This window comes from Rhamphochromis longiceps, linkage group LG2, assembly GCF_057381845.1.
Source record: "Rhamphochromis longiceps isolate RC_006_pf linkage group LG2, R_longiceps_female_GT1.1, whole genome shotgun sequence".
Lineage (NCBI taxonomy): Eukaryota > Metazoa > Chordata > Actinopteri > Cichliformes > Cichlidae > Rhamphochromis > Rhamphochromis longiceps.
This window is the reverse complement of record NC_140558.1, coordinates 9,371,893-9,516,071: the sequence shown is the minus strand read 5'-3', so window position 1 is coordinate 9,516,071 and position 144,179 is coordinate 9,371,893. Positions and strand designations below refer to the sequence as shown.

The following is a 144,179-nucleotide window of genomic DNA, read 5'->3' as shown; positions in this document are numbered from 1 at the left end:
ACAGACACAACAAGCACACAGGAAGTTATAACTTTCTTTTCACATATGATTTACAGGCTTTTTGCTTTTTTTCTAAACAACGGTGGTGATGGGGACACACCCAGGAGCAGACGAGCAGAAGTGTGGAGGTCTTCAAAGCCGAGTGTAAACATGCCACAAATGGGTTGTGAGCGCAGTTGGAGAGCCGGGCTGAGCTTCTGATTGCTTCCATTATTTTGTCTCAAATCAAAATGTCAAACAGCATGAAGAATGCAGTCCCACTGTGTTTGCTGATAATTAGAGGATCAGGTTTCCTGTTTCACACCAATCCAGCTCTCTGGAGTAAAAAAAACAAAAAAAAAAAAACTGCCTAGGCAAGAAAATTCCTGCTTGTGTTTCATTTTGTTGGCTTTTCTTAAACTGGACATCCATCTAATCATAAAGATGAATGATTAATGAAAGGCAGAAGACAATGAATCAAATTAAAAAAAAAAAAAAAGAATACGTTGAATCTTGTAGCTTTGTAACCTTGAGTTTTAAAACCTGGAAATTCCGACTACAAAAGTCCATCAGTCCATCCATCCATGGTCAGCTTTCAAAATCTAAGCTTTGCCACAACAAGAACTGTAGAAGAAGATATATGTAAAAAATTATGTATTAAACTCATGTTTATCCAACCACCTTTAATGGCAAAAACTTTGCTGTTGTGATTATGATCATTTTCCAGGTTGGGTCAAGCTTTAGCTGTAAGACTGATGGCCTCACGTTTGACTCTAAAAGAGCTCATGGTTGACTCGATGACCGCAAGATGCCCAAATCATCACCCCTCCACCACAGTGCTGACATTTATTATGAGGTATTTGTGCGCTCGCTATGTGTTGCCTGTTGATTGTGGGGCCCCCCCGGCCCTTGCACCTGCAAGAAATCACTCACCTGTGGTTCATCACCTTGTCTGCTTATCACTACTTGAGGCAGTGGCTGTGAGCATCTCATTGCTGGACTGTTGAGTAACCCTCGTTAGTGAAATTCCGGATTGTATTATTCAGAGTATTCCTTCGTGTTTTCTTAGTATTAATATCTCGTCTTTGCATATAGACCCCGTCCCCTTAAGCCTGTACGTGGATTTGCCTGACTAGTGTGCATGGAGGAACATCCCCCATGAGGAGCGAATGGAACGAGTGCGAGGAGCTGTGTGCAAGAGTGGAGACCCCGTTTCACCTTCCTGTGAACCTTGGAACCCCTGGACACCCTCTCCCCCCACTTGTATATAGAGCACCTGGTGTTGTGTGAATAAAGAACTCTAATTTGTGATTCGCAGTCTGCACGTGAGTCTGTCCTGCCCCTCGTGACAGTGTTGGTTTTCTCCAAACATGGTGCTGTGCTACAGACAAACACCCCCACTTTAGTCTCGTCTGTCCAAAATGACATTGTTCCAGAGGCCATTGTTGTTTAGATGCAACTTTGGAAAGCTAATCAGTGCTGTCATGTTCGTTTTAGAGAGAGGGAGAGACTTTCTCCTTTAAAATAATCCACACTTGTTCAGTCATTTTATAATTCTACTGTCATTAACTTTAGCATTTAACATGCTAACTGGCAACTTCTGAGCATTGCACAGTCTGACCTTCAAGGGGAATTTGCTTGGTGGTCCACTCGTGGGAAAATTGCGTCATTATGTTAGCACACATCTTGATGTCTTGCCCAAGGATACTAACACAACCATGTGACACTTAGAATATGTTTTATAGAGTTTTGCACATCTACAGAGTCTGTTTTGTAATAATTACACAAGCTTTAGAGCTCTAGATGAGTGTTGTTGCTCCAGTGATTTATTTACTTGCCGGGATAAATTAGCAACACTGACTGCTGCATCCTAGCAATGAGTAACATAAATATGTTAAACTCTGAATGGAGCTCTTAAGTCAGTTTTACATATTTACACAACCAGATGAGATGGAGCACTGTTATAGCCATCTTTTCATCAGCTGAAAAAAAGAATCACTTTGTCCGTAGAGTAGTCTACAGGAGTCTTAGGATAGTTTTTAATTAGTACACCATCATTAAGTTAATATCCTGTTACATGCAGATAAATGACCTTTTTAAAAAGTAACCTGAAAAAATCATTATCACCTTTGAATCCTTGGCTGCAAGCTATCAAGGAAGTTGCTTCTACAGGCTTAAGTCACTTGAGGGTTATTGTTTAGCATTGTGCCTATCAGCACACCTTGGGGTTGAACAAAAGTCGAAGAAAGTAATCATCGTTGGTAATCATTTTTAATGCAAAGCAGCCAGCATGAAACACACAGATGTATTTAACGTGCGCCTCGTGTGCTTATTGCCTATCGCTCTCGCAAACTGTGATGTAGCTGCACAGCCAACAAATATGTGGTTGTTCTCCCTCAGGCTGCTGCTGTAAATCCAGTATGGATCTGTTTTAAGGGGCTTTGGGTGAACTATGTGCTCTATCGGACCGGCAGGGCCTACTATAGCATCATTAGTGCAGCAGAGTAGTCTCCTACACAAGCTAATTGAAGCAGAGATGCAACAGAAGGACTTAATGAAGAGGGCATTTTTCATTTTTCCTAAATGCAGGGATAGTACAACTGTTTTGTTATATCTCCTGCATACTACTGTTCTCTTGTTGTTGAGTAGATTTTTAAAACTGTATATAACTGAGTTATGAGCTTCTTATTGCAGGAAATTTCTTCTGATTTGCCAGAAACATTCCCTTGGATGCAAATTTAAAGTTATTTAGTCTTTGACAGTCAAAGCTAATCATATCCTCAATGATTTATAGTGTTTCTGACAAAGGTTAATTTATATCCTAAAGGTCTGAAATGCAATATCACAAAATTGTTTGATCTTCTGCATCTTCTGTGTTATCAGCTTAAATCTCTTTGCTTTTGTGTGAATGTGGGTTTTAGAATTTCTTTGAAAATGGTTTTTAAATCTGCAGATCTGTAAATCTTAAGGCCGCAGCAGTCACAAAGCTCAGCTAACCACACAGAAAACACATCCAGGGGAGCTCACAGTACAAGCTGGGATTTTATATAAAGAGAATTATTTCTCCCAACTGCACCACTGTACCAGGATCTCCCACCTGATTAATCCCTCTTTAACCCCAATAAGACAATCACAACATTTTGTTGTTTGTTTGTTTTTTATTCCCATATTAATTTTATTTTTATAACACTAAAGCACAACAGCAGTAGCCTCAAGGCACTTTATAATGTAAGGCAAAGACCCTGGAATAAGAGAAAACTTCAACAATCAGATAATCATGGTAAAATGGTAAATGGCCTGTATTTATATAGCACTTTACTAGTCCCTAAGGACCCTAAAGCGCTTTACATATCCACCCATTCACACACACATTCACACACTGGTGATGGCAAGCTACATTATAATCACCTATAAGCAAGTCATTGGTGGGAAGGAAAAACTTAACGGGAAAAACCTCCAGCAGAACCAGGCTCAGGGAGGGGTGGCCATCTGCCCTGACTGGTTGGGGGTGAGGGGAGGAAAACAGCACAAAGAAATACTGTGGAAGAGAGCCAGAGAAAGGAAGGTTTTAAACTTACCCTTAAAAGTAAAGACAGTGTCTGTCTCCTGAATCCTGAACTGGGAGCTGGTTCTGCAGAAGAGGGGCCTAAAAGCTGCCTCCCATTCTACTTTTCAAACCACAAGTAAACTGTCAGTCTGAGAGCAAAGAGCTCTAATGGGGTGATATAAGGGGGTATCATATGAGGTCAGAAAAGATGGGGCCTGATTATTCAAGACCTTGTATGTGATGAGAAAAATTTAAATTCAATTTTGGATTTAACAGGGAGCCAATGAAGAGAAGCCAGTATAGGGGAAATTGCTCTCTCTTTCTAGTCCCTGTCAGTATTCTTGCTGCAGCATTTTGAATCAACTGACAGTGTTTCAGGGATTTTCCAGGCCATCCTGATAATAATGAATTACAATAGTCCAGACTAGAAGAAATATGCATGAACTAGTTTTTTAGCATCCGTCTGAGACAGGATGTTTCTAGTTTTAGAGATATAGCACAAATGACAGAAGACAGACATATTTGTTTAATATGAACACAAAATGACTTCAAGATTGAGCACAGTGTTGCCAGAGAGCAAGGTATTGCCATCCAGGGCAAATATCTGGTTAGACACCATGTTTCTAACATTTTTATCTTGAGAGAGACAAAACCATGATATTTGATACCTTTCTAAATAAGTTAACCTGTATTATGTTCAAATTCTCAAGGATTCTTCTAATTATTTTTGCATTATTCTGTGAAATATTTTCTATCTGTGCTCTTTTTATTACTGCATGGCTTTAAATATGTTTCTTTTAAGGAAGTTTCTCAGAACTCATTGCATAATTTTCACTGGTATGAAACTGAGCTGGTAGTCCTGGAACAAGACATTTTTGTTCCAAGAAAAAAAATTCAGATCTCTTTACCTGAATCTCAAGTGCAGGTTCATGTGAATATTTCATGCCTAGGCTTCACAGAGCTCTGGTTTTAAAAGCGTGGTACAAAACTCTAGAAAGGACTTTTCTCACAGGTGCAACAGGAAACAGCAGCTGTTATGCTGTGTTATCTAAGACACTGTGAGATGCAGCATTCAGAATTGCTCCTTTTTTGTCCTTGTGCAGAGAAAAACCAATTTGGCCCCGACTCATAAACACGGCACTAGTGGTGAGAACTTGATTATGACAGCACATTAGCACTATAGGGGCAGTGCCCAAAACTCATTATATTCAATTAAGCATTGATCAGCCGATGAAAGTGTGGTGAAGGGCGTGTTGAGGACAGATATTTGGCATAGAATGAATATTTCTGATGCTCAAAGTTATTGGTGACGCAATTTACCATCTCCCCATAAAGCTTCTTAATTCTTACACATACATTCTGAAATATTCTCTAAGATCTAATTAGACCAAAATGTTTATGTAAAAGTGAACTTCTAACATAACTTGTATAACTCGCTAACAATGTTAGAATTCTCTGGTTAATTATCCTGCTATTTTGGACTCGTCAGAGATTAAATATACTTATATAACAAGATCTGTGTTTTTTCAATTTCTAATTTTTATAGCTCTAAGGGTAAGAAAAATGCTTTTTGCATATTCTTCAGCAACTCTTCAGAGAAACAAGCCAGTATCTAAAAATCTTTATGTAATCATTTTTAAATGATCTTTCTTTATTGTTTGTCTGATTATACCAGTCCCACGTGGTGCAGTAAGTAGGACCATGAAAGAAAGGGAGAAAAAAAAAGCTTTTATCTAGTTTATGGTAATAACTTTAGTGAAATCCAGACAAATGGCTTAAATGGATTAGAAAGATGTCTCTATTCTGTACAGTATCTCTCCTGGAGACTGAGGGATTGCTAGAGATTAAAGTTTTATTCACTTTAATTTTTAATGAAGAAAATATGGATTCAACAGTCTAATAGAACACACACTAGAATGACAACACTGCCACTTTTAGATCGATCATTTTCTTCTCAAAACTGCTGTATGTCTGGCACGATAAGGCCTCAGTCGTGCACCTAAGCAGGAAGACGATGAAGTTCTTGTTTTGCAAGGCAGGCATAGGTTAGATGATGGAACAACTGAATTCTCAGTTGTCGAAGGAGGCAGAGTGATAGAAACCTAATGCCAGTCTGTATAAACCTCAGAACGGCGTTCACTCTATCGAGAGAGCTCTGTGAATTGTGAACTTCCAAAAACAACACTTAGTTGGCATCATTTCCAGGACAAACGGGGCCACTTGTGATTATGTTAAGCACTCCGCACTTGGTGACAGAGGCAGTGGTACACTTAGTGAGACAATATACTAAATTATACTCAAGGAGTTTAAAACAGTGTGTCAAATATATTCACTACAGAAACCTATAAGTCATCCTAATGAACCATTAATTTGATAATGAAGAGGTGGAGCAATGGAGGTGTTAGGGATAGTCAGACATCTGCTGTTTGTTTTTGAAGTAATTTTTGCAGAGCTAATAATGCCTGGAGCTTTTGAAATGCAGCCATGTTCATCCTGGGTCCTGCTCTATTGGATGCTCACAGGCAATCCTGTGCTGCAAACAAGGTATCACGTTCTGCTTCCAAGGTGCCCTATACAGACATCCTGTCACCCCAGTAGAGGGGTCCTGTTTAGCCTCAACATTAAAGTGCTGCTATTAGCTTGTCAAACAACTCAACAGTGCAAAATTGTAATCAATACAAGCAACAGACCTCGCTCATCACGGTCTCATCGTGGTGCGTCACAGCACCACTTGTGCTTAATTTGGAAGCACAAACACCCGGGGAATAAAAAACAAGCCACTGAATCACATGTTGCATATTTATGTGAATATCAGCTGCAGTTGAAAATATCATGATTTATGGACATTTGTTATTCACTGGTTATTACCCAACATGTGACGGAGAGAATTGGATTGAGAGAAATGTAAGTTAAAAAATAAATAAATAAATGATATGACAAATGCTTAAATAGATATTAACTGCAGCAGACATCAGCAGTAAAAGCCTCACTATAATCAGTCTGTAACAATATGGATATTGGATATATGCTTAGAATGTAAGCATATATGTCACCACGCATCTTATAAAAGTCAGTCAATAAGATGAAGAACCAGTATTATTAGTATCTTTGTGTTGAATATCCTCATGTTTTTAATCTGCCTGTAACTTTTATAACTCCTCTTATATCTCTGTGTTCACTCCCAGCCTTCAGAGATCCACTGAGGTCTTATTCTAACTCTTCAAATCGGCTTTATGCTGAATCAAAAACCACCGGTGTGACTCAAATGAGATCTACTCTGCTGGAGGAACAAGCCTAACATCTATGACATCCAGGAGATAAGAGTGTGCGGAATCTCTGTATAGAGATCAGTGTTCCCTGTGTGGACAGAGTCAGTTGCGAAGGCTGGCTGCCTTTATTGTTGTTTTCCATGCGGGGAACCTCATGGGGTCAGACGTAATTCTCCAGCACAGCGTGAATGGAGATGAATCACTGCTATGGCAGGAATCTTAAAGCAGATGGCACCTTTTCAGCTCTATGCAGGAGTTTCAGTTCCTCCAACCTGTTGTCGGAGAGGAGCACGGTGTAGAATGCGTGATGTATTTTTGTGCTTTGCGTGCTGCACACCTTTTATTGTTTTGCTTGCTCAGCTTTTTCTGTACCTGTGGAAAAGTTCACATGCCCTTTGAAAGGATCTAAGCTGACTTCCTGTTTGCTGCTCTGCTTTTCTGCACTGAAATAATTTGCTGTCATTTTCGACTCACGAAATCTCATGGCAGCTTATTCTGTAAAAGTCATTCCTCGTTCATCACACCTCTGCTGCTCCTACTACAGCAAAGTATGCCTGCAATTCTTAGTGATTGCTCCCTTTTACATTTTAAAATAATGCGGATGACAAGCCTTGACAGAGACACAGGTGCACAGATAGCAGTCTAACTCATATATTTGCAAGGGAGTTATCAGGCCGTGGGCTCCTTGGCTGCGATTTCACACACGTTTGGCAGCAGACGTTCACTCAGTGACATAATGACTTGTTGTTTTCCAAGAGCATCCAGTCTGATTTCTGCCTGCATGTCCAGCTGTAGACTGTAGATCGCAAATTGTCTAAATGAAAGGCCATTAACATCTGTCACACGCAATTATGTTTAGCATCCTTGTCTCTAATTCCATTCTGCCCAGCAACACATTGCCAGGAGATGTTTCCCTTCATTTTTTAGACCGCCCAGCTTGCGAATCACTGCTCTTTGGACAGTTGCACTGATGATCGCTTCCGACAGAAGACTGGGAACAAAACACCAGGCATGTAAACTGTCCACTGACAGACTCAGGGTCAAGACCCACTAAAAATAATCCAAGGAAAAAGCTTTTTTCAGTGTTGATTGCAGCATGTTAATATTAAAGTCTACAGCATGTTTGACCTAAAAAGGCAGTCTATCACCAATACTGATTTACAACAGAAAGCACACTGAGAATTTGAAGCAGTTAATCTGTTTTAATGAAAAGTTTCAACATCTACTGACCGAGCTGCCAGCTTCTGTGAATGATTTGATACAAGCAAAAAGATCCCCGTCATCCTAAAACGTTTGGACTCTGTGGCCACACTAAGGAAAAGTGGCTAGTGTCATTTTTGTGTATTAAGGATTTCTTTCGGTTTTGAGATGCGACCTATGTTCAACCTCTATATTATTGACAGTGTTCTCTTAATATTCTTACTTTGTATTTTCTTATGCTTGTGAGTTTTTGTTATCTATGCCTTTAGTTGTTTGTTTAGCTTTGGAAGACTTCAGGTTTGTTATTAGTTCCCTTATGTGTTCCTATAAAACAAATCCACTCACTAAAGCCTGTTTAAACTGAGTCCTTTGACCAGGTTACATGGAGGCAGATGGTACAAGAGTGTGTACAAACGGCAGTACCGGGGCATGTACCCATCTAACACTGAACATCATTAATGCAGGCCAAAGTTCACGACACAACATCCCTTATGGACTCCTGAGCACAAGCGGCATAGATGAGTCATTAATGGTGTTATGCACCACTGACCTGCTGACCAGCTCCAAGGATGCCAAAGATCAGTGGCTCCATGATATCCTCAAAAGCTTTCAGTACAATTCATAACTTTTCATGAATCACTGTACAAATGCACATCAGATTTCCTGTAAATTTGTTAATTCCTAAAAAATCATTAGCAGTTTTTAAATAGATTACTATTGCATGCTTTTGGCCCTAGATATAAAGCAGTGAGAGCAAAAGAAGTACAAAACCTTTAAGTCTTGGCTCAACTGAGACAAGCACTGAAGTTCAATAAACCTTGAAACCAGTGGAAACCTTTTTCTTATAGCTCAAAGCAATCCACAGACACATGTGGGAATTTCTGACCATGGGAACAATTGCTCTTACTTGAAGCACAATATATTTTCTCAGTTTCTTTTCTCTGGGCTTAAAAATCTCAAAGCATCAAAGAACACAGAGCCGTTTGTTGTGGGGATTTCTTCAAAAGCTCCTCACCTTTTGGACGGCAAAGAAGGTGCGACTGTGCACAGAGACTTTAAAAAAAAAAGTATGTATGCTGTTTTCAAGCTACTCACCATCTATGAAGGGTCTGACATAGTTTTTAATGTGATGTCTGGAGCAGCTGGTCACTTAAGGAGCAACTGTAAAACTGGCTCTGACAATATCACACGAGTGTGTCCATAGAGCAGATCGATTCCCTGAAGAACATCGAGATTCAAAGCCACGCAGACCTTCGGAGAGTCTCAGCTTTGGCTTTAACGCTCTCTAGAGCAGCGACATGAATCCTTAATATACAGCTGAGAAATATCTTCTAGTTTCCATAGAAACTTTTCAAGCCTTTCCTGCTCTTGCAGTATTATCAGCACCCTTTTACTGGTTTCCTGTGAAAATTTACAGCTCTCATGAAGACCTGGGAACTAAGTGGGAGTGAAACCTCGCCAACACAGCAGCTCCAAATAGCCCACATCGGATTCCCGAAGGCTCCCCTGCCATCTGCAACTCCACACACCCACCAGCAGCCAATACACTTGCTAACGGTGGTGGGGGTTAATTAATGGAGCCCTTGCTCAGAAACAGCAACCGTATGCATTAATCATCTCATCTATATTTAATATTCAATGCTTTGCTAATCCTTGATGTAGTCCAACAAAATCTGGTTTTGTTTTTTAGCGAGAAATGGAGCAGAACAGAGGAGTAAACCCTGAATATTAATGATTACGTTCCTGCTGCCTCGTCAGTGAAGTCGGAGAAATGACCACATGGATACACAGATGTGTTTCGCTGCAGTGCTGCTGTGTTTAGCCAAGTTGGCAGCCAGCAAAGGCTCTCATTCCCACTTTCCTGTCAGCTCATCCCCCATCTTTCTCTCAGATTTTTTGGACGACCTGATGCAGGGACAGATGGATCAGACCAGGCACCCTTGTTTCCTTCTGGGATTCAGAACAACAAGCCAAATGCACTGCAAAGTTACTTTGAACTTGATTACAGCTCTTATTACAGGGTGCTTTGTCAGCTCACAAGCTGCTGACTCATTCATCAAGCCGTATTGTCTGCTGTAAAAAGCGTTTCACCTACTGCTGCTTGATGAGTTAAATAGCTGTTGGTGGTGATGCACAATAGTTTGGGATTTTGCAATACATTAACTGTCACTGTAGTCCTCACTGCTGTTTGTGCTGTTTGCTTCCCTTCAGAGAGATGGCCTTTAAATCTGATAGCGTGGGCAGCACAAAATGCCACAGCTGGGAAACACAGACAAAAATACTCACTGAGATGGGTGAAAGAAAATATTTTATGATAAAATAAAAATGTAAAAAAGCTTCAGTGAGGTTTAAATGACTTCACTAGTACGACACCGTATTTATAGTTGACCAGTAATATGCATATCTTATATACTGGCATATCTTAAAGCAAATTTATGGTACAGCAAACGTGTCCATTTCCATAGGTATTCACCGACACAGAGGGTTTTGCCACCTGCACCAACATACTTGTGTGCAGTCCTTGATAAAACAAAAGCGCATAGCTCAAGGTGGATGAGGTTAAAAACTGGGACAGAACAGACAGACAGTCGAGTTCATCATAAACAGGAGAAGCACAAAAACCATCAAAGACCAATAGTGTGCGACACAGTCTGTGGAGTGGAAAGTGATGGACCCAAATACAGATGAAACGGAACTTGATTATAACAAAGTGGAGGCCGAAAAAACTAAACATGAACCAAACACAAAAAAACATAAATGAGAAATACAGACACACAAAACCCAAACTGGGAAAACTAAATATACGAAAACCAGGAACAATAGGAAATACATGAACACCTGAGACATGGGAGGTTAGCAATAGATGACAAGCAGACAATCTGGCAACAAAAAGAGGAACACAAAGGGCTTAAATACACAGAGGGATAATGAGGGAATGAGACAGGAAAAGAGCACAACTGGCAGTAATCACACACAAAACTGAAAACAATAAGATAGGACGTGAGACTGTCAAAGTAAAACAGGAAACATGAGACAGGCACAGAGACACGGACTCAAACAATGAGAAGCACAGACATAAAAACATAACTTGACTAGATGTAACACAAGGAGACAGAACCTAAAGATCAGGAACTATAAATAACATAAGCAGAAAACAATCAAGAGAATCAAAACCATGAAAAACAACAGAGAACATAACTTAATCAGACCCAGTCCCGTGACATAAATCATGTTCTGTCAAACCTAAAGTCAAATGTAATCAATATATTTGATACAACCCATATTTGTTTATTTATTATCTTTATTTTAATGTCACTAGTTTGGGCTCATTTTATAGTTTGCAGTGGAGCATATGAAAATAGATAGATGGCAAGAAACTGGGCAAAACTGTGGTTTTTGGAGTTTAACCATCACTGTGTCTTGACAATCTCTTTGTCTTCTTTACTGACAAGAGTTTAATGATTTCAGCATAACTCACTCTAACTCTGGTGATACAAAAGAATAATAATCAGTTCTTGTTTCTATTCTTGTTGTTTACAGGTGCAATGAAACAGATGAGAATTATCAACTAGATTTTCATTTTGGAGCCAAGATGCCATCGCACTCACTTGTTTATAATCTTCCCACAATGAGCTGAATGCTAAATTACAGATTCAGCTCATACAGGTGCATTGCTTTTCATAGCTAAAGGTCACAGCTGCTTCACACCAGCCTGTATTTTTCTTGTCACATTATCACCTCAATGCTTCTCATGGCAGCATTACCAGTGTTGCTCTGCTACAGAGGCTGTGAATGTGAAAATCTCTGCGTTGTGTGATTACTGAGCTTTGTCACCTCACAGATCGGTGCATGTTGAGCAAAGTAGAAAAGTATAATTGCACATGCACCTTTTCTATATGCTATGCTCTTTATCATGCTGTAATTGCTGCCTTGGCATAAAGATAGGTTGCCAAGGCGGAATAATAGTTCTCTGTAACTTTGCAGGACCAGCTGGTCAGCATTTATCTACATTGTTAAATATGCAAGACAGACAAATGTCATTGTTGAGTTCTTTTGGATGCAGCACAAACTTTAGCAAAAACCAAGAATAAAATTTAAAAACAACCTTCCTTCACACTCAACATTTTTGAGAGATGTTAGGCATTCTTACATTTTCTTCTGACTTGCTAATCCAACATATTTAATTGAAATGTAATGCAATGCCAGCCGTGACAATCCTCATTTTAAAGCACACCATGACCCATGGGACAGAAGTGATACAAAACAAACAAAACTAGAGTCTACAGCCATGTTAGCACCAGTAATTACAATTAAGTGCCAACAGTACACAATAAAAAAAATTTAAAAAAAAAGTTGACACAGATCAGGTGAAACTGGCCAATAGGGACCAATTTCTTTCTTACTTTTTATAAACATTCAAAAATTATTCATTCTACAAGTCTTTGGTGTCTCATGTGGACTTCAAATATGGAAATTACTGCAAAATGCAAACTGAAGATAGTAAATTCAGCCAATGAGAATCTTCCAATCTAATTCAGGAAGGGTAAGAAAAAGGCCAAAATTCCTCCACAGTCGTGTCAAAGGCTCATCACCACAGATTTTTTCACAACTTCTTTGGATAGTTTGGATAGATTTTCCCCCTTAACAAATGAAATCATTATTTAGGGTATTTTTGTATAACTTGTATAATAATAAAATCAGTTTGATTATCTGAAACATTTAAATGTAACAAATATTCCCCAAAAACGAAGAAATTGGAAAAGGGACAAAGCACTCACTTTATGGATATAGCCCACCTGAAAAGTGTTCATTAGCAGTCGCTACCATGGTAAACCAGTTTTTTCAAATAACTGACACTTAAGTATTTCATGTAAATCAAGTGTTTACAAATTGAAATGTTAGCCTAATGGTGACACTGCATGCGTGGTTGTCAAACAGTGAATGGGCAACAGCGTCTTGGTTAAATATGTCTTTTGTTGGGCAAATGCACAGCTTGTTGCTCCTATCCTGCTAACACAAATTCAACTTGGTTCATTTTTATTAAAAGAAACTATCCAAAGTAGAAAAAACAAAGTTTGAGAGCCACTGTTCTAGATGAATAATGAGGGGATCATTAGTTTGTTATTTCAGTCAGGGAACATTAATACCAGCACCGAGTTTCATTAAAGTCAAACTATATTTCATGGAGATACTTTACACAGACATCAACATCATGCTAACACTTCACAATAAGTCATTAAGATCAAATAAACTAAATGCCTGAGTGCATTTAAGTCACTCATATTCAACTAATTATTGTTACATAAAATGAATTTTTAGGCACAGTGTTAGCAACACTCTAGGCTGAAATAAAGCTTCTGGCACCAAGAGATAATCTATAACAAGGCTGGATATTGATAGCGACAAAATCCCCTGAATCTCAGTCTCACCAGCAGCATCTAATAAGTTCATTTATGAGATTTTTACTGCAGGAAGGTGTTACCGGTGGTTTGGACCTCCTTGTTAATCTCTCTTGTCAAAGGAAAAACATTAAGAGGATTTAAGGATTATATCCACTACATGTGGTGAAGCTAGTCCTTTACATTGAGACAAATGTATCACATTTCATCATAATTGCATGAAAATTCATTGCACCACATACGAGACTGTATCTGAAGAAAACGCCATTAAGTCACTCCCTCAGGATTTCCTCATGGGGAGTGGAAAAAAATGAGACAGCTGGCCGATAGGAATGTGCTCTTATATGTCCTTTGGTTCATATGTGGTACAAAAGTATAGCCATTAAGAATTCATAAGTACTATCTCCCCACAACACCTTATATTCACACATGTGCTGCAATGCTTTTGCTTTAAAAAAAAAAAAAAGTCTCCTTCAACAGAATATGTGTTTGTAATAACATTTCCCTGTGCATAATTTCCCATTTTCTCCACTATAATGTTAAACTGATGACAATTTTATACTCTCTGCAATTACATGCTAAAAAAGGAAGAACATGCATTATTCAGTTTTTCTACACTGATTCTAATGTGTCGTTGTCGTCTGGTAGATGCTCCTCGGAAGTAACACGAAGGTCATGAATTCAAAACTAATACTGTGAAGGTAAGGACCAGATTAATGAGATCATTACATGCATTATGTGAGAAAATTGGACCCAAGTGTGGGAACTGTGCTTGTTCAGTGGTACGCAAGAGCCTGAAATAGCTCTTATTTTCAGAAGATAAACAAATTAGGAAACATACACAACCATCTAAATAAAATAGTATAAATTGGATGAAAATGTCCACATTCGCTGTCATTGATTTAAGGAGAGATATAACACGTTATTAGGGTTATGAAAACAAGTTAGAGTCACCAGGAAAATCCACCAATGATTACTTTGAGACAGTTAATTTATTATTTGCATATTTAAAACATGTAAACTCTGCAACAGAAGAAAGTATGTCAAATATGCACTAATAAGCATAAATGCCAATCTACTGAAGTAAAGCTAAATTAAATTTTCCTTTTACTCTGAAACAAAATTTCAAATTTGAACATGCACATTTTTCCGTGTAGTGAGTCTGATTCTCTCCATTTTATTATGTGAAATCCTGTGAGAGGATTGTTGGTACGTGGTGTTCAAAGCAAGTGAATCATCTGGCACTTTTATAGTTTTGACCCTTTTCTCTGATTTTATGTGACAATAATGTGTTGAATCATAAATGCAGCAAAATATATGAAGAGTTCAGATGCAAAAGCCTCTAAATGCCACCTCAGTAAAAAAAAAAATGAGACAATGCTATCAAGTGAAAGCTCTCAGTGTGTAGTATGCCATAATCAAATGCTTTTTGTTGGAAGCCCGGCTAAATCCCACGTTGAGCCTCTTAACACTTGTTTCCTCTTAACCTCCCAATGTCAGCAGACTGTACTCTGTCATCAGCACCACCAATCAGAAGACACAAATCCGATCATGTGACAAACAGGTCAAGGTCCCAGTTATCAGTTTGTCTTCATAAGGTTTGCCAACTTTGTATCTTTACACAGGTTCATACTTTACTTTTCACTACAGTAACTAGAGAGGCATAAAGTGGATCAGCCAATGTCTGCTTTGAGATTGTTGATAGAGAAGCACAGAGAAGGTCAGAAGGAGCCTCTCTGTGTTTTTGTGAATCAGAAGTCATATAATTGGTTGCCAAGACTGAACTGTGGCATTGCATGAGGAAGTTAGGAGAGGCAAAGAAGCATGCAAGGGTGGTGCAGGACATAAGAACATACAGAGACAGTGGTCAGGTGTGTGGTAGGAGTGGAATATGGGTTCAAGGTGGGGGTGGGATACATCAGGGATCTGCAGAGTCCCTTCTTGGTTGTGATGGTGATGGACAGGCTGACGGAGTATGCAGATGACACTGTGATCTGCAGAGAGAGTAGAGAGCAGGTGTTAGAGAGCATCAAGAGGTGAAGCTGTGCTCGAGATAGAAGAGGAATGAAAGTTATTGTGAAGCTGAACGCACGGCTGATTGTTGGGAAAAGATGCAACTTCTGGTGATTTTTGAAACTGTCAAACCTGAAATCATAATATACGGAGACACATGGGATGAGGAGCAGGGAGCCGCTGAGAACACCAGATTACACAGACAAACCCACAAGAAGCAGAGGTAGACGCACACTATAAGTACAGACACAAGGTAATCAGGAAACGACACACAGGAGGAACACACAGCTGAACCTAATGGGCATAACGAGACACAGAACTTCAAAGTAAAACAGGAAATCACAAACTGTTTTACAAACAAACTCAGGAACACAAACGCCACACCGGGAAAGCACACAGGCAGGAATAACAAAACCCTAAGAACTGTTGAAGAAAATACCAAAATCAGAATAAACTAGAACACAGGATAATAATAGGAACAGTAAACACAAAACGCTGGGTCTAATGACCCAGGACCATGACAGAAACCCTGTCCAGGATGAAGATAGTACCCACTTTCCCAATATTTATTTCTGGTTATATTTCTAATTTATTTTTAAACATCATAATATTTTTCTATGAATTTAATTCACATCCGCATTGATTTTGACCACAGTGTATGGTCTAGTTATTTTGGAACCTCTTCACTTTATTCTTCTGTTATTGTTTAGCTATGAAGTGCGCTGTCATTTTGGTGTCATTGTAAGTGGTTGTACTGTGTAATTATTGCTGATCACTTTTTTCAGTGTGTCACAGCTAATTCTGCATGTAAAGTGTCCAGTTACATCTTCGAGTCCATCTCTTTGCTTATTATGGTTGCAAAAAATCACTAAAAGTTTCTGCAAAAAGAAAAAAAAACGCAAGAGGATGTTGAAGGTTTGCAGCAAAAGATAATCAAATTTGTGACTTCAATTACATTTTTTTGAAAATAAGACATTTAATTTGTTGAATAAATTACCTTTACATTACAATTAAAGTGAACCTACTGTTAGATGGAAGTTTTTTGCACCCAACTCTTCTTATATTAAGGTTTAAGGCAAAAGTAACTAATATTTGCCAAGTGCTCTAAAAATTCTCCTTTATTTAGCAGGTTTGGCTGCAATATTAAATCATCACCTGCAGTGTGTCAATCTGATTTGATGCAGTCTGTGAGAAATATTCCAATACACTTGAAAAACTTTGGTGAAAATTACACTTTTAAAAGATAGACACTGTTATTCAAAGAAAGTGCACTAAGTGTCTCTACCCCTCGTTTTTATTTTTTTCACAGTGACCTCTTTATCTGTCATGGTCCTGGGCCATGTGGGCCCAGTATTCTTAGTTCCTTGTATTTTTGTATTTCGTTCCTTATCTAGACCATGTTTTCTGAGTTGCCCTGTTGTGTTGTTCCCTAAGTGTTTTCCCTTCATGGCTTTTACCCCCTGTGTGCCCCTCTGTGTATCTGTGAGCCCTCGTCTCTCCTTATGTTTTATTCCATGTTTCCCCTGCCCTTTATGTCTAAGTTCTCCCCGTGCTCTCTCTCCCCCCTGTGTGCCCTCTATGTATTTATGAGCCCTCGTCTCCCTTTGTGGTTGTTTCATGTTTCCCCAGCCCGTTATGTCTGTGTTTTCCCCGTGCTCTCTCTCCTCCTGTCTGAACCTCTGTGCCTGTACATGTCATGTTCAGTTCACCCCGCCCTGTCTCGTTATGATTATCAGTATCACCTGTGTTCCCCGTGTGTGCCCACTTTCCTCGTTTACCCTCTGTGTATTTCTGTCTGAGTCTCCCTCTGTTCGGCGTCGCGTTCTCCCTCATGTTGTGTGTAATTCTCCCCGTGGTTCGGTTCCTTGTACAGTTCATGCTTTAGTTTTCCCAGTTTTAGTTTATTTTGTATTGCTTCCCGTGGCCAGCAATAAAGCTGTGTTTTTTGAGTTTATCCCCGTGTCTGTGAATCTGCATCTTGGGTCCTTCCCCTGCCTGCCACACAACGTATCATGACAGAAGAACGCGACCGCAACATGGACCCAGCAGTTCACAACCCCTCCGCGGACCTCCAGGACGACGCGAACATGTCGGACCCAGCGACACAGAGGAGGGGGATCGTCCGGACAGTGGAGTCTCTCTGCGACAAGTGGCTGCACTGTTCCAGTGAGGAGGAACGAGAGGAGTTCGCCCGCCAAGTAGGGGTGTGCGTATCTGTGTTCCCCTGGTTATGGGAGACGCTGCACCCCCTCGTCAGCGACTTTCTCGTCTCCACCCTCCAACTCCGTCCGCAGGAGCAGCGGCCCGGTGGGCGTGCACCTTCACCAGAGCCGTGCCGTTGCGCCGTTTCCCCGCTGTCTCATGAGCCAGTAGCGGTCAGAGTTGGAACGGTGAGGCTCGCCACAGACACACCTTCCGCCCGCACCCCGCCGGCTTCCGCGTCTTCACCGCGGTCTGGCCGCACGGCGTGGCGCACGGAGACAACGGAAGCCATAGACTTTGGCGAGGAAGAGCGGCAGCAGGTGTTACGGGCTTATCGGGAGGACGAGCTCCGGCGGAAACCCTGGCTCATCCCGGAGGAGGACCTCTCACCTGCTGCACAGCCTACCAGCCGCTCGCCGTCTCCGATCCGCTTAGGCTATTTTTCGCCTGTCTCATTTCTGGCAAGGATGGGGGCGGACGACGGGGAACTCACCACTACGTCACCCTCTGTGTTGGCGCCATCAGCGCCCATCGCGCCAGCTTCCTCTGCTCGAAGGAGGCGGCGCGCCCGCCGCCATAAACCGGACAATGCTAAAACTACAAAACATGAAGTGGACGGCGGGTTCATTTTTGATAGAGCTATTTTTGTCGACCCTGAGCCTGCCATTTCTCGGACAGTTTTTTCTGAGCCTGCTCCTTTTCCTGCTCTTGTTTCTCCTCCCAGGCCAGCTCAGTCAGCTCCCTCGCAGCCCCTCACAGCTCAGTCAGCTCCCTCGCAGCCACCCTCAGTTCAGTTTCCAGTGTCCCCCTCAGTTCAGTTTCCAGTGTCCCCCTCAGTTCAGTTTCCAGTGTCCCCCTCAGTTCAGTTTCCAGTGTCCCCCTCAGTTCAGTTTCCAGTGTCCCCCTCAGTTCAGTTTCCAGTGCCGCCCGCAGCGCAGGCCCCAGTAGCTCCAGTGCCGCCCGCAGCGCAGGCCCCAGTAGCTCCAGTGCCGCCCGCAGCGCAGGCCCCAGTAGCTCCAGTGCCGCCCGCAGCGCAGGCCCCAGTAGCTCAGTCCCCGATAGCAGTACGGTCCCCTGGTCAGCTTAACATTCAGCCAGGGGTCTCAAATCTCTCTGGCTCTGCATCAGCTCCTGCTGGGAGCTCGGATGAGCTCATCCAGGACTCGGCGGCTCCCACGCCGCCATCTACCTCGTCAGCTGGAGGGTCCGAGGGGCCCGTTCAGCCTCCTGTCTCAGCTGGAGGGCCCGAGGAGCCCGTCCAGCACCATGCCACATCAGCTGGAGGGCCCGAGGAGCCCATCCAGCCACCTTCTGCTACGCTTGGTCCAGCTTCTGCTACGCCTGGTCCAGCCTCTGCTTCTGCTACTCCCGGTCCAGCTCCGGCCTGTGCCTCGTCTGCTGCAGCTCCGGCCTGTGCCTCGTCTGCTGCAGCTCCGGCCTGTGCCTCGTCTGCTGCAGCTCCGGCCTGTGCCTCGTCTGCTGCAGCTCCGGCCTGTGCCTCGTCTGCTGCAGCTCCGGCCTGTGCCTCGCCCAGTCCGGCCTTTGCATCAGCTGCTCCTGCTCCGCCTGGTCCGGCTCCGGCTTCAGCCTCAGTCTTCGTCCTCGTCTGGCCCAGCCTCTGAGTCTTCAGCCTGTGCTTCGACTGGTCCTGTGCCCACCGGGCCATGGCCAGCACGCCTGACACTGGAGAGCCGCCGCTGCCTTCCGCGCGGCCGGCCTCCTGAACTGCTCCGTCGTCTCCGCCGCCATTGCCTTCCGCACGGCCGGCCTACGGACCAACTCTGTCACCTGTGCCACCCGCCTGGTCGGCCCCCCGACCGTGTGACCCGTGAACTCTTGTGCCTGTGGGCTCTGGGTCGGCCCCCTGAACTTTATTTGGACTATGGTCAGGTGCTCCTGTGTTTTCTGTTGTTTGTTTTGTTTCCCGTTCTGGTCCCTCCGTCCTGGTCCCCCGCCTCCCGCCCTGGGTGGGTTGTTTTCTGTTTTTGTTTTGTTTTTCGGGTTTGGGCTGTCGGGAGCCAGCCCTTTAGGGGGGGGGGTGATGTCATGGTCCTGGGCCATGTGGGCCCAGTATTCTTAGTTCCTTGTATTTTTGTATTTCGTTCCTTATCTAGACCATGTTTTCTGAGTTGCCCTGTTGTGTTGTTCCCTAAGTGTTTTCCCTTCATGGCTTTTACCCCCTGTGTGCCCCTCTGTGTATCTGTGAGCCCTCGTCTCTCTTTATGTTTTATTCCATGTTTCCCCTGCCCTTTATGTCTAAGTTCTCCCCGTGCTCTCTCTCCTCCTGTCTGAACCTCTGTGCCTGTACATGTCATGTTCAGTTCACCCCGCCCTGTCTCGTTATGATTATCAGTATCACCTGTGTTCCCCGTGTGTGCCCACTTTCCTCGTTTACCCTCTGTGTATTTCTGTCTGAGTCTCCCTCTGTTCGGCGTCGCGTTCTCCCTCATGTTGTGTGTAATTCTCCCCGTGGTTCGGTTCCTTGTACAGTTCATGCTTTAGTTTTCCCAGTTTTAGTTTATTTTGTATTGCTTCCCATGGCCAGCAATAAAGCTGTTTTTTTTTTTTTTTTTTTTTTGAGTTTATCCCCGTGTCTGTGAATCTGCATCTTGGGTCCTTCCCCTGCCTGCCACACAACGTATCATGACATTATCAATCATTATCATCCTTTCAAAATCAGCTAAAGTCACTTTTTCACTGACAGACAACTGAATCTTTCATCTTGTCTGGGGTGATTATTCTTTATTCATTTCAAATTATAGCTTCATAATGTAATGGGGTCACAGGGAGAAGCCATAGAAGGCCGATAATGTTTCCTCCACAAACCCACACTCACGATGAGGTGGTGTTTCTCATACAGAGCGCCATTCATCATTCGGCTCTCAGCTCTCCATCCAAGTATTACTCATTAAAGTAAAAGAAACTGTATTTCTTGCCTTTACAAATACCCCACAGAGGAGAGAAAGAACTTTAATTTAATTTGCCTTTGCTCCTGCTTGTCAGTGGGCAGAAGTAAAAGAAAAAGATTTAACAAGGAGTGTGGTCCTATCCTTTGTGAGCAACACGTAAGGCTATGTCCCTATGGGGTCTCAGGATCCTGTGGGAATGACTGAAACCTTTACAAAATAGGACCCCTTTGATTAAAGCTGCCAGGTATTTAAATTTCACTTCAGTTAAAGTTCCCGTGTGTCCCATAATCGCAAAACTTCATTAAAATATCATTAGGATGTCACTAGCTGAGTCGCGATAGTGTTGCCGGTGTTTCAGTCTTGCTGCAGTGCAGAAGTCCTTATGCAATTAAGGAGTTCTCAACAGTAAAGAAGGTCAAGAGGGATAAGAAGGTGTGTCTTATTCACTCAAGTGAGCCCCATTTGATTCTGACAGGAATACACCCATGGGACAGACACGGAAACCAGCGAGCATGTTGCCCTGGTCTGGCTTTAATGGTTCTCTCAGGTGTGCACAGGTGACTTACTCCTGCATGTTTTAAAAGATTAGTCTCTCTGGTGGATTAGAAGATCTGTGTGGTATTTGCACCAAAATTTTAGCAAGAGATCCTGTAAGTCCTGTAAGTTGTGCAGTGGGGCCTCCATGGCTCAGGCTTGTTTGTCCAACATATTCTACAGATGCTTGATTGGATTGAGATCTGGGGAATTTAGAGGCCAAATCAACACCTCAAATTCATTGTTGTGCTCCTCAAATCGTTCCTAGTCCATCTTTGCTTTGTGGCTGGTGCGCTAACCTGCTAAAAAAGGACACAGCCATCGGGGAATGCCATTTCCGTGGAAGGGTGTGTACATTTTCTGGAGCAATGCTTAGGTAGGCAATGTGTGTTAAAATAACATCCACATGGACAGCTGGACCCACAGTTTCCAAGAAGAACATCGCCCAAAGCGTCAAACAGCCTCCACCGATTGTCCCTCTTCACATAGAGCAACCTGGTACTGGGTGTTCCTCAGGTAAGCAATGTACATGCCACATCCATGCCATGCAAAAAAAAAAAAAAATGTGATTGATCAAACCATTCCACCTTCAGTTTCTGATGTGCACGTCCCCATTGTTACCCCATTGTTTATACCCCCACATGGGTATAAAAATTGCATTTTAGAAATGAGTACATCACAGGGACAGCTTAGGTCAAGCAGTTTGGAGACAAAGTTAGAGAGGCAAGGCCAAGGAGATATTGTATCTGATTGGAAGTCTTTTTCCCTTATAAACAGTAACACTCCAACAGGAAGCCAGATTGTGTGCATTCAGTAAAGATTGGACTTGTAAACATCTTATATAAAAAGGCATATGCAGCTATAAAAACAATCCTGAGCAAATTCAGTTTTTTTAGATGTGTTGGTGTGTAAAAGCAGAACCAATGAAGTGTATCCCTCCATTGTTTTACACCACAGAGGTGAGCTGACCTATTGCAAGCTAATTAGAGTTTGCAAGAACAGAGATAATGAGAGAGAAGCATGGCACATGTGAAAAATACATGACTCGCCCATTTAGGGACAAATTAGCTGATGATGAGCAATTCTGAACAACAACCGGTAAAAGGTCAAAAAGAGGCCACAGCTAGATTGATATCCTCAGGTTTTCAGCCAGTGCCTGCTTTCTCCTAAGATACCTAGTAATTTGCTCACCTCTGGGGCCTAATTATCCTTCAGTAAGAATGAAAGCGAGCAGGGAGGGGTGGGCACAGACCTAGATGTTTTTTTTTTACTCCTCCGCCACCTCCCTTGGAGTCAGATGATAACATCGTCACCAGTGACCAGCACTCATTATAGCCCAGGCTGTGCTCCAGGACAAGAGCTGTGACAGGATTCACATCCCCCCGAGTGGAGGTAGAAGAAAGAGCTTGCTGTCATTTATTCATAGCACAAAAGTCATTATCCTTGGCCTGTGTAGGTTTCCTTAGTTCCCATCTCAAGTCAGAGAGACTGGCGAGGCCGGAGCTGAAAGCAAAGATTGTTCACTTCATGTGTGAAGAGTTCATTCCCGAACAAGATATCTGCCTTTAGAAATTTCTACCTGTGAGTAGAGAAGATTTAAAAACTTGTGGAGGGACAGCTTCAAATGGATTCAAACGATTATGAGAGCTCATAGTGGAGCAATTGGAGTTGACACCAGATAAAATTAAATTTATTTAAAAAAAAAAAACATTTAGTAATTAAAAGTCAAATTGTGGGGAGGGGGGACTATGAGAGAGAGTAGTGGATCATAGTGTGTGAACAGGTAAAACAATAGTTTGATCACCTTAAAATCAATCTTCATTTCCCCATCAATATTAATTCAAACTGTTTCTATATATTCACAGTCCTGGAGAGGTTAGAAACAAAGCCAACAAAAGCAACTGGAGGCACCTTTAAGTTCAGGTTTTTAACAGCAGCTGGGTAAGCAGTATAGAAATGTACTCCCATTTTTGTAGCCACTTTTAAGCTTTCCTTTTTATTTTTAAATGGAGGAGGAGAAGAAGTCAGAGTCAAACCCTCAGCCAGCAGGTTAGAAGTGCATCTGTACACATCTTTGTAGATTTAGTCTCAAATTCTAATCACTGGTGTTAATAAATCATGTTGGCAGTGCTGCCTCACCCATGTACCTCATGGGAAAATGAAAAAGCGCATATGCACACATCTCTACTCTCTTTTACACAACAGGTCTCAGTTCTTTGCTAATAAAGAAGAATTAGCTCCTTTAACAGCAAGTTCCATATTTGAGAGGGCATACTGGAAAAAAGGAAAGTATTTATAAGGGAAACAGGCTGTGACCCTACATCTTCAATTTTCGGTGGGCAAGGTAAAAACAGAATGTCTGGGTAAAGGTTAAATTTAAAGTGAATCGGTCTCAAGTATGTTGAGCATATGTCACCTACTTCCATCTGGATAAGTGAATAAGCAGGCCCGTTAGGTAAGAAAAAAACACTGGAGGGGAAATGCATTTGGTCAAAGTTTTACTCCTAAAAAAAGACCATCAGTGTGATTCTTGTTCACGTTGTTTAAATTCACTCTGTGAAACAAGCTTGTTTCTAAGCTGCAAGTCATTATAACTGTTACCATTTACAAATCTAAGAATGACACTGGGTTCCCAAATACTTAGTTAGATAGTAAATAGATATACATACAGGTATACAACAGTGAAAACACTGGTCTTAAAGGTTTTCTTAAAAAACCTGTTGGACACATTTGATGAAAACTTTGAGCACCAGTCTCAGGACCAGTATTATTTACACTAAGCTGGCTAAAACACATTTATTTCCCACTGATTAACGAAATACGACACCATCTAACAGGAAACCAGCTGTAACGCTTCCTGTGGCTTCCATTACTTTTTAATGTCAAAGTTTAAAACATCTACCTTTCGTAATTGTCTGTCCCACTCTTACTAATTTCACCTGTTTGTTCCCACCTGTGTCTCATCCACAGTATTGTACCACTCCATGTTTCTGCTACTCAGACTTCTCATGCTCCTGATTTTGATTTTTGTTTTGTTCTTCAGGTCTTTGACTTTGTGTTTTGTGTTTCTTATTCTTTTGTTTTTTGATAAATAATTCAAAACTCAACTTCAACTCAACTGTATTGTCCTCAGAACAACTGGTCAGGTTTGGTTGGTGAGGAAGATCCAGCTTTTGCTTTTGTTATTCCGAAAATTTAAAGTAAGCCATCGCTTCACAATGAAATGTCGTCCATACATTGTTTATGTGTTCTCACTGAGCTTCAGTTGACCTTAGTAGTCATTTGGGGTTGGAGGTGCTGGAGACATTCCTTAAAGATTTTGTTCCATATTGGCATGATATCATCACACAGTTGCCACTGATTTGTGTGCTTCACATCCATGATCTGAATCTCCTTGTGCACCACATCCCAAAGGTGCAGATTGAGATCTGGTGACTGTGGAGGCCGTTTGAGTACAGTGAACTCAGCGTCATGTTCAAGAAACCAGTTTGACATAATCTGAGCTTTTTTGAAATGGTGCAGCCATCAAAGGATGGGTCCACTGTGGTCACAAAGGGATGAGGATGGTTGGTAACAATACCCAGGTAGGCTGGGGTGTTTAAATGATGCTGAGTTGGTACCAAAGGCTCCAAATTGTACCCAAAAATATTCCCCACACCATTACAGCACCAGCAGCAGCCTGAACCATTGATACAAGGCAAGATGGATCCTGATACTTTTTATGTTTACACCAAATTCTGCTGTCTAAATGCTGCAGCAGAGACTGAGATGAGGAGGAGTTCTTTCTCACAGATGTGTCATGATTTATATTACCAAAAAATACTGAGACCCTCTGTGGAGGCTCTCCAAATTTTAATCCTCATCCTTTCATACACTGATAAAAACCAGCACAGTCCCATATACAGTTTACAATAAAAGGAGCTGAGTAACCCATTTATGAAAAGCAAAGGCATTGTAGAAAAAAAAATCCTCACGATCAGCTCTCACAAGGGACCTCGATGTGGAGTGACAACTCACAAGCTGCTAATCACCCATGCCAAAGCAAAGAAAGAAACAATGCCAAGATCAAAGCTCCGCATATCAGCAGCTCTGTTACATCCTCTTCCATTCTGAAGATTACCTGAGCAGTGCAAGGTTAGCCTCCAGCCCTCCTGCTGATGAAAAAAGAGGTGCAGAAGAGGCAGAAATCCACTGATTCTCCTCGAAGGCGAACCCACACAAGAGCACCATATAAATATTCTCTTTGATCCCGCCAGCCTGGCACAGGTTGACTTGGATCCAAGTAGGCATTAGACGACAAAGGGATCTGAATGAGGACAAGCCACATGCATGCCGAGCTCTGAGGAGGCCAGCTGATTGCACCATCTGGCCTTCTTCAGCAGGTTTGAGCTCCTTAGAAAGAGACTCTACTGATCTGCAAGCGAGATGGGAAACTGCTGCATAACCAGAGATGCTTCTCAGACATGGATACTTTTAATGTGTTTTCAAAGATTAATCCAGCTGAAGATCAAAATTATAAGATGTGTTTTGGATACTGCTAAGAATTTAAATTTCTTTAATTAAAACTTGTGGGGATAGGTTAATTGGATAATCCAAATTGCCACTAGGTGTGAATGTGCGAGTGAATGTGAGTGCGAATGGTTGTCTGTCCCTATGTGTTAGCCCTGCGACAGACTGGCGACCTGTCCAGGGTGTACCCTGCCTCTCGCCCTATGACAGCTGGGATAGGCTCCAGCGCCCCCCGCGACCCTGAAAAGGATAAGCGGAAGCGAATGGATGGATGGATGGATGGATGGATTAAATTTATGTATCGCAAAACTTGTAATTCTGTTTCATCAAGTTGCAACAATTGCTAGTCTGAAAAGAAGACTGGTCAGTGGTTGAATCCTCCAAAAAGTCTGGCTTTGGCTAATTCTAATTCTTCTTCCCCCAGGCTATTCGGGCCCTGAACCAGGTGTAGGACTGGACTCTCCCACACACATCACTATAAGACTGGACTCTCACACACATCACATCACCACACGCACCATCACACATTTCCTATAATCCTATAATTTATAATCTTTATCATCTCTTTCTGCTATTTGCACATTTTTTACTGTAAATTCCTAAGTTAATTTGTAAATTTTGTAGTAACCTGTAAATTGCAAATACTGTAAAACTTTTTTTCTGTCATTTAATGGTCGGGCATTGTACAGCATTTCACCCCCATGTCATACTATGTATGGTTGTGTGTGTGTGTGTGTGTGTGACAAATAAAATTTGAATTTGAATTCACACAGAGAGACCCATTCATTATTCAGTAGTCATTATAAATAGGATATTTAATCTTTTCAGTCTGAATTTTCCTTTCAGTCTGGAAAACTGTCTGAAAGACTTCCTTTTATAAAGTATGAGAAGCTATAGATTAGGCCTGCAAAAGAAGAAAACAAATACTGAACCAAGCCAAAAAAAACACTAACATGAGGCCAAGAGCCATTACAATACAAAAAAAGGATCATCTTAAATGACAGCCTTTTTTACTTGATATTCTCTTTCTTTGTGCTAAATGTAGCCTTGAGTGAAATGTCCCTCCTGGACTAGATGGCTTGCAGTACCCTTCACGTCCTTATTCCTAATTCATGTGAGCAGTAAAGCAGTGGCTGTGTCCTTCTGCATGCTGCTTTCCCTCTGTGGTTATGGTGTGACAGGTGGTTTTAATGGGCATACATGCAGCTTTTCTGGTCCAGCATCAGAGATCCACGTTGAGAGCCTGCTGTGGCAATCTGAGCTGCTGCACAGTCCATGTTATACAGTAATGTTGCTTTAAGTATTCTTGTGGCAACATGAAAATTACATATAACAAGATGATTACTCTACTATTGAAGATAATTGCTGCCAATGCTGCTCAGTTGGCTTCATTTTCCCGTTTGTCTGCTTTAGTTTATTTTTTTTACTTTTTTTAAGTGCGTTTCTTTATTTTATTTTGTGGATTGCAAATCGACCTTAGCATAGCATGTCTGTGTTAAATGCTGTGCCAGCCTTTCGTGGCGCCGAATTAAATTAAATTGCTCTCCCCCAAGAAGCATTTTGTTGCATAAAGCATCAATTATAGTCGCTTGTGCTGCTGCAGCAATCCAATCAGTGGGAAGTTGGCCCTTTAATCTTGTTTTGGGGTAGTTTTTGCACTTCTTTCTTCTTACACTTTGTCAGGAATAAGTTAATTAACTAATTAATACAAGTTTAAAAAAATAGGCAGAGGTAGAAAACTGCTCTTTAAGAAACATTTAACAAATTTCCAATTTGTAGTTTGCTATCTTGTCATTTCTCCCACAGGGAATCGGTCTTTTAAAGAGTCAGTCCAATTGAAATCTAAGCTAAAGATTTGAATTATGGGGGTCATTTGTGTAACTATACCAAAAAGCCAAAGGTTAATTGCAGACGTGGGACATTCTGAAGTTTGGAATATATGAATGTGGTTGTGTAATCCTTGGACTGAGGATTTCTGGCCAAGATGATATCATAGCTTTTCAGCCAATCTCCTATTTCAGTGGCGATATTAGTCATATATTAGTTGTTTGGATTTTCCTGAGGTAGAGTGAGGTGCAGACTTTCAGCAGGTCAATCTCATTTTAAGAGTTCAGGGTTATTGTGAAGAAGTTCACACTGTGGTTGATAGAGCTGCACTTTGATGGGGATTGATTTATAAAGCGAAACCTCACGACACCTGCTGCTGTTTTACCCTCCTAGATCCTTTCTCTGAGTTTTGTTTAGGTCATTGTGTTTCACATTATCTGAAAAGGAACATGTTATATTCTCCAAAAGGAAACGTAGTCCTCCTCTTTTATTTTATGGTTGTAAGAAAACTGTGCAGCTGACTGTAAGACAGCACATTAGTGCGCATTCCTTGTGTAGTCTTAGTTTTTCCCACATTTGCCACACTTAAATGTTTCAATAATCAAACACATTTCAATGTTAGACAAAGATAACCTGAGTAAACACAACATGCAGTTTTTAAATGATGATTAATTTCTTACGGGAAAAAAGCTATCCGAGTCTACCTCGCCCTGTGTGAGAAAGTAATTACCCTCCAAGCCCAATATTTGGTTGTGCCACCCATGGCAACAAGAACTGCAATCAAGCATTTGTGATAACTGGCAGTGAGTCTATCACATCGCTGTGGAGGATTTTGGCCCGCTCTTCTTTGCAGAATTGTTTTAACTCAGCCACATTGGAGGGTTTTTGAGCATGAACGGCCTGTTTAAGGTCACACCAAAGCATTACAATCTGAGTCCAGACATTGAAAAGGTCACTCCAAAAGCTTCATTATTTCTTTCTTTCTTGAGGCATTCAGAGGTGGACTTGCAGGTGTGCTTCCTGCTCCATAAACCAAACATGCTGGAACATCAGGGAACAGACTAATATTCTCCTGCAGGATTTTTTTGGTAGGGAGCAGAATTCATGCTTTAATCAAATACGGCAAGTTATCCAGCAAACAAGCCCCAGAACATCACACCACTGTGGTTGTTGGAATGATGTTCTTTTTATGAAATGCTGTGTTAGTTAATGAGCCTTTCCTCCTTCCCACTGAAAGTCAGATATGGAGCTGAAATTTCTTTATTCCTGGACGTAACAAAACCATCTTCAATCCATCTCCATCTGGTATTTAAACAAACATAGTGGATTAATACAGGGTTTCTGATTTTGTTACATGTTTAGGATTTTTGTTGCTTTTGTTTTCACTCGTTCAGTTTGATACATTAGCGTGTCCCGTACAGCCTAGCACCATTGCCAGATTCATAATTTTGATACACTGAAACAACCACATCAATCATGGCTGAGATGATTGATGGCTACTGATGGGACAGTTCTAAACACTGCTTTTATTAAAATTAAGGCCAGAAACAAGTCATCTTAAACTTCTTCACTAATTGGGGCAGTGTCACAACTGAAAAAACTAATGACTTTAAGACCCTTAATTAGAACAGTTAATCAGGTTTCTAGATATGCTGTTTATCTATTATGAATGTTGATACTGTTATATGATAAGTACTGGGGTACTAGGGGTATAAACACAATTACTTTTGAGAAAGAAAATGTTGAAATGACTTTAGTTTCATTTATTTATTATTTATAGCTAGTTTAAATAATGCATCACAAGGAAATTTTGGCAGACTGTGGATGTTTGAGCCCAGCTGGATCTCTGTAACGTGAACAACATATATAACATATATAACTTAAAATGCTTGTGCCACAATGATACAGAAGGGACTCTGGAATAAACTCTGTATGTTTGCCATGTAAATGGAAGTGGCAGAACATCTTTGTGAATGAACTTCGGTCGAGAAGAAAGTAGAAACTTTACAAAGAAATTCAGCTCTGATAGATCCTCCCACCTTTAATGGCATTGCTTGTTTCCCTGAGCAAGTGCAGTCCAAGGAACAGCAGTGTTATTATAGAGTTATTTTCTCCTTTTAAATGCTGCATGTGAGCCTTCCAAGTGTGGGTGTCTGCTGGAGGCGGAGTAATCCTCTCTGGTCTCACAATCCAAACAAGCCCAACATAAAAGGAAAGTGCAATTACCCAGCCTGATTCTAGATCAATTGAATGCCACCATCAATAAATGTGGAAATTTTCCTCTTTACTCTCATTTGGTTGTCTCTTCGGTGTGAAAGCTTTTGTTTGTTTCAAGGACACTGTGGGAGGAGCATGCATACATACCAGAAGTGCACTGATTTATTTGATTGGAATTTGTCTCATTCTCCCCTTAAAGCTGGACAGGTGAAGTGAGCATCACAGACATTGAAAAACAAGGTCGAATGACATCCGCATTAAATATAATGCTTCTATTCCTCTTTTTTAAAAATGCAGATACCAAATTACAGTTTAACCTGGATGGGAGACGTGCACTAACAAAATTATTGCCCAGCTTTGCCAGTCCCTCATCTATTACCAGCATTTCTGGGTCTTTCAGCTCAGTGGTTTTAGTTTTTAGGGCCCAAAGCTTTTCAGTGTTTGAGTTCACTCTCATCAGCATTGTTTCCAGCTGCCGGGAGCTGTTTTCAGCAAATGAGGTCTGTACAAATAGCAGATAGTTACAGTTAGCAACTACCCCAAGCATTTAGCTGAGAAAAAAGCTCAGTTTATTATGTATTGGTGATCCGGTTGACTTTGGCTTATTAAGTTGCCATGGGACTGCTGATGATCCAGAGATAAGCACTCTGGTGCTTATCTTTCCATTCCTTTCCCCAGTACCTCCCTTTACTACCATTACTGTGTGTAGTTGCTATTGTGGTAGATATCTGTTTTAATCTATATCTTTTTCTTCTCTTTTTTAAAAATTGTTGCATAAAAGCACACAGCCATGCACATTATACACAATGTATACTCATTTATAAAGTTGATACTAATGGTTATATTTAATACTCGTGTTTTCATGTATTAAATACAATGAAAAATGAAAAATATAAATATAATTTTCATGTATTTCATGTATTGGGGCGATTGTGGCTCAAGAGTTGGCAGTTCGTCTTGTAATCGGAAAGTTTCATTCAGCTCTTTGTAGCATTGCTCTTCTTTGGGGTTGACTAACGGACCAACAACAGAGAAAGAGCAGTCTACACACCATTTGTGGCCCTGCCCCCTGGTGGCAGGAAATAGCTACAACAAATTGGGTTCTGGATGGGGCCAACGCAAAACCATTTACGAGCCATTAGCTGATGAGCTCGAATTAGAGCTGGTTTCTGTTCGGTGAAGTTACCAAAACAATACAATAATGCAAAAATTCTCCACCATTCACACACTTACTGAGTCCGTCTCAGTGGACATGATATAATGTGAAAGACAGTGGAAGTTGGTTTCATATAATCTCCTCTGATATTCTTTGGTTCGCAGTAGATGTTTGATTTGGCAGATTTTTGTGCCAGATGCTGTTCCTGATTTGACCCCCAAAGGATTTTTATCTCCTCCTGTGATCAAAACAGTAAGTTTTTGCCTGTTAGGTGAAGTGTAAACTAGGGCTGGGCCATATCATACCATTCACGGTAATACCGGTATAATGTTGGGCAATGATAAGAAAATGAAATATGGTGATAGAATATGGGTAAAACACGCATACGCAGTGCCTTTGTTTTCATACACACATGGTGGAAAAAGCATGGCGGCGACGGAGAATAAGAAGGGCAAAAGCGGATCGTTGAATGAAACAGATGAACCAAAATTGGTTTGTTAAAATGTTGCAACTTCAGTGGTGTGGAACTGGTTTAGCTTTCGTCCGTCAGATACACAACAAAGCACATTTTTTGGTAGCGCATGATAGCAGGCCGTTGTTATTACTGTGTTTTTTGGAAAATACGGCACACTTAAAATCAATCCTTTGATTTTTCTGAAACTCGACAGTGCCCCTTATAATCCCGTGGGCCTTATGTATGAATTCTGGTTGTGGTTACTGACCTCAAAATGATTTTATGTTGTACATAAAATCACACGACTTTGCTAAGCTACGAAGCCGCACCGCTTGATGGATTGTCGGAGCATTACAGCTATCGTAGGCAGGCGCCTCGCGGAGTGATACGTACTGTGCTTCAACATAATATTACCGTATTGTGTGTGGGTATAACCTCTTTTTAAGTTTTGTGGATATTATACATGGTTATGCTGAGGATGTGTCGGCCAGTTTCCAGTGGAAATGTCTTTTGGTTAAACTGTCAGCAAGGAATTTGCATTTGCACTGTTACATTGTTATATAACTAATGCATATAAAATAAAAAATAAAAATAAAAAAACAGCTGCTTGTTTAAGTGAAAATACATTGGTTTTTTTTTTTTTTTTTTGCACTAATAAAGTTGTGGAGTTATAAAGTATTTTGCCTAGTGTCAATTATATCGCCAGTTATATCGTTATCGCAAATTTTCAAATGTATATCGTGATAAATATTTTTGGTCATATCGTCCTGCTCTAGTGTAAACCACTACACTTTATTGCTTAGTCCCATTACCATTTTAAATTTAAAACCTGTCAGCTTGCCGTGACAGTGATGGCTCATTCATTCTGCGCTGTCACCTTTTTTCTAAATATAGTCCGAATCCCTGCCCCCAAAGCACCAGCCTGACAGGTGATGAAGGCACATCCTCTGCCACTCAATCAAAGAGACATCCGCTGACCGAGCGTCCTTTTATGAGACACACAATACCTGCTGTCCACTAAATTTGTATTTACTTCTTTTAAAGCTACGGAAAACAATAAGGTTGTCTATATCTGCGTGGAATTTAAACTACACCAAGGTCAGCCAGGAATTTCCATAAACAGAAAAAGTGAAGAGTTTATCAGAATTATATATTTGAGATTCGACAACAAGTGGAATCTCAAGTTTTCCACTGCAGAACAAACCCCACTCTGTATTCTTCATTTCTTGCATCTGAATCTTCAAAGACATAATTTGCCTCGATCCTGCTGAGCTGACAAATCATCTCAGTGCGTGGCTTCCTACCATCCTGAGAGACCCTCAAGGCACTGAGCTACTTTCACTCTTGTTCCAGCATCAGACTTATGCTTGAATCCATCTTACTTTTAAACAGTGCTTAAACCAACACTAAATTTGTTCTCCTCAGGGGGAACTGGGATTCAGAGACTTTGGAAAGGGGCCTCGTAATTTTACTGCTGTGGTAGACAAATGAAAATGCAGCTTTTGACAAATGTTATCACACTACAAATACTAAAAAAAAAAAAACAATGTATTTGATTGCAATGGCATCTGTTTCTAACTGTATATCTAATATTAAATTAGAGTAATGCACAAGGTGTCAGAAGCAGAAGAGTTGGACAGTAACCATCCAGCAGCCATTTTTGACTTTTTGAATGACTGTTTATTTCCTGCCAGCTCATTTTGGCTGATAACGTAAAGAAACGTGGAAAGATTATGACTGAAAAATGGCTTCTTATAAATTTCAATCTGGACTACGTCCAAGTTCAGGCACTCACGGTAGGTTTGGAAAAGTAATAATGAGCTGAAAAAATAAATGTCTGCATTGCCTGGCGATCTGCTCGTGAACTAAGGCTGGATGTTCTTAATAAGAATGTGTAACCTGGAAGCGCTTCGGTACAAAGGTGGTGTCATTCCGATTTGTTCCAGTGTAAGAATACCTGCAGATCACAGTCCCGATCACAATGTTGTCCAGAGTTCATGTGGGAAAATGGCCTGAACGCGTTACCGTTTCGACAGGTACTTGATAGTGCAGCTTTAAATATCAGTGCAAGCGTCAAGGCTTAATTTTCACCTTCACTGCCACAGCTCAAACTCATGAAGTGAAGCATCGATCAGTATAAATCATTTTATTCCCAACAGTTCAACAGCATTGGCATGAGCCATGAAAACAAATATTTTATGTATTCTTAGCCAATTTAAATATTTTAAAATATTTAATTTTTCAAAGCAATGGTGCATCATAACATGCAAGCACGCATGCAAAATTATTATGAAAGCAGAGACTTACTGTGGGAGGAGACAGGCGGAACATCAAAGACATCCATGTGCCAATCCTCCATCTTATGCTAATCATCATGCGGGGTTTTACACTTCCAGCACAAGAGCTGCACGGAAAATCAAAGAATGTATAGGAGAAGATGTGAGCCGAGTCATGTAGAAGTGTGGAAGGTGCAGACAGGTTTATAGGAGGCAAAAAATGTTTTATAAAAATCAACCAACATTACAGATAAAGTGAGGAGAGACCTGGTTTATTTGAAATCTAGTGTGTTAATCTTTGATCAAAGATTAACACTCAAAGATGGTTTTCATGCAGGCGTTGGGCACACGTGGGAGGCGATGCAATGATAATGACTTATTGAAGCTGTTCTATATATTGTTATCGACTTTTTTAGAACACATGAAATCATTGCTCCCAAAGGGTTTTGTCATTTGCTCATCATGGTGAAATAGTGCTCTGTCTCCTTTGGGTAAATAGGATGGATTTGACGTTGGGCTCCATTTTTCTGGTAACTCAGATACAGCGTTCCATTTACCTCAAAAAGGAATCTGTGTTATTATGTTTTGACAGCCTTCATTTTACACATCCCTCTTGTATTTATTTTTCTGCCAACTAATGTTTTAGCGGCATGATAAGAGTAGAGTTCAAAGACAGAGTGACAACAGATGGGGGAGAAACATGAAGAGCCAAACAGCCGAATGGTTCGCATGTGTTCCAGAAGAACCATCTAAAAAATGTTAACCAGTAACCTTTCTAGCACATAGTATTCAGTTTCCACTCAACTTGTATTGTATTGGCTCAGTGCATATTGGAAAATTCTATAGAGTAATTTAGTAGAACTCCTGCTAGATGATAAGCAGGAAGTAATGTTAGTATTTCTTGTTTTATTCTCTAGGAGGTCTTGCACAATACTCCTAAGAAAAGTAAAAGGCTTTCTACTTCACACTGTCTAGGCATGCACAAACATTACTATTAGAGATGGTTTTTTTGGATTTAATATTTGCTTGTGTGAAACACGGTGAAGGATTCAAACAAGGAAAAATAATTTGAATGGTCTTTCAGGGAAAACTACACAATCACAAAAAAGCAGAAAAGCTTTTATTTTAAATCGTTCCCCTCCTCAAAACTAACTGAAAAAGACTAATGACCAACTGTGACTGTGATAAATACATACAGCTGTGGTCAAAAGTTTCCATCCACTCTCCATGAAAGCATGAACGACATTTCTTTTTTAATGATTTCTTTAACTGTTCTTTACCAGGACAAAATGATTGTAGACCATGCATCTTTAATGACTGCTACAAAACCAACACCTTCAAGCTCGACTGAAATCCACAGCTGCTCACGGGGACGAGCCAAATGTCATCTGGACAAAAGTTTTATGGTCAGGTGAGACAACGATTTAGCTGTTTGGCCATAATGACGCACAAAGATGAGTAAACTAAGAAGACTATGCAAACTATCAAGCACGGTGGTAGCATCATGCTCAGGGGCTGTTTTGCTGCCAGGGGTACTGATAGATTACACAAAGTGGATGTGATAATGACAAATTCCTCAACTTCACCTCAAATCAATACGTGGATGAAACTTGGACACAGCTGGGTGTTCCCAAGACAATGATCCCAAATACAGATCAACATTAAGCTTCTGGAACAGTCTTCACAAAGCCCCGACGATTGGATAACACTATGCAAGTGACCTCACGACAGATGGTAATCACATCCATCTTTAACATACAGTCTGTGGTCAAGCCTCCAAAATCTAAGACATGCACCAAAAAGCAGAAATGAAATTAGAACACAGGTGAGAGAAAACTGAAAGCTGAACTCTTTTTGTGGTCCTGCTAACAGTTTGAATGCTTGTTGTCCATGTTGTGTTGCTGTATATCACATTCGGAGTTGGCTCTAAGTGTCACATTAGATAAATCCGAGCAGTGACCCATTCTGAGGAGACATGGATGAGATAATTACAGTTATACATTATACAAAATTGGTCAAGTGGAAAATCCTTAGTGTGTTTATGTCTACTTCGCTGCCTCAGGAGCTCAGACTCATTCAATCTGAATGCACGAGGTTTGGTGACGATGTGCCAGGATAAACCGTAGCCTACTTTTGAGGGGGGACAAGTTCACATTAACATGTCTCTGCATATTATAGCAGTTTATGTCATCAAGTTGTGATTGAGGGCAAGATGCATTTTGCATCTTGTTACGATTGCCCTGTTTGTAGTCATATATACACACACGCACACACACGCACACACACACACACACACACACACACACACAGCAACACTGGTCTCTCCCTCTTCATAAAAGACAAACAGCGCTCAAAGAATCAGTAATTTACATCTCTGGGAGAATTCCCAGTAGAGTTTGTGATTTAGTTACAAGCTTTTTAAGCTAGCTGATATGTTAGCTTTCTGAGGCTAACAGAAATATCACATGGCAGCAAGTCACCGCATTTAAGCATGCTGAGGTGGTGGAGACAACTTTAAGAGACTTTGAAGAAAGCCACACAAAACATTTGAATGAGTCCCAGTAATTCAAGTCCAGTGAAGAAAACTAAACCCTTTTCCAGACCCTCAAACATTACATCATATCCTGTACATCTCTTTTCCATAGTACGCTTTTTAAAGAATGTTAAATTTAAATTTCATACAAACATCTGCTTTTATATACACTGCATGTCATTTTAAAGTATTTTAGTGTGTTTTTGTGTGCAGGTCAGAGACAGCGGGTTGTAAAATGTGAGTTAAGGGGATTTCTTTCAGAGACAAAACAAGGGACGGGATGAGTTTTGAAATGTTTAAAAAGATGGTAAATTAGTATGTCCAAGGTTGATTCAGTCAGTTGATCACATACTGGAAATTCTCAGCAGCGTGGTTGCACTATCATGTCGATTTCTAATGTTACTTCTGCTTTCCAGCCTTTAAGTGTCCAGTTTGTGGTCCTACTTTTTACTTCCTTCCATCTTAGCGCTCCGAACTCGTTACATAACGTAGACTAAAAGCTTTCCGTGTATAACCAGCGGAATTGTGGGAGTCGTGATGGCTGATTGTAGGCTCACGATGCACGGGTCAACTTGTTTTCCATTTGATTTCAAGTGGTTGCTATGCAACGACACGATTGGTGCCTGAAGACCTATAAAGTAAACAGGCTTTAGTCTGTCTTTGCGATGATAACTCTGAAATGGCATGTGGAGCCAAAAAGCCGATGAAAGCCTCATTCAATACATCAAATGCTGTGTGATCTCCACTTATTTGCTTTGGTAGTCTACAGTAAACATCTCATGATGTCAGGAGAATCAGTTCTCAGCTAAAGGCTCTGAGTCTGTCACAATGTGATGACGCTTTTGGAGTCAAATTTAACACCCACATCCCCCCTCAAAAAAAGACATCCACTAAACTAATTCCATTCAAAACTCATGAATTCATAACCACTGCTCACATCAAGGTAGAATTTGAAGCAGCACAGTTTTAGAAGGATATTCACACAATGAAAGATGACATTCACATCAGCACTTCACATATCCGAAAACTTATCTGCATATAATTACATTAAAACCCGTGCAGGAGCCGTCTTTCTGCCACTCATATAAATCAAATTGGACGTTTTAATGGAATTTCCCCTTTGAATCTCATCCATCTTTTAACTTTTCTTTTAATCCAAGTGACAAGTTGATGCATAAGCCACCACCTGGCTGCCTTTAGGCAACATTAAAAAAAATCCACAAAAATAAAAATCTACAAAGCTCTACCAACAGTATGTGTGTGGGTGTGACAAATGAAAACCAGTGACACATTGCAGGTGTTGTAATATATACAGCAGTAGCAGGTGCTGCTGAAGGCGTTCCATTAATAACATCAGGCAGCTAATTCCTTTGAAGCACCACTATTCACCACCTATTTCCTGTCTGTGTTGTTTTGATGAAACAGCAGAGAGGTTGTTGGATGTGCTCTGAAGCTTTCTTTACATTAGTGATCACTGTGAGGAATGGAGGACACTTCGTTTAAAGATGACTGCTAGTGTCAAAGTTGGAGTTGACAGTAAGAGGAATAAATTATATACATGTTTTTTGAGCTTATGCTTACTCACTTTGTGGTTTACTGTGAAATTTGGCATGCACTCCTCTTAGTCCTCCTAGTCTGGACATTGTCTTTTGCCTGTTCCTTTCCAGCACTGATCACTCGGATGACTGATCAACTCTTGATGATCTTTAGCTGAGATTAGAGATTTCCTGTGTGCTGCTGTGGTCTTTGTTGCTTCTTCTCACTAAAACAACCATGAACATCCAGGTTTTGTCTCAGATGCCAGCACATTTATTTTGGGAGCACTGCAGAACCATGAAGGAATGTTTTGGATGTTCAAATTTACAGTCATTTTGTGTTTCTGTGTTTGTTTGTTGGGATACACACACAAATACAAGTTGTAGGTAGTGAACAAAATAATGAAATTGCAGAAATTAGCTTGCTTTGGGGGCTGGCTGGGCTCTCCCTTACAGGTTGGGTGATTTGCTTGGCCATTTGGAAAGGATTTACTTCTCCAGATTGACTAGGGTGACTACTGGATGCCTCTTTGGTGAGACATTTTGGGACAAATGGATGTGTGATTCTTTGGATTATGGAATGAAACCAGAATACCAAACTTAGAAAATGCAAACTCACAGGACCCCAGCTACCTGAAGGTTCAGATCCAGATCTTTGTTGTTGTGCATGTGCCCAAAAATATAATAATTGTTACTTCTTTTTCTTTTTTTTTCAGTGATTTCTGGAAACAAAAGCATTTCTCAGCCCTTCTGCCAGAGGTTTCTGGATCATGCACATAGGTGTTCCTTTGATTGTTGGGGTTTTCCACCAGAATATTTTATAAATACTATCTTTACCTTACAGACCTGAATTGCACTGAAAAAGTTCATAAATATAACTCCACTGAGTGTGACAGCCACCTTTGCTGGTGCTAACGTGCATTTGACATCACAAATGGCACTGCACTAATGATCAGTTGTGTATGGAAACTCACTGATAATTCCCCTAAATGAAAGCATTTGAATTTTACGTTTTATTGGCTATGAATGACTCTTGGTTGCCAGCAACAGGACTCCACTTCTCTCTGCTGCCTCAGAGTAAGAGTATCTGCCAACTGCAAGCTATTTCCTGCCCCTGCGTTAGTACTCTGCACTCTGTCAGCTGTAGCTTCCTGCATTTATCTCACATCTATATGTGGAAAGAAAAGCTGCAGGTCTGCATGTAAATAACATTTTTTAAAAGAGAAAAGGCTTTCCAGGAGATAAGCACTGCTGGGTGATGAGACAATGATGGCACTCACTGTGAAAAAGGAGCTAAGTGAGGGAAACTGTGTGATGGCTGTGATAGCATGTCCATGTAAACTACAAATACAGTAGCTGTGCCAGAGAAATCTGCATACTGATCATCCATCATCCTTCAAGAAACTGTGACTGAACACTTCAGACTTTTAACTAACCAGTTAAAGGTCAATTGTCTTTAAAGCACAGATATCCCTTACAGCTTTGTACACTAAAAGTCAGCAAGTTATTGAACACTTAACCTCTTTGAAGGCTTTGGAAAACAGCAACAAGCTGTAGACAGATTATGAGATAAAGGGATCTGCATGGAAGAACCAGATTTATTAGAGAAAGAAGCGTTTAGGTGTAGCTGACAGGAAATTCTTAAATAATAGATGCTCCAATCTGAAGTAGCCTATATTATTGTCATATCTGAAAATTACTTTCCATAAAGGAGTGCATGATATCATTCGTAAATTCAAAATGTGCGTACACGTAAAAGAATATTTAAAAAGTGAATATTGCAGAAAGATTGCTGTTTGGGTGGTTGAATTTCATGTCTGATGATTTGGAGGAATATATTGAAATAAATGCACAGCTTTGGCTTTTAATTAACATAAAGCTCTTTCATATTAAAGACTCTCACATATACACATGCAACATCAGGATAGGTGTTTTTGGCTGATTTCCTAGAAGTATAGGGGTTTATACCAAAACCCAGTGCTTGACTATGAGGTGATTCTGGTAGGTGCCACTTAAAACATTTCTTAGGTCGTCAAACACTGACACAACTTTTTGTATTATTACAGATTGATCCAATAAAAGCCAGCGTGGGGCTTGTCCTGCGCCTTAGGGGGCATATTAAGAACCACCCCTCATTTTGACAGTTTGAGAACCAGTTATTCAGTCGTGTTAACAGAAGATTGAATTATTTTAATGAGAAGAAAATCAGAAATGACTCATTGGGCTACATCTGTTACATCAGTCGCTGGTGAAATACTTGTGATATCCCTACTAGAAACACTCAGATCACTGGTTCCAACTCTGGGCTCAGCAATGCTGTGGTGAAGTGATGAGGGGTGCAGGCGCCAGCTGTTTGGAACTGGAACCAGGTGTGTTTTTAGTGCAATTACCTGGAACCAGGTGGACTGCATTTGTGCAAAGGGGTTCACAAACTGCCCAAAAGCCCAGACGTTCTGTAGGTTTGTATTTCCCCCCACTGGCCCTAAACCTGAGCAGGTTTATGAGACAGGTATGTGAACTGTTGCTAGGAATAAAATAAAAAAAAACACTGATTTTCCACCAGAATAAATCTAGTAGTGCATTCCTTACAGTTTATAAAGAACCCTTAGGATTCAACACAATTATATTTTTTACAATCAAAAGCAGGTCTTCAGTATACCGCCAAAAAGGTGTAGAAACTTCTTTAACATATTTAGGTTTAATGAACCGATAATGGATATTGTGACTTAGACAGAGCCATGCAAATATGAAAAGTATATAAGTATATTTCACTGACTGACAGTATGACGGAACAAACTGAGGCAAAGATTAGCTGTGCGTGAGTCACATTCAGAGTGTTTATCTCATACAAAAGAATTGAGCAAAAGTCAGAAAGTTTGGAGAAAAAACTCAAGCTTAAATGTCAAGCACAGACACGTTTTACACATTTATTGAGAAGATGTTTGTTTTGTCACTTCAAGAGTCCACTGACATTCATAAAAGTGTCACATATGAGAGAATATGCTTTGTGTCTGAGCAAATTCTCAGTAAGTCAGAAGATTGGTGTGGTGGTTTCTGGTTTGACTCTCATTAATCAGTGCTTTGAAAACATCGTCAACTTTTCTTTAATGTCAGGTGTGTTTCCAGAACCACTGAAAACTGCTGTAATTAAACCTATACTGAAGAAGGACAATCTTGACAAGACACAAATGAACAACTACAGGCCGATCTCAAATCTCCCATTTTTAAGTAAGATCATTGAAAAAGCAGTTTCTCAACAGCTCAATTACTTCTTAACACAGAATAACTGCTATGATGCCTTCCAGTCAGGTTTTAGACAGAACCACAGCACTGAAACTGCTCTGACCAAAGTGTTCAATGACATATGTGTGAATACAGACAGTGTTTCCACTTCCTAGCAACAGTTCACTAATGTCAGTCTTAGTTTTTACTGGATCTCAGTGCAGCATTTGATACAGTTGACCACAACATATTACTCAAACGACTAGAGAACTGGGCAGGTCTTTCAGGAACTGTACTAAACTGGTTCAAAACATACGTAGAAAACAGGAAATACTTTGTATCAATAGGTAACTTCACATCTGAGCAGACAAGTATCACATGTGGAGTTCCCCAAGGTTCCATCTTGGGACCCCTTCTGTTTAACATCTACATGCTCCCACTGGCACAGATTATAAAGAACAACAAAATAAACTATCACAGCTATGCAGATGACACACAAATATATATCACAATGTCACCAGGAGACCGAGGCCCTGTACAGGCTCTTGGTAAATGCATTGAGGAAATCAATGACTGGTTGTGCCACAATTTTCTCCAGCTAAACAAAAACAAAACTGAGGTAATAGTCTTTGGCGCCAAAGAAAAACGATTACAGGTCACCAGAGAACTTCAATCTATACATCTAAAAACCACAAACCAGGCGAGAAATTTGGGTGTAGTGATGGATGCAGACCTAAACTTAGAAAAACACATTAAGACAATAACAAAATCAGCTTACTATCACCTCAAGAATATTTCAAGGATAAAAGATCTGATGTCTCAGCAGGACCTGGAAAAACTAGTCCATGCATTCATCTTTAGTAGGCTTGATTACTGTAACAGCATCTTTACAGGTCTACCTAAAAAAATCAGTCAGACAACTACAGCTCATTCAGAACTCTGCTGCTCGAGTCCTCACTGAGACCAAAAAAAGTGGACCACATCAGCCCAGCTCTGAGGTCTTTACACTGACTGCCTGTCCATCAGAGGATAGACTTTAAAGTTCTGATGCTGGTCTATAAAGCTCTGAAAGGTTTAGGACCAAAATACATCAGTGACCTCCTGACCCAGTATGAACCATCTGGATCCGGTCTTTTATCAGTTCCCAGAGTCAAAACCAGACACGGAAAAGTTGCATTCAGCTTTTATACTCCATATATCTTGAACAAACTCCCAGAAAACCTCAGATCAGCTGAAACACTCAGTTTCTTTGAATCCAGGTTGAAGACTCGCCTGTTCTCAGCTGCATTTGAATAAAACACCAAATCCACACTTTTAAGCTTACATTTCAAAACTTACATTTTAACTACTGATTTTATCTACTGTTCTCCTTTTTTTCTCTTTTTCATTTTAAATATTGCTTTTTAATTGTTTCTGTTTTTTAATGTCTCTGTAAAGCACTTTGAATCACCTTGCTGTTGAATTGTGCTATATAAATAAACTTACCTTGCCTTTCACCTGTGATCATTAGTCTCATAGACTGCACCTGGGCCCTGCCTGTCAAAGCTCTGCAGTCAGACTCTTCAGCCATGCATCTCTGACACACCACAGTGACGGTTTAAAGTTAGTCTCCAGAGCTTTGTTGTGTTGAAAAAAATAAAACATGCCTCCATGTGAGAATAAATCTGTGAAACAGCATCTGCTTCTGTGTCCAGCGCCATCTGGGCTCTCTCTGGGTTTTACTTTTATATTGTTCTGTCAAACTTTTTCACATCTGTGTCCCAATTTCCAGAGTAATCTCATGAAATTTACCCTAAATATTTGCTTGCAAGTCCAGTTGCATCAAATTCTTTAACATTGCCATACGTGCATCTGATATAAGTGGAGTTGAGAGAAATTCCTGATCGCAAAACACGAGTCAAACCTGTGAATACAAGAATCTGCAAATCTTACATAAGGCAAACAGTTATCCATAAAGGCTTTAGTGCTCTGTTTAGGATAATATCACTATGCAGTAGCTTATAGAAGAAAGAAATACATTTACAAATTGCTTGCAGCCAGCAGGACAGAAAAACAGTCATGATGTTTGTCTGGTGAGAGCATTATTGATGTTTCTAATAGTACTGAAAGGAAAGACAGAAAGTTCAGACTGAGTGACTTAGTTTCATAGAGATGTTTCAGTATTGTCAAAGAGAAATGATTGATAATACAGCAAACTAGAGATGTGGTGGAAACAATTTACTCCTGACGTTAACTGGATGAACCGGTTTCTTCATTTTATAGTGCATCTCTGATGTTTGTGACTATATTGATTTATTTGGATTAGATCTCGAGCACATGTCACTAACAGACACTATATGGAAAAAGGTTCACATCTGGGGGTGGGATAACATCAGAGATCAGCTTCGGGGTCCTCCATGTTTATAGTGGTTATGGACAGCATGACAGATGAGGTCCATAGATTATACTGTTTGCAGATGACTTTAAGATCTGTGGTGAGAGTAGAGAGTCTGGAGGGGTGGCGCTAAGGACGGGAGAGAAGAGATGACCTTGCAAGGGACTGAGGTCGTGAAGGTCAAAATACTAAATACTCAGGTAAAGCCATCCAAAGTGGACAGTGCATAATGAAACCAAAGCACTGTTTATGTCTAATATGTGTAATGAGAGTTTGGAGTTCCTTGCGCTGCATATTACCACACGCCACAGGACCACACTCTCAGCTCTCTGAGGCGCCCTGACGTTTTTGTTTTTTTCTGGAGATCCCAACAGGCAGCTGCTTGACTTCACTCTGCACCTGTGTGATTAAACTGCCACTTAATGGAGCCTCATGTGACACTGATGCAGCGTTTGGCTGTAGCAGACTCGTGCTCCACTCGTTTAAGCAGGGGGAACATTTCCCAGCTCAAAATCACAGCAAGAGCGAGATTTCTTTGTTTTTCCTCTCCACTTCAGATTGTTTGTGCATCTCTGTCTCTCTCAAATTGTAGTGTGGAGAAAATTACTTCAGCTGCTTTCCAAGGAAAGCATTTCATCAAAATCTTGACTCGACATGCCAAAAAGGCCACAGCAGGGAGAATGATCGACCTGCAGAAGAAGCTAGATGCATGAATCCACAAGAATTAGGTGATTTTTTTTTTTTTTTTTTTTTGGTGAAATTTTGCCATTTGGCATGCTGAGAGCAATCACTCTTTAGACACTTCATACAGCCAGCCCCCTCCTGCTGCCTGAATTACTCAAAGGAGAAGAGTGTATACAGTTTTAAGACAAATGACATGTTAGGAGAAGGAACAAAGATTCAGTCACGTTTAAGGTACAAAGCATAATGCATTTATACTCTGGCTAAAGCTCTCCAAAGGCAGCAGAGCATTGAAGTAAATGAATCCTGTGTGACAACATTTTAAGCTGGATTTTGGGAATAAAGGTGCTGAACTCAAGCTTTGTTTCAGAATTAGATTTGGCATTAAGGCCAACAAGTTGACTCAGACTTCCTGAGCTCTTGTTTGGATGAAGTCCATGCAGTTTCCTTGGATTTACCTTGCTCCAACTGAATTCACAGCAGTAAATAAATTATGAGACATTAACAGAATTCTTGTATGTGGGGGGGGAAAAAGCTTAATTTAGTTATCTACTTGTAAAAAAGATTAAAGAAGTAGTGCTGCCTTCTTCTTCTTCTTCTACGTATTATTGGCGGTTGGCAAACAACTGCATGGTGCATTACCGCCACCACTGGTATGGAGTGTGGACAGAAAGTAGTGCTGTCAAAACTGCTCCTGAGCTAAAAACTTTCAAGTTCATGGAGGCGGTGTGCTTTAATTGGTTTAACGCAGAAGTGTGTAAGAGCCAATCAGTTGAAGTCACTGAGAGGTAGGTCGATAAAGATGTTAAGATTACACAGTCAATAAAGCAGAGCCTGATTCTTTGTATTGATGTCTTTGACTTCATGTGAACAACCTGAAGAAGCAGCCTTGGAGGGGATTATGGAGCTGAAAGGTGGTGGTTGTGTTCTTTGATGGGAAATAAGAAGTCTGTCGACTCCCAAGAAAATGTACCCAAAACTCTAAGGGCAACAAAGGTGTTTGTTTTGTTTTTATTATCATCTGTCTTTTTTAGGGTTAAACCTTTAACTCATTATGATAAATTGCCCACTTCAATGCATTTTATGTAGATAAAATAATTGTCATGTAACCATAATGCGTATAATAATGCAAATCTTCATCCCTTCTCTTTTTTCTGTGAACTAAGCTTGCTGTTGACTTCATTATGTCATTTGTTGGCGTTTTTTAATTATTTTTAAATTTGCCATGACTATTATGGAGCAGAATATCTGTGTTTATATGAGCTGCAATTTTGTCAGAGCCTCTCCTGATTTAGTAAACGTGATGTGAGTCATTTGATATTCAGCCAAAAGGTTCTAAATAAACAGGAGTGCCACAGAGTAGCAATGATTACAGGAAGCAAAGTGAGCGATCAGTATTCTTCCACAAACTTCTGAAGCTTGATTGGAGTCAGTTTATATTAAACAGGTGTGTGTGAGAGAGATTACAGATTTTGTGTGTTCTTGCATCTTGTCGAGTCTTCATCTCTGTTGCGCACGTCCCATTTTAGTTGAGTCTCCTTTTGTTTAGTCCTGTTAGTCTTGTCTCTTGTGCTTTGCCATTAGTTTTATTTTCTGTTTTAATTAGTTTCAGCTGGTCCCGTTACACTGGTGTTTCTCATCTTGCTGATTACTTTGTTTATTAAAAGCATCAGTTAGCCTTACTTTTTTTTTTTTTTTTTTTTTAAATACATCATTCTGGATTTTCTTGTGTGTGCTCTGTAGATCTATTTACCACAATTTTGATTTCCTGTTTGGAGGTTTATTAGCTGCCTTTTGGATTACTGGCTTTCACATCAGAAAAGGTTATTAGTTTTCCTTTTTTATGTATTTACTTTTGCCTAAATCTGTATTTGGGTATGCAGCCTGTATATTATGCTAGTCCAGTCCGAGCCATGCAACATGTAGGCACCAGATGTCTACTTTATATTTGGATTTAGGCATGGGCAGAGAGGGTTAGGGGTCTCGGGGTTTTCTGGTTTTTGTTTCTTTTTACCTATGCAGCAGATCTGACAGAATTGCCTCTCCATGCTGTCTGTGACAACTGGACTTTCTATTATACTTAAAAGGCCAGTTTTTGTTCTTTAAATGCTACCACGATTGTGTCTGTTTGTCTGCAGAAAGGGGTTTTCAATCAATGCATATGAGCTCCTATGCTAATCCACTACCACTGCTAATTTCCCATTACCCTGCAATATAGCAGCTCTGCTACCTTTTTAAGCCGGGCACTTAAGGACAAACCACATTTTGTCTTTTTAATTTGAAGCTAAACAATAGTTAACACTCCACAACAATAACTCGTGCCCACATCAGAAGTGTATGTTTGGTACATAAGGGCCTCCTTTATTACAGAGGGGGGTTGCATCTTTCAGCTATAAATATCAATCAGCTCTTGGATGATTAGACCCATGACATGTGCTTATTGTAAATCGATGTGTTCTGCAGGACAACAGTATGGATAAAAGCCCAAATTATGAATTTAAGACAAATGAAAATGAAATCAACATGACTGATCCTGTGTTCTTTATACATCTGAAGGCAGTTTGCTCATCAACTTGGACCATATCTGCAGATGGAAAAATTCCCAGCTGTTTTGCCTCCGGATGTTTGTGCAGTATTGGCCAGGATCCCGCACAAGTGCCCACTACCCATGTTTACCATCTGAGCCAGTTCTCACCATACACAACACAAAAAGTTTAATGTTCTGCTATAAAAAGTGTCAAGTATTAAATCTCATAGACTGTTTTTGTTATAATTGTTGGTGGGCAGATCTGTTACCCTTTGTTCTTTCGAGATGGGATTTATTTCTACAGGTTCTCTGTATAGAAATATTAAACACTTTTATTTATTTAAATTTTTTCTATAGCCTTTGACCTTGAAAAAATGAGACTTTGGGGGTTATTTTTGGCTTTTTAAACAGAACAGGGATGTCCATCTCCCGGCCTCAAAGGCTGGTGTCCTGCAGGTTTTGGGTCAACACACCTGAATCAAATGATTAGTTCATTTCCAGACCAGAAACTTCAAGACATGTTGAGGAGGTAATTTAGCCATTTAAATCAGCTGTGTTGGATCAAGGACACATCTAAAACATCCAGGACACCGGCTTGGAGTTGGACACCCCAGTCTAGAATAAGTTGTTGTTTAATTTCTACATAAAGGACTTTTTTAAGAATATGGTTTTTATCCTCTTAATCGAGTCCTATGAATCAGTGCCTCTCTCGATACTCTCTTACAGCATGCTGTACTAGATAAGGTTACCACTAAAAGGCTCTTAACAAAAAAAACAGCATTTGACACGCTGTGAGTGAGACTGAGGCTAATGTAGATGGGATCAGAGCAGCTCCCATGACTGGCTGCAAAACAGGAAGGTTTAAGCCACTAATAACCTGCAGTGTACACATGCTGTTTTCACTGGCTTAACAAAAGTGATTGTTTTAAAACTGTGATTACATATTATTGTAATATACTACATTGTCACTGTGTTCTGCACAGGTACAGCACACTCAGTCTCACTGCATTGTGGTGAGCAGAGTTAATGAGCCCATTCGTACTAAAGAAAAAGTTTATTCAAATCTCAGGAGGCTGACGGCAGAGAAAGCTGCAGCATGTGGACTTGAGGAGCACACAGGAACGCTGCACTGCAAGTGTGTACGCCATTTAGTTTTTCCTCCTGTCTGCCTCCAGGGGCATCGATAGACTGGAGGTTACTTCGAGACACACGGCAGTTACGAAGGTTAAAGAGTGAAATCCCAGAAGAATTGGAATGAGAAATGGCCTCGCTTCAAAAACTCTCTGCTCACCATGGAGGTTCAGTTTAAGCAGAGCCAGAACTAATGCCAGGTTTGATTATATTCTGCTGGGCAGCTGGGTAGAGCCACATGTTCAAGACTAGCAGGAATACACTGTGTGGCAAGCTGCATGCCAGTATCAGTACTTAGAAAAACACATGCTGTGGGTAAGACTATAAAAGCCTTAGAAGAAATTACTTTAGAGAATGAGACGCTCTAACTTCTAGAAGTTTTGGGTTGCTCATAGATTTAGTATCGAATTGGCAAGGAAGTGTTTTTAAGTCTGTTTAAAGTGAGTCTTTCAGAGTCATTAAAGACAAATGAAGCTGGGACAAAAGCCCAAATAAATCAACAAAAAAGGCAGTCTGGGAAAAGTGAAAAGGGAATTTAGTCTGGGATTTTTCACAGTTATTAATTTCTCTTCATTTTTACAGCTCAAAATCTCAATTTTCAAACCAATGAAAACAAAGAATAAACCTCAGAATATTTAGTTGATATTTTTGAGGTTGGTGTGCAGTGGTGCAGCAGTGTATTCCTCGATCAGTTGACGATTGGTTGTGGGTAGTCGTTGGTCAAAGTGCTGCTCCAAAAACCTGCGGTTGCTTCAATCGTTATCAAATTGTTGTCGTTACCTGTAGTTTGCATGGAAGGTGCAAATTTGTCTGCACACTGTTGCAAATTACTTGAGGTGCAATGACTTGGAAAAACTGTGACGCAAACTAAAAACAGGCTTTTCACCTTCAGAGTAAGCTGTACTCTTTGCACATGTGGTACCAGCTGTGAGGCACAGCTTTTACTTTGAAAGCAAATGCTGTAAAATGTTTGTGAGTAGAAGTAGTTAAACGTGCACGGAATAAAGTGCTGTAAATATTGCTTGCAGTCTGGGTACCACTAAGAGTGCTTTATTCTATGACTGACTCTGGAAGTAGTTTGAGAACAAAAACATTTAAACTAATTTAAAAGTATAAAAGCATAACAACTCTTTCCTAATATAAAGTTCTCACCATGCTGCAGTGTAAGCTAGTATCTGCAGGTGCAGCAAATTCATGCTGTGTTTCGGTCACTCTCTCCTTGCAGTGATTGCTGCCACATGTTGGCTTTAAGATGAGCAAACAGCTCTGCAGTCATGGTGCCCATAAGTAAGCACCGTCTACATCAGTCTGGGGGGAGTTTGTAATGTTTACACCACAGCTTAGCTCCTGTGAACAACTCTGCGATGCTGCTAATTGGCACAGAGATGAATGCGTCCTTCCTGCTTCATGTGTGTGCATGCCTGAAATAACAGCCTTGAATGGCACTGGATTTGTGTGTAAAAATAAGTCTATATTTGGGGTGGAGGTTGACAGCTGTTGTCATGGGGACAGGGCTTTGGGAGATGCTCCTGAGTATCATTACTCCCAGTTCATTGTGCTGACACCATCTGTAGTCTTATATCCAGCCTACACGGATCAGTGTGCACATTTTGGGTCTGTAATCCTTAAATCATCAGCACACACAAAGCTGTTTCTTTTTCTTTTTTGCTTCTCTGAAACAAGAATAGCTGATTTCCTGAGACAGGAGCCATATGTTGTTCCGCTAATCACTGAAATAGGCTTTTTCTCATGTAGGCATTAAAGAATGCTTAAGGTGAGGTTTATTTTGGTTGATTGCAGATTATATTTGAAAGTTTTGTTCCAGAACAAGTGGCTTTTATTATAAAAATAAAGAGGCTTGAACAGTCCTGAAAGTTACTGCAGGTTTGAGTGGAATGAATTTGCATTCCTTCAAATGAAATAAGTTCAAAGCTGCACCCATTTCCAGACTGCATGAAACAAACTTATCTAATAGGTACCAGCGTCCTCATTATGGAAGGCTTTGATTATTTACTTCAAAATAAAAGACTTTATGGATTTGTATTAAATGTGAATTGAATGACTGTTCAGAAATTTGCAGCAGAATAATTGTACAGCACATATTTTCACTTTCAACAAAAAAACAAGGATTGGATGCACAAATGTATGTATTTATTTGGGATTTATTTTTATTTATTTTGGATTTTGACTAGTTTCTGGCATAATTTTCACAGAATTACTGGAGTTCATTTTAATTAGTTGGTTTCCTGGCAAAGACCGGCTTTTAGGCAGTCCACAAATTTTCAGTAAGGTTAAGGTCGGGGTTTTGGAAAGGCTATTCCAAAAGTTTATGGTTAAGCTGCTTTATCCATTGTTTAACATTCTTTTAACTGTCTAGATGTTGATTTTAAATGAAGTTGGACAACTTTGAGGCCATCCACCATTATTCCACCTACCCCTGTGAGACATATCAGTACCAGCAAAACAACCCCAGAGCATAATGTTACCACCACCACACTTGAAAGTTAGTATGATTTTCTTAGGTTTGAAATCTTCACCTTTTACTCCTCCAAACATACCTTCTGTCCTATTTACACCTATTGTGGCCAAAAAGCTCAGTCTTTGTCTCATCTGACCATGAAACCAGAAGACATTTGGCTCGTCCATGTGGTCAGCTGCAGATCTCAGTCAAGTTTGACGGTGTTGATTTTGGATCAGGGCCTTCTTTCTTGATCGCACTGTCACAGTCTATGGTAAAGGCAGACTTGACCCTTGGTGGTTTCTTAGAAATTTCCTCTCATCTGACAGTTTAAGCCTCCTTCTAGACTTTGGCAAAGGGATGACAATCTGAAAAACATGTACTTATGTACAATTGTTTGAACTGTGTTGTGGAAATTTTAATTACCAAAGCCTGCAGACACGATGAGTTGTAACAACACCTTTATTTCAGCTATCTCATGCATAAGGAGGGACGTCAGTCAGGGCGCACTGAAAGTTGTCTCTGACAATGAACAATTTAAGTCCTTTTTAAACACAGTCGCAGAACAAAAGGCTTTTACAGTTGCAGTTCACACCTTGGCTCTAAACAGGAAGACTCTGTATCACCTGTGTGAATCTCCCCCACTCTGGGGTCAAGTCTTCCTGTGTGAGCTTCTGTGTCCTGGCTTCCGTCTCCTGGGAGACATTCACCAGTTTCTCACCGTCTGTTTTCCGGCGTGAATGAGGTGTGAACCAGACATACTAAACTAAGTAACATGAAAGCATTTCATCAAGACAATACATTAAAGGACAATACATTAAAGAGAAATCCCACAACAACTGATGAAGAGAAATTGCTCCAAGAGACTTTCCCAACTTTGTAAATCTACAATTCTCCTTCTTTTATTGTATCTGGCCAATTTAACAGGTGAACGGCTTCCTTTTGGAGATGGCTCTTTGTGTTGGTTTTTGGCACTTCCATAAGTTGCCCCTTGATTGATTCTCTTTTCTTAGATTATTAAGTAGCAGATTGTTAGCATTTGAAGTTAAGTGACTTCTAGCTACTAAAATGGATCGACTGGGGGGATAAAACTGTGTCTTAACATGCTTGATTCTTGGAAATCCTGATTGTGATTCAATCTGCTGACTCCTCGTTGAAGATTATGAAGCAGATGTGGCAGCAGTGGTACAAACACATCTAAACACTGCCAACTGTGAAAGAACTTACTGTTGGCCATCTGAGAGCACCTACTTTAAAAAACCCACAGAAATCGGGATTATTTCCAGTCCTCTAATAGATAAAGAGAATTACATATTAATAACAATAATGTGGCGGACCACCAGGTGGCTCCACTCACACCCAAGTTTAAGGGAAGTGTTGGGGTGGCGATTTTGGCGCTTTCTGTATGTGGAGTTCTGGTGAATCTGTTAATAAAGTTGGAGTGAGACACTGAGACCTCTCCTGTCGTCTTTACATACCTCCACAATAAAACACTTATTGTAGACAGCTTTGGTAGGACAATAAACCACAGTTTGTTTCTTCTGAGTTACCCAGTAAAGCAGTGATACAGCAGTAAGACCCTGCAAAGCTCCTTCCACATCGATCATCAGCAGATGATTATGCTAATTTTCCTGCTGGGATGTGCACTTTTACAGGATTTTGTTTTAAGAATCGCCCCCCAGAGGAAAGGTCTTCAACATTTCACTGACTTATTATGGAGGTTAATTAACAGGCTGGCCACAGCAGAAAAATGAAGGTTATTTCTGGGCAGTAACTGCTCACATTTTGAGCACATTAAAGCAAGCACTGAGTCAAACTAAATAAATATTAGTGTTGCTTAGATTTTCTATTTATGAGAAATATCTCTGCAAAATGCAACATCAGTGCAACATTCAAACATCTCTTCCTCCTCGAGTTCAGATTATTTCTGCGGTGTCAATGTTGCGTATTGGTTGATGAATTATTGACCTTTGCCTTCTCCACCGGTGTCTCTGGCCATTTCGTCACAGAGCAGTAATAACCCGAAGGAACAATATTGCCAAACCCATAAAGGGGCAGAATTGGAAGAAAATGAAAAGAAATAAATAATAGAAAATGAATTTATAAAAGATGGAAAGATAAAACTCCTATAAGCCTGAGACGTTTTTCATCTTTGAGGTGCAATCATCATATAACCCCAAAGGCTCAGTTTTGTGAGTGAAGATTACAGCGAGAAATCTGACAGCAGCCGGATGAAATTTTCAACATGGTTTTTGTAATTGCAATGACCAAACCTTGTGTGTGCATTCTTTCAAAGAAGAACTCGCACACTGGGAAAGTTGAACATTAAACAGATTCACGGTAGGTGCTGCTGCTAACAGCAGGCTGTGACTTTTTCATCGAGGCCAGAGGGATGGGAGGGCTGCTGTCAAAACTGAGGGTTTGCTTATGCTGTCATTCCAACCATGACTGCCTGGACACATCAAGAGAACTGGCTCACTGGAGCTTAAACAGCTGTGCCGGTCATCGATTCCCTCACTTGCCTCCTGCTAGCATCAAACTAGATCCTCTGAGTTGCTCCGTTTCCCTGATTTGTTGCAAACCCCACAACTTTCAGCATGTTCACAAGAAAATGGTCATTTACGGATCATACCAACAAGGATCACCCTTAAACCGCGAACATGCACGTCTGCAGCTTTATAAGAAGTCTTTCACTTTCATTATTCCACTCACTTGTACTTTGGTTTCAAATATGTACTTAAGGATGCAGTAGACCCCAGTACTGCCTTTGCATCTTTGGCAGGGGGTTCCTATGTTTACACATATGGTTCCTGCAGGAATTTAGCATAAGAAGATCATATTGAACCTCTGGAGAGAATAGAATAGAATAGAATTCAACTTTATTGTCATTGCACAGGTACAGGGCAACGAAATGCAGTTTGCATCCATCCAGAAGTGCTTTAGTGATATAGATATATTACAATAAATATAGATATGTAAATATATTACAGAAATGGGTCTATTATGGAATGTTATAATGTACATGGTATGAAGTATGTTGTGAATATTCTATAACTATAAGTATGTACAGGCTGTAGTGAGTACAAGCTATGTACAGGCTATGAACAGGATATAAATATGAAAAACTATACAGAATATGAAATAAATAACTTTACAGAATCTGAGATATACAGCTATACAGAAATGGGAACTGTGCAAGTTGTAAACAGTTGTAGGGTTAAAAATTATCGTATGTACAGAATGATTATTACAGAGCTATACAGTAGAGCAGTTAAGATAAGATAAGTGAGATACGTGGATAATTTCCACAGAGGCTATATAAAGTGCTAGTGGTTGTGAGTGGTGGTTCAGTCCATGTTATTATTGTGTGTTTGAGGGTACAGTTGTCCATTGTGTGTGTGTGTATGTTCAGTCCATGTTTTAACGTGGGTCAGATGTCAGGAGGCAGAGTTCAGGAGTCTGACAGCTGTGGGGAAGAAGCTGTTCCGGTACCTGGTGGTCTTAGTCCGGAGGCTCCTGTGGCGCCTCCCAGAGGGCAGGAGGGTGAAGAGTCCATGTGATGGGTGACTGGGGTCTCTGATGATTTTCCCAGCCCTTTTCAGACACCGCTTCCTGTAGATGTCTTTTATGGCAGGAAGTGGTGCTCCGGCGATGCGCTGGGCAGTTTTCACGACCCTCTGCAACGCCTTCCGGTCCGAGGCAGAGCAGTTCCCGTACCAGACTGTTATACAGTTGGTCAGGATGCTCTCGATGGTGCAGCGGTAGAAGTTCACCAGGATGTCTGAGGACAGGTGGTTCTTCCTCAGAGTCCTCAAGAAGAAGAGGCGCTGGTGAGCCTTCTTGACCAGCTTGGAGCAGTTGGTCGTCCAGGTGAGATCCTCGGAGATGTGGACTCCCAGGAACTTGAAGCTGCTCACACGCTCCACAGCCGTCCCCTTAATGTGGATGGGTGGATGTGGGTCAGCATTCCTCCTGTAGTCCACGATGAGCTCCTTGGTCTTCTCGTGTTAAGCAGCAGGTTGTTTGTGTCGCACCACTCAGCCAGACGATCCACCTCCTCCCTGTAGGCGGCCTCATCGTTGTCACTGATGAGGCCAATCACCGTGGTGTCATCTGCAAACTTAATGATGGTGTTGGAACCATCAGCAGGTCTGCAGTCGTGGGTGAAGAGGGAGTAGAGGAAAGGGCTCATCACACAGCCTTGTGGTACACCGGTGTTCATTGTGATGGTAGATGAGCAGTGGTTATCCAGCCGGACATGTTGGGGGCGGTTGGTCAGGAAGTCCAGTAACCAATTGCAGATGGGGGAACTGAGAGGGGGTTAGCAGTAGAAAATGACCTCCCACCCACCCCACCCTTTTTCTTTTTTTTTTCTAAAGACGTACGTTGGTGATAGGGTTAAATCCTTTTTTTTTTTTTTTTATACACATTGATGGTGTACTCAGTTTTTCATAGGGCTGCAGAGAGTCCTATGAAAACCTTGTTTTTAACATGACTGTGCACAATATTCGAGTGAAAATCCCAAAGTGGTGTGCAATCTTTTACACAAAGTGACACATCCATAAGTTGAAGCTTAAAAATATAATTAAATATTGATCTCACAGATTCAAAAAGTGCTGAAGCATGACATTGCAGACTATATAAGATATTTGGAAACGTTAGATGGTTTAGTCTGTGGAGACTGCAAGCATCAAAATAACATCTCTGATAACCCCAAATACTTCGAAGTGCATATGGTTATGTATTTAAAACAAACTGGCTTCCCTTGTTTAGTTATGCATCGCACTGCATTTGTGTTTGTAAAGTAAACTTATATGCAAATTCAAATATGCGCAGCTAAAAGTGTTTAATCTATGAAGTCATAACCTTAAAGAGTCAGGATGATGTAATGCGGTGATTTCAGACACCTTTCCGGTGTTTCGTTCTGATTAACGGCTGTGATTTTGACTCCTTTGACTCTCTGTGGTAAAACAACAACCAGCAGTGGAAAACAAAAGGCAGACCCACAGTCTCCACACCACGGAATTGGTTAATGAGTCAATAATGTGGTTTTCCTCTTCTCATTTCACACATCTGAGCACTCCGCCCACACATACCGACTGAAATAGCTGCCATCTAATGGTCCCGAGAAAACAAACAAAACAGCGCATCCTCTCGTCTTCGGAGAGCAATTTCTCTTCAAACTGCGTACAGCGACTAACATCATGCCTCTCTATTTGCACCAAATGAAGTCACATTCATCATTTCAAATGGAGAATCAGTGGCCCAGGATTGGAGACAAAGCCTGAAATTTAAAAACTTATTATGAGTGAAATTTCTCCACAATTACTAAATGGATTGTCATAAAATTTGATGCAGACATTTATTCTCCCATCGGGGTAACGATGATCCTCTGACTTTCTGGCCCATATTTATTCCCAGGATGTCAAATAGTGGAGTTTTCTCAAAGCCATCGCTGTGCCAGATTTACAAACAAGGTAACTTATTTCAGTTTTATTTATATGGTGCATGAACCCTCCCTCCGCCTCCCTTTGAACAAGCACTTTGGTGACAGTGGAAAGGAAAAAATTCCCATTTAACAGAGAAACGTCGATCAGAACCAGGATCAGGGCGGAGCGGCCATCTGCTGTGACTGGTTGGGGTGAGGGGAGGAAAGCTAGTCGAAGACCTGCTGTGGAGCTCTAAGTGTATCTGCATTTAAGCACACCGGGCTCTCCATCTGAAGGGTCATGTTTTAATCCAGCACAATCTTTTCTAAACATTACTATTTTCAAGTGCCCAAAAACGAGCAAAAGCAAAAACAACAAAACAAAAAGTGAGCAAACACTAAATTAATCTGCAAATAAACCAAAGCACCAAGATTCAAACCAGAGTCAAACTGTGGTTTTCTGACTGAGAAACCTGTGACTCAATCAACTCTCCTCTGTCAAGCTCCTCATGCTGACAGGACTGTTATGTGTGTTGAACCGCAGCCCCAAAGGGGATCTTGTGCATCAAATCATTGTGAAGATGAGCCTGGTATCCGCTTTAGATTGTGACACTTTGAGTGGGTGTAAAACTAATTATTTGAAGATGTTTTTTGCTACTCCACAAATAAACATATTTACCATTTGGTTCAGTAGCTAATTAGACAGAATATTCTCACAGTTTTATCTTTTGATAGTTTCTGTCGTGTTATTTCAACAAGGGCAGATAAAAAGTTGTGTATTAATGTGAGATTCTTCCCTATTTGTTGTATTTTGCAGATGGCCAATGCAAACACAGCCACCTCCAAGTCAAACGTGATGCATCTGCAGCCATCGTGGCCACCGGCTGAATGACTCTGCAGCTGCGGCGTGAGCAGACGGAAACCTGAGACTCTTCCACAGAGTGTCTGACATTTAACATCTGCCACCTTGCTGTAAGGCAGCTGTTGGCGACGACTGGCCTTTTCATTGATAGTTTTGTGGGTGTTTTTTGGTAATATTTGATTTTTGTATGTTCCACCACTGGATGAAACAGAAATTGTTTATTTTTGGTGGTACTGGCACAACACAAAGCGATATGGTGTAACAAAACAGGAAATCTTACCTAAAGAGTGCTCGCAGGCTGCTTTTTTCTCCCCACGGCTGTCAGGAAAGAGGTTAAAGTTGTGTCTACTTCACTATAGCGTCCCCTGGTTAAACCAGTTGCTTTCTAGCTGCTGTGAAATATCTCCTCAAAGTAATAATGTGAAACAAAAAACTCTGCGGCAGCTTTTGAAGGAAACCTGAAGAATCATATAAAAACGGACGCTCCAAGCATGGATGTGAAAATCCTGAACTAAAGTACAAAGACAAAAGTTCTTGCTCTTATTTTGAATAAGAAGTTGGGGATGGTCTTCTACTCTCCCTGAGAGAGGTCTCTCTATATTTTTTTTAATCTCTAGTTGGCAGAAGGACTAAATAACATGCAGCCACGAACACTGAGCAACGTTCACCTTCATTTAACATTGTGGCATCCTATCACGGTACCACGCTGGAATTCACTGCGCTCTAGAGAATAACCAATTCTGGAAGTGACCTGATTTCAGTGATTTAGAGGAGTGAGTAAATGCTTTTGGCCATATAATGTAGCGTTACACAGTTACCCGTTCCACCACATCCATCCATTTGAGTGCAGTAAACTCGATGGCCTTAAGGGGCCCAAAGTGTGCTAAGAAAATATCCCCACACCATGACAGCCTGAACTGTTGATACAAAGCAGGATGGTTGTTTACATTTTGACTCTACTTCCTGAATATTGCAGTAAAACTCGAGACTCGTCAAACCCGGCGGCATTTTTTGAATCTTCTGCTGTGTAATCTTGAAGAATTTACAGAAAGCCCGAACATTAAACTGCCTCCATTTACTGGTGAGTTCGAAAGCATAAATTAGGAATTCAGTGAAGGAGATATCTGGATGTTCACTTTGAAAAGTCATTTTAATATTGTTACATTTTGTTATATTTGTAACATTTGAGATGTTTTGGGTCGCTGCTGTTTTGATCAGGTCTCGCTTGTAAAAGTCATCTCAATGGACTTCCTGGTAACATAACAATAGTACAAATATGCGGCGTCTTCTGCTGCTGCATGTTCACAGATGCCTTGGTTACATTTAACTATATCTTTGAACTAATCCTTCCCTTCAGCTTGAAACATCCTCCTCTGACCTCTAACATCAACAAGGTCTGATATTTTCTTTTACAGGCCTCTGGATATAGCAGACAGGCTGGTCTGCTGCGATTTTACTGTAGAAGCATCCCTAAGGTTTACAAAACCACTTAAAATATCTACAAGCCTAAATGCATAGCGCTCTTGCCAAGTGACTGGCTGATTAGATGTGTTTGCAGGCAGCTGAAGAGGAGTACCTTAAAAACTGGCAGGTGAGTACAGTTTGATCTAATGGCCTGTGTATTCTAATGTGCATTTAAAATTTTTGTCTACATTAAATAAACAAAATCGATGGCAGCTTTCCAAATCCAAAGAAATCCAATCAACACGGCACCAGAAGCACTTTTAAAGGCATTTATTGATGAAATACACACTTAGGTTTTGACAAAAGCTTCTGTAGTTTTGTATGAAAGAAATTCCAGCCCCAAAACTCCTTGAATTAAATGACAGTGGAGATCAACTCATTACATGTGCAATAAATAACAATAATACAAAAGGAGGCAAGGAAAAGGACACCAGAATAAGAGTCTGTGTTGATCTGAAAGCAAACCAAAACCCAAAAAGAAAAAAACAGTCTGGGGTATTTGTGACAAGAAGAGACTAAAGTAAAATCCAGTCGTTTGAATTTTGGGTGCATTAGTGTATGTTCTGAGATTCCCTGGTCACCCTCAGGACCAGAAGGCATTTAGTGACCTGAGGACCTGACTGGAAAAAGAAAAATCATTTCAAAATTTAAAAAAAAAAAAAAAAAAAGGCTGGAACCATCTGGGAACTGTATATTGCACCTTTTCCTTGCCAGTACAATAACCACATTGCCACATTCATACCTTTTTTTTCTTTTCTTTTTTTTAAATAAACTTGACCTAATGAATATGACCCATGTGTTTTGTCACACACTGCGAAGACGACACTTTATTTAATACGAAAGAGGGGGAATGAGTCATTTAAGCCATTTTTCCTGTACGAGTCTGCTCAGTTTCACAAAGAAAAGGGTAAAAAAAACTGCAAAATAATGAGCAAGAGCATAAATGTCAAACACTTAAAAGCTACTGCAGAGGTCACTTTTTGAGCATAAATAAATATTTATACAAAACTGGACAGATCAGGCGATAACATCAGGGGAATGTCATTGTGAGATTTAGTAGATGACGACTGATTCGTTCTGAATTGCTAAAGCCAATAGTTTGGAGTCGTTCGCAACTGCTGCGCCTTTGCAAATGAGACTTTGTTGCCCTGATCGGCAGTGAAAAATCACCCGAAGCAGCAAAACAATCCATAATTTAAGCAGACATTTGCTCTTCAAGCTGAACCACGTGTGTGCTCGAGGGCTGCCGGCTCAAATGCTCTGAAGAGACACCCCAGCCAAACGAATCTATATTTTTTCGACCGTTTCAGTTCACGTGGCTCATGTGGTTCATACGAGTGAGGTCTCAGTCTCTGCTGCACACAAAGCCAGCCTGTGAGATTGCTGCGCCTTGCAGAGAACTCAAACAAGGGAGAAAGAGAGCTAGGTAACAAAGAAAGCTACCAGACTCCCAGAGTGGACGCTTATTACAGCAGAGTAAACACAGGAGAGCCATTTGAAGTTGCCAGAAACAATTCTGCTGCCAACAAGCCTGAAATGAAAGCTGAAATGAATGCGGCTGCCGCTGAGGAGGACAGTTTCCGAGCTCAGAAAACTGTTCAAAGTGGCCTGAATAAACTGTTTACTCGTCTTGCCGTCATGGCGGTGGAGCAAACTTGCTCTGCTCAGACTCGACGGTCCACGTGAAGCGGCTAAACTTTGGCCGGGCTTCACCGAGATCCCAGCAGGAGCTAACAAACAGGCTGACAGGAGATCAGGGTCAAAGCAGAGATGAGCCAGAGACATTTCAGAGCAGATAGCAACACCATCTGCAGGCCTCCTGGAAGCCTCTCATCCTGCCTGTCAGCATAGCAGCACTGATGTCTCGATGTTAGTCCTAATAAAAAGGCGAACACTGATCTGTTCTGGCGCAAGATGCGGCCAGCATCATCTACACACGGGTGGCGAGAAGGTCGAACCTCCTGAGAGAAACGTGTAGACGAAAACACAACCAGCTGTACACGATTTTAAATTCATGGATGTTCTAGTCTTTCAGAGCCAATTATCTGTTAGAAATTGGAGTGAGACTCAATCGAACTCGGAGGCGCAAACATCTCACCAGTGAAGCCTGTAATAAGTGCGAGTTTCTCTTTGAGGCACGAAATTGCAGCAGGTGCACCCAATTTCTCACCACTTTTATTTGTCACAGCATCAGCCCCGTCACAGTCTATGACTTATTTAAAATTCCCTCTGTTTCCTTTCCAAAGCGAGCCTAGACAAGTAGGGAAACCCAATCTGAAAGTAGGGAGGGGATCGAGCGTCTTCTTTATCAGACGCCCAAGGACTGGAGCACGTACGGCGGCAGGAGAGCGAGAGCTTCGCGACACAGATCCTTTTTGTCTCTGAAGTTTGAAGCGAGTAGTTGTTAGCACCATAGAGAGCACCAGCAGCAGAGACGCAGCCTGACCGTCACTGCGGCGAAGACCTCGCCCTTTCCACCTTTCCATCAGGTCACAGGGCTTTTAGGAGAAAACAAGCACGAGAGGGTAAACAATTCTAATTTTGACTTAAAAGCTGCACACCAATTTTGCTCTTTGTGTGACAGAAAACGCCTTGGAGTTGTTCTATTTGGGCTCATTAAATTTTATTTTTAGTTTTCATCGACACACAAATGCAACAGATCCAGAAGGTAAACTACTCAAGGCTTTAGAGAGGATTCAGAGTGAAACATTTGGAAAGACTTGATCGTGCCGAACGATGACCAGGATGAGAGCACTAACGATCAAAGCAGGGAAAAAGTGAACGTTTGAAGGCGGATGTGAAACACAAGGGCGTTTCCGGAGCAGTGTCCTGCATTATATCTTTTCCGTTTGTAGTCGTGAGTACAGTAGCACCTTGTCAAGTGTTTTACAGCTCAATCGCTGAATTACAGTAAAGAGATTTAATCAGTGACAACCAAACACGACGAGAACTCCAAACGAGTTGTGACAGCCGAACGGCAGAAAACACGATTACGATCTAGGACTGCAAACCAGAGGACTTAAAACACAGATCTCAGTGTCAGTGATAGCTCTGGGAAACGTACTCGACACTCGTCCGAGTACTACGAAATAATCAGTATAAGCCTTTAAAACACCAAGTCTGCACTTACAAAGACATAATATCACACAGATATTACATTACGTTTGCAGGGATTAGTACATACACAACACTCTTCCACGAGCTGAGAACATGGCCAGGCTCATTGTTTTTGGTTTTTAATCACTTTCTATGCATGAAAATTTATTGTAGCAAGAGTCGGACCAAGTAAAAAAAAAAAATTAAGAAGAACAAAGAGGAGGAGAAGTAATACCCGGAGAGGTATTTCTGGACAGGCCAATTCAAATTTCACCTTTTTTAAAATAATAATAATAAAATAAAATACTAATTTACATAAAAACCATAAACAATGAGCACCCTACAAAAGGTAGCTGAATTAAGGTCCTTGAAACATAAAGGTCAGCACATGAATGAAGCATGCAGAAGGAGTTTTGGTAGAGCTGGTTTTGTACAGACCTGTAGGCTATAATGCATTTAATACACACGTCATAGGTCCTAACGAGTCCCTACACATTGCTTTGTCGGCCAATTTCAAATCACTCCGCCAGACTTGTGAGATCTGAAGATGCATAGGAACCCCGCACATGAGCGTACAGACAGACTGCTTGTTGTGGGGCGATACAACGCAAAAGCTGAACTGCCGTTTTTAATTACTGATAAGAGAAGTCAGTGAGGTAAGACTACTTGAGGTCTGACACGCTGCTCAGGGATCCAGTTGTGGTCAAAGACAGTTCGGTTCAGGATTTTTAGGGTTAAGACATTTTGCTTTTGACATAACATCAGTTTTCTGCGTCACAAAGTTGAGAACGGCATGCTCCCGCATGAGGAACAATCCTCCTCAAGGTCAGAAACACACATCTATAAGCACCAAATGACCAAACAGCAGTCATTTCATTATCAAAATGTTCAAAAAAAACCTCAGCCTCCTCGCTGAGAAACCTGAATTTGCACGATATTTCTTTCAAAAAGACTCATAAAATCGTCTTGTTAAGTCAACAATATTGAACACTGGCTACTCTGCAAAAAAGGAAGAAAAAAAAAAAAAGGAAAATCCAAGTTTTATACTGATTTTCTTTTGTTTTGTGTGTGATTACAAGCCTAAAAATATTCACTTATCTTTCAGAAATGCTGTCGTATTGATGCGTTTAAAGACTTTGCACCTTTGCTCTCCAGCTGGCAGTGAGAACTAACCAAAGTATAACCCAGAAATGGAAAATAGCGATATCGCTAACCTGCACTCATGTTTGCAGAACTGGCACATCTGTGACGTTTGAATCCATCTGAAGAGACGAGCTTGAAGTTTATAATAAATGTCACTTCCCTTCCATGTTCACCATAAAAAAGAAACTAGGATAAGACCATCTCTGAGGCTGTTAAGATGAGGGAGTTGTCTGTATCTCTACATTTCTACCTTGCAGCTTCGGTAGCTCTGCAGTAAAAATGGAGCTGAAGGAAATGTCTGGAAGGATGGAGGGTGCCAAAAAACATCTACAGCTAGCAGCTCAAACCAAAAGCTGTAAACATGTGGGTGGTATGGGCATACACCTGCCTGGTGCTGCTGCCACTGAAAGACTGCAGAAACACAGGGACGGATATTAAAAGACTGCACGGTGGGTACCGAAAACAATGTTTAAAAAATGAAACATCTTCCGGGCATCTACGGACATGAGTGTTTTGTGTAATGTTAAAATGTGTTAATATAACTAAAATTAACAATAAATGTGTTCTACTGAAGGAAGGTGAGATGGGAAGGATGAGGTTGGGGTGAAGCTTTCTCCTCATCGGCCCCCTAAAAGTTCATCTATCGGGGCAAAGGAACACATTTAGACCCCACATACACATAAATGGCAGAGGATTTGATATAGCTGTTTTGTGTCTTTCTCAGACAACATAAAAATGCATTTATATAATTTGATACTGATAGTGAGTCTGTCTTTAAAAATCCTAATTTATCACCTCTGGACATTTATTGCCCAACATATAGATAGCACTTCTGGGATCCACTCTCTTTTAACAGTCTAAAGTCTCTCTTCAATCTCTTTCTCTCTCTGTAATGACATTTTATGTACAATATTGGTATATAGAACATAAATAACGACACAAAAAATTAACCTATTCACAATTGACAATTGAGAACCCAATAGCAAATTAGACAAAGCCAACAGAATGAAATTTAAACCAAAAAAAAAAAAATCAGGGAAATCAGAGACTTGATAAACAGCTTAAATTTGATGCCTGTTATATAAATTTTTCCATATACTTTCTGTGCTCCCAAGACGTGTCGAGTGCGGTGTGAAAAGAACAAAACACCTTTTTATATTAAAAAAAAATAATCCTGTCCTCCGCTCAGTCATCATCTCAGGAGGATGAAGTCTGCATGGAGCTGGAAAAGACGGTCACACGATTCCCGACATCTTGTTTGCGTGTAAACAGAGCACCAGTAGTGTCTTGGTTCCGTGTGTCTCTTCTGTACAAAAGTATAAATATATGCTTTTTCTCCATATTTTTTATTTTTTCGTTCACATATGTAGGATGTAGCAGACCAGGGAAAAAAATGGTTGTTTTAGTTTCTAAAAACACACGCCAGTGTTGCAGTGTCTGTGCTGGAGAGGCGGCCAGTTTGTGTCAGTTTGTCCCACTTTCCCTCCCCGTTAGATGGACGTTTGCTGGCTTGTGTTGACTTTTACCGTCGGGCGTTTGCTTGGTGTTGGTTGATCGTCTTTGCATAAATTAAAAAGGTTTCGGCACAGTCCGCGGCCACTGGGCCAGAAAGAAAAATAAAAAACAACCACTGTGTCCGTTGTAGCTACAGCAGATCCATCTTGGGTCTGTAATGGAGCAGGAGGGGGGATTTCTGCAAGGAACAAGCAAAACACAAGCTCGAGCAAAAGGCCTTAAACCATTCACAATTAGCTTATTAACTGCACTGAAGCATGGATTGGCTTAGAAAATATGATGCTAATGTTTAAGTGCTATAGTTTAGGTTCTTCTACGAGAAATAACAGATTTATGACAGACTAAATGGATTTCCACCTACAGCAGAGACCTAGTTGTACATTAACTGTTACAGGTGGAGACGTGATGTATCAACACATGTCTGTGTTTACGCCACTGTTAACTGGAACACAAGTCCTTGAATTTGGGGAAATCGCTTTAAGAACATAATTTGTCCTCATTTTCAAGAAGCCAGATGTTACACTCGATTAATTAAAAGAAGTCTTGAGTACAAAAAGGTGAACTTATTACTTCATTATTTTTAATTTTAAACCAGTTTTTGACAGATTTTTACAGTCTGTGTGTTTTTGTTTTTATAATAGGTGATCTAATAAACTTACATACTCTATAACTTCCAAAGAAGCTTGAAAAGCATTTGGGAAGACGTCCTTCTAGGAAGTTTTTTGTGACCTACGCTGCACAACTGAAATTTCACTGGGTACTCATGAAGGCAGGTATATGGTATAGACTCTAGACGAGAAGATTACATCAGCCAGAGAAACCAAAGGACTGCTTCACTGCTGCAGCAAACACTGTAGATATGTTGGCCAAACTCTGTGTTCAAATTCAGTTTTTCTTACAAATCTAAGCACCATCTGTGTAAATGCTATTATTGTAGGGTCTACCTTACAGTATAAAGCGCCTTGAGGTGACTGCTGTTGTAGTTTGGTGCTATATAAGTAAAACTGAATTTAATTAAATATGATATGCAGAAGGAATAACAGCAGCTTTGATAACTAGCTTTATCTAATGAGATGCTAACTGTTACTCATGTCGCTTGTGCTAGTTAACCAAATGGAGCTATGGCATGTGGTGAAAGCATGCTTGCCTGATGGCTGTTCAGTAAAAATATAACCTGGAAATGCATCAGACTATTGGAGTTTACTTCTGGGGAAAAGTCGCCAATATTAACTGATTATATCAATACATGAACAGTCTGTAGTCAGCTGATTAGTTTTCAGTTGATAAGTGTCCACATAGCAAAAACATTTCAGTGAAATCAATTCAACTGGATATTACTGGTAATACCAGTCTCAAACTCACAACTCATTTGTCTTTTACCTTAAATCTCCATCTTGTAACAACAACAAATTTCAAAGTGTGGTCCTTCCCCAAGATTTCCTCGTTGCATAAAATGTCCAGCTGAGAAAAGAAGCACAGAAACAAATTACTGAACGATATCTGACCCGATTTGTGCAAGAGTAGTTAACAACATGACGTTAATATGAGCGGCGTATGCTGGAGGTCTCTGCTGGTTAGTGCGAGGACAAAGTGAAACTCTACTATTTTCCCCTCTTTCTTTCTATTCTAACATCAGTGTTTCCTGGAGATGTAGCTGGGTGGGTGGATGGGTGAGTGGGGGGCTCATTTTGACATCGAGTGGCCCCTGGCACCCGCACAGAGAATCCAAAAGTTCGATACTGAACACGATGCCGGCTCGCCAAATCTACCGCTCCCCCGTGAAGCCGGCATTGATATTCTTCTGAGCAGCTCCTCGCATCTGCATCTGCCAATCAATACTGAGAGGCACGCAGGGAGGGAGAGAAAGTGAAGGCCGGGGAGGGACACTGCCACAGCGCCACCTGCTGGCTCTCAGAGAGAGCACATTTTAAGGCTGGGAGGAGTTGAAACTATCCAGGTCTGATTGGAGGATGCAATTCAGGGGCAGAATTTCATTCTCCAATCAGGTTTTCTGTCCGACAAAACAAAACCATAAATCTAAAATTGAATTGTACAGCTGAGATGCTTTTTACCCTTAAACCCTGAAGAAACTTATTAAATCATCATTATCTAAACAGAGATGCTCACAATGAAAATCAGAAAAATGAGATGCTGAATGAAAAAAATAAATAAAAGCAATCTAAGAAGGAAACCAGAATCTGGCACACCAAAACCAATCAAAGCATAACTGTGATCTTCTGAATTTTGTTCTATGAGATTTTAAACTAAATGAATCATTTGTAGTGATGCTGGGAAACTTGTCCATTCATTTGCTACTTAAAGGGCTGAATTGTTGTAATTCCTTATGAGGTTGCTCTAAAAGCTTCCTGACAAGCGAGGTTTCCCTGAAATGTCACAGAGTATTAACAGGAACGAGTAAGAGAGTCATCCCGTCCATATTCGTTTCTCTTCATTGCCTTCCTGTTAAAACCACAATTTAATTTAAAATTCTTGAATAATCAGTCCCATCATAACTTAAAGACCCCCAATAGAGCACTCATCCCTCTCAGAGCCCCTGGCTTGTGTTTCCCGGAGCTCCTTAAAGTAGAGCGGGAGGCAGAGCCTTCATCTTTCAGGCTCCCATGTTCCTGTGGAACCAGTTTCCCACGTTGGATTTGGGACTTTTAAAATTAAGTTTGGCTTTTCACAAAGCTTATAGTTACAGCATGGATCAGTGATTGATTGCTGCCTGGGCCTAAGCCTGGCTGGACGTCTCTTCCTGTTTAAAGGGAGTTCTTCGTCTCCACAGCTGCCAAGTGCTTGGTTCATTTTCTGTTATTAAATTTACAGTTCAAAGCATTTTGAGGCGACTGCTGTTGTGAACTAGTTTCCACAGCTATAGAACTGAGTGTGTAAAAAAAATAAAAATAAAAGAATTAATGGATTTTTTAAACATGCATCTCCTATATGTGAAACTTTGAGATTGGAAGATTAGCTTTTTCCAAGATAGTCTTTTAAATGCCAAAAATGTGCTTATTCTTGTAGCACATTTATAATGCTTAATAATAAGAACAACATCTTTATTGTCTTTATATGGTCATCAAAGAAGACCTAAGAAAATCTATTTGATTCCAGGAATCGATCCCTGATTTTCCTCCATTTTGGGCATTCCTTTTATCCTAGTTTCATCTGACGGAAACACTTCCTGCAGAGACATTCAGATGGCTGACGTGGCCACAACGATGGGTTTACAAACATGATCAATGAGTAACTGGTGTACTGCTCCCCGACAATGCTCTGCGCTCGGCTCTGCATTGAAAGCAGAAATCGTTTCAAACAACATCTTTTGATAGTCAGTAGATAGGACAACAATGGCTGGCTGGGAGAGCATCCGCCTCGCCAAAGCTGTGTTATGGAGGCCGACGATATGATGGAGCCTTCCCACTCATCTCTGTGACAGCCAGTTTAAAAAAAAAAAAAAAAAAAAAAAAAAAAAAAAAAAAAAAAAAAAAAAAAAGGACACTGAGAAAACAGAAAAATAGACGACAAGGAGGCGACTGATGATTCAATCGAAAAATCCATCTGTCAAATTATCGCCTACTCCCCTCCACCCTCCCATCCCCCGCTGCTTATAACAGGGTGGTAACGATAATTAATAGAAAAATTAGATCTCATATGGGCTTGTTTCCTGCTAAATATAACAAACACAAAAGGCATTGTATGAGTCAGTACAGAAGAATTACAATAAAGTGACCTTTTATGCAATTTCTTGCAATTAACTAAAACTTTCTGATACGCGGGGCCCACACGGGACAGCTGGTGCTCCGAAAACTTAAAACAAGCGCCAAGAATTAAGAGATTTGCTACAAATCCATTTCTGGAAAAAGAAACAATGTTTTTGTAAGAACAGGAATTAAAATGACTAAAAGCAGTAATCTGCAATCTCAATGTTTAATCACAAACTACTATAGGAATTATTGTAAAACTTCCTGGAGGGAAAGCCTGTAAGTGTCGAGGTTTTGTGGAGTTTTTCAGGTTTGGATTTATAATGTTTGAAATGATGGTGTCAGGGTGCGGGTCACGCCTCTAGCTGCTGGTCAGGCTGCTTGTGATTCTCAGCTTCTAGCAGCTTTTTAGCTTTAACCCACTACTGATTCTGAACAATGTCAAAGATATTCCTAATATGACTGGGCACAGAAGCCCCACCCACTTGCTGTTCAAACTTTCTGTTTACAAGGGGCAGCTAATGACAATATAGTTGGTTTAAAGGGAGGGGAGTAGCAAAAACAGCTCCTTTCAGACCGAGAATGGCTTTAAGGGTCTCACTGAGGCTCAGCATCAGATAAAATGAGGATTAATTTAAACTCCAAGAACAAACATATGAAGCCATTTCTGTTCCTTTGTAATTAAGGCTAGTAGAAAGCTTCAAATGTACAGGTTAAGTCTAGCTTTGAGCAATAAAAGGATCAGAGTGATGCAGACTCTCAAGGTTATCAACATGGAGATAACAAGTGCTGAGGGGGGAAGTGTTTCCTCTTAAACTGCTTCCTTTACAGCTTTAATTTTACACTAAAACTACATTTAGTTCGTGACAGACTCATTTCCCTGTCATCATTGTTTCCCGGGCTGGTGGAGCGTGATATTATCTGTACCTCATTAAATGATGTCAGGTTAAGCTTTTTGGCAATGAACTTCTTGAGGTGGAGGACCGTGGCTTGTGCTGAACAGCGGATCCACTTGCGCTTCAGACCGCGAAGCTTGCTGCTGTTGCACTCCAAGCAGATGCTGACCTGTTAGGAGACAGAAGATGAGGATTTAAATCCTGCGTCCACTGAAGTGTGGGTACATGATCTTATCATTTTATAAGGCCATTAAGAACTGTTTCATGTTAAAGTGCTACATTTTTTTTTAAATATAAGCCACGAGGGATCGCAAGGTTCCTTTTAAAGAGCAAGTAGTAGGGCAGTGCTAGAGCTAGCATCAGTGACAATGTGGAGTGTGTCCACTGCAGAGCCCTGTTCTGAATGTCAACGTAAATCTAGTGTTACATGATTGACAGAGCCTATAACTCTGCCTCAAGCTGTTTCAAATGCTGCTGTTTCACAGTCAAACTGTAGTCATGTGTGTAAAGTTAAATATAAATAAATATATAAACACTTTGGTTTAGGAAAGTTCAGAACAACTTAGACGTCTGCAGTCTTCATAAGAACCACCTTCTTACTTTGAGAAGCCCAGAAAGTTTCACCTGGCAGCACCTAAAGGTCAAAATTCCCACCTCCGCAAAGGTCAAAAACCTCATGGCAGAATTCACAAGTCCTGCAGCTGTGAACTTTTCACCCAGCAGAGCTGAATGTGAGAAAATTATCCAACTCAGCTGAAGTAGACATTAAAAAGCTTGATACAAAGCTGAGGTTTCGTTGATTGTGCTTATAAACGTATAAAGCAGGTAACTGTCCAGTGAAGACAGATGGCTGACAATCGCCAAACCTGATTTATACCAACATTGTGAAAACTGCTTCAATCTTCAATGCTGCTTTTAAAGAATGACAGAAATGCTTTCAGTCTGGATAACTAAACAGCCTTTAAGCCCCATTTGTCAGTTTTTGTTGTCGCTGAGGCTGTGAACAACCACAATATTTGGTTTGCCTTCCATTTATAATCCATTCAACAATTTAGTTTTGGCTGTGTAACCAGAACTGTAGCCTGCCCACATCGACAAACATATTTCCACCTTTCTACAGCATCTCTTTTGCAAAGACATGAAACCAAGAAGCCCGGCCGCAGGGATCGATTCAGCTCACACGGTATGTGTGAAGAAACCGAAGACTTCAGGTGGATTTGTAGCTCGTTTCACCCACCTTCTCATAAAAACTCAACCTGACGCTGGTGTTGATTTCCTCCTCTGCTTCCTCACAACATCTCACTGAACCTCTGCTGCTGTTTTTTGGGGTTTTTTGTTTATTGGCTTCTTTCACGCGACCGACACTTAATGCCATTGGCCCATTCATTTGTCTCCCCACCCCCCCGAGGTAACATGGTAGGTGGTTTTTGGCAGTGGATGGTAGCGGGAGTCAGAATGCATTACTGCTACTGGGCTCCAGCGGCACATATCAAGAGACAAAGGCAGAAGCGTTGGATTTATTCATTTGTGGGTGTTCCTCTTCCTCTTTTCATCTTTCTCTTTTGAGACAGAGAGAGCTAACATTACCCTGGTTTCTGTTTAAACTTGGAAATCATCTCTGCTCTCAAGTAAACACTGGCAGCGCTTCAGTGAGCAGCCTGCCCTTCAATAAGCAAAACCCAGATTCATAATATATCTGCTTTCCAGTGGTGTTGGCAATGAGGGAGGCTCATAATGTGAAATAAAACCCTTAGCAGTGATCTGGACTCCACGGCAGCTTGATAGCAGTTTCATTACATTAAAATAGATTAGTGACGTGCTCACAGAGCCGAGGACTCCCGCTTCAGCTAAACACACAGACGTGATGATGCAAGGGAGAGGCGTATCAAGAAAATATCGCACGAGCCTTCAGGAGTCATGAAGCTAAAGCTTTACACCATGTTGCCGAGTCCCGAATGCTTGCAGAGCGCTGATGCAACATTTCTATCTGCACCTTCTTCTGTGTGGAGTAAAAGTTTGTCTGTGTGGGTTTTGAATTTGGATCTCTGATAAATTACATTTGGAGACATCAATAAATAATTCAGAGCGAAGCTGCTCTTGCAAATGTCTCCAAAGTAGACTCTTTAAACCCAAAATAGCTGTAGTTTATTAAATTTACACAATCTGTTCTGACTCTATTAAAATTTGATATGAGCCTGAAGGTGACCCCATCTGGAGACTTTATACCTCGTCTAGAAACATTAACCTCAGAAACGAGCTTCATGCTTTGCTGCAAAAGTAGGCTGCTCTGATTAATTGCAGCTTTTATCAGGAATTTAGTTTCTCCCTTTTTAGATGAGCTTGTTGCAAGTTTCTTTCTCGCCTAGCAACACCCCAAGGTTATACTCTAAAAGGTCGTCCAGAAGACAGCGGGGGAGCGTTCTGGAAGTCTTCCATGCATGCTCACAACGCCTGCTGGTTGTTACATCTCAGTGATGAAGGGGCGATCAATTTCTGGGAGAAAATTGCTCTTCATCTTCATTCCCCCCAACTGAAACTGCTGTTTTCACTTCCATCTGCTCAGAGATGCAACATCCCGTTTTGCAGAGCCATGCCATCAAATTACTTCAACGAGAATAATATGTATATATATGACCAAAAACCCCAATAAAGCTTCTTTTAGCTGCTCCTTTATCCCGAGGGTCTCAACCACAACAGCTAGCTCTGCATATTTGAGTTTTACTCTCTCCATGCTGTCCAGAAAATCCAAACAAAAGGCAAATACGGTACTGCACTGATTTACATCTTATACATCATCTCAGCATTTTTGGAACTTGGTTTGTCAATCAAAGTACATGATATTACACGAAGGCAGCCTAAATATGAAGTCCTGGATACAGCAGGCACCTCCACAAACATCAGCTCTATATATAGAATAAGTAGCAAACTGCAGTATTTGACAGCAGGAGTAGCCCTTTTTCACACAAAGTATAAATGACTGTAAAGGTGACTTCAGAAAAACACCACTCCAGTGATAATGTGATATGCCAGCAGCGTGTGCTTGCATTTATCCGACTGGTCAATGTATGCAGGATGACACTCTGTATTATGATTTCCTGCCACATCACATCTGTGTCAGCGGCCGTTCTCATCAATGCAGCAGCCTTCCTGAAATCAAGGTTGTATTTTTGTGTGAAAGGGCTTTCCCCCCCCTTTTCTTCTTTTCACTCCCTGGTGGTCTAAAAGCTCCCTACTTTTAAGAGTGTGCACCATCATCATCCTCTTATTTCAGCCATTTCCTTTCTGCATGTTCTGATGAGGCTCACTTTTCCATCATCTCACATTAGACTTCCCTCCGACATAAAACCCAGAGAATCGTATTTATGATCACCTCACCCCCTGCATGGTGACCTGACATCACCTCTCTCTCCTACACTTTGTCTCTTTTCCATCTCTCGTCTTATTTTCCCTTCCCACCCTTCTGAGGCTGAGTTACATCTGACATCACTGCATTCAGCTCACGCAGCCCACTGTATTAGCTATTCCGAGTGCATTCTGCACTGCTGCCGCGTATCCAAAGGGCAAGATCTTCACCCTCATCAGGGCGGCCTGTTTTCCCCACATGGCAGCAAAGAAGTGGTTGTTTTGTTTTTTAAAATATAAATCCAATTCTTTAGAAAAGCAACAGCTAAAACGTGAACAAGATTAATTTTTCAGCCTGTACAACAAACGGCGAGCCATTATTTCCACATGGCGTCTGTCCGGCAACAATAGAAACTCCTGCATTATTAATGACATTTTTCAGGGCTTAAGAACACGCCGGAATACAAATGGAATCAAGAAAAGGCCCATTTTCATTTTAAATATGTTCAGTGGGTAGCAGTGGTGTGTCTGTGGTGTCTGTGTGGCTCCGTGCAAATCAAACAGCCGAAAGACAAAAGAACCCAGTAATTGTGAAACAGCCTGGTAAACCACAAGGGGGCCACTTTTATAAAGGCAATAATTGATGTTCAGGCTTTTAAGGCAATTGTACAAACAATTATCACAAACAGTATTTTTATTCCTTGGTGCTTTTGTTCCTGACACAATGCTTTGTAACCCATAATTATTTTACCCGATTCACTTCCAGTATCTGCTCAAAGGAAAAAAATATATACTTCCATGCCTTGTGGACTTTTGTGCAAAATATAAAACATAATTAGACTGAAAACAACTCAAGTGCTGTGGTATCTAACAAAGCAGATATCTCCTTAGATCCGTTTCTGTACTAATAAAGCAAAGGATAGGATTATGTTTGGGTTTTCTGTTTTTCCCGGTGCCGTGGACACCATAATGTCCCCGATGGCTTGAATTATCCTCAGACTTTGCTGTCAACAGTTTTCACAAAGACTTTCTCTTCAGCAAAAAGTATCTGGAATTAAAAAAACAGTTGACAGCGAGGTCCGAGGATTCAGATTGTGCCAGAACAGAGGCCGATATCTCAAAGCAAGGGGGGGGGGGGGGGTGTGCCTTTCTGAAATGCAACAAAGTAGAAGAGAGGCTGCCACTTGAGAAGGCCCCGGAGGCAGGAAACAAGGAGCAAATGTTGTCATCCGTCAGGCTTACCTGCTCGTCACTACGGTGATAGTCGTTGTCCTCCTCTGGTTTCTCCTCTCCTGCCTCCTTATTGGCCGTGTCTTCTGATTTGGCATCACCTGTTTAAAAGACAAACAAACAAACAAGCAAAGAGTTAGAAAAAAAAAAAGATGCTGTTTGTAGGACTCAATCCAGATTCTCTCTTTATGTTTAGCAAGTTAAGAGATTTGAGGGTTACTGATGTCCACTGTGGCTGTGTCAAAAACAGATTTGTCAGGGAAACAGGCAGGTTTGTCTCCCTGCAGTATTTAAAACAGACTGTGCCTGTTGGAGCGTGAAAACACCTCCTGCAGAAGCCCATTTATAAACCAACTACATCTTTGAGGGTGTTAAAGCATCCTCTGTATGACTTATCGTCTGTGCAGGCACGTCTCTAGCACAGGTGAACTTCTAATCAATAAAAAGCGTTCGCTTATTCTGGTCTGCATGAGGAGTGACTTCAGCTCTGAACTTAACCCTGTCTGAGTTTGCCCTTTGTTCCTTTTCTCGGATATGCTGGTTTTCAGAGAGAGCAGCACAGTCTAGTGAACATTAAGGTAAAATAGGAAGAAAAAGGCATTTCTCACAGGCTGCACTGCTGAAGGATAATGTGTTCAGAGTGTTACAAGGCAGGTAAGGTACTGTTTAATAATGCATCACACAGAGCTTTTGGTCTGGCTCTGGGAGAAGTCTGAAGACCCTGGGTCAGCTATATTTGGAGTTCACGCACGCACGCACGCGCTACAGGTGAGATTTTTTTTTTGTAACTTAATTCTAGTAGAAAACAAGGTTACCTGCATCAATATACGAATTTCACTTGCTTTACATACAGTTCGTTACCAGAAGTAGGCAGGAAGAGATCTAACAATTACTGCAAATTTCTAAAACCAAATAAGCCAGACAAGCTACAGCAAATTTCAAATGTAGCCAAATTGGACATCAAGTTGTCTTCAACCTGCCAGCTTCCTAGTGTAAACTCTGCATGATGCCCGATTGAACGCATAGTGTTCACAGCGAGCAAGTAAATGCCTCATTTCCTGCCTCCCCCGTGTTCTATGGAGACAGCACCCTCGCCTAAAGCAAACCATATTTCTGAAGGTGAGAATGCATTTGACCCAGGCTGGCTCCTGCTGTGTTCTACACATGACAAGGGGCAATTTCAGACAACATCCTGAACTGATTGCCAACGTCTGTCCTGAGATAATGTTGGCGAACTGCTTTGAAAGAATACACGCTAAACTCAAGGGATGCTTATGCTATGATGCACCATTTCTGCAGCTTTTCTGAAAACACAGGTCTGCATCACAAGTCATGTAAACAGCAGGTTTGTCATCTTATTCCAGTGTGGCAATTTTGCTTCTACATCTGGATAACATAAAATGTATGCGTGATGCACTGATCTGCACCCATTTTCATTCTGTTAAAGTTAACTACCTCCATTCACTAGTATATTAACTGAAATTTATTAAGACAAACAAATAACTCTGAACACATCTGCATTAACACATGGATTGTCATCAATCCAGCAGCCCACTGCGCTCATGATGTCAGAGCTTTGCTATTCTAACATCCATCAATCATGTGCTGCTGGGCAGCAGTTTTAAGCCCAGACGTCCCTCCCCTGGGTTACTTCCCGCAACTTATCTAAGGGAATACCAAGGAAATGGTGATATAATATCTCCAGCACATCCTGGATTTGCCCTTGACCCTCCTCCTGGTAGGACTTGCCTAGAACACCTAACCTTTACTTGTGAACATGTGTGCATCACCCTCACCCTCACCTTCAAAGAGTGCAAAATACACAGCAATGAAACCCAAAAACCAAACACTCAAGCAGGAACAGAGAAACAAGCAGAAACAACAACAGACGGTGTGATGGTTCACACTGTGACAACACCCAAACTCCCATCAGGGCCACCTGAATCTCCAGAGCCTGAACACCAACACACACAGTGGTTGCGAGAATCCACACGAGCCCAGAAAACTAAAGTGGTCAAGACAAATAGTGAAGACAGCAGTGTGCCGAACCAGAAACATACAGGAAGGTTACACCAGTGCTCAGAGCACCTCCCCTAGGACAAGACCAGAAGGCATCGTAGAAAGATGCCCAAACCACCTCAGCTGTTCCTTATGGTGTGAAGGAGTAATGGCTCTACTCTGACCCCCATCCAAATGACTCCGCTTCTCCACCGCTCTCTAATGGACAGTCTAGACACCCTATTTTTGGAAGGAAGCCTATTTTTGTAGTCACCAAACATTGCCTGTCGAAGCCAAGGGAACCATATCATCTGCCTAAAGCAGAGATAGGATCCTGAGATCTCGGAATCTGACGCCATTCATCCTTTGACTCCTTTAGAAATTCTGTCCATGAAAATTAAGAAAAGAAGCGCTAACAAAGGACAGCCTCGGTGGAGTCCAAAACCCGAACCCCGCTCCTGACCCTAAACCTAAGTGAATCGCCAGTGACCTGGTGGATGTTAAAAGGTTAAACATTTACAGGTGTGAGGCAGAATTATGATGTTCATTTGACTTTAGGTACATCTAAAAATGAAGTCTCATTCGAAGTATTTGATTTTCAAAAATGACATGCTGTCTCACTGTAGAGACTTTTAGATATATATCTAAATCTAACACACTTCCCGATAATTTCAAACCTCACACTGTGAAACAGATGCTCCACAGTTGTCCGGGACAGCTGAGGTTTATATATTTCTCTAGGGATTTTCTTGTTGGCTGTGATATTGTAGTAGTATTGAATTTTTAGATATGAAACTTGGTTATCAAAGTCAAAATTGCATTGCAGTGACAAAATTGCCACATGGGCAAGTATTGCTTTTCTGTAACCTTTAAAAAACAAAGAAATTCGGTCTGTTCTTCCTGGATTCAGTGGATGTAATAACGTACGTGTGTGTGTGTGTGTGTGTGTGTGTGTGTGTGTGTGTGTGTGGACAGTTTAGTCCTACTCAGACAGATGCTATTGGGAGCACCCCTCTGTGACCATTTTCTGTCTGGGCTAACTGTCACCAATTCCACCAAGTATTATTGAGCTGCTCTGGTGTCTCTGTGGTGATTGTCTCCAGAGTGTGCCTCACTGATTGCTTATCACCAGGGTCTTGCTCTTATTGTTGTGCCTCACCTTCAAACAACTCCTGAGCATCTGAGTGACTCAAACATGAAGTCCTGGCTTTTGTTCGAGGTGATGGCATCGTGTAATGGGTTGATTGCTTGGGTCTGGGGATTAGAAAGACTGAGCAGTCTGTCTCTTCCAAAATTTCTTTTTGTTTCAGAAAAATCATCTACTCTGACAGGTTTATGATTTGTGGGAACTCTTATAAACAGTCGAATCCCAAAGGCATGTACTACAACGTTTTCGTGTGATTCTGCTGTGTAATGGCAGTGAGATGGAGTAAACTGTGTGTTAGTGAGTGGGCGTTTATATTGTCATGAAGTAGAAAAGGGCACTCGACAGACTCATCATCGCCCCATGTCTCCCTATTTTCTTGTGTAAAGTGCTCAGAAAAGAAGGTCATTTAGAGAAATGAGTTTGCTGTATACTAGAGGAGGCCAGATTTTTAACAGTGTTTGGAAAAAAACTCAGCTTATGCACTTAAAAGCACAGCTAACACGGCTTAGATCTACTGTGCAAAGGCTTAAATCGTGCAGTATTATAGCTTAATGGCAGTGTTATCAGTGGTTAAAATATTGGGCCTGTTGCACATGCCACGTTTGTCTTAATGTAAGTAAACCTTCAGTTGGGAATAAAACACACACAAGAAAGTCCACAGAAACATCTCTAATATTGCTTTGCATGTTTAGTATATTCCAATCAATCAGCATATTACTGACAGATAACTCTATATTGCAGTTTCTGTGAGAGACTGTGAGACTGAATGCAGAGCTTGGAGGTACTCTGTTAAGCCGCCTTGGAAAGTGTTTGGAACATATTGATAAGAGAGCTGGATTATGCACTGTCAAGGAACAAGCTGCAAATATGTCATACTTAGAGCCAACACTTAAGGAAGAAAATGGGCAAATTATGAACTGCCACTGGTCCCCTGTAATCAATAAAATGTGATTTTTGTTCTGTAATTGTTCATCTCTTTAGGGTATTAATGCACTGAGGGAGCATTTGGATTAAGGTCCCAACATGACTCACAATGTCCCTGATTCAGATCCACATGCAGGTCTGTACTACATGTGCTCTGTTTAATTAACAGACATTGCGTCATTTATTTCCTGAAAACACACTCTTTCTTCCAAATATTACAACCTCTGGTTGTGACTTCTGTGCTCATGGATTAGAAAGTGTCGATCCGTCTTCTATAAAGCGGAAGAGGTTAACTTTATTCAGCTGATTAGAAGGACCTAAAAAAAAGTTCCTAATTTTGAGATTCTGGGTAAATGAGCCTTTAATTAAGTGTAAAACTGCTCAGCTCTGGCAGGAGAAACATTTACAGAGCGCCCACTGTCACCTGTTGTTAGTGCAGTGTGATCTCTGCGATACCATCTGTTAACTTTGGTTTGCTATTCTTAGATAGGAACCTAATGAGGAGCGTCCATTTTCTCAGGTGGGAGAGAAAGATTTCAAGTAAACAAACCAGCCTGCTCGCGGTGATGCTGGATAAACAAATTCTGACTATGACTTAATATTTTTCACCGTTTTGGGAAATCTACCCAGCTTTAAGAGCTACAAAACAGAAGAAAATAGAAATACAGTAGAGCTTCTAGAGGCCAGCAGCTGCACAATTTAAAACTAGATTTGTATTGTCTATTTTAAAATAGAGTACAAAGTAGTTTTTTGTTGAGTAGTTTAAAACCAGAAAACCTCATTATTATTATTTTTCCAGTTGGGGCGAAGAATTGTTGGCATTGACCCCCGTGTCCTGGAGTGGGACGTGGGGCATGACTCAGATGAGCCATCGCTGCAACCGAACACCGCCTGCCTACATAAAATCACTGCCTACTACTTTAAAGCTTTTATACCACATGTATTCAAGTCAATGCAAACAGAATCTCTGTAACTTTAATGAAAGTCCTGACAGGTCTTCAAAGAATCTGGATGCAATGTCAAATCGCTGAGTCCAGATTAAAGATGGATGCAGATAATTTACAACCTGTAAAACAAGTCAACCACAACCAGATGACTAACACATACCCAGGATGCACTTTATCGCTTCTGAGCAATGTGCGTTTTTATTTACAGTGCCTCATACTGCATTAGCCTGTATGTATAGACAGATGATGGTAATATTACATACTCAGCCTAGTAGGATTTTTGCTGCTAAACCACCCCTTAAGCACCACTTTGTGATCAATCTAACCTATGTGTAATATTGTGACACTCCTCGGCTTTCTTGTCTCTCTCAAACATTTGCTGGCGTTGTCGAAACTTTTTTATGCAATCTAAACCATGACTGGGGAACTGTGGCTGTATTTTTAGCTCAATTTGTGGCACTTGCAAAACTATCTAACACTAATGGTGTTGTACAACCATGGTGAGTCTTTTCAAGAGTGGCTATTTGAAAAGACCACTCACCGTGGATGCATTACGGAGAACTGCACACAAGATGGTGTGCCATTAGCCGGCTACCTGACACATGGATGTTATGCACGATGCCCTTTTCTATTCAGACTTCCATTTGGCTCAACACACATGCACGAATGGATTAAATACTATAAAGTTATAACAGCTCAGTAGTCTAAGATCTTTTTCTTACATTGTTGAAACAGATGGATGAAATGAAAAGAGAAATTTTGTTGTGCAGTGTGACATTTTCTTTGTTGTGTTTTCAGTGATTGTATATAGAGACGAGCTTTGAGGGAGACCAGACGGTAAACCAATTATCTGAAATTCACTGGAGTTAAAAGGAAGCTTTCAATTCCTTAAAAGGCTGGTAGCTTTAAAATCTTCAGAAACGCACGAAAGAGAGTGAATTTCTATTTCCATAACATGCATTTGGTTTTCTATAGTTTCCTCAAGTCAAGATTATTTTTATCACTGCTCAAAGCTAGAGACACATTTGTTTGTTCAATGGTGAAATGGAGCCCAGGAGTTGCCAACAGAAAAAGAAACAAAGCGTCTGTGCAAATGGTCCTTAAAATGTGTTTGGGTATGAACATTTAGAGGTGTGTGTGTGTATATTCTATAGCTAAACCTGACTTCCAGCGACAAAGCTCGAGAATCCAGAGAGCAGTTCCACTTCCATTTGAACCTTAATTACCAAAATCAGAGAGGGGGATTAAGCTAGCGATTAGGCCTGCCAGCATGACAGCCCTCTGGGTACACATCTACACCAACCCTTGGAAGCGAGCAGGTTTGGAAAAGCCATTGTGCACAAAGAGCAGGCCAGAGGCTCGTTATGATTGGCTAAATTGTCTTTATCTGTACTGTTTAATGGCTTCTGCTCTTACTCTTGGTTGTGCTTCTAATGTTTCTCATTACTGGCCAGAGACTTCATTCTTTACACATTATCAGCACGACATCCACACTGCAGAGGTGAAGTCTCATTTATAACAACATGACGTTAGCATAGAATAGTTTAGAATGAAACATGATAAGCAGGCTGTTCTTTAGGGATCTGTGACCGGCAGGTTTCTCAGTAAGGTTTCTACCCTTCACTTGTCACATTCATTTAAAAAAAGCAAAACAATCAAAATGCCACACTCTTAAAGACTTGGGAACAAACAAACAAACCCATCTACATCCATCACAGCTCGTCTTTTGTCCCGTCTCCATCCAGTCACTTCTAACCGGTCTACAGCAGATGTTTGCCCCTCCCTGAGCCTGATTCTTGCAGAGGTTTCTTCCTGTTAAAATTCAGTTTTTCCTTCCTACTGTTGCTGAGTTCGTGCTAATAGGGGTTCGTCTAATTGTTGGGGTTTTCTCTGCATTACTGTAGGATATTTGTCTAACAATATAAATAGTTTTGAGATGGTATGAGAAGATATGAAAAAAACATAACTGACTTGAATTGAAAATTGAATTCTACTAACATACTGAGTGCAAGTATGTAAATACAATATCTGCACGTTACCATGCATAATTTAAGTATAATATGTGAATGCATATTGTGCATGTGTCTTAGATTGTTTAGGTTGCCAACAGGTAAAATCCGCCCGGACAATCAATACAACATTATTTACACCATTTTTCAAAGAGGCTGCAGGAAATATTTGTTTTCATGCCTGCAGTACTTTTTTCAGCCAGGTTGAGCCCTGGTGCTATTTGGAGGACCTTCAACTCACAGCAGCATCACGTGACAAAGCCAAACAACATCCTCTCGTATGCTGCATTCACTGAGACTGTTATGTGCCACCGTTAAGGCTGTGTTGACTAAAGGTCAAATCCTTCACGTCAAACAAATAAGAGACCTGTCACAGGTGCATGTTAAGTGTTGGTTTAATGCAGAGCCAGCTCCAAACTAGATGAAGCAATAAGAAAGATTTTCTGTGGTTCTGAAAACAGCGCGAGTCTGCAAGGCTAACGTACCGTTGCGTTGATCTAGATGAGTCTTCATGTTGCAAAGTTCTCCTTTAATGTCTCCGGGCACCTCCATCCCCAACTTCTGATAGAATTCCCTTTGTTTCTTTATCTCCGCTGCACAAGAGCCAAAGGAAGAAAAAAAAGAGTTAAAAACAGAAGTCCTTTTTGCCAAGGCTGATGCTGTCATCTTTTTAACATTTAGAGAAGCATGTGTGCACTACAGGGAGCTTGTTCCTTAGGAGTTCTGAGGTTCACGTACAACAGCGAGGAAAAACAATATTAAAATGATGCATTTTTCAGTCAGTTTACCAAAGCATGCATGCAAGGGAAAGCTAAAAAGTTACGTTTTAAGGAAGGATCTCTTGTAGGTTGCATCCCAGGAAATAAATACACAATACTTACCCTCTTGTAGTCCCGGTACCAACTTATAGACAATGTCTTGCATTGTTCTGTCATGGCTATAAGGGACAAGAAAATAATTAGTTACTTTAACACGCAGTGAAAATTAACATTATAAAAAGGGAAAAGCAACTGAGTTTCAAACCCAGAGATTCAAAAACTCACAGCGAACAAGGTAAAGATGCACTTGTACAATTTCATAACACATTTGCATGTTTTTGTAACTCACAGCAGTGGATCCCTACCTTCAAGTCTGGACTGGAATCCACAAAAAACCCCCAAAAAAACTCAGTCTGAAGTCATGAGATCATCAACATGATAGGAGAGAACGTGGGAAACAATATTCTGCTGTTTCTTTTCTTATCAAAATTCCCCTTGATTTTTTTCCTTTTCTTGTATGTAATGCTGCATAATCAGTCCAGCCTCTGCACGCAGCAGTCTGAGAGGGTGGAATAACATTTGGTTGAACTATTGAGAACCTGTAGATTTTGCGCATCCTGTTATGACATGCTGCAAATGCCCCGAGGTAAAACTATAAGTTCTTGCCACCCTGCACTGTAAAACACTATCCTGTTAAATGACTGAAAATCTCAAGGTGACGTGCAAGAAAATAATCTCACAAAGCCCCAACTGACACCCTCAAAGGCTGATGTTCAGCATGCGCTCTGTCAGAGTGTTAAATGGTTAAATGGCCGCTTCCCCCGTGCTGGTGACATGGTGCACAGTGGGTACGCGTTATGTGTGATGGTGTGTTTTGACACCCAGTGCTGACAGCCAGCTAACAGACAAAGTGTGCTGTTTGTTGCAAGGTTATGGAGGAGAAAAATAAATAAATAAAAATGTGACATGTTTGTCTCCCCTGCTGTCCACTGAGGAGGAGTTATATCAGGGACCGAAATTAGCCACCTAATGCTGAGGATTGATCCCCTGCAAAAAAGCAGGGAAACACTGACCCCTGCTGGACAAAACTGATTATAGCCCTGAGATCTGTTACTGGCGTTAAAAATGTCCACGTTGTGAGAAATGTAGACAAAAATCACAAATACTTTGTGTGTTTCTGTGTTTTTATTTCCTGATCCCGCCTGGAAGTTTCTGAATCATGAGACTTTAAAAGGTCAAATAAATATCCCATTAAAAAAAAAAAAAAAAAAAAAAAGGACAATGAGTGTGTTCATCATCCAGCCCTGTGCAAATCACCTGAGTTATCACTGATAAAGAAGCAAATAAGAGCATAAAGAACCCAACAATTAAAATGTGATTGTGCCAACTAAAACGACTGCAGTCTCACACACCCACATCTGCTGCTCTGATTGGGTCTTATGAGCCACTGCATGTCTTTCCCTCCCCCATGCCACCATGTCCTTATCACATGAGCTCCTTCCTGAAGAAGAGATAAGCCTTGGCTACCAGTGGCCAACTCCACATGGACACTGAGTTACAGGCATTGTTCTCCTCCTTCTATGGACTCGGTTTTAAAAGCCTATGAAAACATTAGAGTGACGTGCACATTAACTCTAAATAAAATGATCCAGCAGCCCTGAACTGTCTCTAAATGTTAACACACATAGAAACCAAAATGTAAATGTAACAAATATATCATTAAAAAAAAAAAAAGTAGTGGCATGAATCAACACCATGTTTTGAAGTAACTAAATGAGACCAAGTGGCAACAATATGTGCACATTTCCTTCCCAGAGCTACTGATTCCCAAGCTGTTTGCACGCATGTAACCGCAACAATTTAAAGTATGTGAAAACAAAATGGATTAAAACAATCAAAGAAAGCCACATTTGGCGGGCGGAGCGGCAGGATTTGTTCTGCCCAGCTGATTCTCTGAAGAGACATCTGACTGTGATTTTTAAGCCTAAATCTCAAACATCAACTTTGATCAATCTTCCCAATGAGCAGATGGGGTTTTGCTTGTCATCTGCTGGGCGTTTTGCCTTCAAATCACTTGTGATGTTTTCCATCAGCTCCAATTTCCTGCAAACAATGAAGGGAGGAAGAAAAAAAACCCAAACAGCTGCGCAGAGAGCTAATGCGTTTGAAATGGAGCATTTCCTGCAAAACAATGAGTCTGCAGAAAGCGCAGTTTACACAGTAATGACTAAATTGCTGGTGCACATTAGGTTTGTGTGCCACATTTATCAGACGTTAATGCGTGAGCGCTCAGAGGGGCAGACACCACACGATGCTTCGCAGAGCAGGATTTAACCAGCCGGAGACGGCTTCCAAAAGCAATAAGATATTTACAAAAGTCAACGCACTTATCGCTACTCAATTAACAGACTTGAAGTACAACTTTCCTTTTTCATATTTAGTTATCAAGAAACAGTGGGGAACGCCGAGCTGCGATGCCACTTTGATGCAAAATCCCAGCAGCGGTTTATGATCATAGCTGCAGGATCATCTACTGTATATCTACTTTATAGCAACTGAGCCGCGCTTTATAATGCACACAGACATGTTTGTTCTTTTGAAGATTTTTGAGCATAAGCAAATAAAACATAAAAATAAGACAATGAGCATCTTTGGATCTCAGTGGGCTACAGCTGTTTTTTTACATTTTAAATGTGCAATGTGGATAAAGGGATCTCTTTGCTTTGGTTAAAGAGAAAAATATAATTTAGCTCGTGTATTTTACTAGTCTTTAATAAGAGTAGAGGGAAACTCCACAGATCCCAAAGTTGGGTTTTTTTTTTTTTAAACGGGTGTTCGAAAGTATTACTGCACATCCAAAAAAGGAGAAAAACATGGGAAATAAAAATGTAACCGCCGTCCTTCCTGGTCTGATAACATTTCAGGTGAGCAATGCAGGCAAAAATAAATAAATTATTGTAAAAATCATAGTAATAATTGCATCACTAACAGTAACAACCTTCTGCACCGATGTTATCGTGTAAGGCAGACGGGGAGAGCTGTTATCGTTCCAGCCACAGATTACAGGCAAACCTAATCAATGAAATCACACCGACTTGTGTGATTAATGTGAGAAGCTGCTCACGCTCAGCCCTCCATGTTTAAATGGTCAAAGTTTAATAATACATTGATTGTACTAACTGTACAATGAGCATGTATTTTCTAGACTCTTGTGCAGAAAACAGAGCTGTGAATGGGTGTGGGCTTTAAGTGTTTTTGTGCGAGGTGCAAATCTACAAAAGAAAGCAGCCGGACCACCCCGAGAGGGTTTTTGTTTCCTGCAGAAGAGCAGAAATCAAATGGAAAAGGACCGCCGGCTCTTTGGTCCTCGGCAGTTTGTTTACTGGCAGAGCACAGCTGATGGCACTCAAAGTGTGAATGAGTGAGTGTGTGTGTGCGTTTGTGTGTGTGCACTTTGCGGTGGTTCCTCACTCACCCGATATACTGCAGTGGATGGCTCTGATGAATAACAATCCTACACGTGGGGCACGTGTTGTTTTCCTCCAGATACTTCACAAGGCAGCTTCTGCAGACTGGAGACGCACAGCAGAAATGTACGGTTACTCTTCATCGTGGGCACACACACACGCACACAGAGCATCTTTCATTCAAGGTCTTTATTTGTAGAGAAAAGAATCTGCCACACATTTTTAGATTTCCCTGCTTAATACATGAAAAGCAAACCGTTTTCCTCGGCTTTTTAACACTCGAGTTTGCATTCGTTGATCTCTGTGCAGCGCTGTTGTACTTGCTGTGTAGCTTTATTTTCTTTCTTTCTTCATGTAAATCTACGAATGACCTTAAAGTTCAAACACACTTGGCCAATTTGATCTTTTGGTCAACCATTACACCCCGCATCAGTTGGATTCTTTAAAATGCAACTAAAACTCTCACCACCAGGAGGCAGAGTTTTTACCAACGGGTGTTTTTGGATGTGTGTTAGTATTCTTAAACTTTTTAATGTCTTTTTAGTCCGATCCCCATTTCTTCAACAGGCTTTGCTTTTCCAGGCCATAAAGGAGAATAAAGCAAATAAAGGAGAATGTGTCCTTAATGGTTACACTGTACTGGTTCACCAGCCTGACCCCAGTTCAACTCCAGTTGAGAACTCTTAAACACAATATAGCAAGATTTCAAAGGTAGTACTGATTGCTAACAGCTTTAGTTTTATTTTTTGAAGGTGATTAAAGTCAGTCTGTCTGCAAAGTTCAGGGGCAAGCTGGCAAACTTAACTAAGGTGAATTTTACCATCTCCAGCTGATATTTAATGGTCAAAGTGACATCAGCTTATGTAAGCAGGCGTTCGGTGACAAGATGATGTAGTTCAGAAATGATAAGCATCAGTGCTCTCTGCTAGACTACATAGGCATTAAAGACAGCCTCTCTCTTTAATCTCAAATATAGCATACATTTATTTTTCCCCACTGTAAAATCTCCTCAAATCTTACGGATTTTTATGGATCTTCTCAATTTAAAAAATAATAACAACAACTTACAACTTTAAAGTCATTATAGAAGCCGATTCCCTAGCTGCACTCACTGTTGAACGATAAGAGCATTAGCTCAAACAACAACCTGCAAATGTTTCCATTAATAATCTCGTCTCCTTTTCCCAGCCAGACAGGCTGCGCCCTTATTTCCTGACCCGGCTCATTCACATTGAGTTCTTATTAAATGGTTGTAAATAAAAGCATCACCCAAGGAAACATTGAAATATTTCTGCTCATTAAAACGGTTGATTTGAGTAAAAGGTGGCTCAGGTGGCACAGCGGGTCATCTCACTAATCACAAGTGCATGTGAAAGAGTCTTAGCTCCAAAAAAAAGCAAACATCACCGACTGTGTGTATAGCTGTAAATAAATACAGGCCACTTACCATTTAATACACGAGACAGTGAGATAATCAAGTAATCCAAGGATGCACTAATTTAAAAAAAAAAAAAAGACATACTGGATCACAAACTGCGTCTAATGAATCTCATACTGCCAACAATGCCTGTGCTTAAAGCAACTGACCCCTCACCTATGGATCCCTTCATGTGTACAGCACATGTTGTGTACAACCCAGCACTGTAATTTGCAGCACGTGGTTCACCACTTTACCCATCTCAGCCACACTTTTTTTCCCCTCCCGTTTCTGTGACAATAGAGCTCGATCTGTCAGAACAGCTGCAGTGGTGACGTGATGTGAATCTCTTTGTCTCCACTCTCCAATGGTGGAGCCTTTCTCCAAGTGAGAGGGAGAGTCAAAGCGTCACGTCTGGACTCAGACGCCTTAAGTGGGCAGAGGGGCTTCCATCTGTGAGTGAAGAGCTCCCTCTGGTGGGCATGAGAGGTACTAAAATGTCTGTGGTTATCTTAACATATATTCCAGCACATGTCTGATACAGGGTTATGTTTATTTTCACTGTTCTGCTCTAATCAGTGTCCAATTTATCAAATCATTTTTTAATCTCCCCAAATGCTGAGTGTGTTGTTCCTGAAATAAATGTGTCAAGTTCAATTAAGCTGCTCCACAGGGGGTGAGAGCGCCCCCCAGCTCAGAATGCTTGGACACTTTTTATTATCCTGCATCAGAAAATTGTGATTTCACAAAAACAGCCATCTTAATCTGCCAACATGAGCAGCTTGGTGTGGTTAGCTAGGCAATCTAAAGACTCTCATGTGAGCATTAGAGGGCACTTAAGGTTGTGGGGGGGAGACAGGCCAAGACCTCGACAACTCGGAGACCCCTGCGGGGATTACGAAATGTCAAGTTCAAGGTTGAGGGGAAAAAAAGCAATAAAATGCTAAACAATGTGCAGCCATTCAGCACGTGATGACTTGATTTAAAAGTGAGACTGCAGGATAAACCAGGCCTCACTCAGTATTCAGGAAGTGTTTGGTGACATGTTGGAGGAGGTGAAGCCAGACGCCCTCAAGAGGTTTAAAACCTACTGAGAACTTTATTTTAAAAAAATAAAAATAAAACAAAATACCCCATCGGGTGCCTAGTTATTCAAACTCAACCATCTCATTTGCTGAAAATATGAAGTCTGCACTGTTTCATTCTCTTTCAGCTTTGATTGTGGAAAAACTGACATAATGGCAGTGATGCAGGTTTTAACCCTGTAAAGACGCAGCCACCTGGCTTTACATGTCTGGTTTGCATTTTGTATGCTCGAGTTATCTTTGTCTAATATTAAACTTTGTGTGATCAGATCTGTGACAAATCAGCAAAAAAAAAAAAAAAAAAAAAAAAAAAAATCAAAGAAATTCAGCAGCAGAGTAAACATGATTTCTTGTAAAGTTATAAAAAACACATAAAGAACAAAAACAACATTTCCTTCGCCTTTGAGGTTTCAGCGCCTGATGTCGTCAAGCCTTTTATTTCCTCTTTGTTCTTGGTTTTTTGTCGTTTTCATTTCTTCTGCAAAGCTCCTTCTACATTAAAAACATCAACTTCTTACTTATTGCTGCCAATACACGGAGCAACTCTCAGTTACTCGCCCACTAATCAAATCCGCGATCAAATTGGCTGCTGACCAAACTTTCAAACTCCATTAAAAAGGCCTTTAATCTGTAAATTACCTCAAATGCTCCAAATGAAAGCCATTCAGTTTCATCTTGTAAGACCAGAAAACATTTTAATTTCGGAAGCGCTGCAACTGAAGCTGCACTTTAGCTTCTCTTGGCCTTTGAGGAGTCCTGGATTACTTTGTTTGTTTACTTTTCAAAAGCACAATCAGCTCATACGCAGTAGTTATTATGAACTCTGCAGCCGTTACGATCAGACGCCGGTGAACACACAGAATCAGACTTTCTGCATGAGCGCCGTCTGGTTTCACGCACTAGAAAGCACAAACCAACAACAACCAGTGCAACGTATCTGACTCTTTTCCTCTAAAGCAGCTCTGCCAGACGTTGCTTCTGTTTTTACATGCCGATCATGCCATTTTATTAAATACACCAGCAAAATACATTAAAATAGGCTCTACCTTTATGCAACTCAGTTTTCCGTGTCTAAACAGACGACTTGAAAAGGTTTAGAAGTTCCAAGAAATTTTTAAAAAAGTTTTTGATATCAGTTTTTGAATCTGATTTAACCAAAACCATTTTCAGTTGCATTTTTCCGACACGTACCTTGCATACACATGTTCTCCAATATGAACCAGTCCTCTGCAAAGACTTCTCTTTTTGGTTCCTTCTTTTAAGAAATGGCTCTTTATGTTATGCAATGTCATGACTAAGACCCCAAGTATCTTAAGATTTGATGTATTTACCCAATAACAAAAACCTTACAGTCATCATCACAGGTGAACTCTGTTACCTGATTGATTTTTTTTTTGTGCACTAATGAAGTGGTCACTCTGTATTTCAGCAACAGACTGTCTAAAACCAATCCTATTATCACCAAAACTGTACTAACCAGCAGGTGGTGTAAGTGTGGCCCTTATATCTGGAGCTCATGTTAAAAACAAAAAAAAAACAAAATTAACATTAATTAAGGTTAAGACTTGCTAATATTAAAAAAAAAATAAAAAGGTAAGAAAGTGTAGCCACGAGAAGCCTCTTCATGAGACAAACAAAATGTGAGCAGTCAAACTTAACGCCTTTATAATCAGTCCTTCAGACACTGGTTAAAGAGTCTTTTTAAGTCCAGGAAACTTTAGGAGTTAAAGGCAGGATCAGAATGTGTGTGTTTGGGGGGGAAAAGAGGGATTAAAGTTTTGTGTTTGTGGAAAACAAGACCAATGCATGGATAAAGAACCTAAAAGTGACTTTTTGCACATTTCTATTGCACTATTGTGTTTGTGTCTGGTGTTGCAGTCTTTGTTTTTTTGGTTTGCTATTTTTTGTATTTTTTGTATATTTTTTGTATATTGCACTTTATGTAGTCCTGTGTTGATTGTCTGTTATATTGTTTGTTGTACGTCATATTTAGCACCATGGTCTTGGAGGAATACTGTCTCATTTCATTTTGCACTGTACCGCTGCACATGGTTGGAATGACAATAAAACCACTTGACTAATTTTCAGTTTCAGATAGGATGGGAAATATCCACAGTCCTCACAGTGATGAAAAAAAAAAAATCCTGAATGCAGATCCAGATCAAACGTCGACCCAATCATCACCTCTGGCACAATTTTCATTGTGCCAAAACTGAACTTTTTACAAAACCTCTTTGGCTGAGTTAACATCAGTGACAGCTGCACTGACTTCGCACAGCCTGCCTTCACAAACATGTAAACGCCTTTAATTACACTGTATGAGTTGAGCTTAAACCTGCGTCCCATTGCTGCATCCAGACTGGAAGCAGTGGGCTGCTCACGCATCGCTTTGAAGCTGGTGGCCGATCGCTTGCAACATTTCAGGCTCCAGCTAATTAGGCGATCCTCTAATGTATATACCACCAGGCCACATGTCGACTAATAGTGTTCTTCACTCTTATTGGTCTCTTCAGTTGCTCGCCTGGAAACTGAGAAAAGTTTCTCTCGGGCCCCGCCCACTTTCTGTCACCAGCGGTTATCACTATGGTCACTTCTGGTCGCGTCCAGTGTGGACACAGCTTTGATTAAGAGAGGGTTTTTCATCATTTTTACTGAAGACGCTGACTAAACTCTGTTTTTAAGGTTACGTCCTAAAAAAACTACTTATTTTCATAGAATTTGTAAGAGAACTCTAAAGATGCTCATGGATCCAGATGAGTCTTTGTGTCTGGGTTAAGGCATTGGATCAGACAAGATAACACCTCTACCTGCAGCATGAACCAGGTGTTATCACGGCGCTTTATTGAAAACACCCAGCTGATGCATAAGAGGTGACTTAGTTTGATATTTTTATGAGACTAATAAATGTGCAGAATATCTGGTCTGCCCTCTTGTGAGTCTTTGTACGCGCATCTACTTCATATTCAAAGCCATTTGTTGGAAAACACCAGCACAAATAAAGATTGTTTTGAGATTATGCTCTGCAGAAACAGTAAAGGAAGAAGCAACAGTCAACCTGACCAACAGAAACAGCAACAAGCGGCGCTGCACAGATATCAGAAGCATCGCTCAGCCTCCAGGATTTTTTTCCCCGAACGGCAAAGAGCCAAGAAAAATCCTGGGAGACAAAAACAGCCTGTGTGTGTGTGTGTGTGTGTGTGTGTGTGTGTGTGTGTGTGTGTGTGTGTGTGTGTGTGTGTGTGTGTGACACACAACAGAAAACTTAAAAACAGAAGCGAGCAGATGAGAAAGAAGAAGCGAGAGTACTTGAAATCACAGAGTGAGGGGTGGGGAGGACCTACAGGTGTGTAAGCACTCTGTGACGGTGGTGGCGTCAATCAGGTAGCCCTCACACAGACGACATGTGATGTGGGCGTTGATGTGACACAGCTTTATCTTCCTCGTCAGCATGTCGGGGTTCTGGAGGAGGAGACAAATTTAGCAGTTAGCCATCTTTCACGCTTTCGTCAGAACAGGGTTTTTAATCTTTTGATGCCTTTGAAGAAAAAGTTTTATAGCCTACTGCAGCTATTTAAGCCCTGCTGTTCCCTTCAATTTACCTCCTACCTGAGACAATCCAGGTGAATCACCAAATGCTGGCAGTAATGACTTCGAACTAACGACGAAATCGGCCGAGCCTTTAGCTGAGCATAGCGGCGCTCTCAGACAGGCTGGCAGAACAGGCTGCGGGGGGAGCTGCTCATCTGGTGATTCATGCTTTAACAGAGCTGCACGGGAGCTATGTTGAAAGCAGTGATTTGCTAAACAGGAGCTGAGTTTGCGTTGAGTAACAGCATGACTAACTGTGGTTTCACTCTGCGAGGGGCATCTTTAGGGAGTCGACCGTTCTCACAGAAACTCTGCTCGGGTGTTAACGGTCAACTCACCTGTCAGACCAGAAACTTCACTTAGTGGCTGCTAAAAATGTGACTTTAAATCCTTTTAGATCTGTTTAGATTAGTACAAATAAAATTACAAACAAGACAGATCTTACTGGAAAGTTGAAAATTATGTACTAAATAACTAGAGTTTCATCTTTTTTTAATAAATGCTTAAAATTAGGCTAGAAAATCTCAACTGTTCTTACTCCAGTTTAAATGTGTGTCCTCTGTTAAACTACTATAATCTCCTACAGTTCAGAGCTCCTACAGTCGTCACATGCATAAAGCCTCAAACAGCTGTGTGCTACATGCACACTGCCCCCGCTCTCTCTCACTCACTCACTCACTCACTCACTCACTCACTCACTCACTCACAGGTTCGTTTGCTTTGGGTGGAAACCTTAAGTTTACAGTTGACAGAGTGTCGCCTTGATAAACAGAACTGAGGCTCAATCAAAGATAAGGCGACAGGCAAAAATGGCTTTTATCTTTCCTTCTGATTAAATTTTTTTTTTTTAAACTTAACTTCAGCCTATTTTGATTACATCAAGCAACACTGGTGACCCTATCTGATCAACTCCACCTGATAATCTTTTATGTAGCATTTGTGTGTCTGTCTGTAAATAGTATAGCTTGAAAGGTTTAGAATGAATTCTGATTACACTTAGGTAGGTGTAGGTGTGTCGAATGGGGTCAATAAAATTTGGCTTACGTCCATTGTGGTCCTTAATGTCAACTTAATCATTTATTTATAATAAAAAAAAAAGAAAAAAAGACAAAAAGCCTTAAACTACAAAAAAAGAAGCACTCAGAGAGCTTGAATCTTTTCTAAATATTCATTTTGAGATTGAAGAGATTGAGATTTTAAGTCTTTATATGGTACTATCTATATGTTGACAAAACACCACACTTGTATAGGTCACTTTCATAGTTATAAGGCTTTTTGTGAATTTCTGATAAATAAATCATTAAGTTGACCTTGAATTTCATTTAGCTCTGTCTTGGTTTTGCTGCCTCCACGTGCAAACAATGAGCAAAAGGCATATTCAAAATCCATTTTTATATTCTGGTGGTTCCGACACTGTGTGGCCTTCCTCCACGCCCTGCTTTAGTCAGTCTCATTCAGATCGAGACGGATGTACTGACTTAGTTACAACTGAATTACAGTGGGGAAAACTACCTGGAAAACTACCTGAAAAGCTTTATTTTTGTTTTTTAAAACTTGCTCTGATCTCCACTGTCACAGATCGTTTTTAGAAGAGGATGTCTGAGTGGCATCTTTCTCTTTTATGTGACTGGATCTAGCCCTTCAGCCTTGAAGAGTCACCCTGAGGAGACCCAACACTCTATACATGTTTTTATGGTTTAGTAAATTTACCATAAGGATCAAATGTAATTAATATGCAAAAGTTGCAATATTTCCTTCCTGACAGATAAATCAGAGACATAAAGGTTGACAACAGCAGACTGACTGCTGAGGCCAAATGATCAGATGTGCAACAACCAGTAAGGATACCTCAGATAATGGCCAGCTGCACTCAGTGAAGGAGACAGTGAGACAGCCAACATTCATTATTTAGAGGCTCAAAGCTGCTCAGAAATCCTTCCTGAGTGTCAGACCGATTCAAGAGTCTCCACACCAGGATGGAAAACAATCAAAAATGTTCCTCAAAACATCAGGTTTTCACACAAGTTTAGAGACATTTAAAGAGTTCGTAATGAACAGCACTTACTAATGATAGAAGAAGTTTGTGGTAAGATAATAAATAAAATATTTTTGATCAAAGGTAAATACTGAATAAAATTTTTCTAAATTTGAAACTTTATATTTTAGCTAGCATAATATTAAACTGAACATCTGTTATTTATAATTACTTCTGGGGGGGGGAAATAAATAAGTAATAAACCAATTTTTCAGGCAGAAAAGCAGTTTGATGCAGAATCAAATGTTTAAGTTCATTACTAAATAATAAATATGATGTTAATTTATCCATTCAACTCTTTAGCTGCCTCCCAAAATGTGAACTTTTCAAGTAAAGCACTGAAAAAACACCACCGGAGTGAAACCTTTTCAGTTTCTTATTAGGCCGGAGGTTTCCAAATGTTGTGCAGTAGTTTGAACTACAGTTTTTCACAGGACTGGATAGTCAGATGAAGGCACATTTCTAGAGCTAACTGTAAATCTACTAAATAAACACCTGATTCAGGAGCTTGTTGAACCACTTTTAGCAGCAATACATTGAATTAATCATTTTCTTTATGATTTTATCAGTTTAACACATCACTGTGGAGGAATTTTGGCTCAATCGTTTTTCCAATGTTGCTTCATTTCAGTGAGGTTTGCATTCATGCGCAGCTCTCTGAATGTCCAACTACAGCAGCTCAGTCAGGCTGAGGTCTATTCTGTTGTAGATCTGCTGCTGTGCTTGGGATCATTGTTCTGTTATACGACCCATTTTGGGCTAAGCCTTAGCTTTCAAGCAAATGGAAGATGAGCTCACATTTGACTCTAGAATACTTTGGTACACACAGGAGTTCAAAGTTGACTCAATAACTGCAAGGTGCCCAAATCCTCAGCCCTCTCATCGTGCAGACGACTGGTGTGTCTTTGTGCTGATATGCTGTCTTTGGTTTTGTGCATCATGGACAAACGTCTCCACTTTGGTCCAGAAGTCTTGTAGTTTGTTCAAATTCAGCTTTGCAAACCTAAGCCGTACTGTCATTTTCTTTTTAGAGAGAAGAGGCTTTCCTTTCAGACCTTCAATACTTGTTCAGACTTTTTCCAATCGTACCGTCATCTGCTTCAACCTTTAGGAGGATACCAAGGCCTGTACAGTCTGAGATGTAGCTCTCCATTTTTTTCCTAGTTTCTCTGAGCAATGCACAGTCAGACCGTGGGGGGAAATTTGCTGGGACATCCGCTCATGGGAAGAATTTTGCGAGTTAATTTAACATGTGCTTTTGTTAAAGTAAATGGTAAATGGACTGGTTCTTATATAGCTCTCTATCTGAACGCTCAAAGCGCTTTACACAACTCGTTCATTCCCATTCACACAAGCACTTTTCTGCGTTTTTAGTGCTGTCTAACTAACATTCATACACACATTCACACTCTGATGGATGCATCGGAGAGCAACCTGGGGTTAGAGGTCACACTCGCTGACGATGAGTTAATCAAACTTATGTGTCTGCTGCTTGCCTATTAGCAGTAAAGCTGTACATTTTTTTAAACCATACTGCTGTATATAGCTCAAAGAAGAAATTATGATATTTTAATCAAATGAAGGCTATTTTCTGTAAACATGTCAATAAGCGTCCCTTGAAATTTTGGCTCATTCTTCGGTCTCCCTTGGACATAAAATGTTTGAAAACCACTCAAATGCTCAACAATTATTTCACCATTGTTATGAATCATAACACCAAAACAGAACGTTTTTAGAGGACAGTTAATATCACAGGTTATACATAAACAGAAACTGAAAAGATGAAAGGAAAAGATGCTTCCTGTTATTGTGAAAACATTCTAACTTCTTCAAGCACCGATAAACCTCACAGAGCGATTCTTACCCCTAATACCGCCATGCGTCAACTGTGGGTGGTGCAGCAGCCACGTCTCTTCCTGTGGTTGTGCGGCAGTCAGTGTTAGCTGCTCATCCTGAAGAGCCTCTTATCAAAGCCTACAAACACAGAAAGAAGCAGATTTAATATTGTAAATAATAAGTAATTATAGCAACAGGGCCTTGCTTTAATATCTGTGAATCAATTCACCTGATTTTGATGGTTTAAAAGATCATCAGTGTTTTATATATGAAAAAACTGTGAATAAAATATCAACCATCTACCAGCACGGCTGTGGTTCCTACAGGTCTCTAAATCTGCTGTCAGATTTTAAGCATCCGTCCTTCTGTTAACTTGAGCTGCTCTGCATAATCATAGAGCCAGAGTACCAGATATTTAGCCTAATAATTATTTAGATTTTTAATTATTAAAATAACAGCTTTATATTTGGTTGTGGTTTACTGAAAAACCAAAGAAAGAAAGCCACCCACAGTCAAAACACTCTGGAAAACTACACATCTCAGTACCACCCACACGCCACAACGACTGCTCGGCCAGAGGGAACACACACACACACACACACACACACACACACACACACACACACACACACACACACACACACACACACACACACACACACACACACACACACACAGCAGGATTGACTGAAACCCCGCTTTAGTTTAACATTGCACAGCGTTCGTGAACGTCACCGTCGTCCTCCACACAGGGAAAGCGGCCATGCTGCAGTGACTGGCTCTGCCGCCGCTGTGTGATTCATCACCTAATTGTAGGAGTCCAACCACACCAGTCACGATGGGCGAACACACACCACCCCTAACACACACATACACACTCACAGCTTCAAAAGAAACTGCCTTCAACGGTGAGTCTGCCAGCCTTCCTCTGTCTGCTCATCAGACCATGAAATTAGCCCAGTTAGTCGACAGAGATGACATGCGGCGACGGTTGCTGAGGACACACACACACACTGTATGGCGGCCTGTTACAGATCGGCAGCACGTCGATGAGATTCACACACATGTTACAGTCACATGACATCCAGCAACCTTTCTGTGATGTAATCTTTGATATTTCTTCAGACGTTGGGTTGAGTTCAGAGTTTCCAAAGCCTGAGATGACCCCCACCGGGAACACACATAAAAATAGCTTTAAAAAATAAAAAATACAAATAAAAATAGAAATGAGCTTAAAAAGGAACCAGCATGAAACATCATTTTACCCTAGCCTCATCATTTGGCACAATATGTGGATGACTTTTAAATGTAAAAATCCACCAGCGCCTTGTGTATCTACTCCTGTGGTGGATGCTCAGACTTAATAGTTAGGTCAGTAGAGGTACCGATAAACTCTGTGAGCCAAAAGCTTAAACTTAAGACTGCTGTAAACACCATGTTCATGACATTTTGTTCTTCTTCTTTGTTCGTCTATTACGTCAGAGTGAAGATATCCTTTATATGGTTTTCTCAGAAAAATTGCTGCAGCTTCAAGTTCAAGGGCAGCCAATTAGGAGAATGATGGCTTAAAGGCAGGTGTGGGTTATAGTTATATTGGGACTCAACTATACTCTGTTGCAGACCCGAGGGCCTAGTAGTCCTTCCTGTAATACTATACATGCCTATAGAGACAGGCATGCAAACATCTGACGATGAAATTTGCATCCCACAGTCCCTACTGCTCCGTGGATACGGAAATTATAATCCTGGCCTTGCCGGCACCAATTTATGAAGAGATATATATTAAGCAGAATTGAGTTCAGATTATTGGTGGAGCCCTAGTCCTAGTTTCTCATGCAGCCTCTGGGAAAATTAATTGCCCAACGCTGATTTAAAGGGATGCAGTAGGGAGCTAAAACAAATTGTTCAGCAGAAAGACTGACTGAGTGTCTCCATCATGCAACGTTATCAGATAAATGAGGCTCATTTGTCCCATTTTGAGTCCAATAATAAACACATAGGAATAAAACTCTCCTTGAGGCATGTCAGCTGCTTTGAAATACACATTTGTACACCTGAACTTTACATTTCAACATAAGAGACTCTCACTTTAATGTAATGTTATATAACATTACAGGCTTCCTGCCAGTTTTGAACCATCATGTTCCCAGAGGTGTTGGATGTAGTGTTGGTCATTTCTTCCACACAAGCCCGATAAAAACTGCTTCTTTGTAGCCGAATGCACACTGCCGACACTTTCTAAAATTTGTCATTTCTTGCTTTACCTTAAGTGACTAATTAGGTATTTAAAACTTAACAATTATTGGCCCATAGCAGCTCTAGTATGCTGAAGCATCAAGACATAACTGATTAAAAACAGAAGAGGAAGTGTCCACAAACTTCTGGCACTGCAGCGTGCATGTGAGATTAGTTTGCAACCTCTAAACAAAACAATTACAAACCTGTAGCAAAGTCAGTCTTCCACATCGTATTGGAAGAACACTCATCTGTATTCTTTATGAACACGCTGTTCTGAGATCACGTCTTTATTTGGACAGCATAGGGGAAAAAATACCTTCAGGCTGTCAGAGCTTTGCTTTGAAATCATATTTGACCATCTATGTCTGTCTGTGGGATGGAATAGAGATGAAATATACAGTATATATAAAGCGTACCACAAAACAAACCACAACTGAGCTCAGCTCAGTTCAGTGCCAACTTGAGGCCGCTGCATTCAGGGTCATTTAAGGATACCAGCTATTTAAAAGCTGCAGAAAGCAGCACAAAAGGCACAGCGCTTCTACCATTATATTAGAGACACTTCCACCATTGTCAACTATCAGATAAAAGCAGCATCCTGGAGGACAAGTGGGTAAGACACACAGCTTTTAATTGCAACTACCATTATCAAATTCATGAAAGGTCTCTGATGCATTTCAGTCTCCTCTGTGTCTCAGCTCATTTCCTGCCCGTCTCACCTGTCAGCAGCAGAGGTGGGAATCACAGTGACTTACAATCTGATACCATCATTTCACATTGCCCGCTGAATTATGCATTTATTCACCGCGTCATTGTTTCAGTGTGTGCACCAGTGGTGTTCGGTTTGAACGAAGCATCAGCTTTATTAATTAGTGCCACACTACAGGCATCTGGCAACACAGTAACAATCTGATACCAGGGGTAATTTGGTGAGCTGTAGGTCACATTGGGCGATACACATATGTTACACCCTGGACAGGTCGCCAGTCCATTTAGTACTCAGAGCAACAACTGCTCACCCCTGAAGCCAATTTAAAGTCACCAGTTAGGCTAATGTCTTGGACTTGGGAGGAGGCCAGAGTACCTGGAGAGAACCCACACAGGCACAAGGAGAATATGCAAAGAAATAGAAAGGTTCTACCCAGCCAGCAGGTATAATGTGATTCTCCTAAATTATTTGCAATATAGTTTCATTTCAGCTTTCCTGCATCTCAGTTTCACTCCAATGTGTCCTCACACATAAATCTCACGTGGAGTGAATCTGACTGGTGAAGTGAAATAATCAAAAAAATCAAGCTGACATTACCACATTAAGATTACTGCAAGCACAATACAGCATTGTGCTTGCAATGCTTCCCGACAAGGGTTATGAGCAAATCTGCTGGGCTCCACGGGGTCTTAGTAGGGCTGAACGATATATCGCATTTGCGATAATATCGCGACATGATCAAGTGCAATTTTCTAACCGCAAAGGCTGCGATTATAAGGCTGTCCAAATTACTACCATATCCCAGAATTCATAGCGCGGCCCAGCCAAACTCCAGTTTCCAGCAATGGCGGCCGCTACTAAGTTTTAAAATTACTCATACTAATCTTTCTGGGTCACAAAATAAACTTTTAACATATTTTCAGGCGAGAAAGTAGTTGTGTAAACATCAAATATCTGCTCGGTTTATCAAGATATCCCATATTTGCAAAAGTGCTTCGACGTTTTCAGAGGCGTCTGCTACCCACCAGCTCGACAGCTAGCCGGGAGCTCGAGGATTACTGATGCGGCCGAGAACGGCACAACTCCCGGCACATCATTTTCAGATCACCGCGGAGTTTCGCTGCTCGGGTTAAACGTAATATATAAGTCACTTAGACAACCTAAAAATGTTATTGTTGGGCTTTTTTCAGTGTTTTGTTTGTTCGTGAGTAAATCGGTTTGGCTGAGATTAAAGTTATTAGATTAGATAAAATAAAACTTTATTAATCCCCCGGGTGGGTTCCTCCTTGGTTTTCACACAGCTGACTAAACGTCAAACAGAAAACTTATTAAACAGAAGTATGAGACAGTCGAGAATTTACACCAGTGTCTGGTTATATTTTAGATAGCAAGAAGCAGACGGCCGAGTTTATTAAACTCCACCGAGACAGCGGTGACGCTAATCAGAACTAGCCTTCTGATTCAGAAGGCTAGACCGTCCAATTTCACGCCTTTAAACTTTAAAGGCGTGTTTGTGTGTGTGTTTATACAATTGTTATTATGTTTGCACTTTATGTGTAATGTTACTGACTGCAGAGATCAGTAAGATGTGTGTATTTTTTATTTATTAGTTTTATTTATTTAATATTATTTTTTAATTGAATGACTGTCTAGTAGTTCACAGATGTCGAAAAACTGAGTGTGGTAAAGCCACTGATTTTTTTTATGTATATTTCTGCAATCTGCACATTGTACTGACTTTCATTTTAATGTTTACACCAGGGTTCCTTGTCAGCACTTTATGCTCAGATGTTTGTAAGCTAAAAATAAACTATTGTGTATGTTCAAATATACTGTTGTGATTGAAGAAGTTAAATAAAAATGTCAGTCATCAATTCATGCATCACCTCATGTCATCATAACAGAGGTCTGTCTTCCAGGAAAGAACAGTTTAAAATTAATGTAATATAGTATTGGCCATACTATATGATGTATTGCTTGTCTTTGTTTAATAATACAGAAGACAAAGACCTTAAAAAATAATCGCATATCGCATCGCAATCTTGGGGCAAAAAAATCGCAATTAGATTATTTTCCATAATCGTTCAGCCCTAGGTCTTAGTGACAAAAATGTTGTCATCAGGTAGTGAAAGTAGGATTCTGTGCATGCCTGCCAGGTTTTACTGACCGCTACAGCGTACCAACCATGGCAGTCCTCAAAGAAGTATAGCAGGAATAACTGGTCTGAGTCCACAACAAACTATAGGCCCTGTTTTACAACAACCCTAAAGTGAGAGCAAGAAACACCAACACAGAAAGACTCACTATGACCACAGTTTGTGTTTAAATTTAATGAATAAATAAATATACTGCAAACATACCAAGAAAAGCTGTTGGTATCAGAGGTGTGAAATGCCTCCTAATTGCCAACTCTTTGCTGTTGGCTTCCTTCATCACTATACTCCTTTTAGCTTTATTTAGGCATAAACAGGCGGATATGAGCCAAATATCTGCGGTGTATCCCTAAATGATGCTCTGAAAGCTTTTCCTGACTGCTTGACATTCAACCCTTAACCTGTATTGAAAAAGAACAAACTTCACTTAGTTTTTCTTCACCCTCATTATTCTGAAGTCATGAAGTAGTGATTCAGAGCGGTAATCTGTTCATAGTGTAGAAAGTCTGCTTCAACACATTCACAGTAGATATAAACACAAATAATAACAGCTTCCTTTTTGCCAGGAGAAAAGTAAATAACTTTTTCTGTCCGTCATATTGAAAGGCTTATGTGCACATTATATTTGCTAGAATCACAAAGAGCCATACGATATCCCACTTTTAGGTAAAACAATACAGCAACAGAGGCTAACCAGGGGGAAATTGTTCCTTTGGCAGCATTTTATCTACAAACTTCATTTCCTGAAGTCTGTAATTGTTCTTGTGATTTGCCACATCAAAGTTCCTGCTGCCTTTTCACAAAGAGATGTGAAAATAACTTCCAATATTGCACTTTTTGCTCTTACCCACTTTTATTTTCTCCTGCTGTCAGTCAAACGACCCCACATGCAATTTGCAAGAGGCTGCGGTGCACAGATGTCTCAGCCCAGCAACAAAAAGTGCTTCACCAGACAAGACTAGGTACACCGTTTAAGACTTCAAATGTTTTGGCACTTTAAATTTAACACATCAGGGCTCAAAAAGTTGTCTATTTTATAAATGTATTGGCTCATACAGCATCTCAGAATACTAAAAATGAAATCTCTTACACCAATCGCCCAATCTGGTTCTGCCTGAGGTTTCTTCCTCTCAAAAGGGAATTTTTCCTTCCCGCTATTACTAAAGTGCTTGCTCATAGGGGTCATATAATTGTTGGGTTTTTCCTCTCTATGTATTATTGTAGGGTCTACCTTACAATATAAAGAACCTTGAGGCAACTGTTTTTGTGATTTGGCGCTGTATAAATAAAACTGAATAGAATAGATCCATTAGAATTCAGTACCACGTGATGCACGCCCCATGACGTCATTTGTATGGGACACAAACAAAACACAACAATGGAGGTGGTATAGCTGCTGCTCGGTGCACGGCTTTTTGTCAGACTCGGCGACCATAATGTTGGTTTTTGTGGAACTGGCCAAATTCAAATATGACAGTATTGATTTTTCATGAAGGAGTCGCCCTTATGACTCATCAATTGGTGGCATGCAATCTGCTGGTGTCACTTTTTCAGATCACCTCAGATTGCTTGGAACCCCGTCTGAGTAGGTATTAAAAAGTACCCGGTACCAGGTGCTACCACCTAATGGAAAACCCTAAAACTAAAAGTACTCGTGGAAAAGGCCTGTTTGTCTAATTTATTTTAGAAACAGTTAAAAAACATCAATCAAAGAAACATCAAGCACATCTGAGAAAGTTCATCTTTAAAAAACAAAAAAATGACTGAAACAACTAAAATGACAGATGATAGTTAGTCTAAATCTTTCTTTATGTAGAAATCACTTCTGTTACTTAAAGAAACTCTGATACTGAGTAAGAACGTGAGATGAAAGTAAAAGTAGCAAATTATGTGGCTCCGTTCCCACTCTTATTTTCTTTTTGGAGTGCTTCACGGTGAGACCATCAACATCATCACAGCCTCCCACTCAAACCTGTCCAACAGAAACTTTTTGCCACAAGAAACTCACATTCACGCCAACGGCGCTCTCCTGAAACCAGTCGCTCTGGTTTTTCATTAGCCACAGAAACGACCACATGAGGCTGATCACAGCACTGTTTCTCCCCCTTGAAAACAGACGTCAAGGCAACAGTTTTAATTTGTGCTGGCGATATTCATCTATAGCTTAAATAAAAAGGTATTGTTGCGATGAAGGCATCTTCGTATGTTCACTTCCAGTCTTTATCAGAGATCAATTTTAAATGATCTCTGATGATAAATCTCAAACATGTAAGAACATCTCCTGTGAGGAGGCGCTACAAACAAAGATTTATTCAAAGAAAGACCACACTCCCAGAGGTCTTTACACTGCAAGGTAAACCTACCCTGAGAGAAAGCGAAGCTGAAGGGGAGGCAAGGAGAGCGTTATGAGACAAAGGAGAAAAATGAGGTGAAAGACTTTGAGCCTGTCTGAAAAGCATGTTTAGCTCACCACAGAGACATTACTGTCAAAATATAGTTTCATCGCCTATAATTCATGTCAAAACATATTTTTTAAAGCTCCTTAAATTTAAATTTGTTCCTCTAGGCAAAATACAGTCAATTCAAAACATTTCAGGGAGTCATTTCATATCTTTGGAGCTGTTGTGTAACAACTTGTAAGCAAAGCCAGCTGCCTCAAAGGGGCAGAAATAGCAATGCAGGTGAAATTTCAGTGTGCCGACTTTCGGTGAAGGTCAGAGGTTTTTTTTTTGACCCTCTTGACCCTTGAGAGAAACAAACTGAGCCGACCAAATGACATTTCACTGCAGCAGGTTACTTGTTACAGTCTGCCAAGTGCCACCTTTATGTCATGTGGTGAATGAATAATTTGAGCAGAGTCAGGAGGAAGACGACCATCATAAATGATCCAAACTAAACATGTTTTTAGAACGATTTCAAAAATATACACAGATATATGGAACGATTTTCTTGTTTGCATTCATTCACTTTAGTGATATTACTGTTGCCAGGCATTATAAATCATGTGCAACTCTTTCCTAAAAACCCAGACTCACTCACACTATTCAAAAAGATGCAAGTAGATTAAGTCAGGCTCTTAAAGGTTGCCTGGAGCTTTTGTTTCTAGATCACCTGCCTGCTTTAGCTTTTGTTTGGCTTCAGCTCTCCATCCTTCTCCCTGTGGAGAAGCACTCATGTCGCTCGGGTTGCACCATGAGACATCTCGCAGTGGACTTGTGCCCTTGTGAGATGGGTTTTGCAGTCAAAAACACCCACTAGTCAATTCCTAAGGTAATAAAAGCAAGTTCCAAGATTTTAACTTTACATCTAAACCTGAGCAGAAACCACTGCAGACGCTTAAAGGGGGGGGCGGGGGGGGGGGGGGGGGGGGTGATAAGAGAAAGTTTGAGAGTTAAAAATCTTCCATTTTGGACAAATTGAAGGCGATTACTTGATGCTCTAGACAGACAAGAAAATAGTGCATTACAATAACTTAAGTGGGAAGAGATGAAGACATGATGGGCATCGCCAGTTCACTCTTTGAGACAACTGTCTGCAATTTTGCAATTGCAATTTTTATTTATTTATTTTTTTTAAATTGTAAAAAATGAGAGCAGGTCAGATTTAATGTGAGCATCAATGATAATCAGGCACACTGCTATTTACTATCTAACCATTAACTAACCATTATCCAGTTTGGGTTTACAGAACGGTACAGCAGAATGTCGTCGACATACAGATCATAAGAAATGGTTTTAAAACTCATAGTGTGACCTACTGGGAGACTATTCAATAAAATAATAAGTAAAATTAATAAATAAGTAACAAGGCACTTAAACCACATCTTTGTGGAAACCTGCATAGCGATACAGCCAACATCTGGCCAAAAACTACCCAAAAGCCAGGAATTAAGCGAACCACTCCAAACACACCAGAACAACAGGACAGATAGGTCGGTCAACTGGTTGCTAGGCCCATTAAGGCCTTGATGATTTCAGTGGCTGCATGAAAATAATGTGAAGAGGGGATTAGCAGTGAAAATAGAACTTTTAGCAAAGAAAGGGGTATTTCTTTCCTTTGACAGCATTATTTTGGACATTAAAATGTGTTTACTACCAGCAAATCTTCAATTCTTACTCAGTAAAAGTAACAAATCAGATCTGACCATCAAATTAAAAGAGTCAAAGGTTGAGAAATATTTTTCCTGCTACTTTTGAACAACCTCTAGACCACAGAGAAAAGCTGTGTTATGACACAGCATTTCAAATTCGAGTGGCGTTGGTTGTGACCACAATGACAATGGGTGATCCTCAGTCTACTGCTGCATCGCTGTTTCCAAAAGCTTAGTGTAATATCTGCAGAGGGTTTCAGAAACAACACACCAACTGCTCATGTGGAACCAGGTAATAAGGGGAACAATTTTCTTTCAGAATGCAAACCATGACTCTAAATACTTCGATGAATTTTCTGAGTGGGACAAAGACAATTCCCAAACACTACAGCAAATGGTCGGGGGGGACAGATAAGCTAGGTTTTCTAAGGCAAGTAAAGAAACAAAACAAACAAAACAAAGCTCATCTAAATAAAAAAGAGAAAGAAAAAGAAAGAAAGAGAGAAAGAAAAAAGAGAGATCTAGGCACCAGTGAAGTGTGGGGCTGTCTGCATGGCAACTATTGGACAAGTTACAGAAAGCCACAGAAAGCCCAACAACCAACAGTCCCCAAGTGAAAAACCCAAAAGACTCAGAGAGATCATGCAGCGGGCATGCAGTAAAATCTACGAAAAATCTCATGATTTTACTTCCTCCAGATATTTCTTGTCCAACAAAAGCTCTTTTTATGTCATCCTGGATTCAACTGAACTAAGCAGCAAGTTAGTTTGAGCTTCAGGGAGGTCTTCTAGGGAAAGGGGTGCACTTGATCCGAGTAGTAATAAAAAGTTAAAAGGATAATCATTTCATCCCGATTATATTGTTTTCAAGATTACTGGAAGCGAAAAATCATAACTGAAAATAAAATCTGATTAATCACCCAGCCCAGCTGATGAGTATTAGTGGATGCAGTTTTAAAACCAGTTGCTCTGGACAGATGGGATAAACTAGTTGCTTCAATAAGGTAATTAATAATCATCGCTGCAAACTTGATGAATCTATTTGACTTTAATGGCTTTCCTTAACAAAGTCACTAGTAAAAAATGTAATTTTATCCCCTCTTTGGGATAAATCATTGTTTTCTTATCTACACACACGGATTTTTTTTTGTTGTCGTTGTTTTAAATTGCAACAAGACATTTCTTCCTCCCCACAGCAGCTTTACAGCTTCCAGCGCACTCATTGATTTTGAGCCACTATTATAATGCAATTCACACTCAGCAATGCAGCCAAGTAGAGCTGGGCGATATGAGATTTTTTCATATCACGATATGTTTTTTTCATTTCAGGCGATAACGATATCTATCACGATATAAGCCAAATAACTATATTTGTAAGATTTAAATGTGCCGTTGCTCACAAGTAAAATGTGAAATAATCAGCAGCTTGTTTTTATTTAAATATTTATTTCCCATAATAAGTTCAACAGGGTAGATGTACTTAAGGAACATGAGACTTTTTCAGATAAATAAAGGCAAATATTGCAAACTACACAAAAGGCAGCCGCTAAAGCGTTTAAGTTTCAAAAGAGAACAAACGAAACAGACTACTAAATTGTCAATTCCACTTAGAAACAAAATATTAATTCTAAAAATAAATCTTAGTTTGTTTTACAGAATAACAGACAAAACTGACTAACTTTTGTCAATATCAAATAAACTGAGAACTAAAAGGAAATTCTCAATCTCTCCTTGTTGTATAGCTTAGCTTTTCAAACACTTTTAACAGTTACTTTAGTCTGACAAAAGCCGAATGACGAATTAGCGCTTCCAGTCAGAGACTGAGGCTACGTCCACACGTACACGGGTATTTTTGAAAACGGAGATTTTCCGTTTTCGTTTTAAAAAATAATCCCGTCCACACATAAAGGCAGAAATGAAGGAAAACGCTGCTATGAACATGCCAAAGCAGCAGGTGGCGCTAGATTCCTAACCGTGCAGAAATGTTGGCCAATCAGAAGTCTAGAAGCCTCGGTGGGAAAAAGTAAACAAAGCTGCGGCATAGAAGCAGAACAGAGTCGTATGTGTGGACGGACAGTAACTGTGTGTATATGTAAGCATTTAAACACTGCAGAGAGTAGAATTAACAGTATTGTAGAAATTCATTTCACCGAAACAATAACGTGGCACACAGTGTGACGCATGCACCAGTTTACTGTATTTCCAGACTTGCTTTCGGCACAATTTACAGTGCACGCTACTCTGTTTTTTGTCAGACTTGAAATAGCCGAAATACCTTCACACTACGGAACTTCTATGGCTCTTCCGTTCGACAATCTCTCCGGCGTTGGAACCATCATCTGTTTTCTCTTCGGTCACGCTCGGTTGATTTTTCTAGTCGGCACACTCATTTCCTCCATTACCCGCTGGCTGCTTCCCAAACAAACACACGTGCGGCTTGGCACTTGTGCTGTACGTAACAAGTCACACGACGTGACGCTGCGGCTGTGATTGGTTCGGCTCTGCCCTACTTAGTTTGGATTGGCTGACCTGTTTTTTTATTTTTTTTATTTTAAGAGGACAAGAGCGGCGAGGTCTATCGCGATAGCTTAATTTCTCTATCGAGTAAAAGTTATATCGCGATACATATCGTTATCGTTCTATCGCCCAGCTCTACAGCCAAGACTTAAGATTAACAACGTTTGCAGTCAATCATGAGCCGAACAACTGGCTCAGTAGCTGATAAGTACACAGAGAGACACACACACTCTCTCACACACACTCTGGCATTACAAAGAGCCCCTGTTGGCCTGCCTGTGGGTATTGGAGTGTTTGGCCTCGGTATAAATTGGCCGCCAGCTGGAGCGACGGACACTGAAGGCCTGCATCAGTGGACGGAGCCAGGAGGAGAGGCCTCTGCTTGTTGTGGAAGCTCGGGCCTCATTTCAATACACACACATAGACACAAACACATACACAGAGACTAAAATCCACACAAACTACACAAAAATGGAAAAGCACTCTTGCCTGAGTATTCACACACTTGCACACACATCCACCGTCACACACACACTTATTGTCTCCTCTTAATTCTGTTTGATGGCCCTCAATCCTCCAGCCAGTACTCAGTGCCTGGGGAAATCAGTCAGACAATAGACGGGATCCAAAGAGAAGCAGACTGCAGCAGGCCAGGAGGCTGTATGGGCTGCCAGGAAGCAGCAACACTTGAATAATTGAGCTCTGAGTTGAGGTTGTGAGGGCCAGCGGTGGAGTTATTGAAGCTAATATGCAATTTGCCCCACAGGTCAGACACAAAACAGAACAGATCCTAAGAACAGAAATAGCTGGAGCTTGAGTAATCCAAAACAGTTACTGAAAGTTTTAGAAATTTTACGTTTATGCTTTTAAAGATGCGGTTGTTCTGAATTTCCTAAGCACAGAGAAGATCCTTCCTTTTTACTTCAGACTGGAAAGAGCGAGGAGTGAGATGTGGGGGGCTGAGTACACTAAGTCTTTCCCAGAGGCAACGTGGAAAAGAAACCGATATTCACATGTCTGATCGCGGTTACAGCATCCCACTTCTTTTAAGCAGGTCTGGCACAATCATTCACTTTGCCATGGAGAGAATATTTCTCACCTTGCTTTCTAAAATGTTCCTGGACACTACCTACACACCAACTTGAATTAACTTATATCTAATGAATATTGATCAAACTGGCGATTATCTCATGAGTAAAAAAAACAAAAACAAAAAACTAACAGAAAGATACTTAGTATGGGTTTTACTGCAACATTACACATTTCTACTTTCCTTTTTAACACTGGAAAAGCTAATAGTGGAGTAACTTCAAAAGAATCTCCTTTATAAATGACATAAACAATTCACATTATTAAAAGAGCTGCAAATTATTACGCAGCCCTACTGATCCAGATCTCCTAGTTGCAGCTGTAGAAATTATTAACTACCATAACTAAAACAGCTCTGTTAGCCTTTCACATGCAGATCAGTTCTGCTCAACTGAAAACAAGTCAGCATTTTGTGAAATCTGGCAACCTTTTACCGAGATTAATTTAATGAAAACATTAAAACGAGACTAATTACTAAATTAATTGTTTTTGGGAAACAAAATTCATAACTTGTGCTAAAAAAAAAAAGCCCTTTTGTCGTATGGTTTACAAATTGTGTGGGGTTCTACATGAAGCCATCTTCAAAATAAACATTTCAATCTGATCTTTTTTTCTGGGCCATCTTTGACTTTAGAAACCAGTTTTTAACCAAAGTTGGGGTGTCTGTCTGGGAAACCAATGAACTGTATATAAACGATGGACTTTCCAGGTCTGAAAAACAAAACCAATTTAAAAGTATGTTAAATTTGCATGCTCTTTATTGACCAGCAGGGGGTAACTACTCGGGAAGCAAAAATAGGTCTGACAGGATTGAAGTATGTGGGAAAATCAGCTCCGTTTTCTGTGGCCTCTGTAAATACTGGTGAGTTTGTCCTAGTTTGTCGTTAGTCTTACTGAATAAACCATGTTCTTTTAAAAATAAAAAATTGTGATCTTCAATCGATAGCTAACCGAGACAATAGCTAGCCGAGGCGATAGCAGCAAACTCCCCGCACATCGTTTTCACCCCACCCCAACCCCCGTGGTCTTTCGCTACTCAGGTTAAACATGATATATAAGTCACTTAGATAATTTAATGTTATTGTTTGGCTTTTTTCAGTGTTTTACTTGTTCGTGAGTAAATCTGTTTGGCTGAGATTAAAGTTATAGTTTTCACACAGCCGAATAAACGCCAAACAGAGAACTGATTAAACAGAAGTGTGAGATGATCGGGAATTTATGTCCTGTTATATTTTAGATAGAAAGGAGCAGACAGCTGAGTTTATTAAACTCCACTGAGACAGCGGTGATGCAAAACTGAAGGCTAGACTGTCCAATTTCACAGCCGCTCACTTCCAGCCTACCCGACCTTTGGAGGACCTGGCCCACGTAGACCGCGAAGGCCGGGTCTTCAGGAGGATGCAGCCTATGAATTTGTACACCCCTATTCTTGTTCTTGTTAGGTTTCTGCAATGATGCAAAACATCCTTTTCTTGTTTTTTTCTTAAAAAACAAAACAAAACAAAAACCTCCTTTGCTTGAGGAACTGTCTGAGAAGGTCAGAGTGATACAGCTATTGATCGTAGGACCTGATGCTTTCAGCTGAGAGGGCAAGCGAAACAATCGGTAAGCCAAACATAGAGCTCCTCTGTACTTACACGAAGGACCTCACATGGTTTCTGCAAAATTCAATATCAGGGAGAGACAAACCACCCAAAAATCTGTGTCAGGGCATGCTTTGGAAAAGATTTAGATGGAGTAGTTTCATGTGTGGAGATAAACAACTATTTCTTGTGTGGACTCACAGTATTTTAATGGCATGCAACAGTTATAATTGGGATCCTAGAATGAGAAATAAGTAGATTACAGTAGCAGCATTAACTGGACTGGTGGTTGGGTTTTTTTATGACTCTAGCTCCATTGGAAGAAGAAAGACCAATGACTAAGGGTTTGCACAAACCAAAGTATACTAATGCCCCTGCAGGGAGCTTCTGAAGAATGTTTAAACGATTTAACTTTGCCAAATGGGTTCATTATCTAGCTTCTTGAAGTAATCAAACACACGCGCTACTGAGGAGCATGCAGTGATCCCGCTGTGCAGACAGAGACACAGACACTGGCCTACATAAGGAGACTATTTCAAAGAGTAAACAGTCTTAATATCCAGAGGCTGAGGACACACAGCCCACCCCGGCGGCACCGAGACAAAACAGATAAGCTTCAAGTGAGGCTTTAGAAATCATGCTTTCCACTCCCTGCTTCTCTCTGTCCCATTTGCTTAGAAAAAATATATAGTTCTTGTGTTTACATCATCTTACATCAGCTAATGTCAAGAGAATTACCTGTTCAGTTGGGTTATTTAAGATGCTGACTTTAATTATGGATGTTCCTGGCACATAATTTACTATGCGTTTAAAGAGGTGGGGGGGCGATGTGATTATCAAGTAATCTAAAAGTCAAAATGAAACAGAATTTAGTCTATAAGGACGACGTTAAACACTGTGCAAACCTAGCACCTGACCTTTAAGCGCATTCTTTAAAATCATATTTTAAATTACGCCAAAATGTGCAGCCACGCATATTTGCCGACATAATGCGCACAGCGACTAATATTAGCAGTCCTAGCAGCAGGTTCAGATCCACAGCAGTGATCTGCCAGTGCACTCTCTCAGAATCATCATGCACTCGCATGTATTTATGCTTTTTCCCCAAAAAGTCTTAAGTTTGCAAACTGTTGCTCTCTTTATCTCTCTGAGTTTCTGTACTGGATTATCATGAAATATCATTAAAATTGTCGAAAATTGTCGTGCACACGATCGTGCGTTGGTGTGATTTTGCTTATGCATCAAAAACACAGTGGTACACACTGTAGGATATGATATCCAACTCTGCGCATGGTGAGCATAAAAACACCATAAAACTCGATGTAGACTTCTGCTGGAAATCTAGATCCTAACTGGCATAGTAACTGGAAATTCATCCCTACACTGCAACCTTCCACGTCATTCGAGTTGTTGTGGTATGTGTCGACGAGATGTGTTGCTACATTACTCCAGAGGTGGAACGGATGGGTTGCTTATTTGCACGGCTGTCTCCTTCCTTGTTTGAATCTTCCTGTCAGGGGCAGCCATCGTCTTTCAGCAGCTAGCTGCTGGTCTGGTGTTACAGTGGCTTGCAAAGATTTTTCTTTGCAAGATCTTATTGGAATTCCACGTGAAAAACCAACACAAAGTGGTGCACACGTGAGAAGTGGAACGAAAATCAGACATGATTCCAAACATTTTTTACAAATAAATAACAGCAAAGTGGGGTGTGCGTAATTATTCAGCCCCCTGAGTCAATACTTTGTAGAACCACCTTTTGCTGCAATTACAGCTGCCAGTCTTTTAGGGTCTGTCTCTACCAGCTTTGCACATCTAGAGACTGAAATTCTTGCCCATTCTTTGCAAAACAGCTCCAGCTCAGTCAGATTAGATGGACAGCGTTTGTGAACAGCAGTTTTCAGATCTTGCCACAGATTCTCGATTGGATTTAGATCTGGACTTTGACTGGGCCATTCTAACACATGGATATGTTTTGTTTTAAACCGTTCCATTGTTGCCCTGGCTTTATGTTTAGGGTCGTTGTCCTGCTGGAAGGTGAACCTCTGCCCCAGTCTCAAGTCTTTTGCAGACTCCAAGAGGTTTTCTTCCAAGATTGCCCTGTATTTGGCTCCATCCATCTTCCCATCAACTCTGACCAGCTTCCCTGTCCCTGCTGAAGAGAAGCACCCCCAGAGCCTGATGCTGCCACCACCATATTTGACAGTGGGGATGGTGTGTTCAGAGTGATGTGCAGTGTTAGTTTTCCACCACACATAGCGTTTTGCATTTTGGCCAAAAAGTTCCATTTTGGTCTCATCTGACCAGAGCACCTTCTTCCACATGTTTGCTGTGTCCCCCACATGGCTTATGGCAAACTGTAAATGGGACTTCTTATGGTTTTCTGTTAACAATTGCTTTCTTCTTGCCACTCTTCCATAAAGGCCAACTTTGTGCAGTGCACGACTAATAGTTGTCCTATGGACAGATTCCCCCTGTCATGGTCCTGGGTCGTGCGACCCAGTGTTTTGTGTTTAGTCTATTTTGATGTTTATTGATTGTTTAGGTTCATTAAGTTAGTCCAGCCATCTGTATATACCACCCTTGCATTACGTCTCCCTTGCCCTTCGTGTGTTTATGTCTGTGTGTCTTGTACTGTCAAGTTCATGCTGTCAGTTATGTCACCTCCCCCTGTACTACGTCTCCCCGGTTCATGTCTCATGTTTCCTGTTTTACTTTGAAGGCCTGCATTCACTGTCAGTGTATTCAGTTTCACTCCTCCTGTCCTGTCGTTAAGTTCATGTGTGTCAGCTGCGTTCCCATGTGTGGCCACTTCCCCTGATCATTCCTCATGTGTATTTAGTCTCTGTGTTTCATGTAGTCTGCGTTGCGTCGTCTGTGTTCCCACCCTCCATGTTTCCATGCCCGGTCTGTTGTATTCATAGCCTTACCTTAGTTCATTCCCAGTTTAGGTTTCTGTTTAGTTATTGCTTTTGAGCTGCCCTTATTCTTGTTTGTTTCTCTTGCGTTACCAGCCACAATAAAAGGCTCGCTTTTGTTTAAAGTTTACTCCCGTGTCACTCGTGTCTGCCACAGCGGACCGTGACACCCCCACCTGAGCTGTAGATCTCTGCAGCTCGTCCAGAGTCACCGTGGGCCTCTTGGCTGCATTTCTGATCAGCGCTCTCCTTGTTCGGCCTGTGAGTTTAGGTGGACGGCCTTGTCTTGGTAGGTTTACAGTTGTGCCATACTCCTTCCATTTCTGAATGATCGCTTGAGCAGTGCTATGTGGGATGTTCAAGGCTTGGGAAATCTTTTTGTAGCCTAAGCCTGCTTTAAATGTCTCAATAACTTTATCCCTGACCTGTCTGGTGTGTTCTTTGGACTTCATGGTGTTGTTGCTCCCAATATTCTCTTAGACAACCTCTGAGGCCGTCACAGAGCAGCTGTATTTGTACTGACATTAGATTACACACAGGTGCATGCTATTTAGTCATTAGCACTCTATGGGTAACTGACTGCCACACTCTTTGTGGCTGTAATGTGACAAAATGTGGGAAAGTTCAAGAGGGCCGAATACTTTTGCAAGCCACTGTATAAACATCACAGAACCAAAGCAGCAAGAACTGATAGGGACTAGCTGACAATTATTTGTACCTTTAATATAACCAAATCTCTGGAGACCACTGATTTTAGATGCAATGCACACTTTACACACCGAATAAAGAAATATCACATGACTGAGGTTCCTTAACATGCACAGCTACAATATTGGCAAATAGTTTGTGCGCACTGTTGACACAGACCAAAGCAGATCAAAAGCATTGCAGTTACATTCATCAGATGGTCAGAAACATGACTATAAATGACTTTTTTTCTAGCTTAATAATCTAATTCATTAAAAGTCAGGCGTGCCTCGAGGCTATATCAATAAAAATATGCATTTCTTTTCATGTGCACATGTAAGATAATTAAGACTTTCTCCAGTGGTTCACAATAGCAAACTGTTGCTCATTAGACTTCACCACACTGTTAAGCCCTAGATAACAGCAGAGCTCTGCATCAACCACACCTTTTGGCTGAAACCATTCTTGGCTGCAAACACTGATAACCTCTGCTCAACTTCTGCACTGTGGTTTGAGACTGAAGACAGAGGTCTAAGTTTCTGGCTGTGAGAAACTTTTACTCCAAGAAATCCTGAAGATCAACAAAGTCATAAATACAACTAATGAGGTAAATCAAAGGACAGCAGCTAGAGCAGCTGTTTAAAAAAAAGTACATAAATATTTTCTATTCATATAAAGTATTCAATAAAAAGCGCTCAGTGCAGCTCAATTTTCCTCAAGTACAAGAGCATAACAGGCTTAATGAACTCAGATGTCAGATAACATTGTACTTGTCTTGTGATGAATTGTAGCAAAAATATGAAAATCCGATATGCAGCAATATCTTCCAAAAAGCCGGAAAACATCAATGACTTTAAGACAAAAATCCATAATTGTCCTCTTGACAGCCAATTGTGAGGAGTGGATTAATTAGAAAGGTTATTAGGAGAATGAGTGTGCATGAGAAATACACACTGGTATAACAGTGCGACCTTAGCTACATGCTGTGAAGTAGCTCGTCTCTCTCTCAGATACTCATCCTGAGGACTGCCAGCAGCCAACTAAACATTTTGGGGTTTGTGGGGGGTTGGCAAAAAAAATATGACCAAATATACAGCTGCAAGGATTCAGCTCTCTTGCATTTAAGATGAACATCTCTGAATTTTATGTTTCGATAAAATGTACAAAACGATTCTGTTTGCCTGTCTTCGCTTGACTTTTCTGAATAAAAATAACTTATATCCATCCATGTTCTGCATCTGGCACACTCAAACCTCCCTTGCAAATTCTTTGTTGGGATAGAGAGAGAGGTTTCCAAAGTAGCTGAGATATATAATCTTTCTAGTGTGACCCGGGGCCCCTGAAGGGCTAAACATGCCCTAATCAACTCACAAAAGAGGCATCCTATTCAAATGCCTGAACCACCTCAGTAGGTCATTCTGTTGCAGGAGAACAGCAGCTCTACTCTGAGTCATTCCTGGATGGCTGGGCACAGACACCCTTCACAGGAAGCTCGTTTCCATTGCTTGTATCCACAATTTTCTTTTTCACCTTCTGCACTGTTCCACCTGTCAATCTTCCTTGACTCATGAAAAATGAAGCGGTGCTTGAACTTTTCTACTTGACCCAAAAACTCATCCCAAACCCAGAGCAGGCAATTCAGCCTTTTCTAGCTGACAGCTATGACCTCAGAATTGGAAGTGCCAATTCTCACAGCTTTTTAACTGTAAATAATATATAATTATAAGTTACGTATGGTTATCGTACGCAAGAAAATTACGTCCACATTAAGATGCAAATTGCACACTTAACGCTGGGTGGCTTAGACTGCCTCTAATGTACGAAAAGGAGTAGGTTCTGCTAATTGCAGCAGCTCCGACTCGAGCCGTGCAGACAAAGAGAGGAAGCACTTATAGCTGGAGCCTCTTACAGACAAGTTTGAGGCAGGAGATGATCATTTTCAATGCATGACAAGAAGCTGGGAGAAGGAAAGAAGTGATATCACACACCAGTCAGTTCTGACTGCACATTTCCCATTTGTCAGTTAACTTCTGCTTCCTTTTGCTGCTTAGGAAATATGAGAAAGTCCCTTTATGAAATACGGAGGTCTTAAACCCTGACAACAACCTATCCATCACAGTTATCATATTAAAGACCTTACATGGGTTAACAGGGACCCACTACCTAATTTCAAGCTCCCCATTTTCCATTCTAGGTCTAAATAGAGCTGCTTTGTCTTATCTTATACTGTGGCTCAATACATCCACTGTCTTTAACTTTTTTCTGATTGTCTTCCCCTAAAACCACAAGGTTTAAATACCAGGTCCACATGATCACAGCTGTGTGTCCAATATGCCCGTATTAGTTACATCCTCTCTTTTTGACATTGTACAGAGGCAATACTAGAAGAAAAACTGTCCAAAACAAAACATTTAGGGCAGGCAAAGTCTGAGCTTTTGGCTCATATGGATTACTTGTAGATAAAAGGTACATGGGCTGGTTCTTATGTGGTACTTTTCTACTCTACTTGAGCACTCAAACCATTTTAATTAACGTGTCTCATTCACAAAAACATACAAGCACTTTTTTGTCTACATTAAAGTGCTTTCTAGCCAACATTCACACTCTAATGAATCCACCGGGAGCAACTCAGCATTCAACATCTTGCCCACGATACTTTTGGCACAGAGTCTGGAGAAGCCAGGAATCGAAACTGCTTTACCGCTTGGACCACAGCCACATAATGAGCATCCACTGTAAGACTGTATATGAATAAATAACATAAAAGGTCTTCTTTAAGCTCTAAAACCTTAATTAGCTGCTACCTCTTCTAACCCCAATGAAATTACATTTGCATGCTCACAAGTCTGCATCGATTCCACGGCTTTTGTATAGTGTGGTGTAATTTTCCACTCTAAAATAATCCGGCTGTATTAGAGATGTTGACCTTTGATAAGGAGTTTTCAAACTGTAAATCTTGAACACAAATACAGACAAGGAACTACGCACAATTTGCCCCATTTAGGTTATTAAGTTATTAACATTATTTACATTCTTTACGCTGATTATTTTTACTCTGTTCAGCCTGAACTTTTGGAATGTTTACGAGGTCTATACTAACACGAGTGGACAATTACATTTATCTTTAGTGATTTGTGTGACATATTATAACTAAGACCAAATAGGCTTAGCATTTCAACTACTGAGTGAGGGGTTTTTTAATGAGACAAAAATCAGGATCTTTCCGAGGTAGCACAGCAGAAAATAAAGTTATTAATCAGAACAATGTCATAGAACAGTTGTGCTGTTAGAAAAAGTAGAGATAAACAACCCAGTTGCTTAGTTTGATTATCACCAGCTGCTCCTGAGAGGCAGAAGAAGAAGTTGGCAGATTACAGTACAGGATCAACATGGCATCACATTAAATAAAGATTTTGTTTATGATAATGGCTGCAAAAATACCAAAACACTATTAACCCAGACTGTATTAGCAGGGTGCCTTCAGACTGCCGGTTGCTGGGTAAACATTTACTGCTACATAAACATGCTCACTTAAATTAACTGCCTGCCACAAGTTTGAGTTTTACATGGCACCCTCGTTCTGTGAGAGTCCTTGGCTCTGAGCACCCACCGCCCTCTGCCCCGCTCAAAATAATCTGTATGAAAGCACAATTAGGACCGAAACAGGCATTCGTCTGGTAGATAAGATCAAAGGATTAGCTTTCATCGCATAAAACTGAGTTCAGATGCAGTTTCAACAAAGAGCAAAAGCCACACACGTTTCACTTAAGACTGAATAATATCATAACGCTATTACACCACAGAGGTGAGTGTGATTCTTTTTGTAGCACCAAAAAGACAGCAGATGTAATTTATTAATAGCAGCAAGTGCATGGTCAGCACTAAACTGCAGCTGAATTTACTCACAGCAGGGACTGTCAATCTTTTTTCCCTCTTAAATAAATATATTTAAATCAGCTGATTTAGCTCTTTCTGCCCTCTCTACTCTGTGGTCTAGAGCCATGACCTTCCAGAAGAACTACCTGATTGCTGATGAACTTTTACTCCTGATGAGTAACCAATCAGCAAGAACAGACAGGCACATTTACACACTACTCAAATACTCAATTACCCAAAAGTAAGGCATCCGATATCACTGTGGCTGAAATAAACATCATCAACCTTTTCGCTTAAGTTATTAGCTAGCATAGTTCCAGTGCCGAATAATGTGCTTTGTTACACAGACATCATCGTCATCATCATTAGGGCTGGGCCATATCATATCATTCACAGTAATACCGGTATAATGTTGGGCAACGATAAGGAAATGAAATGTCGCGATAGAATATGGGTAAACCGCGCATGCGCAGTGCCTTTGTTTTCATACGCACATGGCGGAAAAAGCATGGCGGCGGCGGAGAATGAGAAGGGCGAAAGCGGATCTTTGAATGAAACGGATGAACCAGAATTGGTTTGTAAAAATGCTGCAACTTCAGTGGTGTGGAACTGGTTTAGCTTTCGTACGTCAGATACACAACAAAGCCCTATTTTGGTAGCGCATGCTAGCGGGCCATCGTTATTACCGTGTTTTTGGAAAATACAGCACACTTAATATCAATCATTTGATTTTTCTGAAAATCGACAGTGCCCCTTATAATACCGTGTGCCTTATGTATGAATTCTGGTTGTGGTTACTGACCTCAAAACGATTTTATGTGGTACACAGCGCTCGAAAATCTGTCAAATGTTTTAGTACGACTTTGCTAAGCTACGAACCTGCACCGCTTGATGGATTGTCGGAGCATTACGGCTGCTGTAGGCAGGAGCCTCGCGGAGTGATACGTACTGTGCTTCAACATAATATTACCGTACTGCGTGTGTAGAACCTCGTTTTAAGTTTTGTGGATATTATACATGGTTATGCTGAGGATGTGTCGGCCAATTTCCACTGGAAATGTCTTTTGGTTAAACTGTCAGCAAGGAATTTGCATTTGCACTGTAAAATTTTTATATAACTTTAAATCACATAAAAAAACAACTGCTTGTTAAAGTGAAAATACATCAATATTTTTGGGGGTTTTTGCACTAATAAAGTTGTGGAGTTGTAAAGTATTTTTGTCTAGTGCCGTTATCGCATATTTTCAAATGTATATCGTGCTAAATATTTTTGGTCATATGGCCCTGCTCTAATCATCATCATCATCATTTATTTGTATAGCACTTTAAAAACACACCAGGCAGACCAAAGTGCTGAACAACATAGATCAAAACAACTAACAAAATTAAAAATACAATAAAATTATTAATGAACAGGTTAATGAACAGGTCTGTTTTCATACATGAGGCGCACCGGATTATAAGCTGCATTAAGCGAAACAAAACAGTCAGATAAGTCAAACTTTACTCAAGTCATTCATTCTTCTTGCTTCCTCCACTTCCGTACCATTGATTCATTAATGCTGAATTCTCTTGCAGCTGCTCTATTCCCATGTTGTTCCAGTATAGTAATGACTAACGATTAATGACAGAGCTGTACATTTTAACTTTTTCAATAATCTCTCAGTCAGAACATGGTTTCATGTTTAGGTAAAAACTAGCGAGCTAACTTCCTGCTAACGTCCAACTCTGTTTAATTTAATAAATTCTGTTTTCATGGATGTCTCGATGTTAAACTTAATTGTTACACCTGGTAAAGCAGCAACGCTGATCATTTTGTTAAAGATGAAAGAATTTAGTCAGTTTTTAACTCTTAGTGATGCTGCAGTGTTCGTTTGACTTTGGGACCTGAAGCAGATGGAGTTTTGGACCCAGATTACAGATTTTTGAGCGCCATGTACCACATAAAATTTGGTTCGAGGTCTGTAAGCACAACCAGAATTCATACATAAGGCGTACTGTTGATTTTTGATCAAATTAAAGGATTTTAAAGATACCTTATAATGCGGAAAATACAGTGTATAGTGCAAAATCACAAACAACAGTTGCCTCAAGGTGCTTTATATTACAAGTTAAAGAACCTACAATAGTTTCATCTACAATCCCTGACACAGTAAGGGTTTATGTAAAAAAAGAGGAAAAAACTGATAACCACAGAAAAACAGAATACCACAACAATGCATGCATCTAAAAACGGTAAAGAAAGCACCCAAAAGCACATTTACATGGACAAATAATCCAGATTACGACAGTATGAACACATTATAAAAAAATACATTTTAGGAATTGAGTAACATCATTTGAAGCAGAGCTTTCTTCCCATAACTTGGTGTTTTAGTCAAAATTTTGACTTCAACGTTTTATTCTTTTGCTGGAAATCAGTTCCAAGTATCAGTTATGCGTCTCCTTCATTACTAATAACCACTGTTGGTCAAGTTACTTGAAAAAAGTAATCAGTAACTAATTACTGATTACTTATTTTCAAAAGTAATTAGCTACTTAATTACTTTTTAAAAACATGATTTACAACCTGAATAGGTGACAAAGCGATAGATCTTTCAGCCCAATTCTACTTTCTGCCTAATCCATCATATAAAGTGTAATCAAATAGAAAAGTCTCTTTAAAATGTGTTTTATTAGTTTTAATCTTTTAACTTTATGCATCTAGCAAAAATTAAATTATATGCAACATTGTCTGACTGGAAGACATTTGTTTAACATTTAAACCTATTTTCTGCATATTCCGGCATATAAAATAAAATGTTTTTTGTGTTTACACTCAGTCTTTCAAATAGATGCAAGTAAAACACAGCAGAAAATAAATAAAATCAAAGACTAGCGGTCCTGTTGCTCTATTTTCAACTGTATAGCACGAGTGGGGCAGGCAGATGTTTGCCCTGGTGCAGGTGTGCCGCAGCGCTCAGTGGAAGAATCCGCCAGTTTGTCTGTGAATTGCCCATTCCCTGGTAGCGCACTCGGTGCTTCCTCGGAAGTTAAGGGATTTTTTTCGCTGTAAAAAGAAGTTTTCTTCCCATGCAGTGGACAGCGGACGCAAATGTTTTTGTCACTTTTTACAGAATCAAACTCAAAGTGAGGTCAGTACTTCCATGCTTTAAACGCTGTACGCTCATACTCTCTCCTGCACTCGATATATTATCCATTCTTGATCTGCACACAGCTGTTGCCATGAACGTCGCACTCGCTTACGTCACTGTCACAAAAGAATCACGGTTTTAGTAACGCAGTAACGCAGCGTGCTTACGGGAAAGTAACGGTAATCTAATTCCCTTTTTTTGCAATAGTAATCGCCCATCTCTGCTAATAACTGGTACTGGCCATCAAAAGATAATTGATATACAGACATGATATATCTCCAAGTTTAATGCTGTGAGAATTAAACCTGTGATATATATTCTCCCAGTTAGCCAGCTTATTTGTCTTTGGATAAAATAAAACAATTAGCTCTTAAGTGTTGTAATTACCTTATACCAGTCTCTTTTCTAAAGGACTCAAGTGTCAAAATTCACTTAACTCACTCCGTCCGTCTTCAGGCCCCCATCAGAAATGCCACTGCTCTAACAAGCCGACACAGTGCAGGAGTCCTCCACCTACCACTTATCCTGACAATGCCTCAGTGATATACTGCATTTTAAACCTTTATTTACCCAGGGAGGGTTTGCTGAACATGTATTTTCTTTCTTCATAATTTTGCTTCATATTTTCAGTTACACCCAGTTAAGCCACAGTCACCTGCAATTTGCAACTTAACAGCACCAGTGGTGTGACTGGGAGTGGCCTACTTTGCTTAAGGCCACATTAACAGCAGCACTGCTTGTCCATGTCTCCGCTTCCATTCTTACACCAGGAATTATAAACGCGTCTTACAGCTTGAATCGATAACCCTGAGCACTTTAAGCCATTTCCTCTGCTTGCTGAGTTTTATGCTCTTCAAATTACGAATGCATTTCTTCCGGTAGTAAGGAAGATGGGGGCCTTCTTAATCTGCCGTTTTACAGCAGTAGAAATTGAATGTAACGGCCCCCATCATACTAAGAAACTGCAACCGTTCAATAAGACTACTGAGATGGAATAAAGTGAAATAGAGCTACAACCAAGGGTTATTTTTATTATCAATTTACCTTTTGATTATTTCTTAAGAAAGCCTAGAACCATCAATATTTAATTTGCTGTCATAAATAAAAAACTTGCATTTTATACGCCAAATAATGAGACATTGAGCTTCATACAGGTTTTCTCATCATTGACTAAAAAAAAAAAATTTGATCTTTTCGGGTCTAAACTAAACCGACTGCTGTTACGAGCTGCAAATCAAACCGTCACAGATCCAACTGCTCCAAATTATCTCCAACAAACTGCCAGTTTTGGTTGAGTTAGGCCCAAAGAAGTGGAGTGCATCTGTATGTTAAAACTGCATTTATGTAGTAAATACTAAATCAACAGTGACATGATTACAGCTGATTTCCTGTAAGCCTCTGTGTAACTTTGCACATCCGTCTGCCAGTGAAGCCTCATAACCACAACAGGATGAGGGTCACCATCAAACGCTCTGTGTAGCTGAAAAACTGGACGGTGAAACAGCCACAATAAATGTAAAACCTTGACCCAGCAAAAGAAAAGAGAAGGTACAGAAGGTGAAAGGAGAGACTGGCAGAAACTGAAAGCCCAGTCGACCGTTTACGCCATAGAGAAATAACGATTTGGGTTATTTACATTACCTTAAAGCAACAAATTTGTTTACTTACTAGTGTAATGCAACCAGGAGATGCAAACAGGTTAAAATGGAACCAATCTTTGCAACAGAGGCACAGAGGAGAGACAGGAGTCTACTGCCACTTTAAATTTTTTAAATCATTGAGGAAAATGCCCCTCAAAGTCAATCTGAGTGGTTTTGGGTTTCTTATTTAATCCAAGCAACAATCCAAAACCAATAGAAAAAGAGTCCAAAAACCAGAGTTTGCATGAAAAATGACAGAAACTATGGGGAATTTTATATACATATTAGAGATGGCACGATACCACTTTTTTATGTCCGATACCGATACCGATATCATAAATTTGGATATCTGCCGATACCAATATGAATCCGATATAGTGTTTTTTAATCAACAAAACTGTTTTTTAAAATATCTTGCTGCATTTTGCAAGTCTGCAAGTTCATACTCAAGTTTAAAACAACTACACTAAAGCTATTCTGTTATACCTGTATACAAAAAAAATATTTCATAGTTCAGCAATACTGATCAATCTAATAAACTTAAACCTACACCATCCTCACTATTCTGGTATTTTAAAGAGTACTTAGCATAAATATTAAGCAACCTAACTAATAGGGTTCCAACTCCCAGCAACAACAAAAATAAATAAATAAAAAATAGGGAACCACCCCTCACGCTCCACCTCATGATGCTTAATCGACGTAATCAACCTTAATTTGATGAAGTGTGAAAAAAAATGCACAGAAATCAATTATTTTTCAAGAAATATTAAATAGATTCAACATCTTTCTTCAACAAAATTGCAGACTGCACAGATGGTACCTTCCCAAAGTAAAAAGTACTATAGCTTACTAGGGTATATATATATTAGACTTAATAGTCACTATATACAGTAATTGACTTCTATTCATTTTACATCAAATTAAAACTTTGGGTGTCAGATAATTATTTATTAAAAGCTAGACATTTTAAATGAGAATAAGAAAGAAAAGTATGTCTTTGTGCCCCCTTTTCCCTGTTCATGCCCTATCGGCCCCCCTGGCTAAACTTTGCTAGATCCGCCCCTGCACAGTTACCAGCGTCAGCTACGTAGAAAAAGATCCTGGAGTAGAAAGTAATATTAAATAAATTCTAACAACAGCTTATCAAGCTTAAACGTGCTGCTGTTGTTCAGCCGCTGGTTTCCTCTTTCTGGTGCAAAGTGGGCCAAAAACAAACAAGACAGACGGACTCGCGACAGAAAAGCCGATCAGCTGATCATTAAGCAGTTTCACGATTGAAGTAGCAGCAGGAGAGCGAGAGGCAGTCGCTTGTTAAGCTTAACGCAGGAATGCTTTACAAACATTCAGAGATGGGCTTACACACTTGCTTTACTTCTCTCGGGGATAACTTTGTCGGAGATGAAATGCCAGGTCGCTAGCGAAGCTCCAAATGCTATCCAGACCACCGACAGGTCCCGCATGCCACAGCCGCTCTATCACGTGATGCATACTGCTCCGACGTGCTAACGTTCTGAGGCGAGTTACGGCGTGTTGCAAGTTTTGTGAGGTGCTTTCGTGATATTTAATGGATCGGATTACATTTTTTATTTTTCTCCGATATCCGATCCAGTAATTTAGGTCAGTATCGGACCGATACCGATACGTAATATCGGATCGGTCCATCTCTAATACATATTAGAGATGGCACGATACCACTTTTTTATGTCCGATACCGATATCATAAATTTGGATATCGGCCGATACCGATATGAATCCGATATAGTGTGTTTTTTAATCAATAAAACTGTTTTTTAATATCTTGCTGCATTTTGTATAAGTTCATACTCAAGTTTAAAAACAAACAAACACTGAAGCTATTCTGTTATACCTGTATGCAAAAAATACACTGCACCCAAAATATTTCATAGTTCAGCAATACTGATCAATCTAATAAACTTAAACCTACTCCATCCTCCCTATTCTGGTATTTTAAAGAGTACTTAGCAGAAATATTAAGCAACCTAACTAATAGGGTTGCAAACTCCCAGCAAAAAAAAAAAAAAAAAAAAAAAAAAAAAAGTACTAGCTTACTATATTAGACTTAACAGTTACTATATACAGTAATGGACTTCTATACATTTTACATCAGATTAAAACTTTGGGTGTAAGATTCAGATAATTATTTATTAAAAGCTAGATATTTTAAATGAGAATAAGAAAGAAAAGTATGTCTTTGTGCCCCCTTTCCCCTGTTCATGCCCTATCGGCCCCCCTGGCTAAACTTTGCTAGATCCACCCCTGCACAGTTACCAGCCGTCAGCTACGCAGAAAAAGATCCTGGTGTAGAAAGTACTATTAAATAAATTCTAACAACAGCTTATCAAGCTTAAACGTGCTGCTGTTGTTCAGCCGCTGGTTTCCTCTTTCTGGCGTGAAGTGGGTGATAAACAAACAAGAGAGACGGACTCTTGACAGAAAAGCCGATCAGCTGATCATTGATCAGTTTCACGATTGAAGTAGCAGCAGGAGAGGGAGAGAGAGGCAGTCGCTCCATATATCGGTTGTTGAGCCTAACGCTGGAATGCTTTACAAACATTCAGAGATGAACTTACACACTTGCTTTACTTCTCTCTGGGATAACTTTCTCGGAGATGAAATGGCGGTTTGGTAGCCAGGCTCCAAATACACAACCAGACCGCTGACAGGTCTCGCACGCCACAGCCACTCTATCACGTGATGCATACTGCTCCGACGTGCTACTGTTATGAGCAGAGTTACGCCAGGTCACAAGTTTTGTGAGGTGCTTTTTTGATATTTAATGGATCGGATTACATTTTTTATTTCTCTCCGATATCCGATCCAGTAATTTAGGTCAGTATCGGACTGATACCGATATGTAATATCGGATCGGTCCATCTCTAATACATATCTTCCTAAAGCTCTAACCTTGATGGTTTCACAGCCTATTAACCCTTATCACCAATTAACAAGACCTAAAACTGTAATTTCTGTCTTATACTTTTACACCTGAAAATAAACATCCACACCCTACTGAGAAAAAGGTCTCCAGGTCAAAGAGGTGCCTCTTCTGATGGTGTTAGGGGAAGGAGACAACCAACCTTTACTGAGACATCGGTCACTTCACTTTAAATAGTTGAAGGCAAGGTATAGGGATGGGTACTGGTGTCCGGTGCGTTCTGACATAAACGGTAGTAACCAGACCGAAAAGCAGCGCACATTTCGGTGCTTTATTTCGGTGCTTTTTTTCCTGAGCTGTGATACACTTCTAGCCAATCATTTTACGTTTCCGAGGATAGTAGGCGGGGCCAGGTACGTACGTTCTGTTAGAGCAGAGCTACAGATTAAAAATGCCCAAGGCGAAGCGGTCAAAAGTCTGGCTGTACTTCACAGCAAAATATGCAAACTCAGCAGCCTGCAACAAGTGCTTTAAGCTGATACTGTCAAAGGAGGTAACACCAAGAATCCGATTAAACAGCTGGCGACGCATAGAGTTTTTTTTTTTTTTTTTAAAGCCGAGAAATGCGCCGTATTTGATAGCCTGCTGCGAGACCTCACACCGTGCACGTCGGGTGGGTTGCCAGTTATCGGACCCGGAGCAACATCCCCCAAAAACCCGAGGAATAGAGTCCTGGCCCCTAGCCCTGCCAGTGTAGCAGAAATGATGAGGATGATGATGCAGCAGCAGCCGTTCTTCTCTGCGTGAGTAGCTTAATGTTGTTAGTGTGTAATTTACGTTGAGTAGGCTAACCACGTTATTACATTAATGCATGTAAGGTGAACTAGCAAACATCATCATAGCTACATGCGGCTGTCTTCTTGTTTGATGGCAGATACTCCCTTCACCCTGGCCAAAAAGGCTAAAATGACCAAAGAAAAAGTGGAAAACAGTTAAACATGAGAGGTTTTTGGACAAAGTTTGTGTTTTTTCCATTGATTAAGCACTGCTTCCAGCCAAGAGTGATACCATATATGCCACATAGCTGCAGAAAAGGCACACATTGTTATTTTTTTACAAAAAAAACCAGCTGAACATGAGAGGTTTTTGGACAAAGTTTGTGTTCTCCATTCTTTAAGCACCGGTTCGAGCACCGTTTAAGCACCGGCACCGTTTCAAAAGTACCGATTTGGCACCGGTATCGGATAAAACCTAAACGATACCCATCCCTAGCAAGGTATGAGTGGCAAAACAAAATTATTTTGAAGTCTAGAGCTTTTACAGCTGACTGACAGCAAGATAAATAAAGTCGATTCAGGAGAACTGTGTCTGAACGTTTTCTATCCAGTCATGGCTGTCGTTAGCACTTTAACCTAAAAAAGTCCAGCTGACTTAAGACTAAAAAGAGTGCTACTACTTTTAATCTCTACTTTTAATAAAGGGAATAAAGGAAAACTGAAGGACTTTAACCAAAGACTAGCATCAATGCAATAGACGTATGTTTGTGTAGTTTGACGTGATTGGTGACGGACTGTGAAGTCACAACTTCACAAAGCACAAATTTATATCTTTAAAGTCCTTACATTTGTCAAACAGTTCAAACAATACAAAGCAACAAGACGAAGCAAAATGAAAGCAACCCATGTAAGGCACAAACTATAAACTACAACGTACTTACACATAAAACCCTCCACCGACACCATTAAAGCATATTTAAACCCAAAGAATATGCCCGCTTGTTGGCACGCTGCAGTCTTTACAGGAAGGATGGAGAATCACAGCTTCACACTGTTAATTTTTACACCCATATACTTAAAACTTCCTGTTTTAGTTTCATAAATTATAATATTCAAATGCACCAGTCAGTGTGTGGTGGGGAAGAAGCTTGCTGCAACAGGAAGAATGCAATGAGCCATTACGTGGGTTTGCTGGTTAACAGGCTGGCAGAATTGTAGTCCCGTCTTGCTTTTCTCAGTTTTAACCACAAACTGTGGGCTAGCGGCCGCGGGAAAAAGACAGGGCGCGTCACACACAGATCCTGAGATGAGAGTTATTATCAGAGCTCTGTACGAGCTTGGCCAAAGTACAAGGCAAGCAAGTAATTAATACCTCATTTGACGTGTCGACGTTCACTTAGAAAAGGCTTTCTGGGCTTGTTAAAAGGACAGAGATGCTAAACAGTAATGTCACTTGTGCCACGCTTCTTTTTGGACTTCAGGGAGAAGTCAGACCTTGGCTGACCCTTGACCGCATTTTATCAAACAGCTGACAACTAAATAAAAGCTGACCTGTTAGATTGTATGTCTGCAGCTTAGTTTGAGGGGAGAAAATCAAAACAGGCAAGACAACAGTGGTGATTCGATGTGGTCACAACCTTTTTCAAACACGTCCTTGAGTAACTTTATGCATCATAACTTTATGGATCCTTCGACTGAAAGCTGGGCGGCAAGTCTAAAAAAAAACAAAACACAAAACTAACTGAAAGTTTTGTTCATTTGTTACTTTCAAACTCATGTGGTCTATGACGAGCTAAAAAGTCACATGTTCAGCACTGGATTAACCGCCTTTGTCCTTAGGGCATGGCGATAGGTTGCTACATAAAAGACTGCAATACAACTGACAGCTTGGGAAGTTACATAATTGAATTTTGGTGATTTTACAGCCTTTGCAGTTAAATCACAAACTTGGCATCACTGAGAGCTGCGGGTTAATAAAATCTGCTCTCCCACAGAACACACATAAAAACAGCACATTGTTGTGAATGTGGATTCAGCTGTTTAGCAGCATTAGACTTTTTATTTTGGCTGACAGCGTATAAGAGACAATATCTTTGACTAGAAACTGCTATTAAAAATTTAAAAAACACTTGTGCTCAATTGCCAAAACGGGGATTAAGACTAGTGGTTCGGTGAAGGTCTTAATCTTTCGGTCTGGAACTGGGCTTATGCTGCATTCCAGATTACGTCAGAAGCCTGCGTGCTAATGTGGGACGCCCGTTCAGCTCGTACTACTTCGAAAGTCAGAGCAGCCCAACCAAGTTAGCAATCTAAGATGGTGGTGGTGGTGAACATAAAGAGTAGAAAAACTGGAAAATTTTTAATCAGTGCTGTCACTGGTGTTTGCTTGAGACTTGCCAAATAAGCTACACGCAGAGCACTGACGAGACTCTTTTCATGAATGTGCTTGGATTTTGTATATTTCAGCTGCATTTTGCTCAAAATTATTGCTTTGTGGGTCCTGGTTTAGCTCAGTGGGTGAGCAGGCGACCATATGCCGAATGGCCAGAGAGCAGTCGGCCCCAATTCGAGTCTGACCCACGACCCTTTGCTGCATGTCTTCTCCTCTCTCTCCCCACTTTCCTGTCCATCTACACCAGCGGTGTAAAACTCAGTCCTCAAGGGCCACCATCCTGCTAGTTTTTGAGATAGCCCTGCCATGCCTGCTGCTGATTACCTGAATCGGGTGTGCTTTGCCAATAAGAAGCTACAAGGTCAGGTTAGTTGGAAAACAAGCAGGACAGCGGCCCTCAAGGCCTGGAGTTCGACACCTGTGATCTACACCAGCGGTCTCCAACCTTTTTTGCGCCACGGACCGGTTTATGCCCGACAATATTTTCACAGACCGGCCTTTAAGGTGTTGCGGATAAATACAACAAAATAAAACTAGTACCGGTACCGAAAAAAAGAAGATTTATTCATAACACACGTGAAAAGACCCAGGGACACCGAGTTAACGATAAAAAAATAACACTGAAAACCGATAAAAACCATACATTTCACACCTGAGCCTCAACTCTCGCTGCCCGGTACCAAACAACTCATGGACCGGTACCAGTCTGAGGCCCGGGGGTTGGGGTCCGCTGATCTACACCATCTCAATCCAATAAAGGCTAAAAGGCCAAAAAATAAATAAATTATAGCTTCACCTTTGAGGATGGGGAAACTTTTGAGTGCATGTAGTCAGTGTTTCCAATGTGTCTGTTAAAGAAGCTGTGGTTTTTGCAGTTAACTGTCATCCTTGTACCTTTATTTTAGCATCGCTTGATAACATCTGTAACGTTAGTGTTAGAAAAAGTCTCATCAAGCTTGCCGACCACACAAAACGTTACCAAGTCCCACCACTGGCCCCCAGGGCATACTTTGAGAACCTGTATTTTATCTATACAGATATCGCTGCTCTGAATATTTTGGTGTATATTAAGAAATATCTGTGTTCAAGGTTACTTGGCAAAACCACTGATTGCATTTTTCCCGATCATAACTTTATGGCATACAGCTACGAGGAGTTTAAATAATGAGCCTCTGGACTCCAGAGGATAATGACCATAATGATTTACAGCTGCACCTTTAGATAAAAGTTGGGTTTGTGAACCAGAAAGCTGCATCGCCATTAGGGCTGCCACAAACGATTATTTTGATAGTCGACTAGTCACCGATTATTTTTGCGATTAGTCGACTAATCAGATCATCATCCATTGGACGTACAGCTTATTGCACCAGCAGCATCTGGTCTTATATAACTATCATTAGCTTACAGCTTGAAGTGTTTGTGCTAACTAAAAATAAAGACAAGATGGTAGTTTATTAATTTTTAATGAAATTTGCAGATTGTTTCGGTGAAGTTTAATAAACTCCTTGCTTTCTAAAATATAACAGGACACCGGAGTATATTCTCCAGCGTCTCACACTTCTGATAATCAGCTGTCTGCTTGACAGTTTTAGCTGTGCAAAAACTATAACTTTAATCTCAGCCAAACCGATTTACTCAGGAACAAATAAAATACTAAAGAAAGCCAAACAATAACATTTTTAAGTTATCTAAGTGACTTATATATATGTTTAACCTGACTAGCGAAAGACGGCGGTGGGTTTGAAAACAATTTGCCGTGAGTCCGGTGTTCTCACGGCTCTAGTTAGCCTTGCCCCCGGCTAGCTAACGAGCTAGTGGGTAACAGACGTCTCCGAAAACGTCGGAGCGCTTTTGAAAATATGTGGTGTCTTGATAAACTGAGCAGATATTTGAGGTTTACACAGCTACATTCTCGCCTGAAAATATGTTAAACGTTTATTTTGTGACCCAGAAAGAATAATAAGAGTAATATTAAAACTAACTAGCTGCCGCCATTGTTGACAACTGAGCTGGGCCGCGCTATGAATTCTGGGACACAGCTTCTTCTTCTTCGGGGTTTAACGGCAGCTGGCATCCTTGTACATGCAGTGCTGCCATCTTCTGTTTCAGTCCGTTATTACACTCTTAAATCCTACTACTCATTCCTGCGTCCTTTGTGATCTTACAAAGCTTCAAACGATGCGTCGACTATTAAATTAGTCGTCGACGATTTTAATAGTCGACATAATCGTGACTAGCTGATTTTACGAAATTCGACAAATATCAAAGTAATACATCTTCTTCCCACAAAGCAACATAGGGATTGTGAAGAGTGCATTCTTCTCCAAATGCCTCCAAAAAAACTAAATCCGAAGCTAGTGGCGACAGAAACGACCGAATTTGATGTGGCCTCAACTGAAAACGACGGCGCCAAAGCTGGCACGCCAGTTAACTCCGCACTCGAGGAATATACACAAGGTAACAAACAAGTACTCTCTGCGATTACTTCCTTGGATAATAAGATAACTCAAATGAAAATAGACGTTTGCGACACCCTACGATGGGAAATCGCAACGCTAAGGGCTGAAAATAATGAAGCCATCACAGCTCTAAAAACGGTAATGGAAAATTACAATGCACAGCTGAAAGATCTATCAGAATCAGCGACAATCACTTCTAACTCCGTGGTGAAACTAGAAGAAAAAGTCAAACAACTTTCTAATAAAGTGGAACAACTGTCCGAAAAATGCACTGATCTGGAAGGGCGTTCAAAGAGGAAAAATATAAGGATAGCCGGAGTACCTGAAGGTAGAGAAAAAGGTCAACGTCCTAGAGACTTTGCGGCAAGGCTACTACGAGACCTACTAGACCTGGACGAAACCCCACTGGTGGACCGTGCACACAGAGCCCTACGAGTGACCCCAGAAGAAGAGGCCCCGCCACGACACTTGATTGTGAGGATACACTATTGCCATACTATGGAAGAAATACTTCGAAGAATCTCCACCAGGAAAAATCTGAAGCTCGGAGATATCCGCGTTCAGATTTTCCGCGACCTACCCCAGGCGGTGGTAAAACGACGTGCAGCGTTTACTCCAGCAAGAAACCTGCTTCGAGACCAACCCGGAGTTAAATATGGACTTCTATACCCGGCTAAACTTAGGGTGACACACAATGGTACGGAACTGGTCTTTATAGATCCCAACGAAGCACTTCGCTACGCACAAGAAAAATTTGGATCTCAATAAGGACGGCATAAGGTAGATAAACCAGAGCTCTGCATCTGGCCCAATGACACGTACTTACTTTGATATAAAAAAATCATCATTTGCCCAGGAGCTATGGACAAAGGAAGTTTTGAGATAGAATATTTTGGTAAGCTTAGTTTTTGTTATAGCATCCCCTCGAATTTTTTTTTTTTTTTTTTTGGGATACACGGAAGGGGATGCATTGCTTCCGTTTTTTTTTTTTGTCACGGTTACACACGGGTAGGGGGGTGGGGGGTGAGGGTTGGGACCCATATCTCGACTGTACGAATATGGAAAATACGAGAATTAAGCCGCCCTAAAGTATACAAATGCAAGATAATGGAAAGGTAAAAAATGTGGATTTAACTTTTTGTACTTGGAATGTAAAGGGTGTAAATGAACCTGTTAAAAGAGGCAAAGTTTTATCGTACTTGAAATCTCTTAACGTGGATATTATTTTTTTACAAGAAACCCACTTGAAAAATGCGGCTCACAATAAACTTAAATGTAGATGGATAAATCAGGTGTACTACTCAACACTTTCTGCCAAAACTAGAGGGGTAGCTATCTTAATCAAGAAAGATACCCCGTTCAAACATAACTCCACTATAGTTGATAAGAATGGGAGATATGTATTAGTGACTGGGGAGCTGCATACTACTCCAATTATTCTACTGAATGTCTATGGGCCCAACCATGACGATCCAGAATTCTATAGAAAGGTCTTCAGCTTAATTCCGGATATACCCAACAGTAATTTAATAATTGGAGGTGACTTTAACCTAGCATTAGACCCATATTTGGATAAATCCTTGTCCAAAAAAATCACACCGTGTAAAAGCAGTAATTTTATTAAAACATATATGAAGAATATGAATATCTGTGATGCGTGGAGAATTCTAAATCCATCAGGCAGAGAGTATTCTTTCCACTCCCACGTACACAATAGTTATTCAAGGATTGATTATTTTTTGGTGGATGGAAAAATGCTCCCCCTAATTCGAAATGCAACCTATCATAATATTATTATCTCTGATCACTGCCCCGTTACTTGCTCCTTTGCACTTAGTAACCCTATTAAAACATACAGAAATTGGAGATTTGACCCACAATTACTGAACGATTTAGAATTTAAACAATATATAAACTCTCAGATGTCTTTATTCTTTGATATAAACGATAATGCTGAGACCTCTCCAGATATACTATGGGAAACGTTTAAAGCTTATATCAGGGGGTTTATAATATCATATCAAGCGTCACGGAATAAAAGGAATAAATTAGAACAGCTAAATTTAGAAAAAAGAATCCATGAACTGGACGTCAATAATGCAATGGCTCCTTCTTTAGATAAGTATAATACTATTTGTGCACTAAAATATAAACTAAACCAAATATTATCTATTAATATTAATAGAACTTTCACTTTTGTGAGACAGAACTATTTTGAATTTGGGGATAAACCCCATAAGTTGCTAGCCAGACAACTAAAGAAACTAGAAAATGATAGAGCGATTCATAAAATCAGAACAAGTAACGGAAATCTGGTCACATCACACAAAGATATTAACGATAACTTTAGACAGTTTTATGAATCCCTCTATACTTCTCATCCCACTGCAGGGCCTAATGAAATGCAGGAATTTTTAGATAAATGTGATCTTCCTGTGTTAGACCAGACAAATGCCAATATTTTGAACGCTAAGATCACAATTGAAGAAATTACAAAATCTATCGGATTACTAAAAAACAACAAGAGTCCAGGCCCTGATGGGTTAGGGAATGAGTTTTATAAATACTTTAAGATCAAATTAAGTCCATATCTACTTAAATTATATAACCATGCATACAAAATGAGCACCCTACCTCCAACATTGAATGAAGCAACTATTATAGTACTTCCAAAAAAAGGCAAAGCACTGGAGGAAGTGGGATCATATAGACCTATTTCTCTATTAAATTCTGATCAAAAAATTCTGGCTAAAATACTAGCGAGTAGACTTAATACAGTAATAGATAAATTGGTGCATCCAGACCAAACAGGTTTCATTCCAAACAGGAGTTCTTTTAATAATCTTCGACGTCTATTTAATATAATCTATTCCCCCAAGGTACAACAGGACCTACTTATACTTAGCTTGGATGCCGAAAAGGCATTCGATCATGTGGAGTGGTCCTACCTCTTTGCAGTCCTAGAAAAATTTCAACTGGGACAAGATTTCATCTCTTGGATAAAACTACTTTATAATAATCCCACAGCCAGAATTCTTACAAATCAGACATTATCAACTCAGTTTAAACTCAGCAGAGGTACAAGACAAGGATGCGCTCTTAGTCCATTATTATTTGCCCTGGCTTTGGAACCCTTAGCACAGACAATTCGAACCCATATGGATATACACGGTTATGATACAACATACACTTCTAATTCTATATCGCTCTATGCTGACGACATATTATTATACATAACAAAACCATTAATATCCCTCCCAGCAATTCTCTCCGTGATTGATAAATTCAGTACTTTCGCAGGCTACAAGATTAACTGGGGAAAAAGCGAAATACTGCCCATTAAATTAGAGAATAAACAATGGCTTACATCTCTCCCATTTAAAATAACCTATGAAAAAATCACTTACTTGGGCATTACAATACCAAAAAAACACAGCTCCCTAATGAAAGAGAATTTTCTTCCCTTACTGGAGAAACTTAAAAATAACATTCAGTACTGGAGGACACTTCCTATTTCTTTAATAGGGAGAGTGAATTCAATAAGAATGGTATTTCTCCCGCAGTATTTGTATCTGGTTCAAAACATCCCAATTTTCTTGCCCAAATCTTTTTTTAAAAAGATGGACGCCATCATTATGCCATTTATATGGAATTTTAAAACACATAGAATAAAAAAAGACCACCTATGCAAACATAGATCCCTTGGTGGACTTACACTACCTAACTTTATGTACTACTACTGGGCATCAAATTTAAGAATAATTTCCCTTCTATTGGATGACACAGCAATACTCCCTAACGGCTTACAGATGGAGCAGGAGGATTGCCTTCCTTACTGTGTTGGTGGAATACTACTCTCTCCTATTCTTTTGACAAACTCATATTACAATTCGAATCCAGTGATTTATAATACCGTACAAATTTGGAGACAAATAATTAAGCACTTCAAATTGAAAAAACTATCAATGTGTACACCCATTACAGCTAACCCCTCTTTCCTTCCATCATGTGTAGATGGAGCTTTCAATATATGGCAGGAATTGGGAATTTGTAAATTAAAGGATTTATACCTAAATGATACTTTTATGTCATTCCAACATTTAAAAGATAGATTTGGATTGCCTCACAGTCATTTTTTTAGATATCTTCAACTAAGAGACTATATCCATACATACCTGCCACAATTTGAAAACATATCGTCCGATCCTTTGGACAGATGTCTTAGTGATGGAAGGGGGTTTGAACAGAGAATTTCATTATTTTATAATTCAATACAGGAGATGAGTATACCTTCAACTACTTCAATCAAAGAGGAGCGGGAAAAAGATTTTGGGACTCTCCTATCAGAAGATTTCTGGCAGGAGGCCTTACACAACATAAATACGCCTTTTATTAATTCCCGTCACTGTTTAATTCAGTACAAAATTATACACAGACTACACTATTCAAGGGAAAAACTTCACAAAATGTATCCAGAGTGTTCCCCCCTCTGTGAAAAATGCAAGATACACTATGGAAATCTGTTACATTGTTTTGCACTATGTCCAAGGCTTCAGGGTTTTTGGTATGATATTTTTACTTATATGTCTAATATTTTTAAAAGTAAGATTGAACCAAATCCGACAGTAATCATCTTTGGGATTTCCAACGAAACACAAAATTTACAACACTCTCAAAAAAGGTTTATGGCATATGCTTTGATTATTGCAAAGAAATTGATCCTGCAGCTTTGGAAAGGCAATGAAACTCCTGTATTAAAAATGTGGCTTACTGAACTTATAAACACTCTTCACCTTGAAAAAATAAGATATAGTATGAATGACAATGTAAAAGATTTTGAATTAATCTGGCACCCTTTACTTATATACCTTGGGAAAATATAAAATTTTGTTTACTTGTTTCTCTTCCCTTTTGCCGACAGCCGGGGTATTGGGACCCCTTATGGGTGACTGCGGGGTTTTGTTTTTTTTTTGTTTTTTTTGTTTTTTTTTTTGTTGTTGTTGGTGTTGTTTAATTATTTGCCTTATTAGTTTAGAGAAAAAAAAGGAGCATAAGCTATGTTATGTCAATTTGTAAAAACTACAATCATGATACTTGCTCTCAATAAAAATATTTGAAACGATAATCGTGACTAGTCGACTAATCGTGGCAGCCCTAATCGCCATCTTTATATTTTAACAATAAAGTCCTGTTCGGTGTGTAGCAAGCATCTCAAATATTGATCTTGGTTGGATATAATGTTTAGCATTTTTTTGGCTGCCTAACCTTGCAAACCACTTGCTAGTTACTCCTAACTTTGAGCCACAAGCCCGTATCCAAAAGGAACTCGATCTCAATACAAAGTCTGCACTCTCAGAGTGCTAAAATATCATTTACAAGTGAAAACAAGTGCAGCAGATTTACCAAATATTCTGCAAATCAGTCAGCTGCAGCTGGAGAGCTGCAGTATGGCTGCCAGAGGGAAGGTGACATCAACTGAAAGCACAGAAAGAGAAACCTTTCCAGAGCAGCTCTGTGCATCCGAGCTGTTAACGTACACCGTCTTCCTGTCTTCATTAAACTGGCTGAACTAACAAGTGAGTCTGGAAGCCGCGCTGTGCTTGTTTATTACCCTGTCACTATGCTACATGCATCCTGAAATACTACAAACGACTTAACCAATTATTCTAACACAAACAAACTTGCGGTCGTGTCATCTACATTTAAGCAGATAACTAAAGACAAAAAGGAGAATGAGGACGTGAAACACAGGCGCCCCCGTCTTTTGTTTGCCGTTTCATCCACCTGAATGCAGCACTTAGCATGTCAGGGAATGTTTTTAATGTCAACACAAAGGCAAAGCAAACCATTTAAATTCACACCACCTGTTGACAACCAGCTATTTGAGATGTTGACATAGAACAGATAGGATCTGCGAAAGCCTGAGCACAGCCATGAATCTTATCAGCAGAGCCAGCGCAGACCGAGCTGCTTCAAAAACATTCACTGCAAGTCTGTACCGATTTTAAGTGTCTCCTTCTGTCCTCTGGCCTTATGGCTGCTTCAGATAACCCACTGTGTTTATGCAATAAATGAAAAAGTCTGCCAGAAAGTCTGAGATTTTTTATGTGCCCTTATGTAAATAACAACACAGGAAAACAAACTACTTTCTAAATTGTGTTGCAAAATAGATAATTCCACCTGGTTCCACCCTGGGTTTGTTGGAAATGTTAAATTTTCTTCAAAGAATCTGGCTGCTGTTTGCATTAGCTAACGTTATCTATGGAGAATAACATGGGAATGTCAGACGCTGCGTCCCATTCTGTTGCTACAATAAAACTGCTTTCAGACTTGAAATCTGGACAAGGTCAGGAGAACATAGCCAGGTTATTGGTCACAGCTGACTTTCTCACTACTATAAAGCTCATTAGGTTTACTTGAGGCTTCTGCTGGGTAGAGTATCCAGGAGACAAGACATGTGGATTCAAAACTACTATTCTCATTCCTCATCATGTCCAATTTTCAGCAGGAACTGTGCATCGTACCCTGATGTGCACCTCCCAAGAAGCCCACAGCAATTATGATTGGCCTGTTCAGCACCATCAATTCCTCGTGTTGATTTCGCGTTACATTTTTGTCTCAGCTTTTTAGTTTATTAGCGAAAGAATAACAATGATCGCCTCAGTATAAGGAGTTAAAAAAAAAAAAAAAAAATCATAGCATTAATATAAGTACTGACAAATATCAGCAGATTCCTGGCAGGAGATTGTTGATGTGTGTGCCTCCTCTTCATGTGTGAAAGCAGCTTGTAATCACTCTAAGATCTGATCACACTAGAAAAAGATGCTGTTAGTGATTAAGTGACAACAACAGCTCCTGTTGTGTGAAACGACCTATGCAAGACTTTTTAAAAAGCAATAAAAGAAGAGAAAAATAAAACCCTTAGTTGAAGAATATAAAGCAGTTGAAGCACAAACACACCCTCAACTTTCATCTTGAGTTTCGATCTCATTTGGTTTCATTTTTTGTGTCTAGACACTGGTTTTGACTTGTGGTCAAAGAAATCCTGGTTTAAAGCTAAATGTACTGTTTTTCAATATTAAACAGAAACTAGAAAACTAAATTTTCTGGAGCCATTTGCACACATGCGCTGCAGCCCTGAGTCTTTCCAGGAATTAATGACTGGAGTGGTTGTGAAAGCGCAGATGTTCGGTGCAGTCGGGTTGGGCATTAGCTGGTATCTCACCTGCCAGCATCCTTCTACATAGTCCATATTGGGATGAGTCAGTGTACAAAAAGCACAGCTAATAGACCGGCACATTCACCACTAGCAAGTGGGTGAAAAGTAAGCAGTCGCCTGCATGCTCCATCCAGGCTCCTCCCCTCACCTAAACCACATGGAGCATGGCTGAAGTGGATTATTTCCTGCTGCGTACTACATGTGATACTGGGAAAAGCATCCCAACCTGATTCCTGGAAAAAAGCCCAAAGCTGATGAGTGAAAACTGCTCAGGTTAGACCTGTCCCAAATTCCACTCTACTACAAGGAGGCAGCACTACTTTAAAAAAATAATTATAGGCCATAATAACAACCTCAAGTTTACATTTGGCTGCCCTTGCTAGTAGGCACCAAAAATACCAGTCAGTTAAATAATTGATTCTTGTTTCATTAATGTACAACACCAGTTAGACAGCTGCACCGGAAAATGACAGTGCCACATTAATGAGCTGCCAGAAACATCCTGAGCCAACAGGTCAACCAGCTCGTTCTGCACCTTTCCCTAAAGAGCAAAATCGCCAGTTGGTACTACAATCAAGAAGACTTCAGTGTGGCTCCAATGTGCATTTAACCACAGCAGAATGTGACAAATTCATAAGGATTTCATGGACTATATCAGCGTTCTCTCAACTTAAAAATTAGGAAGTTATTTTGCAGGTTTAAATGGTGACATGACCGCGCTTTCAGGCCACATCAGACTGACAACTGCTGCATTATAAAAAGACAGCTCCCCTCCCAGCGATCATTAATTTCAATGACACCTCTTCCTTGACACAGAGGCATCCATGAAGCACACAGCTGCAGCTAAAAAGGAGGTGCTGTCCTGTAAAGAATGTAAGCCTCCCTCAACTTCTGCTACTTCAAAAATCACCAACTAATCACACAATCCTGCTTTGCACCCATCTGATACCTCTAATTTAATTTTTCCTGAAATTCCAACAGTATCACATCATCTTATCAGTATCTGTAGAACCTTGCACACACACACACACACACACACACACACACACACACTATTAGGACTGCTGCCGGTATATGACCTGTAAAGATGGGCAAGGACTGAACCAAAGGGGTGATACTGTGTCCATTTCCCATTACTGAATGTTCAAAGAAACCGTGTGAAGGAGGAAAAAGCGAAAGTAGCGCTGAAGCGGGTGAGATCAGCCTCGCTGAGCTGCAGCATGATTTGCAGGCGAGGGATTCTCCACGGTCGTTCAGCAGCTCATTTAGAGAGCTGCCCGAGATCATTTCCTGTCCAAGGAAAGAGACAAATGCTATATCTACCGGAGCTTCACTTACTATTGAGTTTTCTCATTATCAAGAAGCGCTATGCTTTAAGAGGTCGTATACTGCTCGCCTGTCCTGCAGGGCGGACAGTTTTATCAGACTGCCCTGTGGGACCATTAACATTGTTAAAACAGTGCAGAGATGCATGTTTCGGGGTAAAGAGGTCAAGCTTCGTGTTCTTTTGGCCATTTGTATCCATTAACCACTGATGAAAATGCAGAAATTTCACTGTAACGTTAGAAAACCTCGTTAGGTGTCATTGAATCCAGGTCAGAGGTCGGCGCTAAAGAAAAGCTGCAGGTAATTTAGGGTTCCCCTGCAAAGTCAGCAGAAACCCGATATGAAAGTAGACACTAAGAGGATATGTGGAGTGCTATGAAGCAACTATACCATGTGGTAAATGCAAGCACAGTTTGAGAGGCTCAGTGAAGTTAATTTAAAGTGAATCAAAGTGTTTTACAACCTAAATTAAAAGCTGGAGCTGTGACAGACAATAGCAGCAACTCACTTTAAACTGAAGTGCAGAAAAAAACAAAAAGAGTGAGTGAAAGCCCCATCAAGGAGAACCTGGCCTTGCCAAATGCTGCATCTCTTCCCTCTGTGATGATGTAAAGCATCAGAAAGCAGCTCAGCTGTTTAAACACAAGCACACTGGCTGCAGGTTAGAAGAGACATCTCAGGCGAATCAAAGCTATCAAGACTCCGAAAAGCAGCGAAATTATTCACCCATCCAACATCAGGCAACGTTTTGAATCAAATGGCGTCAGTGAGGTTATGGAGGTCAACTTTCTGTTGCTGTAAGGTGCAGCTTGAATTCATCACTGGCATGATGAGCACCCTGGTTTCCGTGCAACAAAAGTCTGCTCAGTCTGACGGCCTGTGGTTTACAGTCAGCATGAGCATTGATTTGGTAACCTGCAGATCAAAAGATGTCTAGACGTCGATGCAAGAGGGAGGCTGAATTTGTTTTTTTGGCTTTTGTTTGTTTAGCGATTTTAAAAATGTGCCGCTGTGTGTAACAGTGGTTTCTGTGATGACCTTATTCCACTGTGAGACAGCAACGTCACACTTAAACGTTAAACTACAAAACTCTCCGTCTGACTGCTGTACAGGATTGTTTACACCATTTACAGAAATGAACAAATATTCAGTCTTTCATAACTTCTGTTTTAAAAAGAAGTTAAATGACCTTCTCAGAATTTAATATAAACAATTTCTCCCATTCTAGACTTTATACACTACATTACACTTAGCCATAGGATGCATATTGGACCAAGACAGCCTTCATCTGTTCTTAAAGAGGCAAAATCCTGCTTTTCAATTCAGATTTAAAGTAAGAAAGGACAAAGTTTCCCCTCCAGCAGATGAAGACGGCAACAGGCTTGTGCACATAAAGCTCTTAGTGCGAACAGCAAGTGAGGAGTGGGTTTTTTGACAGTAGGGTGGCTCCAATGCAGACAAAACGAAGGCATGATTTCACAGACTTTTGAACCTTTTTTTTTACCCTTATCTAAACTGTGAATACTGGAATGTGCACGTGCATTTCTGCTCAAACATCCGAACCATGAGCAGATTTCTCAAAATGAATTTGCCTGTCAGTGCGCCGCAGGGTGGCTGTGGCTACAATGTAGCTTGCCATCACCAGTGTGTGAATGTGTGTGTGAATGGGTGGATGACTGGATGTGTAAAGCGCTTTGGGGTCCTTAGGGATTAGTAAGGCGCTATACAAATACAGGCCATTTACCATTCTTTTTAAATACTAACCAAACTTTTAACTGTAACTAAATATGGCATATGTATGTAAGAAAACGTGATCAGGCTTTTTGATTTTTCAACCAAATTCTGACAACAGGCATGTGCACATAAATCTCACTGCTAGCATCCAATTTAAGAGCACATTTTCTGACAATAAGATGGTTGGTTACACTTAAAAACGGCTTGATTTGACAGGTTTTGACACAAAAACTTTGTCTGTGACCGTGCATATTAATTCCTAAGAAAACTGGACCCACTTCTCACCTAGACACAACCTGCAATCACCCACAGCATGCTTCCCAGGCTGCAGATTCTCCTCGTGGTGTAAAGTTAAGGGAAACCCTCGCATCTAAACCTGGATTCAGTCCAACTGACTCCACCATATTAAAAGGCTTGTGTAAAGCTGATCCTTATCCGCATCTCCCCCTACACACACATACACATATGTACGTACAAATAAAAGCGCTGCACAGACTTGTTGGCTGCACGCCTTCCCCCTCACAATGTCACCCAGGGTTTGCTGCAGCAGGAGCAGGGTTGTGAGGGGCGACATCCACCCAGAGGGAAAAGAAAAGGCATCAACTTTGTGTCTCCATTTAATCCGAACCTCACACACAGATCCTCCTCTGAACTTTGGACAGCAACAACAGCAGGAGGAGAAGGAGAGGGAGGAGGTGTTGGAGGTGGTGAGCCTAATGGTGGACCATGAGCTGTTTCCTTCAAGAACATTCCAGTTCACTGGGAAGCAAAAACTGGTGTTTGGTTTAGAAGAACAACAGCATTTAAACATGACGAGACAGGCAGACAGGCTGCTGCCAGAGCCTCCTCTCCGGGACGGCTAACCGTGTGCATCCCGGATAGCATTAAAGCCACCTTTACGGCAGACTTTACCTCCTCAAAAATAACCCCCATCCCCGGTCTACAACTGCAGGGCCCGGTCATACACCACCACCACCACCACTACCACACACACACGCACACACAGGCACATAACACAACACGTATAGCGTGCCCCGTAGCACCAAGCGGAAAGAGACAAGCAAAAAATGTAGAGGAGGGGGTGCAAACCGGGACCGTAAACCGGCCACACACCCGCCGAGCACGGACATATGAGGAGGAGAAGTGCAGGTAGACGAACTAACCTGTTTGGGAGCAGCACGGTCCGTTGGATGTTAGGTTGAATCCGAGTTAAATCCACTATCAGTAAAACAAAGAGGCGAAAATGACCGAGCGGTCGCGGAACAGGCCGAAACTGTTCTCTCGAAGCGGCAGAACGCATGCGCAGAGCGGCCAAGCGACCGAGCCGGAGGCGGTAGAGTCGGGGGAGGGGGAGGGGGGGAAGAGGGGCGCGAGTTGAACGAGGGCGGCAAATTTCGGAAAATCGATCCGCTGATTCTGTTATTGATTATCGAGTTGGCACCATTTTCTTTATTATGGGTTTATAAGCTGTAAATACTTTATTTATTTGAATTCTTTCATATTAATCAATAAAAATTTATAGCAACACCAGGTTGCACTTCATAGGTGTCAAACATAAGGACCAGGGGCCAGAATCGGTCCGTGAAAGACTACAAGCGGGTCAGTGGAAGGCTTTTGAAAATGTAAAGGAGTGCATGGATTTTGGACTTCTAAGTGTATTTTCATAAGTTTTATGGCATTTATTATTATGTTTTACACTACCTGCTTTAGAAATTTCGGTTTAAAAAACAGGAACATTTCCTTTGAATTACCTAACTTCATGGTTTATAAATACAAGATAGTCTGGTCAATGAGCTACCAGAACGTTTTCTGTAACTGACACATTTATCATGTAGAAAAACTGAGACCTGCTGTTGAAACACTTCTTTTTTCTTATCATAAGAAATCACGGGGATTAAATGTATAGTTTAATGTCTTTACATTGACAGAACGCAGAGTTTCAGTCCATTTCGCTTAAAAAATAATAAAAGTGATAAAAGATAAAAGTGGAATTAGTTTTGAATTTTGTATATGTTCACTTTGTTTTATTTATTCTTTTTAATGTTATTTTTATTTAAGAAGTCAGCAGTGCAGTAAAAACAAGTGCAAAGTCCAAGCTTTTGTTATCTGACGTGCTGAAATCCAGTGTGTGAATGTGTGTGTGAATGGGTGAATGACTGACTGTAGTGTGAAGCGCTTTGGGGTCCTTAGGGACTAGAAAAGCACTATACAAATGCAGGCCATTTACCATTTACCATTTAATATACTTTAAATTATTTATGTTGTAGCACATACATCGCATTCACTTAATTATTTAGTAATGACTATCAAGTGACAAAAGTCTTTAGGTCACAGTTTTGGGTATTTTCTAAAACTTTCCACTCATTCAGGAAAATTATGCGTGTATTAAAAATGTTATGTATTTAAACAATTATAACCTCTTACTGTAATGTAAATAACAAATTCTAATAAAATAACATAATCGTTATCATCCTCATATAGCATTTTCTGTTGTCAGCACAAACAAGGTCAGTGAGAAAGATAAATAGCTCCATGTAGCATTATTATCATCATTATCACTTTGACCATCAAGTGAATTCTTGACCTTTAAGGAGAGGTCAGAAGTCATGTGATATTTTAAATCTTTTTATATGTATTTCTATGTATTGTTGATGCACATTGTGCTTCTAAGACTCATAGTTTATAAGTTATAAGAGGTTTTTGACCAATAAATCATTAAGTGGAATTTGAAGATTTTGTTTGCCTCCAGCTCTTTTGGAATGACACCAGGACATTAACTAAACCAGCTGAGAGACATATTCTCTCCAGCGTATCCTGGTTCTGCTTGGGGGCCTCCTCCTGCTAGGATATGCCCAAATCAGCTCACCATGTAGGCATCATCAGCAAACTGAAAAATGGTTCCTTTTGGGGCGTAGATTGTCACCTTATTGCATCAGAGGGGTTTGTGATACTTGACAGCTCCCATGAGCTGTGTTGTCAAAAGCAATTTGTCTCTGGTAGGCTCTCCTAAGGGAAACTCCACCAGGACTTCACATGGCCTTAAGTGAAGCACAGGAGCCCATCTTTATGGGGGCCCTCTTCCCACAGAAGGCTAGGTGCTATGTGGATCAGGCAGTGGCCCTTATCCTGTGTTGTCCAGGATCCAAAACTGGTTCCAGGGCAGCAAACCATCAATTTTTCCAATTGTTCTTGGTCAAATTACTTTTGAAGCTTCCTTTATTTTGGGTTCTATATAAAATAGTCTAATCAGTTCTCAGTAGAAAATCTGTTGGGGTTGTAAAATTGTGCTTTAATTTCTCTATGTAAACAAATAAACCTCCATCATATTATAATTTATTAGACAATTCTTTAAAATATTGTATGGTTTTAATTTTTTTTCTGTCTGTTGATTAATGTAGGGTCGTCTTCTTCTTGCACAGAAATGATGAAGCTGGAAGCCAAAAGGGACCCTGCACATTTCTCTAAAAAGAGGCTAATCCAGCCATGGAAATAAGCCAGTAATAAGAATAAGTTTTGGGGATGCCAAATTGTGGAAAATCCTTCTTCTTTACAGCCCTTTTGTTTTTAAATTCATAAGTGAGACCACCTGCAGTGCTCTCTTAAACACCTACCAGAAATCTGGATCAAAATCTGTTTGTCAAATCGCTTGAGATTTACAACAGCAGACTTCAACGATGATCTGTACAAGATCATAAATGGCTGTTTATTATTTATAAAAAACACATATTATTGGTTCACCAACATTTTTAACTGCATTTCATTTTAGTCATGATAACAGCTGATCAAAACTGTCCCTGAACTTACAAATGTCTTCAGGTTAATGGATAACATAACACGTCTGCAATTTACACCAGGTGAAATAAATGAAAGCAGAACTGATCTGATTTCTCACTTTCTTTCCACGCGACTTTCCTGTGAATCAGAGCTGCAGAACTGCCACACTGAGTCACAGAGGGTTAAAGAGAGGGCGGAGCTGTGGTCATGTGCCGTCAATAAGGACAAAAGAGTGAAGAGTTCTCACTCTGCTCCTGCTAAAAGAAAAAAAGTTTGCAGTAGTGCAATGGTGAGTCACGTCGACTGATTCGCTGACGCAAAGACATTCCTGGGCACACAAACTTGTTACAGCACAGCACATTTATTTTGTGCATGCAAAAAAAACCCCGAAATTACAAATTTACCTTCATATAAAACTGCTTTACACCTTCATTTAGACACGTAAATGGCAAAGTCTCCAAGACAACCATACATTTTACAACACTTTTGATTAGTTTGATTAGTCTAATTCGCTTCATCAACATACAAAAGACAATAACTTGTATCTCAAGACTAAGTTAAATACATTATAATTTCAGTGCTATGATTTAAAAACATGTTTTCAGTGAATGGAAGTCTTTTCACTGTGTGTTGTTTGATTTTTACATCAGTTTTTTTTTAGAATAAATAGCTAAAAAAGACAGTCTTTGTCACTTTGAATAACAAATTGGGGTACTACATTTTAGTTCTGCATTCATTCTTTTCTGTCATGTTAGTCATATTTCTGATTACTCATAAATAAAATAATAAAATAACATAATCTGCATGTCAGCGCTGCTTTTTGATGGCAAGTGTTACACATTCCGCAGGTGCAATGTGAACGACACTTGAAGCCTGAAGAAGTGACCTTTGCCAGTTTATGCTGTGGTGCAATATGTGGAATCGTTGTGTGCATGCTCATTTTTTAATCTTGTTGACACAAATTTAACTGTCACCACTTAATAGTCCCCCCCCGGCTACAAACTTAGTGTGGTTCATGTAGACTGGTCACATCTGCCAAGCTGATCAAGTCCATGGGTGAGACCAGCAAAACCATTGCATGCACATGTATGCTAAAATGTATGGATTACAGAGGATGGAGAAAATCC

General features: G+C 40.5%; 1 protein-coding gene across 2 annotated transcripts; it reads right to left on the bottom strand.

Annotated features, from left to right (window-relative positions):
* Window positions 1-58,274: 58,274 nt before the first annotated feature.
* On the bottom strand, window positions 58,275-140,587 carry pcgf3 (polycomb group ring finger 3). Of its 2 annotated transcripts, none has more exons than XM_085417044.1 (10): window positions 140,442-140,587; window positions 93,872-93,981; window positions 89,726-89,843; window positions 83,891-83,987; window positions 80,539-80,594; window positions 80,143-80,250; window positions 72,645-72,733; window positions 68,092-68,229; window positions 64,841-64,921; window positions 58,275-63,638 (listed from the first exon to the last, which is right to left on the bottom strand). In XM_085417044.1, exons 2-10 carry the CDS (start codon window positions 93,884-93,886, stop codon window positions 63,591-63,593), a joined length of 750 nt encoding a protein of 249 aa, XP_085273170.1. In that variant the 5' UTR covers window positions 93,887-93,981; window positions 140,442-140,587; the 3' UTR covers window positions 58,275-63,590. The 2 variants fall into 2 exon arrangements, with proteins under 2 accessions (XP_085273170.1, XP_085273179.1); XM_085417053.1 differs by lacking the exon at window positions 140,442-140,587 and adding an exon at window positions 139,754-139,937.
* Window positions 140,588-144,179: the final 3,592 nt, after the last annotated feature.

Excerpts from the sequence above, each read along its gene's own strand:
- pcgf3 (XM_085417044.1), bottom strand. Across the intron at positions 80,595-83,890 it reads CATCCACTGCAGTATATCGG|CCATGACAGAACAATGCAAG; the intron begins GTGAGTGAGGAA and ends TGTCCCTTATAG. Across the intron at positions 68,230-72,644 it reads ATCACCGTAGTGACGAGCAG|GTCAGCATCTGCTTGGAGTG; the intron begins GTAAGCCTGACG and ends GTCTCCTAACAG.